General features: G+C 43.0%; 2 protein-coding genes across 9 annotated transcripts; one reads left to right on the top strand and one right to left on the bottom strand.

The window, feature by feature from the left end:
- Window positions 1-36064: 36064 nt before the first annotated feature.
- On the top strand, window positions 36065-66021 carry prpf40a (PRP40 pre-mRNA processing factor 40 homolog A). Its single transcript, XM_015966638.3, has 27 exons — window positions 36065-36163; window positions 37409-37489; window positions 37572-37712; window positions 38526-38609; window positions 38848-38866; window positions 38962-38981; window positions 39073-39114; window positions 39221-39331; window positions 39499-39619; window positions 39795-39819; window positions 39902-40126; window positions 44366-44471; window positions 47521-47585; window positions 47664-47828; window positions 58511-58619; window positions 58704-58854; window positions 58924-59057; window positions 59148-59262; window positions 59349-59440; window positions 59541-59657; window positions 64574-64711; window positions 64800-64895; window positions 64978-65064; window positions 65138-65228; window positions 65301-65362; window positions 65440-65595; window positions 65687-66021. Exons 1-27 carry the CDS (start codon window positions 36161-36163, stop codon window positions 65774-65776), a joined length of 2646 nt encoding a protein of 881 aa, XP_015822124.1. The 5' UTR covers window positions 36065-36160; the 3' UTR covers window positions 65777-66021.
- A 2693-nt stretch (window positions 66022-68714) lies between these two features.
- On the bottom strand, window positions 68715-134026 carry fmnl2a (formin-like 2a). Of its 8 annotated transcripts, XM_070543952.1 has the most exons (29): window positions 133713-134026; window positions 113056-113139; window positions 106894-106974; window positions 96525-96601; window positions 91754-91837; window positions 90252-90407; window positions 87443-87487; window positions 85290-85398; window positions 85019-85095; window positions 84321-84414; window positions 83289-83363; window positions 82674-82784; window positions 82170-82319; window positions 81984-82085; window positions 78574-78886; window positions 78290-78493; window positions 78055-78075; window positions 76297-76421; window positions 76014-76216; window positions 75708-75942; window positions 75570-75638; window positions 73988-74068; window positions 73780-73909; window positions 73535-73698; window positions 73358-73459; window positions 72239-72331; window positions 72034-72157; window positions 70555-70675; window positions 68715-69236 (listed from the first exon to the last, which is right to left on the bottom strand). In XM_070543952.1, exons 1-28 carry the CDS (start codon window positions 133824-133826, stop codon window positions 70584-70586), a joined length of 3315 nt encoding a protein of 1104 aa, XP_070400053.1. In that variant the 5' UTR covers window positions 133827-134026; the 3' UTR covers window positions 68715-69236; window positions 70555-70583. The 8 variants fall into 8 exon arrangements, with proteins under 8 accessions (XP_070400053.1, XP_070400055.1, XP_015822119.1 ...); XM_070543954.1 differs by lacking the exon at window positions 78055-78075; XM_015966633.3 differs by lacking the exon at window positions 87443-87487.
- Between the last annotated feature and the right edge of the window lie 944 nt (window positions 134027-134970).

The raw sequence follows: 134970 nt of genomic DNA, 5'->3' as shown, positions 1-134970 counted from the left end.
CAAGGCACTTTGCATTGACTATTTATGGCAGTAAGTGGGCGTGTTGAGGGCGGGATGTGACTAAGAAGCAGCTGAGAACCTTTCTAGATAGTTTCTGATTTATGAAGCGGAGATTGCGTGCAGCTGTGCGTACTCCATGTTTGATAGATCACAAACCTACTTGGCGTAAGTACTTTTTTTTTTGCTGAGCTTAAGTACGGTTTTAGTAAGGATTCTACGCAATGTTTGATAAATGAGACCTCTGAAATTTATCTAAGTAAAAAGCCTAGAATTTGTCGCAGAAATTTTGTGAGGGAGCAACATCACTGTCATTTCTTGGATTAACAATACTGTTCTTCTGTTCTTCATCACAGAGCAATGCAGTTCAACAGTAAAAAGAACGGGAATGTGGTCAGAGATCCCAAGATCAGTTATATCAGCAATGTTGATGTCCAAACCATATGATAATACCAAGTCCAGGATGTGACCTTACGATCACACAAAGTCCTTTAAATTATTCTCCTGCTTTGATTTGATGTTAGTTTTTTATGCTTCCAAAGTTGTGGCAGCTGCAGCAAGCAACATGACTTCTTAAAAAGAAACTAGCATCATCCAGTCTTCATAAGAATGACTGACAGACTTGTATCCAGTAAACTACATCATAAAGGATTTTTCTTTTACTTCCCTGCCTCTGAACTATATTCTAAACTTTTCCACTGCACGTTTTATACACATCCAACATTTCTGTCAAACTCATTTTTAAGAACAGCTTCAGCTTAACATCTAAGAACCTTTGACACACATTTCCTTCATGTTCTCAAAGTGCTACAAAGCTCTGAGAAACAGCCACTAGAGCTGAACCATGAAGAGACACAGAGACCTTAGTTTGACTTCAGCTTCACACGGGCATCCTCGGTATCATCATCCTGACCACCGCTGAGCCTCCTGAGACCTAGAGGACATAGAGAAGGTGTTTGAATGTTTTATCGCTTTGCTGCGTGTGCACTGGAGCTGATTGTGGTACGCCAAAAGGCAACAATCAATAACGTAATCAATGTTTTGTAGATTTTAAGAAAATCTTGATCTCTTGGCTGAGCAAAGATACACTGATCAGACCTGTTTTCTTCATTCCTGATGGTGGTAACAAGCTGTGACAGTTCAGACCTGTCTGCCAGATGACATCATATTACTTGTCTATGTGGTGCTCTCTAGAGTCCTGGCTGTCAGCTGCACTCAGTCACTGAACTGATCCCTTTTGGTCAATCCCAAGTCCTCTCCTGATCATTTTAACATCAATATTTATGCTTTGAAATTCTTAAAGATCAAGTTCACTTGTGTTTTCAATACATCTGTAGTGGTCTCAAGTATAAATGTATGCCCTGTGAGTGGATGTCTGTGGGGAAAAAGCTCTGGTGCTCCTGTTTCAGGAACTAAAAGTTAGCCGGATAAGTGAGGAGTGGAAAACAACAGGATTTGGAGTCTTATTTCCTGACATTCGTACATCTCACTTCTGATTGGCTAACAGCAATACAACTCTACCATCGACTACGTTCGATTTACAACTTTGATGTTTTATCTTCACTAACACCAGCCTGGAGGAGTTCTGCCATTTTATGGAGTTGGTAATGCTAATGATTAGCTATAGGCGAGACATGCTCTACTCTCTCCTGGATGCTAAACTAACAACAGGTTTTCCCATCTTGAGCCAAGATCAATGAGTCCATTAATGCAAGTTTTCAGTGTGACACATCTGACTGGCTTTTACTAATTTTTGCATTTCCTCATCTATTTCCTGTAGGCAGCTAATGCAGGAAATAGTGGTAGAAGAGTGTTTTCACTTTCAACCTGCATGTTGAACTCAAAGTGGCCCATCATATTTAAAAGATAATAAGTATGAAACAGTTTCTCACTGAAATTGGTCTTTGATATATTACAGTAAAGTACATTTATGCCTTTTCCAAACAGAAATTATCTATGTTTTGTTTCTATCTGAAAACCAGTCTGCTCACAGTATCAGTTGCAACTTGAATCTGCTTCTGCCTTGATTCCGATCTCCTGCCGTACCTTGGGGATTCGTGCCTAATGGTGCACCTCCTGGTTCTGTCACGCCACATGAAAGTAAGACTGAGCACTGTATGATAAAACCTCTACAGGGTCATGACTTATTGAGCTTCCTCAAATTGCTTCTCACTGTGCTGCAGGCTCTTCCTCCCTCAGGCCGGGCTCCATTATCGCCTGCTTCTTTCTGCTGGTGCATCATGGCCACATCCCTTACTCACTCCATTCAAACGGCTCCGGAGAAAACTGCTCGCAAAGAACTTTTCTGCACAGATTTAGAAATAAACTGGTGGTAACTTATGATGGCAGTTTTCAAAAACACTGATTGTTTAAATTTTTCATCACAGGCCGAGTCCTCAAAGAGAAGACTTGGGTGAGGCTGAGATAAGAGGCAACTCTGACGGGAGCATTTTATCACATAGTAGAGGACAATAAGGACAGAAGTTAAAGACATTCAGTCAGAAATGTAGAAGACTTTAAAATGAATCTGATTTTTAAAAAGAAGCATCGATCACTCATCTTTTGTTTCTCTGGTGAGACGTTTTTGACTGAGCCGGATGACATTCAAAAATGTCAGGAATAAAACAGCAGTGGTGTCACAGTGACCATGTTGAGATGTCATTTCACAGCCCTAAATGCCAAAATAAGAGAAAAAACTAAATGCAACCATTTTAAATGTGTCTTATTTGGGGTTTCTTTGTCCAGTCTGAGCTGCCTTCATGGCAGTGTGATCTCTAGTCTTTGGTGTGTGTCGTTGTGTGTGTGTCGCTTTTTTCTCCTGAGCCCATAGACAGTAAAGTTCTCCCTCTCAGGTGTGTGTGTGTGTGTGTGTGTGTGTGTGTGTGTGTGTGTGTGTGTGTGTGTGTGTGTGTGTGTGTGTGTGTGTGTGTGTGTGTGTGCGTGTGCGTGTGCGTGTGTGAAATGGCATCCCTGCCCAGCAGAGCCGCACCTTACATCTCCACAGCTGTCACAAAAGATCAGCATCCTTCCAGTCCCTCTCCAGGAGCAGCTTTCTAAGAGTCCTCTGCTGTGCTTATTCTTACAAACGAAAGGTCAGCTCCATCAGTCGACCAGTAAACTCCAGTCTGTCTGTTTGCATCAGCTCGGGTTTCACAAACAATCCCCCTCAAGCTTATATGTGGGTGAATAACGATATAGGTTTGGAGGGATTTATGAGCATTTTTCACATCTTTTATTTATTATTTTTGTAATTATTACTGTCGAAAGCTTTCTGAACAGCCTCTGTTGGGAGAAATATAGTTTACTGCCCAAAAACACATAGCAGAAATTTTGCTTTAACCCTCTCAGGCTCAAAATAAGTTTTGATAAAAGGACGAACAACTAAGTCCTTCAGGGGTACTTCTGAGTTAAAAAATGCTCATCAAATACGTGTGTGGAGTATCCAGGTAGGTAGGTTTTAACGAAGCAAATCTGAAACGCCTGCCTCCAGAGGGTTAAGAGGGACAGTGTGTATTTTTCCTGGCTATAGTGGGCAGGGCATACCTGAATCTGCATGGTGGCGCAGTGGTTAGCACTGTTGCCTCGCAGCACGGAGGTTGCAGGTTCGAAACTCGGCTGCTTTCTTTCTGCGTGGAGTTGTGCGTTCTCCCCATGCATGCGTGGGTTTCCTCCGGGTACTCCGGTTTCCCCCACAGATCACAACATGCCCTATAGGTTATAAATTGTAAGTCGCTTTGGATAAAAGCGTCTGATAAATGAATAAACATAAACATAAATCATTGCAAGTGTGGCATTATAGAGAAATTAGGGCCTGGACGAGATTCAATCCCTGTTTTTCCGGGTGAGAGTCACGTGCGCTAACCAGTCAGCCAAAGGGATGTCCCTGTGTCAAATTAGCCAGGGCGCATGAACAATCGGGATACAGTGACAGGATGCTCACTCTGTCACACAAGCAAGCAGTATTTTTGTGATCGAGTAAGACCTTATCAATCGATGGCCGTTTGGTTCAAGAGTCCCTGGGAGTGCAATCTCCAGCAAAATAACAAGAACATCAGACTCCCTTTCATCCCTGGCAACGAGTGAAGAGGTAAATGTGTAAAACAATGTTTATGAATGGTGAAAGTTTTGTAACTGTTTGTTAAAAATCAGTAAATGCATTTTGTCCTCACAGGGTCCCGTAAAAGGACCCGATTTTTATGGTTATATTTCACAAAGCCACCACATTTTTTCAACAACTAGGCATCATTTAGTTCATTGTCAACATTTTGATGGATATTTCCAGAGATTAATGGTAAAATCTACACATTGTTTCCGTGAAGTAGTGGATTACTTGTTTTTACCATACATTTGCAGTGGTCTCTGGAAGTAATGAATGCCTTGCAGGCAGAAGTCAGGGCACAAAAAAATAACACAAACCCCTTTCTCAGCAGCCCAAGTCTGCAACATCACAGCTGAGCTGTCTCAGAAGACAGAATTTGGAGTCTTCTTTTTTGATATTTGGCATCTCGCCCCAGATTGGATAACAGCAGCACAACTCTACCACCGACTTGCAACATGGATGTTTTATCTCCACAAATAACACAAGCCTGAAGGAGTTCAGCCATGAAGTACAGTTGCTAACGCCATTGGTTAGCTTTACCTAGCCAAGACGTCCGCTGCTTCTTCCTGGACGTTAAAACCAGGGGCGCCGTAAAGGGGGGGAAAGGTTAGGACGATTCTAAGGGCCCACGGCTGTCAGGGGGGCCCAAAAAAGGTTTAAACTTTAATTTTAAAAAATCTAAGTTAAAAAATCATAAGTACTTTACTTTGCAGTATTTTTTCTAATTTAAGACATTAAACAATCTTTTTGTCAAAAATAAATATGACATAAATGTATGTTTATTCAGAGGTCTCTCCTTTATTTTGACAAGTTCATTTGAACACCCCCCAGCAGAAAGGCGGTCTGACAGAATAGACAGTCTATTTTCCATCAGAAGCTAATGCAGTAGATAGGTGTAGGAGACGATTTTCATGTTCAGCCTGCATGAAAAACATTTAAAAAAACATTTTCAGTCAATCACTCCTTTAAATCTTTGTTTCATTCATAAAATTGATCATTTTCAAACTTGGTGCCAGCAATGACCTTCATCCTTACAAAAACAGAACTTATAAAAGGCAACTGAGCATTTTTTAAACGGTCCCACTATTTTGCCAAGAACATCAGGTGTGTTTCATACAGGTAAATTAAGCCACAAGACATTTGAATGGGACATGCTAATAATTTTCTTGACCGTTTTATAAGTATCCATTGGTGGTATTAAAACGTGGATTATGTCTAGGGGTGGACTGGCCTATCTGGCATTCTGGCAGTGTCCCGGTGGGCGGCTTAGCCAAGTGGGCTGCTTGCCCAGCATGGGCCGACACTACTCCACAGTTGGTGATCTGCAGAACATTAGCTACATGGTAACCCGAAGCTAACAGAGTTTTTCCAGACATTTTTAGCAAGAAAAACACGGCAGAACGATGATGTAGGAGTTGTTTTACCGCTTTAGCGTGAAGCTAATGCCCGTGGAGAATGAGCTGATCTGGAAGGCCAGGGCTCCCGGTCGCAGCGGTCTGGCCCTGCTTGTAATTTAACAGTCCCCGTCCATTTTAGATCTCACATTCGGCCTAGAGACAAGTCCGCAGGCGGCAACACCCCCCAACCCCACCGCTCTTCCAATGGGGTGGGCCGACTGAGGGCCGACGATTCGTAAAAATGCCAGGGCCAAATTTTGGTCCCAGTCTAACCCTGATTATGTCCACAGCTGCTAAAGTCGTCACATGTAAAATGTTTGATCCCAGAGTGGAGCGGCTGGCTTGTGTTGGAGCTGCTTTGATCTGTTTCCCTGCTTGGTTTTCCGCTCTTTGTGAGCATTAAACGGCTCCCTGCTCTCTCTGAGGAGCACATTGATTAGTGATTAAAAAAGGAAAGAGCATCTTTGCATCTGCTCAAACTAACAGTTGTGTGGGTGGCTTTTACTGTGGCTGCAGTGGTAAAATGATTCAAACCATGCAAATGCATTGCTTTTGTTGTTTGTTTTTTTATGAATTTACAACTGGAATTTTGAAAATATCTGCACATTTGAAATAGGTTGTGGTTAGTGAATTTCGCTACCACATGCGGGTGTTGAGAAAGTCTCACCTCGTGAGGTTTGTGCAACAAATCTGATGCGTAAATACTATTTGGGTATTCCAAGTCTCCTTTTTGATCTTCCCAGAAGAGTGTGCTTGGCTTTTGCCACAACACTACATCTGTGTAGTCACTGAGCTTGAATTTGCATCAGGCTGTTAAAACGTTGAACTTTGAAGAATACATTTGGGTATTTTTCAAGAAAACCAACTGTTTGTTTCCTTATATTTGAAATATTTTCCTTAGACCTATTTAAAAATGCTACTTTTGGGAAAGTAAGCATGAATTTGTAATTTTATTGTGTAGTGATGTGGATTAGCTACATACGGTATTTGTTAAATGATCGATAAAATGTGATATTCCATATAAATGTGAATCATCAATCTGATTGGTCTTCGAATATTTGGTTTAATATTACTTTAGGTTCTTTGGACTTTTCAGGGAGCACACACTTCATATTAATTCAGACAGAGTCTGGTATATAGTTTATAAAAATGAATTTAATTCTATCTTTCTAAACTAATGACTATACATGACAAAGTATGAATGAAATGATGGTTGTAGAAAATAACAGATAATGAATGAAATTATGCTAGATGACCTTGTAAGCTAGATGTTTTGTAGCTTTACCTTGTTAAGTATCTGAGAGATCTTGTGATGTCTGGGCTGTAAAATCAGTTTGGCTGTATGGTTTAACAAGCTAGAGATTACTCAGAAAACCATCCGGTGTTGTTGCGTCTGAAACCACTCGCAAGCGTTGCAGAGCGGCTGTGAGTTTGAGGTCAAAAGAGAGGATGGTCCCAAGTGCTCTGCTCACCCGGTCAGCCTACTGAGTAAGCTGGCTAAGAACTTGCTAGATCAGGAAGTGATCTCTATTTTTATTAACTGCTGTTGACAAATTTAGACCAATCAGAATTTGACCAATTTTAAAGGCGTTACCAAATACCTCAGGAAATCACTCCCTCACTTAGATACTTAGAGGTCATTCTTAGTGTGAAGCAAAAATGTTAAACATTCACACTAATATTATGATATTATTGTGTTCATAATGATAGATTAAATTATTAATTCAAGAATGACTAATCTAGTGTAATTTAAGATCTGAAATGAATCATGACAGGAAAATATTCATTTTAACGCATTATTCATTAATGTAAAGTAAAGGACACCCTATTGAAACACTTTGGATTTAAACAAATTGTTCATTCAACAAAATATGATTATATGAAGTTTTGAAGTCATTTTTGAGCCAAGAAAGATATATTCCAAGAGGAAAAGTCTCATCTTCTGCATGGGACCTTGGGTTGCCAGCTAAGATAAGGGAATCAGGAGAAGGACTTTATTATGTCTCCCCTTCTTGGTAACAAGGTCGTACAGCAGTGCATTTTTCTGGTTTGGAGACCAGACAGTTAAGATGTGGCACACAATTTCTTCATATCAGAACCACAGTGTAGGGATGGGTACCGAATTCGGTACTTTTTAAGGTACCGACCGAATTCCATAGTACCGACCGAGCACCGATTCACGTCGTTTCAAATGGTGCCTCATTTCGGTACCCGTCCTTCATAACGAGAACTTGCCAAGACAGCTGCGCATGCGCAAGAGCGTTATGTCGTCGGTTCCTGCGAGCGAGTTGTAAACAAAGCAGCATGGTAGAAAGAACGCACGCTAACGCTTGGGTCCACTTCACTAAATGTGATGTGTAACTGGGTGATGATGAAACCAGCGACAGACAACGATCTAAGTGAGACATCCTCATCTTAATCTGCTCCGGTAGGTAAATAAATTGTTTAAGATAAGCTTGATATGTTAGCTTCCGTTTCGCTAACGGTGTGTTCGCTTTATCTCGGAACTCCGAATTTCCGACTAGAACATGAACGGCTCTAAAGTTTGGCTTCACTTTACTAAATGCGACGGGTAACTGGGTGATGATGAAACCAGCGACAGACAACGATCTAAGTGAGAGGCATCATCGTTTTAATCTGCTCCAGCAGTTAAATAAACTGTTAAAGATAACGTTAGCTTGATATGTTAGCTTCCATTGCCACCGTTATAAGCTAATGGTGCGTTCGCTTTCTCCTCGGAAATTCTAACTTCCCAGTAGGAAAAATCAAATGAAAAAAGACGGTAAAAGGAATGAAAATACACAGTAAATTTAGTTCACAGCAAAGATGTTTGCTTCAGTTTAATTATCAGCTTATAAAACTACAAGGACGATGTTAAAATACAAACAGTTGAATGTTATTTATCGTGATATTTATCAAATATGGTTATATATTGAGAAAAATATATATTTAATTATAAAAGAGAATTAAAATAATAAACACTCAAAAGTATCGAAAATTGGTACCGTTAAGTACCGGTATCGATTCGTAGGTACCGGGAATTAGTACCGGATCGATTCAAATGTCAAAGGTACCCATCCCTACCACAGTGTCAGATTGACCTATACGTAGACGTGCAAGTAAAAAGTTAACTTCTGGTCATTTTTGATGAAAAACATAAACCTGCCAGGTCTGATAAAACAGGGCAGTTGAATTGAAGACATATTCATGAGGTGTGAAAATAAAGATGTTTAGGACTCCATCACGATGCTGTGAGAGAGGCACAAGAGCACCATGGTTGACATTAATCGGCTCCCTGAAGCAGCAGCTGGCGCCTTGACGCCACCTTGTCTTTGCTGCTGCTCACATAAGTGATCATATTCCTCCACAATCCCTCTGGGCATCACCTGATCGACTCACCTTCACTCACACTTTTACCCTTCAGGACAGAGTTGGTCTGGTGCTTTCACGTGTAAAATCTCTGCTGTGTGTTGTGTGTTTTCTTGACTTATCCATGAATGTTCATGTTCTTATTTGCTGTTTATAGCAGTTGTAAACTCAGCTTTCTCCAACAAAGCCGTCTTTGTCCATGTCCAGAACAGTACTTTCATTTTATGAGAAATAATTTTAAATATTGGTGAAAATGGATGGAAAAAATTATGTCTTAAAGAAATTTGTTATTTTTTCTGTATCAACAGGAATTCTCTTGCATCCGTAAATAATGGATATATTATTCTACCCTTTTCTGACTCAAGACCATGGTCTTGGATTTAGAGGGGCTGAATCTCATCCCAGCCTCAAAAAAAGTCACATAGCTAAGCAGGTGTCTGCTGAGGTGACCTAAGGACAGAAAGTATTCCTCTTCTGCCTCCTGCTCATCACATAAACCTCATCTGAGCATCCCAAAAAAAGACAGTATTGCTGTCTCAGGCTACTCTGTTTAGGTATCAGAAAGATAATCTAAAGTAACTCAATCTCCAGGAATTTTCTGTGATAACTCCCTCAGTCATATTTCAGAAAGTGAAATATGAAAAGCGTGGCACAAATTAAATAATCTAACAAGTGTGTGAGGGGGAAAAAGAAGAAACTGTTTATTCATTCCAAGCGTGACACCATGTTTTGCAGATTTGTAGATCAATGCGATCTGACAGCTCAAGCAACAACAGTCAGCCCTGAAGCAGTGTATATAATACAAGAGCTGGTATAGTCTGCAGAAAGACACACACACACACACACACATACGCATGCACGCACGCACACACACAAACACACACACACACAAACAGTCTGAGGAAGCAAAGACTGGAACAGAGACTCCTGGGAGTGTATGACAAGCTGTCTGTGTTATTGTGCTGGGCAGCTGATGATGGATGAAAGCTCTTAAAACTTTACATGACATTTAGAAAATTGTTTGTTTCATGAGGAAAATGTAACAACAGAATGTGTCAGCTGTCGGGTTTCTAAGGTAGACAGTTGAAAATATATTATATATTCTTATTTAACAGCAAAATGTAAAACATAAAATGGACAATAAATCTTTACAGTTTTGATTTTTCTTCAGTTTTCTGTGATATGCTTTTCCACTTCTTTTTTTTTACCTGTGTGTGTGTGTGTGTGTGTGTGTGTGTGTGTGTGTGTGTGTGTGTGTGTGTGTGTGTGTGTGTGTGTGTGTGTGTGTGTGTGTGTGTGTGTGTGTGTGTGTGTGTGTCACTCTTTAGCAGTGTCCTTCTGCCTCCTTTCAGCCTGCATTTAGGTGACAGCAGTGTCAAAACACATCAGAGCAGGTTTTAGCGCCGCCACACATTTTGCAGCCTGGCTCTGCAAATGCAAATTTCTCGCAGGTGTGCAGACACCCGGGTACTCTCTGAAAGCCGCAGCATTAAAGCTTTTTTTTTTCCAAATCCAACAAAACAAATGTATGACTTAATGTATTTCTGTCCTTTTATTTTTTATTTATTTTTTTTTCAATCAGCACATGACAGCTCCGTGGCTGAAAGGAACACAAAAATGGCTCCACTAATACCTATAAAAGAGTTAATGTGTTTACTGAGGAATGATAGGACTGTAGATAGCAATGCACATAGCAACAAGACCCATGGAGACAGGAAGAGGGAGAGATGAAACAGATAGTGATAATGCCGTAACAGACTGACATGGAGAGTCACTCCTTCATTAGCTCTCAGCACATACTTCTGAGTGTCTCATTAAAAATCAATTAACAAATATTTTAATCCAACTCGGTATTACGAATTGTTTGTGCTTCTGCAATCAATCACTGCGGCTGAAATCTGTCAGAAGCCCCCTAATCCCTGTTCGGTTGTGTGAGTTTCTATTTGGGAAAAAATTCATGAAAAAATTACTCAATAAAGCTTAGATGGAGATGAAAATTATAACCTTGTATCAATATTTTTTGATCTGATTTGTGTAAAGCCCTTCAATGTTTTTTAAAGGTGACATTGCCATTTGTGCTTTGATTCAAATATTACCCGTAGTCAAATATAGATACCAGACTTGTTTTAAAGGGGACATATTATAACAGTTTTTTCTTAAGTTAGAATAGTTGAAATATTTTCCTGAAGTTCTTTTCTCTAAACCCCTCTCACGTGAAGCGATTTCGGCAGTTTTATTTATGACATTTGCAGCACCTTCCAGAATGAGTTGTTTCAGAGCTCTGTCACTTTAAGAAAACAAAGCTGGAGGTGACCACGCCCACTAGAGCTGCTGTAAGCTGAGAAGCTCTGATATCCAAGAGAGGCTGAGAGTAGACTCTATACTTCTCCTGCAGCAGCTCTCTTTCGCACATGAGAATTTGTTCTTTTTTCTTTCCATGTTTGTGACATCACAAATGGGGCATTTTTGAAACAGCTTGTTTTAGGCCAGTGGTTCCCAAACTTATTTAGCCGCGCACCCCCTTCTATGTCCTGACCGTGTTGACGCACCCCCCAGCCCTACATCAGGGTATGGCCATATATATATATATATATATATATATATATATATATATATATATATATATATATGGATATAGATATAGATATAGATATATCAGACGTCACACTAAACCAGGGGTCTGCAACCTGTTCCCATCAAAGAGCCATTATTACCTGTTTGCCACAGTAAAAAAAACACTGCAGCAGCCACGGCATTGTGGGCGGGGCCTACCCTCAGACAGCAGAGCGCTGCTCACAACAGGTGACAGCAGCCAGTACCGGTTACTCGTGTACGTCAAACTTATCTTTCATAAGACGATAATCAATAAAACGATTTATATAAAGTGGATCCAGAAGTTGTAGCCCGTCTCTGCCGACAATATTTTGATATTTTTCACCCTGTTGGTGGTTTTACTGAGCAGGTGCCACTTTTGTCATACGTTTCTTTTTAAAACATGTTTAGACTGTTCAGAATACAAATCCAGGCTCTGTCACGTCTGATTGTGTAATTAAACTTTGTAGGTGGGGAAAGTCAGAAAAGGATCCGATCATTTTGTTTTTCCCTCATTTACAGTGACGGAGATAACGGCGCAGTGCGCCTGGCTCTGGTGTTAATCAAGTAAAATTTTATCTCTTTGCAACAATTTTCACACGAAAACAAAACAGTTAAAAGCAGGGCTTGTGTTGACCGGACAGTTCCCGTATTTGGCCGTTTATTTTGATGGAGAAAGAATACAAAGAATTAACCCGACACATGCAGACGAACTGACAATTTATTCGTTTCGCACATCGCAGATGTAGCTAAATCTCTCAAGAAAAGATTTCCTTCTGAACATCTGAGCTGGACACTGCTCAGCGCAGCTCACTGTCAGCGTGTACATAAGGTGCACAGCGAGCTGAAGATGTGGAGAGGGGCTTGGAGTGCGTTGCAGACCCAGAGCGCATACAGGAAGATTCCTCCCACTGAAGCGAGCGTTTTCCAAACCCGGTCTCTCAGAGAGACTTGTCACTTAGAAAATGTTCCCTGATGATGAAACTTTGGCTGAATTGTGCTTGTTCCTGTCTCCAATGTGGCATCTGAAGAGAGTCCCAGAATCTCACAACGTCTTTAGCTCAGAAAGCGCCTATATGATTACGGACAAGCGTGACGCGTCAACCCGGTCACACAGTAGACCGGGTTGGACCTGTTCAGGTTTACACAGACAATCTTTACATTTAGAATTAGCTTACAGATGTAAAATTTATGCAGTAAAATATAAAGCATTTTATTTTAATATCCATTCATTATTTTACAAGCACAGAAAGCCGCATCAGATGGATGGAAGAGCCGCATACGGCTCCAGAGCCGCGGATTGCCGACCCCTGAGCTAGGGCATATGCGGAGGACACACACACACACAAGCAAAATATATTTGTTTTCAATTACGTTTATTGGGCCCACTTACATTTTCTTAGGCCCACCCACAAATGAGTTTCTGGCTACGCTAATGGTGACTTTTGACAGACTTCTCTGAGCTCCGCAGCCATTACACTTTTCACCTAGCACACCCCCTAGCGGCAGCTCGCGCACCCCTGGGGGTGCACGCACCACACTTTGGGAATCCCTGTTTTAGGCTCATAATTCCTAAAATCAAACACAAATTTAATCTTTGGAGTGTTTCTAGAGGTAGTAGAGACCCACATGGCAGCACAAAAGGATGCAAAAGGTGAGTTTTGTCATCTATCCCCCTTAAATGAAAGAAGTATTTTTATTGCCATTCAAATGTATGCAATAGAAGCACATCTGCAATCTATATACTTATTTCTTTTGTCTGACCCTAAGAAGGATTAGAAACATCTGTTTGTGTCTTTCCAGTTCAAATAAACACAATTTACAGGCAGGCTCCATACCCTAAATATAGCTGTACTGTTTTTTAAGAAAGGTGTGTGTGATGGGACAAGCTGCATGGATCTGACAACTGTCACATCTCATTAGCCTTTGGGTGCTTTTGGGCTCTGATTACAGACGGGTTGGACAGATCTGACATAAGACAAGTGACAGTATAGGAGAATATGAAGGCTTCTTGACAAGTATCCAGGTGCAATTCTGGGCTGTGCATCACGTGCAGATGCAGCAATTTTCCGCTCAAAGGGCTGTTATTTCCCTCTTTGTCCTTTATAACTGAATTAACATCTCCAGCTCCTGACCTTTGTGTCTCCCGTCCTGCACCGGAGATAATAGGCATTGCATCCTTCAAAGATTCTGGTAATGGAAATAGGCATGTGCGTGGGCTCGTTGTAATAACAAGTGACTCTGAGAGAACAACTGCCACTCTTAGTATTAAAATATTTGGTGCACATTGTATTGTATACCTTTTGGAATCTGCAAACACTCATAAAGTAACATCTGGATATAGATCAGGTGAAGAGAGTGTCAAAATAAAGTATTTTGACATGTTAATTTCTCTTGTGCACATATTTAGCTCTACTTCTGCTGAATCTATTATTTTTAGTATATTTTCGGTTCTTCCTTAAAAAAAGGTTCCAATTCCCATATTTATTTAGGGCATCTGCTGATTTGTGCAAATGTCCTATTATTGTATGAGGGTAGCTGAAATAACTGATTTGAATATACAGGCTGATTGTGAAAATAATCTTCTACCCCCATTTCCTGCATTAGCTTCTGATAGTAAATAGACAGACAAAGATCTGTTCAGAAGAGGCTGAAAGATCTACGTCAAACTGCCACTTAACATTCGTAGACTCGCTCACCTTGGCTCGGAACAGGAAAGGGTGTTGTAGGTTTAGTGTCCAGGAAACAACAGAACATCTCAGCTAGCAGAAGCTAACCAATAGCATTAGCAACTCCACCACACAGCAGAACTCCTTCAGGTTTATGTTATTTGTGGAGATACAACATCAATGTTGAAAGCTAGTGGTAGGGTTTTGTCGCTGTTATCCAATCAGAGGCAATATGTCCAAATGTCGGGAAATAAGACTCAAAATCCTGCCGTCTGCCACCACTTCCTCCTCCAGCTGACTTCTATGTCCTCAAACAGGCGCATCGGAACTTTCAGCTATCTGCATTTCATTCCTCTAGTAACTACCCAACACTCATGACCATAGATGAGGCTTACAACGTGGATCGACCTGTAAACCCCAGTTGAACACCAGCAGATCTGCCCACAGTAACGCTCCTTCATGCACCTGGGATGCAGCAGTCGGTCACTCCAGCTCCACAACAGCTTATGTACGAGGTGGGAAACAACGTCCAGTAGTGAAGATTTTTTAATTTAGTCCTTCTGTGTCCCATGCACCTCCTGCAGACGAATAAGGGGATATCTTAAGACAGGACAGAGCTGACCTTCTTAATGAGCTCATCTAATTTCTGTCTATCGGCCATGGATTAGCTGCTGCCCCAACCACACCATTAAGATGGCAGATGGAAAGAAGTTCCTTAGGAGCTCTCCTTGCTTTGCAAAAGACTTAGTCTCCTCAGCAGCAGTCTACTCTGACCATTCTTGAAAGGTGCATCAGTGTTGTGGCTCCAGTCAGTAAAGAAAGAAACAGAGTGTCATCTTTGGCTTTTATACAACTACTTTTTATTCCTTTCTACTTTCCTAACATACATAATGATCTAAGCAGTTCCAATCTCTAAAGAAACTTTTACTGGACTTAAAAACTTCTGTTCAGTAAAGTTTTAAGATTATTTAGCTGTGCCGCCTGACAAAATCTGTTTGTTGGGGAGTGAATTCAGCCGTGACAAAAAAAAAGTGAAATAAATAAAACGGATGCCCGTATCAAGCATAGTTCTTTAAAGGAATAAAAAGCAAGGATTTTTGTTTCTCAATTACAATCTGGGGTCAAATACATTGATTTTTTTTAACAAATGATACTGTTATTGGTGTATTGTAATGTTCTTGTATTTCATCAATTTAAAACAATAAAAAGATTTGTTCAATTTGTATCCAATTCCTTTTTCTTTAACCACATTCAGGGGAATTTAATTTAATGACTGTTTCCTCAATAAGGAATAATTAGAAACATATCAGGCTGCGTGTTTATTATGAGGCTTAACTGATATAATAAAATCAGGACAGTGTGCTTATCAGTTGAGGCGTGGATAATCAGGGTGTGGTTATTTGTTTTGTCCTGAAAGTGGAACTACAGAGTGGTTGGGGGCTACGGCCAGAGTTTAAGCCAACACACTTATGAATTAAAAAGAGACAGGAGGTTACATCTATTATTTTTGGACGTGGCTAAAGGTGAGACAGTGAAAAGCATGGCATGATGCTCTTTTAATTAAATGCCTGTCTAAGACTGAACAGGAAAGATGTGCATTATCAGACTTTCTGGGAAAAGGGTACAAAAGCATCGCTCCATGTGTGTGTGAAGTCAACTGGATATCAGCAGTCTAAATAAGGGCCAGCAGAGAGATGGCTTCAGCCCAACTGTTTTCTGGAGATAAGAGAGGGAGAACAGAGCTCTGGAGATGGAGCGGCTGGAATAAGTCAGGCAAAAAGAGAGTGATGGGGTCTTTTTACAGTATCTAATTAACAATCTGGGATTGTCAAATGCAGACACTCCAAAAGCTTCTGTTCAGCAGAAGTGCAGGTCTAAATAACTGAATTTTTTTCTGTATCTGCAGCAAAACAGCAACACATTATTTTTATCAGTGCACAAGAGTTATAGCCTGGCAAGCCAACCTATTTGTGAATATATATAGAATATATATAGTCTGGCCACGGCCCATTGACGGCTCTCAGTCGTGAGGCGGGATCTATTGTTGTCTATCAAACTGTCTCTGCATGCTATTGGATAACAAACAAACAACGTAACATGCTCACCGCTACGAATGTCAGTCAACAAGACAGTCGATCAAAGAAGACACAAATACATCCTTTTTCTAAATAAACTGAAGTACCTCTTTCTGCTCTTGACTCAGAGAAAAGCCCAAGTCTAAATACTCCAAAGTTGATGCAAAGGTCATTTTAAACGAGCTGTCGCCATCTTCATTTTTTCAGTAACATTTCAGCCACCAACAGAGTGCTGTGATTGGCCCATCAAATCAAATGAGCACGGTGACTGGACCGCTACGGTGCCATCTTAGTTTCGCTCAGTTACACTAACATCCCACCCACCTGACTGACAAAACACTATAAGCCCCCTTCAGACAGGCCATGAAAAACGGAAATGTTCCGGACTCTGTCCGTAAGACCTTTGTGTCTGAATACAAACATCCGGATAACGTGTTCCGGAATTTTACCGGACGAAGCCCCTAGTAACAGGTCCGGACATGTTACGGACAGGGTGGCTGCTTCAGACTGGTGAGGTAGAGTTCCGGACAAGGGGGAGGGGGAGGAGGAGGGGATGCTGTGCGCACCTAGATAGCTCGCTCCTGTAGCATGCGGCGAACCACGGCAGCTCGCCTCCTACGGTACCGCCTAGACGCGCGACGGAGCGCTTCACACTGCTTCAGTGATTCCTTTAACCATTGAGCTTCATCATCCAGGTCTCTTATGCGTCTTCGTGTGCGCAGAATTATGCTTAAGCGCCTCGTGATTTTTATCTTGAGAGGCGCTATAGAAATAATATTTTCTTCTTCTTCTTCTTTAAACATAAGTCTGATTCTCACCCCACCCCACCCACCCCCCCACCCCACACCACCCCCCACCCCCGCCGCCGTCAGACATCTGGAACTTTTCACTGCTGTGTGAACGCAGCCGAAAGGACAAGTTCCGGTACAAAAGTGGTGTGTCTGAAAACACAGTTCCGGTTAAAAACCGGATTGAATTGTCCGCAAATGTTCCAGAATGTCAGTCTGAAAAGGGCTTATGATTGGCCCATCAAAGCAAAAGAGCATTGTGACTGGACCACTACGAATGTCAGTCAATGGGGCAGTCCCGCATTGTGGAAGAAGCAGGGAAGAAGACAAAAATACATGGTTTTTCTAAATAAACGCTCTGTGATTGGCCAGCCACAATACTGGCCAGGGCTGCGGAGGTTCCAGCGGAGCGTTGCTAGAATGACATGCAAAGCAAACTTATTTAGCTTCGGAAAATGACGGTCTAGATTCTAGACTACAAGAGTTAAGGGAGTTTCGTTTATTGGGAACACAACACAATACCTGATGTAAATACCTCATTTTTCATCAAATGTTGCTAATTTTACTAATTTAAAGGTACATTATGTGGAAATGAATTTAATATCACATCCTGTGGTAAAATTGGGTTATTGCAATCACTTTAAACAACTCGAAATACAATTGTTGGTGCTGCAGTATTAGCTCACAGGACACACGGCAACCCCACACTCACAGAAGGTAAACAGTAGTTACGTCCCTCCTTCCTTTGTTTTGAAAGGACTAAAACTGAAAATTCCCTCAGCCAGCTGGATATGAATTATGTTTCAGTTTAACCTTCCTACTGAGACATTTGAGTCTTTTGGGATTTTCTTACTGTAAAATTCTTACTATATTCTTACACACCGCGCCTTTAAAGCAGGCCTAGAATTTAAAACCACAGGTATCTTGATGTTGAATATAGTCAGTATCCTGGTCAAGTGGGTGGAGTAAAACAGTCTTTCCATTGTAAGGCTTTATAATGGAGTTGTTTTGGGCCATTTATCAGGGCTCCTAGGCCATTTTGAGCCCCAACAAAACTTCTTATGTAACATAGAATCTCAAAGGACACATTCCAGTTAGAAAAATCATTTTTTTCTAGAACACCTTTAATGTTTTGAAGCTATTTGGACAACCTTGGTAAGTAGAAAAAAAGATTGCTTCTGACAACTTCAAAAGTCATTTAATAATACTTTGAAAATACGCTTACCTCAAAAAATGGTATGGCGGGTCATGTTAATGCTGTTTTTTAAACCTTTACACATTATTTCCATAGAATGTGATGCTTCTTCATTTGATATTAGTGGCAGAGTTTGCTGCATGTGGGAATTCCTGCCAGGACTTCACAATATTTCCTTGGGAATTGCTGTTTCATGCAACAGTGTGCATGCAGCCAAAAAAATAGCTGTTTTTAAATTTGTTTATTGTGTTCTTCTGTAGCTACTTGTACAATAAGGTGCAGAAGAACAACCCACAACAGACTGATTCAATATGTTTCAAATAAAACTAATCACATCCCAGGGTTTGTTTGTGACAACACTCTGCTGGCCTGATTGTTCAGTAATACATTTTGATCCCAAAATAATAAAAACCTGTCAGCACCATGTTGTGAAAAATTGATCTGGATGTGCAAATAGTTCTGGAAACAAACCAAAACAGCCTGAGACCAGTTCATCACGTTCCTGCATCAGCTTCAGGCTGCGGTTTAATGAAATATCAAACGTGTAAGCGAGTGTTTGGGGATTTTAAATGGAGCCTCTCCATAAGCTTCAGAAATGAGGTAATTATTTCTCACCTGCGCTCAGTGTTGCCATCAGATTTTTTTTCTCAAACAGCTAAATAGTTATTACAGTTCTGGAGCAGGTGTTCCCACCTAACTGAATTTAATGCTGTGACTGCCAGTCGGCACACCCAGCAGTGACAGTGGGTCCATCTGACTCCTTAAGGGTCTCACGGGTCCAAAGGAAGAATTTGATATTGACTATTCAAAATAGATCCGAATATAATCTAAAAGGGAGAAGAAAATATCCCATTTAATGAATTCAAATAGTTCAGTTTTGTTAAAAGCAGCTGTGCGATTGACTTTTAGCATAGATGTGAAAATGCTGAAAATTTACCTTTTTGATGGCATAAAAACTACCCAAATGCTGCCATTTGCATCTTTATTGTCTCGTTGATTGCTGCTTGGATTAGATTTTGCTTTTAAAAGCTTCTACCTGGATTTTGTCTGTTTTGTTGAAACACTCTTAAACCCTTGGCGGCAACTCTAATTGGATGTGGCTCAGGAGTCTCAGGTTCATCAGCTGATCTGTGCGTCAGTGGGTTAATCCCCAGGTTCTCCAGAACCACACACATAACCCCAATGTGCTAATCTGCATGTTAACGAGTATGTGACAGAGGAAAGGAGGTCAATGTGGGGAATTTAAAAGGAGCCGTAGTTTTGCTGCTGAATGTGAAAATAAAGACAAACAGAGCAATTGACCAGGGTTGTAACTCAAGTGGAAATGAAGTGATAAAGGTGAACAAAATAACTTTAATTCATGCAAAATGTTGATTATTCAGATATTTATTTTGGGATTCAATGCAGCCTCTTGAACAGCTGTCTGCAAATCACAGAGCTTGTGCTGGTTTCTTGGCTCCTGCAAAATATAAGTTCTCCATGATGGACTTTGGGCCGTGTAAACACATAATCGGTTTTTGCAAAGCCAAATATCCTCCTCTGCCAATCTACGAAAAAAAATCTTCATCCATTGTGAAGCACATTCATAGGCATGCCAAGCCTGAAGGCACCAGTAGTTCCACAAATTTTTGGCATGTTTGTCGAGAAACATTCCTTGGATGCGGAATAACTGGGTGGTGGGCAATAACCCTCCTTAGTGTCATCCTTCACCTCTGTCCTTCTACTGGGAGCAGTAACTGAGCTTGTAAAAACAAGAAAGTGAAAGGCAAACAAAGGTCACACATGTGACGTCAGTGTAGTTACGTTGCAAAACCTAAAAGCCCAGATATTTACGTGCACAAACAAATACTGACAAATTGGAATTTGCAAACCTCCTTTGTGACTGGAGTTTTTGAAAGAATTGCTTTCAGTGTTGACCATCTTCACTTAATGACAGGCCAAACTGTATGAAAGAAATGTTTTTGTTTTGTGGGATACCAGCTAGGTGTGTACAGGGTCTTACCCCTACTGCACACTGGAAGCATCAGTGGCGCGAAACGGCAGTGGAACGGTTTTTGTCGCAGCATTTGCTGCACTCCAGTGCACACCGTGAGAGTCTCAGCCGTCACATTGCTACTCCTGAATCCGACGTTCGACAATCTGCCTGACCCTTCTCCCCAGAACCCCGGAATAGACTTTACCAGGGAGGCTCAGAAGTATGATCCCCCTGTAGTTGGAACACTCAATGTGGTCCCCCTTTTTAAATAGGGGGACCACCACCCCGGTCTGCCAATCCAGTGGAACTGCCCCCGATGTCCATGTGATTTTGCACAGCTGCGTCATCCAACATAGCCCTACAACATCCAGAACCTTAAGGAACTCTGGGCGGATCTCATCTACTCCCAGGGTCTTGCCACTGAGGAGCTTTTTGACAATCACATTGACCTCAGCACCAGACATTGGAGAGCCCAAGCCAAAGTCCCCGAACCCTGCTTCCTGGAGGTAATGGTGGCACAGGAGTTAAGTGCTCGCCCTGTGATCGGAAGGTTGCGGGTTCGAGCTGCTGCTGTTGCTGTTGTTGTATCCTTGGGCAAGACACTCAAACCACCCCCCCACCCCCACCCCCACCCCGCCTGCTGGTGGTGGTCAGAGGGACAGGTGGTGCCAGTGCTTGGCAGCCTCGCCTTGTGATTTTTACCTTGAGATGCGCTCTAGAAATGATATTTTCTTCTTCTTCTTCTTCTTCTTCTTCTTCTTCTTCTTCTTCTTCTTCTTCTTCTTCTTCTTCTTCTTCTTCTTCTTTCTGTCAATACGTCCCAGGGCAGCTGTGGCTACATCATAGCTCATCCCCACCAGCGTGTGAATGGGTGGATGACTGATTGTGTTGTAAAGCACCTTGGGGGGTTCCAGGACTCTAGAAGGTGCTATATCAAATACAGGCCATTTACCATTTCCTCACTGGAAGACATGCCGGTGGGATTGAGGAGGTCTTCGAAGTGTTCTGCCCACCAATTCGCAATGTCCCGAGTAGAGGTCAGCAGCACACCGTCCGCACTAGAAATAGTGTTGGTAGCACACTGCTTTCGCCTTCTGAGGTGCCAGATGGTGGACCAGAATGTCCTCAAAACTGTATGGAAGTCTTGTTCCATGGTCTCACCGAACTCCTCCCATGCCCGGGTGTTTGCCTCTATGACCACCCGGGCCACATTCCGCTTGGCTTGCCAGTACCCATCAGCTGCCTCTGGAATCCCACAGGCCAAAAAGACCCTATAGGACTTTTTCTTCAGCTTGACGGCATCCCTAACCATCTATGTCCACCAGTGCTTTTGGGGATTGCGGCAGGCACAACACTGCGGCCTCAGCTCCGGTTGGCCACTTCAAAAAGGGGAGCATGGAACATGGCCCACTCAAACTCAATGTCCCTCGCTTCCCCCGGAACATTTTGGAAGTTCTGTCAGAGGTGAGAATTGAAACTTCTTCTGACAGGAGCTGAACGAGGGAGTCACAGATGGAGCACTTTCCAGCACCCCCTCCAAGGACTCCAAAAAGGTTGGGTAGTTTGAGCTGCAGTTTGGTGCATAAGCACAGGCAACAGTCAGCACCCGTCCCCCCACTCATAGGTGGAGGGAGGCTACCCTCTCATCACCGGGGTAAACCCCAACATACAGGCGCCAAAATGAGGGGCAACTAGTATACCCACCCCTGCTCTGCGTCTCTCAGTGGGGGCAACTCCAGGGTGGTAGAAAGTCCAACCCCTCTCAAGGAAACTGGTTCCGGAGCCAGAGCCATGTGTCGAGGTGAGTCCGACTATATCTAGTCGGAACCTCTCAACCTCACACACCAACACAGGCTCCTTCCTCACCAGAGAAATGACAAGCCATGTACCAAAAGCCAGCTTCTGTAGCTGAGGGTCAGACCGCCAAGGTCCCCGCCTTTGGCTACCACCCATCACCCATTGCACCTGACTCCTTTGGCCCCTCCCACAAGTGGTGAGCCCATGGGAAAGGGGACACACGTTTCCTCTTCAGGCTGTGCCCGGCCAGTCTCCATGAGTCAAAATCCAGCCACCAGGCACTCACCGGCACGTCCCACTTCCATGCCTGGCTCCAGAGGGGGGCACCGGTGACCCGCGTCCAGGCGAGGGAACACTGTGTCCATTTATATTATTCAACATAAGAGGTCTTTGGACTGCTCTTTGTCGGATCCCTCACCTAGGACCTGTTTGCCATGGGTGACCCTACCAGAGGCATAAAGCCTCAGACAACATAGCTCCTAGGATCACTGGGACACTCAAACCCCTCCACCACGGTAAGGTGGCAGCCCAGGGAGAGGAATGTGAACGTTAAAAAAATAAAAACATATACAAATGTTTGCAGAAATTATATTTTAATGCCAATATCAGCAGATGATATCGGACATCTCTAGTTACACCTCATAAGCCCTTTAGACAAGAGACTAACCCCCAAATTCCACTACCTCCGCTCTGCTCCGACACGAACGCCGGAGCAAAATCGGTCCCGTTGTAGTCAATCAGAGCAATTCCACTACTGCGGCCGTGCTGCGGCCGTGCTCCGGCAGTGCGGCGCAGTGCGCCGCCCTCTGTTCCAGCATCCGTGCCAGAGCACCTCCGCAGTAAATGGAAAGAAATCACAACTGCCCAACAGGAAAAGGAGCAAGCACAACTTCCGTTTTTCACAATAAATCGATAAACAAAAGGCGTTTTTTTGTTTCATATGCACAGGTTTAACAACTTTTAACAACTATCAATGGCGGCTGAAGTTTAAATGCACAAAAATAAGCCATAAATACAGTTTCTACTATCAAAGTAGTCACACTTTGTTGATCCAAACACTGCTGATCTCTCAACACAAATGATGGGCAGATTAAACAGTTCATTTTGATGCTTCTCCTACACAACGGGTGTTTGGATCTAACTTCCGCGTTTATTACTCGGACTGTATCGCAAGATCTCGAAAATCCCGCGCATGCTTGTTTGCCCACCTCAGGTCTACGCACCGGAGCGGAGCCGTTGTAGAGCGGGTACAGTATAATTTGACTTTTGGAAGCGAGCGGCAGCGGAAAGCGGGGGCGGAGCGGAGCGGAGATAGTGGAATTTTGGGGTTACGCTTTACGTTTAAGCTACTAGGTACTGGAACCAGTCGACATAACTTGGTTTTCATTTCTTACAGTGTAGTAAGGGAATAGGTTGCCTTTTATTTTCAACACTTAGGACTCCATAATTTATAGAACTCAAAATCCAGGTGCTCTGCATAAATAGGCAGCAGTAGCTGGGGAGGTACAGCAGGTTGTCCAGTAATCTGAAGGTTGCAGGTTCAATCCTAGCTCTGATCAGAAAATGTTTATTTATGTATGTTTATTTATTCATCATTAAAAAAAACATCATAAAAAAGAAAATGAAGCACAATTTTTTTTGCATTTTATTAAATATTCTGAATGCAATGAATGAAACTTTCTTATATCCATTTTAATAAATGTCCCTTGAACACAGGAAACCTTCATCAGTTTGTTGCATTTGAAAACAAAACTTCCAAACAAAGTGTCGAGTCCTCCTGTGGCCCTGCGATCAGTCTTGCATGTATAATTTATATTACCAGATGTGGTGTGTTACTAATGCAGTCCTCACGCTGTCAAATGGTTCCTCTTGTCAGAGCTTTTGCAAAGGGGGCGGGGGTGTTTATCCCAGGTTTTTCGAGTATTATTAGATTCAACAAGGTGTGGTGAACCTGCTGTGGCTATCCCATTTTACACTACGCTGCCCACAGCAGCACTCCTCTGGGATCTGTAACTCCGTCTTTTCACACCTGATGTTATGATCTCAACAATCTTTCACAATGTCCTCGACAGATGTGGCATCAGGCTTAAAAATCATCTTTGATAATGTAGTGTGTGACAGGATGAGTCACGTTTAGATAATAAAAGTTTAATGAGCATCATGGAGACATTCTGTCTGAGTGACAAGTAGGGCATTAATAACAGACAATGAGCATTGTAATAGCTAATTGACTGCTCATTCATGTCCCGGACATAATGTCCTGAAAGGGGGGGTTGGAGTGAATGAGTGTGTTTTTTTTTTTTTTGTGTGTGTGAAAGCACTGAACAACAAATACATCCACCAGGAGGATAAATGATGCATATATAATTTCTGTGGATTTTTCACTCTTTTTTTGACAAATTAACCCCTGGTGCTGTTTCCTGGAGCTATAACCAATATTAGATGGATTTATGTGGTGTGTTCTATTGAAAGCAGGCTTTATTACAAAGTAATCTTGCAATAGCAGTGTGGGGAGCATGGCTAAAAGCTGCATCTGATCCCCAGATTACACTATTACTCACTCAATCTCCTCTGAGATAAGTTAGAAAAAGAAATCCTTTGGTTGAAATCTTTATCCCATATTTGAGCGTGAGTTCTCTTGACTATTAGGATGAATACCACTGCACTCACATTGGGTTTCATTAAAACCCAGTGTGTTTACAAAGCTGTAATATGTGGCTGCATAATTTATATTTTTAAGTGCTTTTCGTTCCAAACAGAGTAGCCAAAGTGATTTGAAATGATGCACGGGATAAATTAAATTGCACTTATGAGCTTTGAGCAAGTTTTAAGTTGTGCAACGAGGAAAAATCTGCTGCTGTTTACATCCACAGATGATCTGCTGCAGCCATTTTTTTAAAAGGCGTGCTCATTATCATGCTATATATAAAACAAATGCTTTATTTTATTAAGAAAAGTGGTTTTGTTTTATAGAAGGAAAATCTATACTCCAGTATTTTGTTATGAAAATGTTTCATTCAATTCCATGCTGTAGTTCTTTTTTAAAACACAGAACAGTTTTGTTTACCTGTTTTCCCGCTATGTTTCGTTTGCGGCTGCAAACTTCCTCAGGCTGGCAGCAACGGAGAAGGAAGTGACACCACCATCAGCGTCAGCCTGAGGAAGTTTGCAGCCACAAAAGAAACGTAGCGGGAAAACAGGTAAACAAAACTGCTCTGTGTTTTAAAAAAGAACTGCAGCATGGAATTAGAGATACGACACAGCAAGAACACACCTAAGGTGTTTCATTCAAAATAACTTTATCAGCACTTAATACATTACTCAGACAAGTGGAGGCCATTACAACCCCGACAGGCCTGAAGATTCAATTTTTCATAAGCCCTCGCTACAAATAGCAGCAGCAAAATTACTTTAAGTTACAAACAATCCTGATAAATCTTCTACCAGCACATGCTAGAAAACCAACTGCTTCAACATAATATTCTATTGGAAATTGTAAACGTGGGACGTGGAGCACAAAAGCCCATTTCAGTGTTCTCTCAAAGATAAATCCCCTGGCATCATCTTTTTTCTCCCACCACTGCCTCCTCTTTTTTTTCTGCAGCCATTTTCTCTCATTACAGACTGCAGAGAGTACAGTGAGAGAGTGACCGCAGCTGAACATCTGATCTCTAATGAAAACACTTCACCACCTCTATTCCTTCAGCAGATGCATCAAATGAGACATGAATTCCTAAATGAAGTCAGCCAGAGATGTTGTGGGTATCACATGACCGAGGCTTAAGTATATGGCATTACAAGTGAAATGCACCACAGACGAAGAGGAACTAAAGTTCATTACATATTTTTTGCAGGGTGTGTGTGTGTGTGTGTGTGTGTGTGTGTGTGTGTGTGTGTGTGTGTGTGTGTGTGTGTGTGTGTGTGTGTGTGGGTATGTGAGTGTGTGTGTTGACACCATCATTCATCCTCCTTTTTCCTCCTTACAACTTTCCCTGTCTAAGCTGGAAGACAAATCAAATTGTTCTCTTGAGAAAAAAGGGTGGAAATATGAATTACCAGCTCATCTGTCTGGAAGGCATCTGACACACATTATGTTCTCACATAACTCCCGTCGCAAAGCAATTTCTTTTTTTCTTGAGTCAGGATTGCTGTTTCTTTTTTTCTTCTCTTTTCTTGCCTGGGAACTTTAAAGGGGGTTATTATACAAAACTCAGCTTTTACTTTTTTATTTCTTTTTTGTGGCCATGTGGCTCTCTACTGCGTCTATCAACATTGCAAACATGGCATAGAACATCTATCCTTTTTTTGTTGTCAATGTTTGGTTTGGGAATTATGGAGCTCAAATAAGCCGTTTCAAAAAGTTCCCATTTGTGATGTCACAAATGGGTAAATTGACACAACGGCTCTTTTAAGAGCCACCCACCGCCTCAGACAAACATCTAACCTGCAGGCCCTGGTTGCCGGTGAAAGCTGAATCCAAAGGGAGCTACGAATCTTTGGGTTCTCGTAGTCTCGACGTCGGGCGAACTCACCACTCGGGCTGCCTTTCCTCCGGACCAACAGACATGCAAGGGTATCGTAGACTCTGCACACTGGCATCAGATGGTTTTATACTAAATAAAGTTTAGCTTATCAAACCATACAGCCAAATTGATTTTACAATCCAGACTTCACAAGCTCAATCTCAGATACTCACAAGGTTCTGCTAAAACATCTAGCTTCCATTCCATCACTTCATTCATCATTTGTTATCTGTATAACCATCATTTCATTAATACTTTGACATGTACAATCATTTAGTATAGAATTAAAATCATTTTTAAAACTATATTCTGGACTCTGTCTGAATTAATGTGAAGTGTGTATGTTTCCTGAATAAGTCAAAGAAACCAAAGTCTTCTGATTAAGAATTCAAAGACCAATTAGATTGATATTTCATATTTATATTGAATATCACATGTTATTAATACATATACAGTACATTAATATGTCATTAATATATATGTAGCCAATCCTTAACGCTACACAATGTTAGCCTCTAGCCTTCTTTACCTGATATTATAGTAAAACAAAAAGGGCGCTGTGGCTCTTAGGGGTGCAAGAAATAACTTCTAGGTCGCTCCTTTTACTGGCTAACATTTTTTCCACAACACTGGTGCTCTTTGCTGTCTGGTGTTGAATTACAGATGTCTTTGCAGCAATTTTTGCTGGCACAGGCTTGGTAACTCTGCGAGATCAAATTTGATTGGCTCTAGAACCTGGAAGAATAGAAGCAGGACAGATTTTAAACAGTGGGTGTTTCTCAATGCCAAGGAACCTTGCCTTGATGTCTTGGCCCCGCCCCAGTTGCCTAGGAGATACGTCATCAAGAGCCACCAAGACGTGTTCCAATGTTCATGTTCTACCTAAGCGTGTGTTCTCTAGCTGTTAAGCTAGCTAAGCAAGGATACACGGGTGTCTTGTAGCCTAGCCTTGGTCAAAAATTACCCAGAATACGCCGCAGTGTTTTCTAAAGGATGGCGAATCAGAAGATGGCAGCTACTTTGGGGGCATATTTAAAGTTTAAAAGTAAGTCAACTAATTTACAATGTTTTTTTTTAGATCCATAAGTAATCTATGGTTGGTTAGTTTCTTAGTAGTTGCAGCTTCGGTGGCTAGCAGTTAGTAACTCACTTATTTATTTAATTTAACAAATATATACACAATTTTAAAAGTAAAATGCTTGTTACATATTTATATTGAAATTAATACGTATAAAATTTAACGATATCTCCCGTATCATGTGACGTTACATGACCGCCGTGGAAGCTGTTGTCACGTGATGCAAGTCTGTTCCATTTATCCGTTTTCTTTGACCAAGGAAGGACAGTGTCCTCGTAAGAAAGTCGCCTGACCTCGCAACACATTGCCTCGCAAGGCCAAGCGCCTTGACAATGAGAAACACCCAGTGTCTACGTCCTTTTCTTTTTGTGATTATTGCACTGTAAAATTTTCAACACATTTGTTAGAGGCAGACCATCACAGTCAAACCACTAAAACCCACCAACTGCCTTTTTGCATAGAGTGTTTTGTTTACTGATGTTGAAAAGCTCATTAGATAAATGATGCAGCAGCTGATGTGTACATTCTGTCTCCTCCATCCAACCAGCCTTTTAAAGCATGTCTGATATACTTTTTAACAGAACATCTTAAATCCACAACCTAGTTTCTTTAAGGAAAATTCACAAACTCAATGGAGATTGACAGGCCTGCCAGATGTGTTTAATCTGCAGCTGTCTTTCTGCTCCAAGGATAAATTGGTTAAAAGATTTTTTAAGTGTGAAAAGTGAACAAGTCACTCAAATTATAAGGCTTGACATTTACCGTGACATTCAACAGGGACATCTGACTTTTCTTCTCACAGGTTTTCTTAATGTGCATCTAAGTAAACAGATATGTGGGTGAGAGCACTAAAACGCAAATTTGACCTAAATGATGTGAAACCAGCACTCTTTCAGATGGAAGGGCTGCGAACAGCATGTCCTCACCAATCAACAGCTTTGTGAGCTGCAAGTGATAATTGCAATCCGGCAAGGAATTGTACCAGAAATAGTAGAGCAGAGAGAGGTGGGAGAGATGATGGGGGTCAACGTTGTGATTTCACAGCATGGAGAAAGCTGTTTAAGGTAATGTTTTAGTGATGGTGCAGAAAAATGCTCCTGAGCTCAGTTTGGACTCACTAATGAACAAGCTAGCATGTTATTTTGGACTGCAAGGTGAAAATAGAGCAGAAAGAAAAAGCCCATGTGGTAAATCCAAACGGAGAATGACTGCACTTTTGTGATGACACAGCTAAAAATGTTTCATCTTTGCAATTTATCCTATAGATTATTTGACCACCTGTCAGAAACGATACAAAATGCAAACAAACTCCAAGTTAACTGTCCACGTTCCTGCTTTCACGAGAAAACGGATGTCATGAGCACTTGTGAATTCTTTTTATGAATCATAAAAAGCAAGAAAACTCAAATGTTTGCTTAGAAACCAAAACATCTTTGAATGAAATTGAAGATTAAACAGATGCTTTGGCTCTTTTCTTCACAGAGAGGAGATTGAAAGGCAAACTGAAAGTAAGTCTGCTCTTTGTTGATCGTTTATGTGGTTGTGTTTGACAGGAAGTCAATTGTCAGACGAGACCAGAGCGCCTGTAAGGCAGGGCAGCATCATGCTGGACTCACTGGGTAAAATGGCCAGAGGCTAACATTGACCACCTCATATATTGTGAATCAATAGCACAAACAAGAATGAGCTACTGGCAAGCCGTGTGAGCGATAGAACATCAGTGCACACAAACATACTGTGTTTACTATAGAACTGGGGTATCCACTGTGTGGGGCAGGGGGGTCATTTGTGGCCGGTTTTGAGATGCTGCATGTTTAATATTTTGTTGATCATTTAAATAAAAAAATCACAGTAGCATTATTTTTGTGTATTTTTTAAAGAGCAAGTTTACTGAGAATCCATTTTTACTTGTTATTTTTTTTAAATATGATCAGTCACCCTGAGTTTTACAGGTTGAACGTGAAAATAATCTTCTACCCATTTTCCTGCATTGGCCATCAAAGTAAACTAGATGGGAAATGATCGAGTCGGAAAAAGCCACACAGATTTGTGTCACACTGTAAACAAGCATTCAAGGACTCACCCACCTTGATTCACGACCGGGGAAGGCTGTTGTTGATTAAGCAACCAGGAGAGAGTAGAGCCCATCTAGGCTAATAGAAGCTAACTGTTAGTATTAGCAACTCCCCAACGTGGCGGAACCCCTTCAGGCTTACGTTATTTCTGGAGATAAAACATCAGCATTACAAAGCCATCAAAGGCAGTGAAAAAGTTGATCTTCTGTTAGCCAATCAGAGTCAAGATGTTTGAATATCATGAATATTATTGAGTAAGACTCCAAATTCTGCTGTTTTTCTGCTCCCCATTCCTCCTGCTAACTTCTGCTTCCTGAAACAGGAGCACCAGAGCTTTTTCCACAGAGAACGACTCACAAGACATTCATAAATGTAAAGAAAACATAGTCCGTTTTACATGGCCCACTTATACTTTCCACTGAATATTTTGGCTCCGTCCATCCATCCATCCATCCATCCATCCATCCATCCATCCATCCATCCTTTTCAAACTAGAGTGGCTATTTCAGTCTCCGACTGATGCTCTGTGGTTGACTGACTCCCATCATCATGCTGAAGATTTATCCATCATTATCACTCACAACCACTTTCCCCCCTTGTTGGGAGAATGGATAGGGAATGCTCCCAATCTTGACAGGAAATACATTAGAGTTTATTGCAGTCTTCCCCATGTGGGGGCTCATCTGTCTCCCAGCTCTTGCATTAAGGCTTCACACCTTCATAGCACTCTAAATCCTACAGAATCAAGCCACCAATTGCATCAAGAGGCACTTAGTCTGTCTGATTATCACATTTCCTGTTTTCAAAGAATCTGTAACTTTCTTATAATTTAATAAACACATTTTCATAGTCTTGTTTTGTTCAGAAAATATACATTATAAGTGAAGGAACATAAAGCGCAATGTGTGACAGATAAATGCATATTACACACACAGTTAAAATGTGACCACCTTTTAATTTCCACTTGTACTGAAGTTTCATTTGGAGCCAAAACAATGATCAAATGGCCTATGTTTGTATAGAGCCTTCTTAGGGTTCTACAACCCCCCCAGGCATTTCACAACAATCCATCATCCACTCATTCACACACTGGTGATGATGAGCTACATTGTAGCCACAGCTCCCTGGCAGAGGTGATGCCAGTCGAACACTGGCGCCACCGGTCTCTCCGACCACCCTCCCACAGTCGCTCCAAAGGGATTAGCGGGGCTGACATGTGTTTAGCCGTCAGAGGCGAGGGTCTGACGCGGCAATATCACTACAAAGCGAGGCGGAACGAATGCTGCAAAATTTGCGCAATGCCATGCTGGCATGGCGTGTTTATAGATATACCATTGCGGTAATATTACGCTGATATGCCGCCATGGAGTGTCCTATAAAAGCACCTATTGAGTCTTGTCAGGTGTGGTAGATCTTGGCCTCTGTTGCTCTGGTGTTCAGGGCCTGTTCCTGTACAGCCATGCTGAGTGCCTCTGTGCTGTCCTTCAGACGAGCTCTTTCTAGCCAATGGTAGGATTTCTTGATATCGGCCACTTCAGTTATCTGTTGGTGGTACATCCCATGTAAGGGCTTGTCCTCAAACGATGGTATTTCCAGCGTCTCCTCCTCTGTTCGCCACTGACATTCACTGAGCACATCATCTCTTGGGGCCTTATCCTTGCTGTATTTATGGATCTTGGATGTTTCATCCTGGACAGTGGCTCTCACACTCCCTAGTCTCCTTTCTTACAGCTGGTGTCCATTCTCAGTGTGCTGGATTTGGGATGAAACTCTCCATGCATGGTTAGGAGCTTCCATGTCTTAACATCTGTGGTCTGTATTTCTTCCTTTGGCCAGCTTATTATTCCTGCAGGATATCTGATTAATGGCAGGGCGTAGCTGTTTATTGCCCAGATCTTATTCTTGCCATTGAGCCAACTTCTTAAGAATTACCTTACTTGTTGTAGGTATTTGGCTGTGGCTCCTGTCCTCGCAGCTTCATCGAGGTTGCCATTTGCTTGTGGGATAACAAGGTATATCTAGTTGTCCTCGATGTCTGCTATTGTTTTTTTCTTTTTTTGTCTGGTAGTGAGACCCCTTCTGTGTGGACTATCTTCCCTTTTGCGGTCACCATCCGATCACACTTCTCAAGTACAAATGACATCCCGATATCAGTGCTGTAGATCCTGGTGGTGTGGATCAGTCAGTGGATGTCTCACTTGCTCTTGACGTACAGCTTTGTCATTCATTTAGAGGAGGTGGCTGATTGTGTTTCCATTCTTGAGTTGGTATCCATAGTCAGTCTTGTTGATTATTTGGCTGAGGGGGTTCAGGCCTATGCAGAACAGCAGTGGAGACAGGCCGTCTCCTTGGTATATGCCACATTTGATGGAGACTTGGGCAATTGGCCTCAAGGGTGGTTTTCCACAGCCCCACTGAGTTTGCAATGAAGGCTCTCAGAGTCCTGTTGATGTTGCACAGCTCCAAGCATTCGATGATCCATGAGTGCAGCACTGAGTCATAGGCTTTCTTGTAATCAATCCAGGCCATACACAGGTTGGTGTGTTGGGCTTTTCAGCCTTGGATGCCTGTTCAGTCTACCAGCAGTTGGGGTTTGGCTCCTTTGGTATCTCTGCTGATGCCCTTCTGTTCTGTGCTCAATGTATTGATCCATGTGCCCACTTATCTTAGTCGCTATGATGCCTGGCATGAGCTTCCATGTTGTAAAGAGACAGGTAATTGGCCGTAAGTCAGATGAGACTGTACCCTTGAAGGGGTCCTTCATGATCAGGGTTGTGCACCCTTCAGTTAGCCATTCAGGGTGAGTCCCACCCTTTAGCAGCTGGTTCATTTGTGATGCCAGGCACTCACGGAGTGTATTGATGTCAGGTCCTGGTGCTGTCCAGTTTTTCATACCTGAGACTTACTCCTAAATGTCTTCCACAGTGATGGATACTGGGTTCTACTCAGAAAGGTCGCTGTGGTCTTTTCTTAGAGAGGCTAGCCACTTTGCATTGCTGTTGTGTGATGCCTCCTTCTCGCAACTGTCTTTCCATTACTGTTCAGTCTCCAGCCTTGGTGGGTCTACTCTATCTACTCTATTACCGTGCCACTGAGAGTACACTTTAGCTGGTTGGGTCAAGAAGAGCTGGTTTATTCATCTGGCTTCACTTTTTCTCGTGTATCTCTTTAGGCTGCTGGCCAAGGCTTAGAGCATTTGTTAGCAGTTTCCAGTGCTTCAGGCATGACTTTCTGGCTGTAGCTCTTGGGTCCTGGTTTGCACATTGTACCTTTCTGGAGCTCTGACATTTGGCTCACTTTGGATCACCGTGACAGGAAGAGACTGAACAAGCTAATTAAAAAAAGCTAGCTCAGTTCTGGGCTGCCATCTAGATTCGGTTGAGGAGATGTCTGAAAGGAGAATGCTGGAGAATGCGAGCACCATCTTGGAAAATCCCTCCCACCCACTACATCTTAGGCCATGGACAGCTCCTTCAGTGGTAGACTGAAACATTCAAGATGCAAAACAGAACGCTACCAAAGGTCATTCATCCCCTATGCAGTGAGAGTGTATAAGTCCTCAGTTTAACTGGTACAGGCATTATCCTGGTACACAATAACATCAACTCAATATTCAGTATGTGTTCAGTACTTGTGCAATACCGAATGTGCATTGTTATGTCTGTGTCCGTCATGCTGCATACTAGTTCTGGAAACCTGTTTCTTTTTTATTCATTGTTTTTGGTGGTTGATAACAATAATAGCTTATTGTCTTTGTGTACTTCCTTTTCTCTAAGTGTATGTGCTGTAGCAAGTGAATTTTCGCAATGACACTCAAGTATGAGAGCATTTAAACACTAATGATCTGTTTGAGGAATTTCAGTCTGGTTTTAGAGTATCACAGCACTGAAACTGCATTGGCGAAAGTTACAAATGATATTCTCATGGCCTCAGAGAAGAATCTTGTGTCTGTTCTAGTCTTGTTAGATCTCAGTGCTGCTTTTGACGCAGTTGATCACAATGTTCTTGTAGAAAGACTTGAACATGTTGTAGGGATCAAAGGAACAGGGCTAGGCTGGTTTAAATCCTACCTGTCTGATAGATTTCATTTTGTAAATGTACGTGACAAATCTTCTTCATACTCCAGGCTTACTTGTGGAGTACCAGAGGGTTCCGTGCTTGGACCAATTCGTTTTACTATATATATGCTCCCAATTGGTAGAATCGTTAGACAGCATGGGATAAACTTCCACTGTTATGCTGACGATACTCAGTTATATTTATCCATTAACCCTGATGAACCTAATCGGTTAGTTAGATTACAGGCTTCTCTTGAAGACATAAAAAATTGGATGACTCAAAACTTTGTGATTTTAAATCAAGACAAGACTGAAGTTCTCATCTTTGGATCTAAAATTCAGAGAAGGGAATTGCTTAATCAATCATCTGACCTGAATGGCATTACATTAATCTCCGAGAACAAAGTAAGGAACCTTGGTGTCATCTTTGACCAGGACATGCCATTCAAATCCCACGTTAAACAGGTTTGTAGGATTTCTTTTTCCCACCGTCAGAATATTGCTAAGATTAGAAGCATCCTTTCCAGGAGTGCTGCTGAAAAACTAGTTCATGCATTTATTACATCAAGACTGGATTACTGTAATTCATTACTCTCAGGAAGTGTTTTCCCCATGCATGCTGGATGGCTGGGAACTTTCTACTACTAAATGAAGATAAGACTGATATCCTCATCTGTGCCCCAGACAAGCTGGTTCCCAAAGTCAGAGACTTTCTTGGTCAGCTTGCTTCTCACACCAAACATGTCAGGAATCTTGGTGTGACCTTTAACCCAGCTTTCACTCTGGACTCTCATGTCAGTACTCTTGTCCACTTTTCCTCATTCCATCTCAGGAACATTGCTAAGCTGAGTCCCATTCTGTCCCGCTCTGAACTGAGACAGTTCTCCACACCTTCATCTCCTCACGCTTAGACTACTGTAACTCTCTTTTCACGTGTCTGAGCAAAATCTCCCTGAACCGTCTACAGATGGTTCAGAATGCCTGTGCTCGGCTTCTGACCAAGTCCTCCAAACACCACATCACCCTGCTTCTCCTCCAGCGTCACTGGCTGCCAGTCAACTTCAGGGTTCATTTCAAGATCCTGGTTCTGGTCTTTAGGGCCTTACATGGACAAGCACCATCACACATTGGTGATCTTCTCAGTCCCTACACCCCCAGCAGGTCCCTGAGGTCCAGCGACCAAAGCCTACTGGTTGTGCAGCACACCAGGCTAAAGACCAAAGGTGATAGATAATTTGCTGCTGTGGCCCCCAGACTCTGGAACTCTCTCCCCCTGAGCATGAGATCAGTGGACTCCTTTAAAAAGCAGCTGAAAGCCCACCTTTTCAAGCTGGCTTTTGTGTGACCTTTTTCACCACCCTTTCTTTATTTTGCTCTTTTTACTTATTCCACCATTATCTACTTTATCTTGATCTACTGATTTCCCTCTTCCCTATTCACTGTCTCTCTCCCTTTGCTTACATTATTTTTCTTTAATCACAAATGTAATATTTTTTCTCATTTTAAGCATATTATTAATAACTTTTTGATACTTTAATTGATTTTTTTGTTTGTTTGTTTATGTGAAGCACCCTATAGGTTACAATTGTAGGTCACTTTGGATAAAAGCGTCTGCCAAATAAATGAACATATATAGCAGAGGTGTGGACTCAAGTCACATGACTTATTTTAATGCCTTCTGACTTGACTTGATAAAATCTATAAAGACTTACGACTTGACTCGGACTTGAACGCCAATGACTTGCGACTTGAATCAACTTGCATCTGTTGACTTGATGATGACTTGAGCATATTTGATATTTTAGAACAAAAGTGGCACAACATGGACAAAAATCATAAATCATTCTTCGTTCTGGGTTTGATTTTGTACTGCTAATGCAGCAGCACTTTGTTTATAATCAATTTCAGTTGCACTTTCTGCTTGTTTGAGCAAATGTATTAAGCTTTCAGAAGCTTTATTTCTGGAATTTATTTATTATCATTGTCATTAAATTGAAGTTTGACAGATGACTTCATTATGACTTGAAAATTCAAAGATAAGGACTTGGACTTGATTTGGACTTTCACATTATTGACTTTGGTCTCGACTTGGACTTGTCTTTCACTTGAACTTGACTTGAGACTTGACTGGAAAGACATGTGACTTGCAAAGCAGTGACTTGGTCACACCTTTGATATATAGAGATAGAGACTGATAAATAGGGATATAGACAGCCTTAGGCTGGCTTGGTGCCAGATATTTCAAGTTTTTTTATGTATTTATTTAAAAAAATTATTTAATGTTTATTTTATTTTGTGATACTCAAGCGAGCTCGTGTCTTGATTGCGCAGTCTCTTGCAGTGATGCGCATTTTCGACGCAGGATGTCATTAAAGAAGCTCATCATTTGACCTACCTTCGTCACGAGCAGCTTGAACCAATCGCTGTGGTCGTTGCTGAAAGGTGTTCGGATTTAGCAGAGGTCCTCGTCAACATGGTGAGTGTAGCCGCTCTTAAGAAAAGTTCTGGAACAAAGATAATACCGTTTTAAGTTAGCGGTGGTTCGAATGAGATATATATTTTTTTCGTTATAAAATCCGCGTCTTTACTTTTGCTGCGAAGGAGAGCGATGTTTTGCTGTAGACCACGGGTTAGCGTATGTGTTAGCATTGAGTTTAGCCGCATATCATGTCATGGCGTAGTGTATCACCCGGAATAAAAGCTGCAGTGCAAAATCTAAAGTTCAAGCAACACTAGAGATGTTTTGACTTGTTAATGTGTCACTTCATTAGGCACTCTTAACGGTGTTTCTAGCGTGGGGTGTAAACAGGGGCCATTTATTAACTCGTTAAAGTTTTGCCGTTCACCTTTAACAATTTTCCCAGGATTTAGACGAAGCCTGCCAGTGTAGTAATTCTTAATCAAAACTAGCTGCTATCATTGTCAGGACTCCTAACCACCGTTGCAGAAACGGCTGTGTACGTTTAATAATTTAAGATAAGATCGGACTAATTCAATTTACTGTCCGTGTTTATGTCAGTTAACCACATTTAGTGGGAACATTGTTAATTGCAATCCAGTATTTTAGCTGTTCCCACATCTTTGGTGTTGATGGGAAATGTGATGACTCTGTTTTACTTTAAATTCGTGTGTTAGATCATATTTTAGCCATACATAAAATATTAACACATTTTAACAGCAGGGCCGGATGTACAAAATGAATAAAACTGCTGTCAGCAGTCAGAAATTGGATCAAATGAGTTGATGAAGAATAGAATTGACTTTATTAATCCCACATTGGGGAAATTCACTCGTTACAGCAGCGCATACATTGAAAAAAAAAACCAGGGAGAATGAAAAAATTAACAAAGGTACAGGTAAATACACACAGGCAGTGAGCATTTTTTTGTAACCTACCACTAAAAACAGCAACTAAAAAATTGGAACTTTTTTTTAACTATGGTGCAATATCAAAGTTTTAAAGCAGATATTCAAGCCTGTGCGGCAGTTTTTACATAAAGCATTGCAATGGCTGTGGAAAAAAACTGGCTCCCAGAAATGTCCCTGCTGCAACCGAGACCCTAATACTCACTGAAACTTGTTTCTAGTGGCCTCTGACCTTTCAGGCTTCTACATTACAAATTGTGCCATCCTGTCAAAAGTTTGGACTTTTTTTTTTAAAGTAAATGAATGATGCACACACTGCTAATGTTCTACTACATTTGTGGTGTTCTTATTACAGTCTTCATCAGAGAACAGTACTGGCTCGAGTCAGGCAGCGTCTTATCCAGTTGTACCCCCCGCAGCAATACCTCCCCCATATGTAAGTTATGAAAATGTTTACAACAACTGTTATTTATTTATTTATTATTTTCTGACATCTTGTAATGTAATTCCATGACTAGATGGGACCGCCGGGTATGCCTCACTACCCTGCCATGGGAATTCCTCCTATGGCCCAGCGACCACCCAGTATGACCCCATTGCCACCTGGTATAATGCCCCCTGGCATTATGCCACCTATGGCTGCACCACCAATGGGACAGGTAGACTTCTGTTTTTGTTAAAAAATATATTTGGCCTACATATTTGTGCATTTGTAGTTCTTTATCGTTTCTTTGTTCCAACCATTACATGTAAATCAGATTTAATCCATCCATCCATTGTCTGACCTGCTTTGTCCACGTTGGGCCGCGGGGGGGCTGGTGCCTATCTCCAGCGGTCAATGGGCAATCAGGTGGTGTAAACCCTGGACAGAGAGCCAGTCCACCGCAGGGCAACACAGAGACACACAGGACAAACAATCATGCACACACACACTCGCACCTAAGGACAATTTAGATAGACCAATTAACCTAACAGTCATGTTTTTGGACTGTGGGAGGAAGCCGGAGTGCCCGGAGAGAACCCACGCATGCACAGGGAGAACATGCAGACTATCAGATTCAATCAGAAAGTCAAAATATATCAACTCTTAAAATGGTCTGAATACAAAGTTAAGTAACTGGTTGACTAATTACTTCTACAATATTCTCATTCCCCTTTTTATTTTTAATTAAAACCAAATAAGCATTTTTTTTGCTCACTTTGGTAAGTGCATGTGATCATGATACACTGAAAATGTGATTTTTATTTTTATTTTGGGAAAAGGTGTCACCAGTTTGAGAAGTTGAGATGCAGTTTGGTGTCTCTAAGTATTCACACAGCTAAATAAGAGAAGCACTCAGCTCCAGTCCCACCTTTTTCCTCCAAGTTACAACGCAGACACCCGTTCTCACACTGTGTCTTAATACTTGGCACCTTCACTAGTTTGGTTTCAAATGTTGCAGATGAGTGTTTCACAACGCTTCTTTTATTAGATGGCAGGCATGATGCCGCCCATGATGCCGGGGATGATGATCCCACCTCGCATCCCAGCTGCATCTGTACAACCGACGGGGCCGGTAATTTTATCACCATTTTTTCTCCTCTTCTTCTTTTTTTTTTTTCCCTAAAGCAGGGTGTTTGATGCTTCACACGTCTTATAAATAACCTGCAGTCTGTTTGATGCTAACATTTACACGTATAAGTAACTCTTTTATATTTTTTATTTATATTTGTAAAGAAAAACAACCTAATCTGTGAATTTTCTTGTATCTGTCACTGGTAAATCACAAATAAATGTTTTTTTTTTCTCCACAGCCAGGTGTTGACTCCACAGGTAAAAACCACAATAATTTTAACAAATCAATTTTTTTCATTTGTATTTATTGAAAGTTAATCTGAATTTTATTTATTTTGTCTTGATTCTTGCAGCTGCAGCGCCTGGAACAACCGTACGTTTATTGCTGCTTCCTTCATATCCATTCATCACACGTTGACAGGTTTTTATATTTTAACGTCTGTCTGTCTGACTCGTCTCTGCAGAGTACCGCCAACGGCTCGCCACAGGAGGAACAGCCAAAAAAGGTTTGCACATTTTCAAAATAAAACAACTTGTATTTTATTTGAAATCAAGTTGTTTTAAGATGTAAAAAAACTGATTTAGAGTGTTTGTTGTTTTTGTTTGCTTTAGAAGTCGGTGTGGACAGAACACAAATCACTAGATAGGAAGACCTATTATTACAATACGGAGACCAAGCAGTCCACATGGGAGAAGCCGGATGAACTCAAGTCTCCTGCAGAGGTACGATTGCCCTGCACAACACCTGGATTTGCCTCTTTATCTGTGTACTTATAATTAGGAATAAAGACAATTACATGTATTATAAATGTACCAGATTCAGTAGATGGTGTATTCTAACTTGCAGTTGAAGTGCGATTTCCTTATATATATATTTTTTGCTTTTGTAGCAATTACTGTCCAAGTGTCCTTGGAAGGAGTACAAGTCCGACACTGGGAAGCCTTATTATTACAACTCTCAGACAAAAGAGTCCAGGTGGACCAAGCCCAAAGAGCTGGAGGATCTGGAAGGTAAAGAAAAGGACCAGCCTTCTAACGTGAGCCATGCACTCCTATTGCTGCCATGTTCAGCAAATGATTTGATGCGTAGATGAGTTCTGGAAGCTTCTTGAGTGCATTTCTTTATAACGAGCTTTAAGATGAAAGCCGAAAGCCTTGTTTAACTCTTTTTGTGTGTCTATTCCAGCTATGATCAAAGCAGAGGAGAATGGGTAGGAACTCTTATTTATTTACCTTATTTCTAACAGCATGATTATTCTGACACTGGTTTTGATCATTTGGGTTTGATTGCAGAACAACAGAGACGGTGGTTCCTGGAACGACAGCAGCTCCTGCAGTTCAAGCTGAGACTACAGCCTCTATGGCGACAGTGATGGAGGTGGAAACTGCAGCAGCAACAGCAGCCGTCTCGGAGGAGCCGCCGTCCCAGGTGACAGTGAATCAAACAGCTGAGGTCAAGGCTGTTGATGCACCTGTGACGTCCTCGGAGAGCGCCGTCGTCACAGAAAGCACAGCCAGGTAAACAGCTATGGGTCAGATTTGAAAGTTTACTTTTTCAGAAAAACGTAGAGGAAATGTTGCAGGAGTTTTCTGAACTGTAGCTTTTACAGATGCATGGAAATGGAGGTGAATTATCAGAACGTTGCAAAGGTTAACGAACGGAGCACACGGAGGTCGGCAGCTTTATTCTAGTATAATGACTGAACTTTGAACTGTGGGAGATGAGTGATGGCCTCTCTCGCTGCTCTGGTTATGGTCCTGCTGTTCTTCTATTTTTATCTTAAAGATAATGTTTTTGCATTTTTGATGCTTTGATCGTCTCAAATTTGTCACAGGCTTGTGTTGTCTTTTTTCACTTGCCAGTGTTCTATTTGACAAGAAATTTGAATTTAGTTTTTTTTGACTAAACTCTTTTTAAAACTATTATTATATTTGACATTCTTTCACGTTCTCTCCCAGCCATGAACATAAATTGTTCAACTGTTACCTTTAATGGGGGCTTGTTCAAACAGTGGGTGGCTCCGGACACTGATTGGTTCTCTTCTCAGGTCCCGCCTCTTCCATTTGCTGAGTAGCCCTCGTGTCCGTTCCTCACATCTTTCTCGTCTTCTGATTGGATTTCCGTCTCTGTCACTTTTCATCTTTCTTTGTTTTTGAAAATGTCAGATCCATTTCATTTTCGTTTTTGAGTTTTTTTTTTCTTTGTGCATTTCATTTTTGTCCACAGAAATCTGTGATTAAAAAAAGGTGAAATTTGCATTAACACAATTAACCCTGTGTGAAGCAGGTTAAGATGCAGACGGGGTTTAATCAGCTCTTGCAAGCTAACAAAATCAGACCACGGCTGTGTCCAAATTCAGGGGTTGCATCCAATGAGTACCTGTCCTCATTGGTCTCAGCAGAACGTGTTCTTCCAGGTCCAGTTAGACCGGATGTTAACAGCTGTGAATTTGGATAGTCTAGCCTCAAATAATAGTCCCGCCCCTACTAGGACGGATGTCCTCCTGTCACCTAGCAACTGCTACCGCACTAAGTAGAAGCTGCATAAGTGGAGATTGCAAATGTTAAACTTTTTCCTTGTTTTGTTACTGTTTGAAGAGTTACAGCAGAGGTACCGCCAGTGTTCTGAGAAAATAATATGTTTCCCCTAATAACTTGGGCAAATAAAGAACTAATATTTCCAAATTCACAGGACTTAATGTTCATTATGAGGCCTAAACAACCTCAAATAGAAGATGGTTAAACTGAGTTAGATTACATCCTTTTACATAACTTTCAAAAATGATAAACTTGCTGGAAAAGGGTGAACAACAATGTTTTTACTGTACTTTTATATTGTTTTTAGGAGGAAATATAAATAAAAAATATCACAAGCATGACATCATTACATTACATACTTTTTCTGTACAAGTCGATCATAAGTGGTGGGAAGAGGGCTTGAAGTGAGACTTCCCAACACGAGGGAACAGATTTCAGGGGAACAGAATTTCTTACAACACCTGTCCTGCTGTGCATTTTATGATGAGACTACACCGCACCTGTTCTCAAAATCAGGGAAAAGGAGAATGGATTTTAAGGCCACATTCTGAGCACTCTGAATTTGGAAAGTATTCGTCGCGGCGCGGTGACGTTACTGGTCTTAGGCCTAGTCCACACGTAGCCGGGTTTTAAAAAAAACGAATATCCGCCCCTCCAAAAAATTGCATCCACATCACCTCGTTTAAAAAAAAAAATGTCCACACGTACCCGGATAAATACGTTGTTAAGGACATGCCAGACCTGTAGGTGGCAGTACTTCCCCCGTTCTTAACCTCGTCCTTCGTCTGTGGTCTTCCGCAAGGAGCAGTAATTCCGCTTGCAACAACAAACAAGCAAAAAGCGCTTGGACAATTGATAAAGCGAGCGCAGCTCTGAGGGCATCCGTGCTGTCGGCTAGTGTAAACACAGGTCGCACACGTGATGTCAGCAATTTTTTGTCGTGGAAAGTGACGTTGCGGACCTTAAAACTCCGGTTTTGTCTGTCCACACGCAGACACCCAAAACGGAGAAAACGCAGATCTTCACTTTGACCGAAGTTTTTAAAAAGATCCATTTTCGTGTGGATGACAGGCCAAAACGTAGAAAAATATCTACGTTTTGGCAGATCCCCGGCTACGTGTGGACAGGGCCTCAGTCCTGATCATCAGGGGCCACTGCCCTGCACATGTTTTAGCTGCTCCTCTGCCTTAACACACCTGATTTAAAGATTGATGGCCTTCATTAGCCTGTTAATCACCCACTGATTCATACCAGGTGTGTTGTTGCAGGTAAACATAGACGGCATGCATGGCATGGTGGTGAGGACTAGGATTGGATACACCAAGCTAGTTTAGCTTCCTTTCTGCTGTCACATAAACAGAAACAACACATGAGATGGAAATTAGCAGCACTTACTGATAATCCAATCTGAGTAAAACATGAAATTTTACTTTGGATGCAAGAAAGTTAAAAGTATCTAAATAACGGCTGACTAGTTGCACAAGTTTAATGCAGTGGCCTTGTTTGGCCAGTACAGGTGCTGGCCAGTAAATTAGAATATCATCAAAAGGTTGAAAATATTTCAGTAATTCCATTCAAAACGTGAAACTTGTACATTATATTCATGCAATGCACACAGACCAATGTATTTCCGATGTTTATTACGTTTAATTTTGATATTTATAGGTGACAACCAATGAAAACATCAAATCTGGTATCTCAGAAAATTAGAATATTCTAAAGGCCAATGAAAAAATGTTTGTTTCTCTAATGTTGGCCAACTGAAAAGAATGAACATGAAAAGAATGTGCATGTATAGCACTCAATACTTAGTCGGGGCTCCTTTTGCCTCAATAACTGCAGTAATGCGGCGTGGCATGGACTCGATCAGTCTGTGGCACTGCTCAGGTGTTATGAGAGCCCAGGTTGCTCTGATAGTCGTCTTCAGCTCCTCTGCATTGTTGGGTCTAGCGTATTGCATCCTCCGCTTCACAATACCCCATAGATTTTCTATGGGGTTAAGGTCAGGCGAGTTTGCTGGCCAATCAAGGACAGGGATACCATGGTCCTTGAACCAGGTGCTGGTGGTTTTGGCACTGTGTGCAGGTGCCAAGTCCTGTTGAAAGGTGAAGTCTGCATCCCCATAAAGTTGGTCAGCAGCAGGAAGCATGAAGTGCTCTAAAACTTCCTGGTAGACGGCTGCATTGACCCTGGACCTCAGGAAACAGAGTGGGCCAACACCGGCAGATGACATGGCACCCCACACCATCACTGACGGTGGAAACTTTACACTGGACCTCATGCAACGTGGATTCTGTGCTTCTCCGCTCTTCCTCCAGACTCTGGGTCCTTGATTTCCAAAGGAAATGCAGAACTTGCTTTCATCAGAAAACATAACTTTGGACCACTCAGCATCAGTCCAGTCCTTTTTGTCCTTGGCCCAGGCGAGACGCTTCTTGCGCTGTTTCTTGTTCAAGAGTGGCTTGACACACGGAATGCGACACCTGAATCCCATGTCTTTCATGAGTCTCCTCGTGGTGGTTCTTGAAGCGCTGACTCCAGCTGCAGTCCACTCTTTGTGGATCTCCCCCACATTTTTGAATGGGTTTGTCGTCACAATTCTCTGCAGGGTGCGGTTATCCCTAGAGCTTGTACACTTTTTTCTACCACATTTTTTCCGTCCCTTCGCCTGTCTGTTAATGTGCTTGGACACAGAGCTCTGCGAACAGCCAGCTTCTTTAGCAATCACCTTTTGTGTCTTGCCCTCCTTGTGCAAGGTGTCAATGATTGTCTTTTGGACAGCTGTTAAGTCAGAAGTCTTCCCCATGATTGTGGGGCCTTCAAAACAAGACTGAGGGACCTTTTAAAGGCCTTTGCAGGTGTTTTGAGTAAATCAGCTGATTAGAGTGGCAGCAGGTGTCTTCTATATTCAGCCTTTTCAGAATATTCTAATTTTTTGAGATACCAAATTTGGAGTTTTCATTAGTTGTCACTTATGAATATCAAATTTAAATGTAATGAACATTGGAAATACATTGGTCTGTGTGCATTGCATGAATATAATGTACAAGTTTCACGTTTTGAATGGAATTACTGAAATATTTTCAACCTTTTGATGATATTCTAATTTACTGGCCAGCACCTGTATAATGTAGATAAACAGCTGGAGTTGATGCTTCTCCAGTTTGATTCACAGAAATTAAACAAACTAATTCCAGTGATGTCTTTTTTTGCTCTCAGCGTTGAAGTCAAAGAAGAAGAACGGCCTGAACTTCAGAAGAAAACGTATAAGTGGAACACAAAAGAAGAGGCCAAGCAGGCCTTCAAGGAGCTGCTGAAGGAGAAGGTAGGTCCAGCTGGAGATCAAAGGCTAGGGAACGTCTCCCTCCGTTCCAGAAGCTTCTTCAGGAAATGTTAAATGGCCTGAATTTTATATTGCGCCTTCTTAGATTCTACAACCCCCCAAGGTGCTTCACAACACAATCACACACACATTCACACACTGATGGTGATGATGAGGTACAATGTAGTAGGGCTGGGCGATATGGCCTAAAATCAATATCACGATATATTGAGGATTTAACCTCTAACGATAAATAGACGATAACTACAGGTATGAGCGGAAACAAAAGTTGTCCACTAGATGGGGCTGTCACATGTATCATGTGGGTGGTACAGCTTCTTAAAGGGACACGAGTGTTGCCAACCTACACACATCTTTTTTCTTTTTTTTATTCTTTTTTTTTTTTTTTTTTACATTTATTGACCTGAGAATTTTTTTCAATAAGAGTTGGAAATTTTGATAACAATAAATTTTCGATTTATTGCCCAGCCCTACATTGTAGCCAAAGCTGCCCTGGGGCGCACTGACAGAGCCAAGGCCAGCCATACTCTAGTGCCAATGGTCCCTCCGACCACCACCGCCAGCAGGCAAGGTGTGTTAAGTGTCTTGCCCAAGGACACAACGGCAGCATTCTCTGGCAGGAGCTGGGACTGAACCTGCAACCTTCCGATTACTGGACAACCCTCTACCTCCTGAGGCGTCTCTGTCCTGAAATGCAGAAAGATGCTGAATAAAACACATGATTTGATGCATCTTATCTGTTCCGGGTTTCTGAGGATCTTTAAGATAGAATTTCCATAATTCAAGCTTTAAAATCCCTAAAAATGATAATCATTAATCCAATTCAAAGGTCTTAAAAACACCACAGACTCAATAAAAATGTTGGAAATCTCTGTTAAGTGTTTTCACATTTGAGTGGAAAATTCCCTCAGGCGTGTGGATATGGGTGCATGCACACACACCTGCAGCAGGGGTGCTTCAGGTTTTCTATATTTCTTTAGAGTTTGTGCAATTTTGACTGATCCTCGTGTTGTTGCAGCTCTCCTCTGAGTTTTATCAACACGTCCTTTGCATCTGGATCTTGCTCTAATCCCTGACCCCCTCATCTCTCTTGGTCCCCTGGGAGGTGTGTTAAGCTCACCTCCTGCTGCCATAGACGTGCCGTGCTTCCAGCCGCAGGTCCGCCCAGCGCCACCCACCTCGCATGTTGTTAAATTTAGACCCTTTTTAATTTTGTGCACAAAGCTCTCCTCTGAGATTGCTCGCCACTTCCTTGAAGATCTTAATGAGTCGGTCTTTATGATTAGCTTTATTGGATCACAGGCAGGAGGGGCTGGCTGGGATTAGGACGGTGAGAGAAAGTGGCATGCTCCTGTGAGTTAGAGTAGCTGTGACAAGTGAGGAGACGAGAGATGCAGAGTGGAATCGGGTCTTAATGGATGAAGGAGTCACGTTCTGGGCGCTTATATAAGCCCGTCTTGAATTATTGCCCCTCCACGCACACTTTAACACAACTTTTATTTAGGGACGCACCGATGGATCAGCATTTGATCCCAATCCGCTGAAAGTGCCCCTATCGGTTTTGATTGGAGTTTTCAAAATAGATCAAAGCAGACCGATCAGGTAGGGTTGTCATGGTAACTGGTGTAGCGGTAAACCCCGGTAAAAAATAATTTTTGACAATAATAATAACTGTCTTTTTTTTTTTTTTTTTTTTTTTTAACCGTATTATCTCGGTGGATTACAGTGGCTGCGGTGTAGGCGCGGTGACCCTTACCAGCCACCGTATCATCTGCTGAAGTTGCCAGCGGCACATGCGCGCTTTGTTGTTTACAGCCAAAACTTTCTTGAAGCTAAAGCTGCATTAATGGCCAAAGGAGTAGACGGCAGCGCTCAGGACATTTTTATCCCTCAAAGAAGACAAAGTGGGAAGTACGGGCATTTTTTGGATATTTGAAGAATGCCGAGGGACAGTTGATAGAAGACGGCTATCCTGTTTGCAGCATGTGCTGAAAAAGAGTCTGTGAAAGGCAGCAACGCTTCAAATCTCATGACACATCTGCGTGACCATCACCCACAACTCTACAGTCAACGCAAGGCAAGTTAACGTTAGCGTTTTAGCTAAAATGCGTGATCTGAGGATTTGGGTTGAGGGAGAATGCAACGAGTCGCTATATAAAGCAGCCGCAGCGCCGCTACCTGCATATAAACCGTGTCGCGGACACCTCCATGTTGAAATGACGCTATGCATTACGGGGCTCCCAGGAGCAGATAAGAGTTGGTCACTCTCCGAGAATAATTATGAATTTAACAATGATTACTGCCTGATGACATTTTCCCACATCTGCAAAGCTCACTGGAAGGACACAAACAGAGGACAATATTTTCCTGATATAGGGTTTATTACTCAAGTAAGGGTAAAAAAGTATCTGATTAGAAGGCTACTTGAGTACTGAGTGTCATCCGATCTAATATTTTTAAAATGATGACATCAAACAGACAAAAAATAAGAAGTTTTGGGCAAATATTGGTATTTTAAAGACTTAATGGGAAAAATGTAAACAAATAAACAACATTTAGGCAAAATTTAGACACAAACTGAGGACAATATTTCCTGACATACAGGGTTTATTTAATTGTGTGAAAATGTAGCACGTTTAAAAAAAATACCGCGATAATACCGAAAACCGTGGTAAATTTGGTCACAATAACCTTGAGGTTCAATTTTCACACCGTGACAACCCTAATACAGACCATTTTAGATTAGGTTACATTTCCTTTATTCCCAGATTATGTAGTTTGTAGCACTCATTATAATGTTGTAGAAAATTTCTGGCCAATCCACATGATCAGTATCGGTGATCGGTCTCGGTGATCAGCATTCTTTGATATCGGTATCGGTGATCGGCAGCAAAAAACCTGATCGGTGCATCCCTACTTTTATTAGTCTTTTTTTAACTGTGCTGCCTCGGACCAGAGACATTTTTTGCACATTTTCTCCCCCCCAGTTGAGATTTTTATTGAACTGATCTGAATGTTTTTGTTGATTTAGGGCGTGGCATCAAACTCCTCCTGGGAGCAGGCCATGAAACTGATAATCAATGATCCTCGCTACAGGTGCAGTATTCCCAGGATTCCCAATATTTACAGTAACAAGCTTCAACTCCGACCCTTACATTCAGCTTTCATCTGCAGCGCTCTTCCTAAGCTGAGTGAGAAGAAGCAAGCGTTCAATGCCTACAAAGTCCAGACAGAGAAGGAGGAAAAGGAGGAGGCCCGGATTAAATACAAGGAATCCAAGGAGACCTTCCAGAGATTCCTGGAGAACAATGAGAAGATGACGTCTACAACCAGATACAAGTACGTGCTGCAGTGATTTTTGTGTTTGTTCATGGATTGATTTGTGGCACTCTGAACTGTCAATTTGATTATGGTGACAGGATCAATGAAAGGTCACGTATGGTTTCTGCACACCATCAAGCAGCTGCAGCGCTGCTGGGCTCCCATCGGGATCTGATAGATTCTGTCTAGTTTTATTTATTCTTACAATAAAAAATAACATTTAGTTAAAATTTTGTATGAATTATGTTTTTAAAAATGGTTTCCAGCTAGTTTAAACTAAGGAATGTACTTATTCAATCATGTGATCGGAAATCGGGCCCCGGTCATGTGACTTGTACAGGATTGGATTTGATAGTTTCAGACACCATTAGGGATGGGTACCGAATTCAATACTTTTTAAGGCACCGACCAAATTCCAAAGTACCGACTGAGTACCGATTCACATAATATGAAACGGTGCCTTGTTTCGATACTCGTACCGCTCGCCTGGCGCAAGAGCGTATCTTGTCACTGTGGGTGTAAACAAAGCAGCACGGCAGAGAGGAAGCATTCTGAAGTTTGTGTCCACTGGGGTGGATAACTGGGTGATGATGAAACCAGCAACAACGATCTAAGTGAGGCATCATCATCTTAATCTGCTCCGGTAGGTAAATAAAATGATTAAGATGACGTTAGCTTGATGTGTTAGTTTCCATTCAGCTAATGGTGCGTTTGCTTACTCCTCGGAACTCCAAAATTCCGACTCGAAGAAAGCGAAGGCGCTCTAAAGTTTGGCTTCACTTCACTAAATGAGGTGGGCTATTGGGTGATGATGAAACCAGCGACAACGATCTGAGTATGAGGCATCTTAATCTGCTCCAGCAGCTAAATAAACTGTTTTATGTTAACGTTAGCTTGATAGTTTAGTTTTTGTTTACATAGCTAATGGTGCGTTCGCATTCTCCTCGGAAATTCCAACTTCCTAGTAGGAAAAATAAACGTTTTGAAAATGAACGGCAAAAGGAATGAAGATACGAAGTAAATTTAGTTCACAGCAATGATGTTTGCTTCGGTTTCATTTGCAGTTTATAAAACTACAAGGACCCACCATCACAGTTTGTCCAGAGGGGAAAGGAGAGGATTAGGAGTACATGGAGCTGGATTTGTTTTTGCATAATTTAGAAACGGTTGTTAAAGGTTTTCATATTGAAGAATTTTGTACAACACTATGATGATAAAATACAAACAGTTGTTTGTTATTTATCATGATATTGATCAAATATGGTTATATATTGGGAAAATAATATATATTTAATCAAAACGCTATTTAAATAATTATTATACACTCAAAAGTATTGAAATTTGATACCGTTAAGTATTGATTCGTAGGTACCAGGAATTGGTACTGTATCCATTCAGATGTCAAAGGTACTCATCCCTAGACAGCAGGCTAAAGGCTGGTTCATGCTTCTCCGTCAGCTCCGCAAGGGACAGACACACACGGATTGACGGAAGCGTTTTGCCCTCATACTTCTCCGTCTCCTGGGGAGTGTTGCAAAGCAATTCCCCGGCAGGACAACAGAGGGCGTAGCGCTGTTCTGTGGTATCCTGTCATGTATCGGTCCAAGATAGTGTGTTTATACTGTGTTTTTTTGTATGTAAGAGACGTTTTAACACGGACATATTTGTCTCTCATTCTCCTCCACCTCTTCATGCGCTCCCCACCTCTAAACCCACGTTTCCTGTCATTTCCGTCGACAAATAAAACGCTTGTTGCATATTTTTTCACTCCTCCAGTCACGGGAGGATGAAACGTTCTTATTTTAGAGTTTTTTTCGCGAGGTATTCTTCAAGCTTCTCCATGTCTGCCGCTAGTTATCCTCGGCTCTCTTTTATGTTTTTGAAGGCGCAATGGCGGCGGTGTAGCCGACAGCGGTGCCCTGACCAATCACAAGTTCTCCGTCTCGTTCGACTGATGTTTAAAAAAAGTGGGTTCAACTCCGTACGTACTTGCGTGCCTGCCGGGGCCCTACGCAAGGACGGATAATGGCGTTGCGTGTCTCCGCACTGACGCAGACGGAGAAGCATGAATCAGCCTTAATGCAGAACTAGCATGTCGCCTCATGAGACATAATGTCTGCAGTTTGGACGTATTTCAAACCAGACAGAAGGGTTAGCCCGTCGGCAATGGGCTGAGCCGTTACGATTGTTTTTAGAAGAGGCGATTTGTTTATTTATTTGCCTGTGAGTTAGTTTGTTAATGACGAATATTTGACACGTTATGCACAGAGAACCTCGCAGAGGTAACAATCAACAAAAGATCTCCATCCGCCCATTATCTCACACTTTCTCTGCCTCTCACTGCTGCCAGTGCGTGCAAACAGCACTGAAGAGGAGCTGGGGGAGCGTCTGTGATGCGCTCAACATCGTGCACAAGAGCACAGTGTTGAGTGGAAAGTGGAGATCCGTCTGTCTTTCAGAGACTCTGGAAGACTTCTGGCTATTCCATTTTGGAAAAGTTTCTTGATTTTAAAACTTTGACTTAAAGAGCAAGTCACCCCCAAATCAACTTTTTTTCTGGTAAACTATTTAAATGTGTGTCTAATCGTGCTGCAGACACGTGTAGTCACTAGTTTTGCACTTTAGTGCATTTTAGTTACAATTTTAATTTTCTGCCTAAAACTGGCAGTGTTGTGCCGTTGTCAGGTAAAAACTCTGCACTGCATTTGAATTTAAATCTGCCATCTCTATTGGCTGACCCCTTCTTTCCACCGGAGCCGTCAGCAGCGCGAGTCGGCCGCGTCTCAGGAGCAGCATGTCGCGGCCTTTACACGCCGGTTCTATTTTCTACGCGCGACGCCTCTGAAACGGGTCAAGTTCGACATTTTTGGGGAAGGAAAGACGGGAAGTCGGACGCGGAAATGCAGAGAAGCTACCGAGATTTTCAGAATAAAGAAACGTACTGCCTTCCGGTTGCTTTACTTTTAAAAAAGGTTACTAACTGTGCGTCCCCGTGAGAAGTTATCACCTAGCTAGCGGTCTCCTTTGTTTTTCAGGTCCGTATTGGTGATTATAAAACGGACAGAACATAAAACACAAACCTTTTGGAGCCATGTTGTAGTTTTCTCCTGCTTGTTGTGTTTACTGACGAAGTCACTCGTGTGACTTCGTGCTCGGTCGGTGACAGCTGCTCCCCTGCTGTTTCGCGTCTCGTGGGAAGGGCCAAGCAGCAGCTTACGCGAGCAAGACGTGCTGCTGACGGCTCCGGTGGAAAGAAGGGGTGAGAGGTACCCTAGAACGTTAGCTGGTACCATATGATGTCACAGTGTCGTTGTGAGCCTGTGTGTGTGTGTATTTGTTAGCGGCTCTGCCCTCTCGGTCTGCTAGGCAACAGCATTTGTTGTATTTTTCAAACAGGAAGTGGGAGCGAAGTGATACTCTGGTAGGGGGTGACTTGCTCTTTAAGTAACGCTCGTTATTCTGCACCTGCTTTGACTGTGTAGCGGAGTGCAGATTCATCCCGAACAGCGTTTAAACAGTCTGTCTGAGGCAAAAGTCCAGAACTTCATAACCTCTTCAGCAAGCTTCCTAAAGCTGCAGGTGAACAGTTCAGGTTTACGCAGAGCAGAAGGAATGTGCGTTCAAGCCGCAGCAGGGGAAATGTTCCTAATTGAAGTGAAATCGTTTCATTGCATTACTTATATGTTACTAGGGCACTCTGTTCAGCTTGTTTGAACTAAATATTATTTAAAAATTAATGAAAATGTAGACGCATTGAATGATTATTGTTTTAAAAATGAAAGTGACGGGGATAAATGGATCATGTGACCTCTGGCTGCGATGCTCCCCCCTCAGAGTGCATCTAAATGCAGCAGCGATTCATTTCCTACTCCAACTCGTAAAAGAATGAAACCCGCTAACCAATGTTCAGAAAAAAAAACAAACATTTTGCTTAATTAAAAATACCACAATGGAGGGCACCACAGGGAAACAAAGACTAAGCTTCTTTTTAACGCTTTAACCGTGTTTAATATGAGCCGTTCATACGTCACTCTACCAAACAACAAATACAAAATTAAACAAGAAGAAACATCTAAATTTCTCTTCCAGCAAACGTATTCGCTGTGCTTCTATTAAAAAAATGAATCAGTGTTTGGACTTATGCGTTCGCAAATCAGTCCGTGCATCATGACGTCACATGCACAAATTGCCATCATCATTTATTGGACTGATGACTGGCGGTGGGAAAAACGATAAAATCCCCCAACCCTACCAGACAAGTCAGCAGCCCCTTGTGATGTGTGCACATTGTGCATTTTACACAGCGGAAAAGATGGAGCTGCATGATTTGCTCCCTTAAAAACAAACTTTTGTCTTTCAACTTTCCTCCTCAAGTGATGCTTGTATTACCACAGCCAATCACCAAAAAGAAATAAGCACATAAATAATAATAAATTAACTTAAAGGACAACTTGAATGTAATTTCTCTTTTTCTTATTTGAATATTTTGCTGAAGTATCAAATCGCTACCAGCAGATACACACAGTCGAATGACTCTGACTCGGATCGGGCGTTAAAACGTGATCAAAATGGCTCCGGTTCGAACCTTTTGCTATAAATAAGATTTATATGTTTTACAAGATTACAGATTGCTTTTTTATCTACATACTTGATTTTCAGAGTAGGTTGATCATCTATTAAATGTTGATCTGGTCGCGTAACTTCCAGTTCATCAGTCGTCTGGTTGAGCGAACGGGTGAAAGTCATCACGACAGACCATCGACTGGTGACCTTGACTCAGAGCCAGTTTCAGAGTTCTGCTAGCACCAGCTTGTAATCTGGGATGACACACAGCAGGCCGTTGGAGGGTGAAGGCAGTGATGGTGTGTGTGTCGCTATGTCTGTTTTATTAACAGTTGCTGATCAAAACCACTGATAACTCCTAATAAAAAAGAATAACGACGCTAAAGCGAAACTTTAGGTTACTGTCGTAACCCCGGTTCTCTGAGTAACATGAGTGAGATGTCTCACTATGGGATACGCCCCTCCGCGGATTCCTCAGAAGCACTTATCTCAATACGCCAATCCTGATTGGCCAGTGACCGTGACGTACGCGTCCCCCTGCTACTATAAGTAGCAAGCGTCCCAACGTACGCACTATTCAAGATAAACACCTCTTCTCGCTTCGCCCAGCAAGAAGGGTTGTCTGGTGAGACATCTCACTCATGTTACTCAGAGAACCGGGGTTACGACAGTAACCTAAAGTTCTCTTTCTTAACATTCGTTTCGATGTCTCACTATGGGATATGGAGACTCCCGTATTGCCAGACAGCTTATCCAGCGATCACCAACCTACAGGGATATGTCTTGGCCCGCCAAAGACCCCACACTCAGAATCGTGTGAGTCATTGCAGGGACCGAAACATCAAGCTTATAGAAGCGTGCAAATGCAAGTGGAGAAGCCCAACTTGCTGCAGCACAAATCTCCTGGATTGACAGCCCCCGAAAAAGGGCCCAAGAAGCAGACAGGCCCCTAGTAGAATGGGCCCTGAGCCCAACAGGAGCCTGAATGCCCTGACAGGAGTAAGCCATAGAAATAGCCTCCACAATCCAGTGGGAAAGCCTCTGCTTTGTGACGGGTTTCCCCTTACGAGGCCCACCCCATGACACAAAAAGCTGGTCCCCCCTGCGAAGGTTCTCCGTCCGATTCACATACTCCTTGAGCGCGCGAATCGGACACAGCTTGTGCCACCGCTCCTCCTCAGGAGAGGAGAAGGGTGGCGGGTAGAAAGCTGTGAGGATAATAGGAGAAAAGGAGCCCACCACCTTAGGCACAAAGGCAGGGTTGGGCTTCAGGGACACCTTCATGTCACCGGATGCAAACTGGGTGCAGGATGGGTGCACAGAGAGAGCCTGTAAGTCACTAACTCGCTTTGCAGATACCAAAGCCAGGAGTAGCACCACCTTAAGAGACAGGATCTTAAGGTCCAGGCCGTCCATAGGTTCAAATGGAGGCCCAGAGAGGGCCGACAGCACCAAGGACAGATCCCATGAGGGCACCAGGGGTCGAGACACAGGGAGAAGCCTGCGCGCGCCCCTCATGAAGCTACACACCAGGGGGTGTTGACCTGCCAGTTTCTTCCCAAAACCCAAGTGTCGGGAGGAAATGGCTGCTAGGTACACTTTAATGGTGGAGAAAGCCTTCTTCCCATCCAACAAGTCTTGCAGGAAAGACAGAATGACGTTCACCGGGCATTGGAAGGGTGAGACCTCCCTGCCCTGACACCAGGCTTCAAACACCCTCCATTTACAGTCATATAGGGACCTAGTGGAGGGGGCCCTAGCATTCTGAATGGTTCGAATGACCGCCTGGGGCAGCTCTGCTGACACTAGCCCGCACCCCTCAGGGGCCAGGCCCACAGGGCCAGCCGTTCTGGATGAAGGTGGAAGATCGAGCCTCCCGCTTGGGACACCAGGTCCCTGCGAAGCGGAAGTTTCCAAGGTTGGCCCTCCAGGAGCTGGAAAATGTCCGCCACCCAGTGCATAGCTGGCCAGTATGGGGCCACCAGAATAAGAGTGTGGAGCTGGGTTCGTACCCTCAGCAAGGTGGGTGGTATCAGGGCCACTGGGGGAAAAGCGTAAAGCAGTCCCCGTGGCCAGTCGTGCGCCAGCGCGTCCACGCCGAGTGGAGCGTCTCGGTCGCGCAGAGGACAGTGAGCATTCTCCTTGGAGGCAAAAAGATCCACTACGGCTGTGCCGAACCGGATCCAAATCTGTTCCAACACTGCTAGATGCAGGCTCCAATCCCCGTACAGGGGTGTCCCTCTGGACAACAGATACGCCCCCCGATTCAGAACACCCGGGACATGGGTGGCTCTGATTGAGAGGAGATGCCTGCTGCACCATAGGATCAGTCTGCGTGCCAGCGTGTGTAACCGCACGGAGCGCAGCCCCCCCTGGTGGTTTATATAAGCCACAGCCAAGGTGTTGTCTGTTCTCACTAGGACATGATGGCCGGAGAGAAAAGGCAGGAAGCGCCTCAGGGCTAGAAAGACCGTGAGGAGTTCCAGATAATTTATGTGTGTCCCCCAGAGCTCTCTGCTCCACACACCCCTGACAGAGCGACCCTCCAGGAGCCCCCCCCAACCTGACAGGCTCGCATCTGTCGTGACCACTCTCCTCACGAGAACCAACCCCAAAGGCACCCCCTGTGCCAAGAGGGAGGGGTGACGCCAACAGCGGAGCGCCGTGACGCACGCTGCAGAGACCGTCACCCTGCGCGCTCTGTGGCGTACTGGAGAGAGACCCAGAGAAGCCACCCAGCGTTGAGAATCTCTCATGTGTAGACGGCCGAGTGGTACCACTGAAATAGCCGACGCCATGAGACCCAAAAGCCTGAGGCATAACGCAAACCGCACCGAACTGTGTAGGCGGAAGCGCGCCAGGCAGAACGAGAGCGCGTTCACGCGCGGTGCCGAGAGACGGGCCGTGAACGCCCCTGAGTCCAGATTCAGACCTAGAAAGGTTATTTTCTGGGAGGGGAGCAAAGCGCTTTTCTGCCAGTTTATTCTGAAACCCAGACCACACAAGGGAGGGATCACAACCAGCGTGTTTGACGCTGTCTCCTCTCTGGACCGTGCCAGCAGGAGCCAGTCGTCTAAATACGTGGCCAGCCGAATGCCCCTCCCTCTCAGAGGGGCGATCGCCGCCTCCGTACACCTGACAAACACCCTCGGGCTCAGCGAGAGGCCGAATGGGAGCACGGTGTATTCGTAACACACTCCCTGAAAGGCAAACCTCAGAAATGTCCTGTGTGGAGGGTACACGGGAACATGAAAGTATGCGTCCCTCAGGTCGATTGAGGTGAGCCAGTTGCTCTGGTGAATCAGACGCAAAAGGGATGAGAGCGTGAGCATTTTGAATCTGTACTTTCTGAGGCATCGGTTCAGGGCCCTCAGATCCAGGATCGGGCGAATCCCGGTCCCTCCCCGCTTCGGGACCAGGAAGTACCTGGAGTAGAAACCGCTCTGAGACCGATCGGGAGGCACAATGCATATCGCTCCCTTCTCCAGCAGGGAGGAGATTTCTCCCTGAAGGATGTGAGCTGACGACCCCTGGGCGTGGGAGAACACTACGCCGGAGAATCGAGGAGGAACAGAAGCGAATTGGAGCCTGTAACCCCTCGAAATTGTTCTCAGCACCCAACGTGAAGCAGAAACCGCTGTCCATTCCTCCCTGTGAGTGGAGAGCGGTGACACAGCCGTGACACACGGAGCACCAGCTCCCTCCAGAGGTTGTGGGGCAGCGGTGCTCGTGGCAGCCACTGCGCATGCGCGGGGGCTTTGTGCTTTGACGGCCCAGGCTTACGGGGACGACCCGTGGCGCCGCCCCCGCCTGGAACCGCTCATGGGTGACATTTATATTGATTTTTGCTGCGCCCTTGACATCTTGTCTGGATGCGACAGCGAACCTTTCAATGCTCCTTGAGCGTGACATGTTTGTGAAAAACAATGTGAGTGCTTGTGACGTGTGCTTTGAGCCGGCACCGCCGGCTGCACGTCCTGGCCCCACCCTGGACCGCTCGGGAACTCTGCCGGAGGGGTTCCGTGAGGGGGGGGAGAAAGCACCATGGCAACATCCAACAGGAGGAGCTGGCGAACGGGGAACCGCCAGCTGCAGCGTCGGGAGGGAAGAACTCCGACAGGCTGCCCACTTCTTCCTCCTCACCTGCTGACCGCCGTGTCTGGTGGATTGTCCCGGTGGCGGAGCAGCTTGGTTGCCGGATCCCTGAGGCCAAACTGGTCGAGGCTCTGAGCCCGAAGGAGCTGGTTGGACAGCTTGAGGCTTCGGGCGCTTTGGGATCCGGAACTGAGGCTGGGCTCGGGCAGCTGCCTGAGGCAGGTTCGGCCGAGCCGGCAGCGCCGGTGAGGGTTTACGGGGAAGGCAGAGATGAAGGGCTTCATCCTCTTTCTTTTGAGCCGCACACCGTTGCTGCATTGATGCCAGGGCAGAGCCGAAAATGCCTTCAGGCACGATTGGCATGTCCAAAATGTCCTCCTTCTCTCTCTCAGAGAGGTTGGTGAGGTTCAGCCATCGTGCACGTTCTTGAAGCACCATCATGCCCATAGCTTTAGCCGTAGCATGGACCGCGCAGCGCTGCACACGCAGGCAGATGTCGGTCAGTACGGTGATTTCCTCCCGCACCTCCGGGTCCGGCTTCGTATTCATGTCCTCACAGAGCTCGGCTTGGTACGCCGAGAGCATGGAGGAGACATTCAAAGCTCGGACCGAGATGGCGGCAGCCTTGTACGCTCTCTCGTTCAGCGCCGACTGGAAGCGGTCCGCCTTCGCAGGGAGAGCGGGAGGCCTGGAGGAAGTCGCCGAGAGCCGTGGGTGCAGGTGGGCTGCAACCAGCGGTTCCATCGGCGGCATGCAAAGCATGCCAGCCGTCTCCATCCCTTCGAAGTCCAGCGAGGAGGCTCCTTGGACAGGAGACCTGGAGCTGAACGGGTGTTTGTCCCAGGAGGACCCCACTTCTTGGAGTAGCTCCGGGAAGGCGGGGAGGAGGGGCTTTGCCGCCCTCGTGGCCTGAGGCAGCTTCTTTCCCTCGTAGCGGGATCTGACAGCCTCAGTGACCACGGTGGGCCAAGGGATGTTGAGCCTGGTCGCAGCGCGTCGGCAGACTGACTGCATGTCCAGGTGGGCGGCCGGAGAAACCGCTCCATCCCTGGGAGAGGATGGAAAGCTAGGCATGGAGGCCTGAGCGATGGGGAGAAAGACGTCGTCCTCCTCGTCCTCCTCTGAAATGAGGAGTTCCGAGGTGTCCTCGTCGTCTCCGTAGTCCAACTCCAACACATCCTCGGCGGGGTGGCTCGGACCGGCCAGTTCGAGCTGTGAGCCCCAGCTGAGTTCGGCACACGGTTCCGGCTCCGGGAGGACATGTTCGCTGGCGTCCCCAGGCGGTGGCCCAGGGGCCGGCAGGCAAGGGTCCTTCCCCGACAGGCTAGCTTGGCGCGCTAGCCGCCGGCGAAGGCTCTTCAGGGTGAAGCAAGCGCAGCTCTCACATGACCCGGGGACTTCCAATGCCAGCTGGGCGTGTTCCAGCCCGAGGCAGCTCGAGCAGACCCTGTGCGGGTCTTTGCTTGAGATTTTGTTCCCACAGGTACAGAGGCGAGCTCCTGCACCGTCGACTCCTCTGGTGGGAGGAGCGGCTTCCATGTTGGCTAACTGGTGTGTTAGCATAGAACGAACAGATGCACTGGAGTGTGAAGCTGCTCGTTATGCCCCGAGCCTATGGTGAAGGTCAGGACAGAAGGACGGTAAGTTAACGTTCGGCGACGGAGAGAATATTAGAAGGCTCCGTCTGTGAACAGTTGAGCTAACTTACCTCAGAGATAAGCGACCACCGAAGCGAGAAGAGGTGATTGAATAGTGCGTACGTTGGGACGCTTGCTACTTATAGTAGCAGGGGGACGCGTACGTCACGGTCACTGGCCAATCAGGATTGGCGTATTGAGATAAGTGCTTCTGAGGAATCCGCGGAGGGGCGTATCCCATAGTGAGACATCGAAACGAATGTTAAGAAAGAGAACAGTTTATTTAAAAACCGTTTATTGGTATTTCTCTTCATTCAGCTGAAGTGTCTCTGACAGAGCATTGTGTTAAATCCAGCCTGTGAAACACTGCCCTCATGTGGATTAATGTGTCTCCTTCCAATCCAGAAAAGCGGAACAAATGTTCTCTGAGCTTGAAGTGTGGAGTTGTGTTCCTGAGAGAGACCGGCTGGAAATCTATGAGGATGTCTTGTTCTACCTGGCCAAAAAAGAGAAGGTGAGTTGTTGTTTCATGGTAAACCCACGATGGTGGAGGGTGAAGTGACATTAGCTCAATCATCCCCTTTTGGTCCCCACACAGGAGCAAGCCAAGCAGCTTAGGAAGAGGAACTGGGAGGCTCTGAAGAACATTCTAGACAACATGGCCAACGTCACATACCGCACCACTTGGTCTGAGGCGCAGCAGTATCTGCTGGACAACCCCACGTTTGCTGAGGATGAAGAGCTGCAGAGTAGGGTCGATTTGGATATTATGTTAGTTGGAGAGGATTTCTTTGTGTTGATGCCTTTTGTGCCGACAGACATGGACAAAGAAGATGCCCTGATCTGCTTTGAGGAGCACATCCGCGCTCTGGAGAAAGAGGAGGAAGAGGAGAAACAAAAGACTCTTCTCAGAGAAAGACGACGACAGCGCAAGAACAGGGAGTCCTTCCAGGTACGAGTCCCAAACACTTCAGAGAAATGTTTTCTTCACAAAAACAAACAAGTTTCGGTTCTGAATTAAGATATCATTTTTCTGTCTCAGAAATTTCTGGATGAGCTCCACGACCATGGCCAGCTCCACTCCATGTCTTCCTGGATGGAGATGTACCCGGCCTTGAGCTCCAACATGCGATTTGCCAGCATGCTGGGCCAGCCTGGTACGCCGTGACTCGAACATAAACACGGCCGCAGATAAAAATCATCAATATTTAAGTTGTTAATGTTCAAATAATCTGTCCTGCAGGTTCCACTCCACTGGATCTTTTTAAATTCTATGTGGAAGACTTGAAAGCTCGTTACCACGACGAAAAAAGAATCATCAAAGACATCCTGAAGGTAAGAGTATGGGAATAAGGATTCGTCGCCTTGTTTGTACTTTTTTAGTTGCTTTGATGGTTTCTGATGACTAACCTCTGTCTCCTGCTTTTTCCTCCAGGATAAAGGATTCTCGGTAGAAGTCAACACCAGCTTTGATGATTTTGGATCAGTGATCAGTTCAGACAAAAGAGCCACCACTCTGGATGCTGGAAACATCAAGTTGGCCTTCAACAGTGTAAGACTCCGGATGTGTAGCGTGACCAGCGGTCCCACCAACGCAGATTCACATCAGTTTGTTTGAGTCACCTAGAGCACAGGTGCCAAACTCGGGCCCTCGGGCCAAATTTGGCCCACGAGATTAGGGATGCACCGATGGATCGGCATTTGATCGTAATCGGCCGATAGTGCCCCTATCGGTTTTGATCGGAATTTTCAAAATACAGGTGCTGGCCAGTAAATTAGAATATCATCAAAAGGTTGAAAATATTTCAGTAATTCCATTCAAAACGTGAAACTTGTACATTATATTCATGCAATGCACACAGACCAATGTATTTCCAATGTTCATTACATTTAAATTTGATATTCATAAGTGACAACTAATGAAAACTCCAAATTTGGTATCTCAAAAAATTAGAATATTCTGAAAAGGCTGAATATAGAAGACACCTGCTGCCACTCTAATCAGCTGATTTACTCAAAACACCTGCAAAGGCCTTTAAAAGGTCCCTCAGTCTTGTTTTGAAGGCACCACAATCATGGGGAAGACTTCTGACTTAACAGCTGTCCAAAAGACAATCATTGACACCTTGCACAAGGAGGGCAAGACACAAAAGGTGATTGCTAAAGAAGCTGGCTGTTCGCAGAGCTCTGTGTCCAAGCACATTAACAGACAGGCGAAGGGACGGAAAAAATGTGGTAGAAAAAAGTGTACAAGCTCTAGGGATAACCGCACCCTGCAGAGAATTGTGACGACAAACCCATTCAAAAATGTGGGGGAGATCCACAAAGAGTGGACTGCAGCTGGAGTCAGCGCTTCAAGAACCACCACGAGGAGACTCATGAAAGACATGGGATTCAGGTGTCGCATTCCGTGTGTCAAGCCACTCTTGAACAAGAAACAGCGCAAGAAGCGTCTCGCCTGGGCCAAGGACAAAAAGGACTGGACTGATGCTGAGTGGTCCAAAGTTATGTTTTCTGATGAAAGCAAGTTCTGCATTTCCTTTGGAAATCAAGGACCCAGAGTCTGGAGGAAGAGCGGAGAAGCACAGAATCCACGTTGCATGAGGTCCAGTGTAAAGTTTCCACCGTCAGTGATGGTGTGGGGTGCCATGTCATCTGCCGGTGTTGGCCCACTCTGTTTCCTGAGGTCCAGGGTCAATGCAGCCGTCTACCAGGAAGTTTTAGAGCACTTCATGCTTCCTGCTGCTGACCAACTTTATGGGGATGCAGACTTCACCTTTCAACAGGACTTGGCACCTGCACACAGTGCCAAAACCACCAGCACCTGGTTCAAGGACCATGGTATCCCTGTCCTTGATTGGCCAGCAAACTCGCCTGACCTTAACCCCATAGAAAATCTATGGGGTATTGTGAAGCGGAGGATGCAATACGCTAGACCCAACAATGCAGAGGAGCTGAAGACGACTATCAGAGCAACCTGGGCTCTCATAACACCTGAGCAGTGCCACAGACTGATCGAGTCCATGCCACGCCGCATTACTGCAGTTATTGAGGCAAAAGGAGCCCCGACTAAGTATTGAGTGCTATACATGCACATTCTTTTCATGTTCATTCTTTTCAGTTGGCCAACATTAGAGAAACAAACATTTTTTCATTGGCCTTTAGAATATTCTAATTTTCTGAGATACCAGATTTGATGTTTTCATTGGTTGTCACCTATAAATATCAAAATTAAACGTAATAAACATCGGAAATACATTGGTCTGTGTGCATTGCATGAATATAATGTACAAGTTTCACGTTTTGAATGGAATTACTGAAATATTTTCAACCTTTTGATGATATTCTAATTTACTGGCCAGCACCTGTAGATCAAAGCAAACCGATCAGGTAGGGTTGTCACGGTAACCAGTGTAGCGCTAAACCCCGGTAAAAAAAAAAGTTGACAATAATAACGGTCTTGTTTTAAAAAAAAACTATATTATCTTGGTGGGTTTACTGTGGCTGCGGTGTAGGCGCGGTGACCCTTACCAGCCACCGTATCATCTGCAGAAGTTGCCGGCGGCACATGCACGCTTTGTTTACAACAAAACTTTCTTGAAGCTAAAGCTGAAATAATGGTCAAAGGAGGAGACGGCAACACTCAGGAGGACATTTATTATCCCTCAAAGAAGACAAAGTCGGAAGTACGGGCATATTTTAGATATTTGAAGAATGCCGAGGGAGTTTATAGAAGACGGGCGGCTATCCTGTTTGCAGCACGAGCAAAAAAAGAGTCTGTGAAAGGCAGCAACGCTTCAAATCTCATGACACATCTGCGTGACCATCACCCACATCTCTACAGTCAACGCAAGGCAAGCTAACGTTAGCGTTTTAGCTAAAATGCGTGATCTGAGGATTTGGGTCGAGGGAGAATGCAACGAGTCGCTATATAAAGCAGCCGCAGCGCCGCTACCTGCATATAAACCGTGTCGCGGACACCGCCATGTTGAAATGACGCTACGCATTACGGGGCTCCCGGGGCAGATAAGAGTTGGTCTCTCTCCGAGAATAATTGTGAATTTAACAGTGGTTACTGCTTGATGAAATTTTCCCACATCTGCAAAGCTCACTGGAAGGACAAAAACCGAGGACAATATTTTCCTGATATAGGGTTTATTACTCAAGTAAGGGTAAAAAAGTATCTGATTAGAAGGCTACTTGAGTACTGAGTATCATCTGATCTAATATTTTTAAATGATGACATCAAACAGACATAAAACAAGAAGTTATGGGCAAATATTGGTATTTTAAAGACTAAAGTGGAAAAATGTAAACAAATAAACAACATAATTACAAAATAACACATTTTAGGCAAAATTTAGACACAAACTGAGGACAATATTTTCCTGATATACAGTTTTTATTTAATTGTGTGAAAATGTAGCACGTAAAAAAAAAATACCGTGATAGTACCGAAAACCGTGGTAATTTTGGTCACAATAACCGTGAGGTTAAATTTTCACACCGTGACAACCCTAATACAGACCATTTTAGATTAGGTTACATTTCCTTTATTCCCAGATTATGTAGTTTGTAGCACTCATTATAATGTAGAAAATTTCTGGCCAATCCACGTGATCGGTATCGGTGATCAGCATTCTTTGATATCGGTATCGGTGATTGGCAGCAAAAAACCTGATCGGTGCATCCCTACACGAGATCAAATATATATAAAAATTTGCTCGCCAGCCCATTTGGCTACAATGACTACAAATCCCATAGTGCTTTGCGGTATTAGCATGTCATTCGAAGCGCCCCCTCCTTTGTTTTTCCAGTCATTAGTGTCTGCTATCATTCGCCGAGCGTTTCGCTGCCAGGAGAGCGGGGAAGGTGGTTATAGTTGCATACAGAACCTTTCGCTTCCATGCTTCTACCGTGAGAGCAGGGTGGGGGGTTTGATTTTGTAGCCGTGGCGCTAGAGTTTCAGCCCCCTATGTGGGGGAAACACTGGGCTTGAACAGGTAAGCATCAGTTAATCAGAGTGGAGCAAACCGAGCTTGAGTTATTGTGTTTTTATGCACTTTTTCTGCTCTGAAAGCTAATAGGTGAGATATTGCATTTTCATTTAAGGTAATTACTTATTTTTTTGTTTAGTTGTTGGCCTGTGGGAAAAAGTTTGGACCACTTTTAAAACGGGAACTGGAAAGATGAATAGAATAGAAATAGACCAGAAAATCCCTTTATTGTCCCTCAGTGGGGAAAGTTTGGTGTCAAATTAGCAATAAAATTACATCAGCAAAAAAGGAGAATTAAATATAAACAAGAAAACGTAAAAAAGAAATACAAACCAATTCAAAAGATTAATAATAAAAACTGGAGGCATAATAAGTAATGAATACCACTGACACGTTTTGTTGAAAATTGACTTGCTCGTGTGCAGTTTGGTTACTCCACATTCAGTGTTACTGCAAAAATAAGTTAGTTTCCAAATGAAAAGGTTCAACAGCATCTGTAGATAAAAGAAAATGTGCACATTTGTATGTCTAAATATTAAAGAGCAAGTAACGCATCGTAAACTAACTTGTTTTTGCTGATAACCTGTAGAGATGAGTGTCTAATGGTGCTGTACACACGTGTAATCATTAGTGTGGCAGTTTAGCGCAACTTACTCTAAATGTAATATTTCAGCCCAAAACCATAATTATATCTCCATCTTCAGGTTAAAAACTGCTCCACATTTATGTAGAACCAGCTGTAGCTGAAAAACGTCACGTTATCCGCAAATAACTACGTGGCTGCACCGCTCTGGTCTCCAGGTGAGGCAGCCGCACCTCCACCCGACTCGGCCACTCACCTGCCGGTTTGACACATTAGCGCTGGCAGCCGCTCGCCTACTGGAAAAAAATGCCCTCCTCCCCCTTTTCATCTAATGATCACGATTGCCCCGTAACAGGAAACCCTTCAGGATGCTGCAGAATCTGTGTTTGCTTTCCTCCTGAGCGGTAAGTCTTGTGTGAGTGTGTGCTTGTGTGCACACGCACGCGCTCGTTAACAACTCCATTTTAGATAGAGAAACTCCAACAGTGCACACGGGGGCGTTGAGGGGGGTGCGGTCTACCGCTGCCTCAGTGCCGCTCTCTCGGTCCACCAGGAGACGCCTCTTTCAGAAGCGTTTTCCTAACAGGAAGTGTGGATGAAATGCGTCTCCACCCATGCCTTGACCCTCACTTAAGTTTGGCCCGCAACTTCGTCCCAGTTTTTTTTTTTTTCTTTTCATTTCGGCCCAGTTTGAGTTTGAGTTCGACACCTCTGCTCCAGAGGCTGAGATGACGTCAGATTGAGCCCACATGAGATCACCGTTTAGCTCCGCCCTCTTAAGCAGCCAGTGGATCACATGGGGAAGAGGAAATTCAGTTCTTTGGTTTTGTGCAGTTTTGCCTCTAGAACGATTTTGTATTTTTAAGATCTTTTTCTTTTTGTGAACAGCTTCTGGAGAAGGCTGAAGCCAGAGAGAGGGAGCGAGAGAAAGAGGAAGCCCGCAAGATGAAAAGAAAAGAAGCTGCTTTCAAGACCATGCTGAAGCAGGCCACGCCGCCTCTGGAGCCGGATGCATCGTGGGAGGAAGTACGTGGTTTCAGTTAGATCACTCTCCATCACATTCACTCGTGATTGGGCCTCGTGTTTAGTGACGAGCGGCATCTGACCCTTTCAGGTCAGAGAAAGATTCCTGAAAGAGTCCGCCTTTGAGGATGTGACGCTGGAGTCGGAGAGGAAGAGGATTTTCAAAGATTTCATGCATGTTCTGGAGGTAAGGTCACCACGATGACATTTGGAACTGATTTATCAGGCCTGATAACGGTGACGATCAGCGGTTTGGTCTGCTTTTTCAGCACGAGTGTCAGCATCACCACTCCAAGACAAAGAAGCATTCAAAGAAGTCCAAGAAGCACCACAGGAAACGATCCCGCTCTCGATCGGTGTGGACCTCACCGGCTACTTTTGTTTTCCTCCTCTTTGGACCTGCTAATCTTTAACCTTCTTATTCATTAGGCTTCAGAGTCTGAGGATGAGGATTACCACAAGAAGAAGAAGAGGTCACAGTCAAAGTCTCCTTCAGAGCGCTCATCGAGTGGAGAATCTGGTGAGTGTTTCTGTTAGCGAATCGCTTTACGGAAGCGTTTGAATTCACCGACACGTTTCTGTCTGAAACTAGAGCGAAGCTATAAAAAATCCAAGAAGCACAAGAAGAAGGGCAAGAAGAGGCGCCACAAGTCTGTAAGTACACAAGCCTTTTGTGGATGTGGTGTTAAAAATTACCCAGCATGCAATTAGCTGATAACCGCAACCAACAGGCATCGCCGGAGTCTGACAGCGAGAAGAAAGGAAGAGACCGTGACGGGAAGCGTGAACGAGATTCAGAGAAGGATAAAGAGAACGACAAGTCTCGGTCTAAATCTCGCACCGAGTCCAAACAGAAGTCTCCTAAAAGAAAAGCAGCCAAAGAGGAGGTGAATTCCCATCATTTAATACGATTTCCAAAAGATTTTGGTAGTTAAAGTCCCACAAACCCGAGAGACTGATTTAGGTTTTCCTGCTCAGGGCGGCTGGGATACATCAGGCAGTGAGCTGAGTGAAGGAGAGCTGGAGAAAAGGAGAAGAACTTTACTGGAACAGCTGGATGCACCTTGATGCTTCTCTTTTTGCTACTTGTACATTTCAACTAAAGCATTCCCTGCATCTGACCGCGCTGTTCACTGAAGACGTCTCTCACTGGTTTTAAGGGGAATGTGCTCATGTACTGATCTTACGCGCTCGGTTCGTCTCATTTGATATCCGGAAGCTCCTCATTTTAAGTATTTCCTATAGTCGGATGTAGTTGTACGTTTCCCATTGCTGATTTTTTTTTTTTTAATTAAAGGCATATCTTAAAGTCACGCTCAGCGTCTTCACCAAATTGTCGTCAAGTAAAGTTATTGAAAGTGGCAGTGTGTAGTTTCCTGGCACTAGGGGGCGGTACATTCATTTCAGGGTAGTTTTCCACCATATCGCCATAGTTTAAAAAAAACCATCAAGGTAAATTTGGTTACCTGTGGAGCAGAAAGCATGCGACCTGTGTCTCTCCTCAGACTTTGATGATCCTTCAGTTAATTCCGTTAAGGGAACGCGATGCTGGGGCTAGTTTTCTGGATCTGCTCGGAGTCCTGCCTGCTGATGTCATACTACGGCAAAACCATTTAGACAAAATATATTGCATGTCTTTTTAGATTCTGTTCTTTAACAAAGGTTTCATTAAGAGTTTAGCAGTTTTGTTTTTAAATCAGTGTTTTTTACTGCTGGAATGTTTTCGAACATGGCAACGTAACTTGCGTAAGTCGTAATTCCAGCCTACGTCTGGTGTGATGTCATCGAGAAGAGCAGGACCCCAAGCCGACCAGTTTAAAATATGGCGTCCCCCAGACACTTAAACCCGTTCCCTATGTACTTTAAACCCGATTTTCATGGTTATGTTACAAAGCCGTCAGTATACTGGACATCATTTTAATCACTTTCAACATTTCGAAGGATGTTTCCAGAGATTAAAGGTAAAAACTACTGATTGTCACTTTAAAAAATCTGATCATGTTTATAAAGTAATAAACAGCTTATAAATCATATCCGTTTAGGCTAATGTCAAAAACTGATTTAAATTTAAAAATGTTTGATTTGGTCTCATTTGCAGAAAAAAGGTTTGACATTTTATAAATTAATGTTTCAAGTATTTAAAGATGCAAAATGTAAGAATTTATGGTCAATCACAAAACAGTCTTGCCACCAAACTTCTTGGTTCCAGAGCTAATCATATTTGAGCTTGTGGGGTTGCCAAGTTTGTACCAACCAACAAAGCAGCCTTGTGTAAAGAATTGAAACCAGTTAAAGGAGCGACCCAGAATTTATTTCTGGTACCCCTAAGAAGCCACGCCATCTTGTTTTTTTTTCTTCTCTTTATCAGGTAAAGAAAGCTAGAAGCTAATGTTGAGTTAACATTGCTAACAATGAATTGGGAAATAAAATAGGCGGCCCAAAATATCTTGAGCTACTTATTCCAATTAACAACTTGATATTACACTGAAAAGTATTTACTTAACTTTCTGTGTATAACTCATCTTTACTCGTTGACTAGGGTCTTCTGGCGCTGATCCCTGGCAATCGTTGCTGAGGAGACTTGGTTTTTATGTGGACTGCAGTACCCACAATTCACCACAAGATGTCATTCTTTAACCTTTTCCGCAGTGTGGTTCTTCAGTTTTTTTCTTTCCCGATTCCAGAATTTCTTTAAAAAAATATTAGTCATATTTATTACAAAATCAAGGACTTCTAGTTGCAAATTATGAGTTACACCACATTGGACTTTAAAATATGCATATTAAACAGCGGAAGAAACTATAGATTTGCTAATATATGAACATAGGAAGCAGTAATATTTAATTTTTGTTTGATAATTTAAAAATTATATGATTTTATTTGTAATCCTCAAAATAGTTCTGTTAGCAAGAACCTGAACGTAAAAATATTGGGTAAAGTGTCACCTACATAAACACAAGTCATTATTCTACAGATGCTAGTGTGTGGCTGCACAAAACAACTTCAAGGACCTCAAATGTCCCCCAGGTCTGCTTTAAGTAATAAATCAAAAGATACCAATAGCTATAGGAATAATACCATTATTCCAATAATAAGGTCACAATTCTACATTCTGTGTAAATAGTTTATGTTTTTGACAATCTTGTATCTAAATGTTTTTCTGAACCGTCAAAAACCAAATGAAACACATTTGTGGTGAGAAAGCAAATGCCAGTATGACCCAGTTCGAAACAAACAAAAATTTTAATGGCAGAACAGGAGGTGTCAGGTTACAGATTTAAAACGTTTCATGGTTAAGAGTGGTTGTTAATGAGAATAAAACGCTCCAGACTACTCCCTCTGACACACACAGACCCTCTGCTTCCTGCATGTTTTTATTAAACATTACTGGAGACTGCTGGCTGCATTTGGCTTCATTAAATATACAAAAAATAAATGAAACAAAAACTATAAGTTAAAATAACATTCATGTAGCGCACAAGGCAATGAAAACTTGTTTAAACAATATGTACAATATTAACCATCTGGTAATAAAAAAACACGGTTTGTAGCAAAATATCTGTACATGAAACTATGCTGTGTTTTGTCACAATAATCGTTTCTGAACATGAGATGAAAAGGTGAGCTTTGACTTGTTTTAGTGGTAAAGTGACAACATATCATCCTGGATCACTACCAAGCTGATAATTAAGTTTTAATGAAGTCACTGTGCATTGTTCCCCAAACTACAAAAAATTAGGAAACAAAACACGCTTAAAAAAATTTATGTAATTGATTAAAAGCCACAATTTTATCTCAAGAAAAATTAAATCACCTGCAATGAAAACAATTCACATTAATCTGGTCCTTTTTTTTTTATAAGTAAAAGTTTTTTTTAAACATACAAATATAGTTTTAAATATTTCTTCATGCCTGTTAATCTCCTTTTAGCACAATAAAAGCCTCGTGAGATGTTTTTTTAAAGGTGCATGTATACTTTTAAGCGGAATGGTCAAGAGCACCGATAACGCGATAATAGTGTCAAATATTAATAAAAAAACATGTAGGAATTTGAACAGCTTCCTGTACATTCTACACTATCATTTCCATGGTAACGCGTTTTCACATGGCTCTTAAGGCCGCTGCATGTCCAGTTTTACACATTTCAACATTAAAGCCAGCTCAAGTTGTATAGCTTTAAGTAGGGTTATAAAAAAATACTAAAATAAGTTCAGGCACTTAGCTTGTCTGAGTTCTTTTTGATTTTCAGACACTTTCAGTTCAGTTCCGTCCACGTCTCAGTCCTTCATCATAAAAAGCCGCTACTATAAAAAAAATCACGTGGATTTGTGTATTCTGGTCCAAACACACTGCATTACTTTCTGTCACTCCATCCTTTCACCACCCCTCCCTCCTTCTGCACGTCCACTGTTCCCTCATCACATGACCACTTCACCATTGTTCACTGGTCGCAGGCTCTGATCATCAAACCGTTTCCTGACGCTCCTCCGCACCGCGTCCGCCCGTCTGTACGGCTGATTTCTTAAATCTGCCAGGGGAGAAGAAGAAGAAAGGGTTGGATAAGGAACGAGGCCAGGGTGTTATCATTAACCCACATGCTCAGGAGTGCTGGTAGCCTAACTTTCAAAGCAGGATGAGGTCTAAACACACACACACACAAACTTGGAATTTCATGCATCTTGTGCGATGCATATGTTTTTAATTTTCAAAATAAAAGCAGAAACTACTGAAGCATTAAGAAGTATTCTAATATTTAAGCACTAGAACAGGAAGTAAATAAAATGCTTGCCAGGTATGGGACACATCCACCACTACAGGCGTGCTACTGGAGGACTTCCTTACCCTCAAGTAGACATTGGGAAATTTAGTAATATTATTCTTCTTTAGTTCTGGATGAAGAAAAGACAAATGAAGGTTACAACCAGCGGCTGGTGCCACATGTTCACGCTGGCTTTGCTGAGCGAGCGCAAAGCAGGAGGCTGCATGTGGAGAAAAGGGCCAGATAAGTGCAAAAGAGGACAGAGCCAAAGGATGTTAACTAGTCCAGCTTCTTTCTTTTATTTTAATTTCTGTAATTAGACCTAAACTGCTTTGTTAAGTGGCTACCAGCAGAACAGAAACCTCCAGTTCAGAGCAACAGTTCAAAAACAACCAACCAACCAGAGCATGCACACAGCGGGGGGAGGACTGATCCGTTAAAGGATTACAAAATAAGATGAACATTCAAGTGAAACATCCTGGGTGGGAGGTTAGTGTCTCTCACACACGCATGGAATGGTGCACCAAGCGAGAAGCAACCCTTCTGCAGGGCACAGGGCTAAATGGAAGAACAGGGGTGCATTGTGGGTAAGCGGTGAGGATGAAGTAACCAGCATGCGAGGAGTTGTGGCAATGAGATGGGATCATAAACACACAAAAAGACACGGAGAAGCAAGTTATAATGCCACAGGCACGTCTTGCATCACACCCGAGGTGCAGCTTGGATTTATTGATGTATCACCAATGAGATGGACGGCCACTAGATGGCAGCACACATCCGGACTTTAGTAATTACATGAGAAATGGCCGCTCACTCTCTCACTAGGTGCTCCTGTGACATCATGATGATAAATGTGGGTGTGACACTTTTCATGCAGGTGGAGAGAAATCCAGAACCCCAAACACTTTTATCATGCTCAAAAAAAAAAAGTGATAACACACAAATGCACATGTATAGGAATGTGTGTGCCTCAACTGCACAGTGATTGTTAAATAGGATAAGTGTGTGGAAGCATGCAGTGGAGGATTGGGGGGGGGGGGGGGGTAGAAGAGGACATAATGAAAGCAAACATTTTTGCTCCAGCAACCTTTGAGAAGAGAGACAGATCTATAAGCTTTAGTAATGGTACTCCTCATTGAGAGCGGGCTCGCAGAAGAATCGAGAGCCGCGCTTGGCTGTGCGGGCAGTAAAGGGCACGGTCTTCAGCACTGCATCGAGAACGACAGGAAAAACAGCCAGGACAAGGAAAAAAAACAAGACAAACAACGTAAGACAAGCAAAGTCTTCTACAGGGTTAAGAAATGGTTAGCACTAAGCAAATCCCCCAAAATCAGCATCCAGAGGAAAATGCCGGGAGGCTAATTCTGCAACTCCACTTCCCAAAATGTACTTAACAAAAAATAGATATTTGTCAAGCTGGAAAACTGGAACCTGTTTGAAGACTTGGAATTCATGCATAAAGTGTTTAAGTCCCATAATTGTTTTTGGATGCCGACATGCCAAATGCCTCATTTTTCAGCCTAAAAAAAACTAATCATGATTATTTAGGTTATAATAGTTCTATGGTCAATACCAAACATGCTCATAAAGTTCTTTGCACTAAATCGCTCTCACATAAAGAGATTTCAGCTGTTATTCTTGACATTTTAGGTACATCCCAGAATGAGCCGTTCAGGGCTCTGTCGCTGTAAGAAAACAAGCTTGAGCTGGCCACGCCCACCCACCCCATCTGAGAAGCTCCGACATCCAGAAGGGGCTCCGAGTAGAGCTCCTCCTCCAGCAAAAGCTCTCTTCCACGTGAGGTGGTTCTTTTCTAAAATCTCCGTTTGTGACATCACAATCGGGGACTGTTTGAAAAAGCCCGTTTTAGACAACCAACCCCTGACAGAAAATAGATTAGCAGATATTTTTCCACATTTTGAGTGTTTATAGAGGCAGTAGAGACCCACATGGCAGCACAAAAGGATGCAAAAGGTGGGTTTTGCATAATATGTCTTCTTAAAATTTGAATTAAAACAAATCAGATTTTCCTATCATTTAAAAAAAAAAGCTCAAGGAAGTCAAGATTCTTACCAAGATCTACATTTTCTTTGCATTGGGGAAAACATAACTTTATTATTAAACAAGGATCACTCAGCTTAACCTCTGGAAACAATAACAAATTAAATGAAAGACTAATAAAATGGTTTGTTTTACACATTTTAAGAACCTTTTTGTATATTTTTCAAAGTATTTTAATGGAATCTTGTGTATATGTTTAATTCTAGAATGTAGTCATATCCTGGGCCCGTCTACATACTGATGGCATTAAAAAGCAGAGAAGAGGCAGACAAGCAACGATCATCAGGCATGTTTGAGTCAAGCAGAGCTGAATTAGCCGTCAGCGCCTGTTTGCACCACTTTGGTGAATTTTTGGGTTTTTCAGAGCTGAAATTTAAAGGAGCCAAAAGTCAATGTGTTAGTTATTAATTATAGTTCATTAAAAGCTGAATTTACAGCAGAAAGGAACCTTCATGCAGAGCGTGTGTGTGTGGTGTGTGGCCTTCGGGGGTCAAGGCAAAGTTACCCGTGATGATGTCCTCGATGGCGCCGTCTTTGCCCTCGTAGACATGGCGGCTGTCCTTCACCTGTTTCCTCCTGAGCTCTTGGATGAGCTCCTGCTGCTGCCGCTTGTTTTTATGAGAAGGAGACTGAGGGAGACGCTGGATTATCCATCAGTAAACTGACAACTTTGGAGCCGTCGATTACAAGAGAAACGTTTGGAAACGTACCTTCTGGTCCTCCTCCATGGCCTCTTGTTCCAGAAGTTTCTCCATCATAAGCTGCTCCTGCCGTTTCCTTTGCTCGTTGTCTTCCTCCGCTTGCTGAAAAATCACAACGTTGATAGAAAACACTCTGCTGCACAAACTCAGATATGACAGCAGTATTTTGACTTTTTTACAGTTAAATCATCACTGAGGTCATTTGGAGACATCAAGAAGTACATTTACAGCACTAAGTAAACAATTAAAATGAAGAGATTTAAAAAAAAAATACTAAAATTATAACAACACTAAGGAGTTTTTAACACTTTAAGCTACTGATTTCCAAGGTAGGTTTCAGTGGTTCTTGAGGCAGAAGCGTCACCAACTTCACAGCACTCTGCAGCCTTCTGCTGACCGGAAAAAGCACTGAACTGTTTGGTGGAGGCGAGTAGGTTCACTAGTTGGTGTGCTCTACCCACTTTACAGCAGTCAGCTGTTTATTATGCTGATAGCTAAGTTAAAGGCTAACATTTCAGTTGACCGACAATTAAAAAAAAGCACAAGAAGAAGAAAAAGAAGATTTTTGCTTTTTTGTTAGCATCTAGGCAGTCTGGAAGTTAAAGTAATGTCTTTGGAGGTGAAGCAACAAGCTAAAACCAGAGTGAACATCAGTGTGGCCTACACTCATGAAATCATGGACTGATGATGACCTGGCTTTGTTGCTGCTGGACATTTATAATATTTTTTCCAACAGTGTGGATCTCAGGCTTATTTTAGCATTAGTTGGCTCACGTTAGCATTAGCTCATTGTTGGCGCTAGCTACAGCAGGCTGCAGCAGGGTTGTTTACACTAGTTGTAATTCAGCTTTTCAACCAGTAGGGGAAATTCTACCAAGAGGAAAATCTTTAGTGTTGCTTTAAGGACCTTACAAAGCTCTGGTATTACACTTAATTTCCGACTTTCTGATAATCATAACCTACGTAAAATCCATCTAAAGCTGCCCAAGTGTGTGTGTGTGTGTGTGTGTGTGTGTGTGTGTGTGTGTGTGTGTGTGTGTGTGTGTGTGTGTGTGTGTGTGTGTGTGTGTGTGTGTGTGTGTGTGTGTGTGTGTGTGTGTGTGTGTGTGTGTGTTTAAATCAACTCACCCTGTAGGCCTTAACAAAGCGCACAAATACAGGGAAGAAAACAGACGGCGGCGTGGTTTTAGAGTTCTCCCCAAAGAATTTCACCGCCTCGTCAAAAGCGTCCTTTTAAAAGTAAAAAAAAACATCATATTTATCTAAGAAAGCCTTCAGGTGTGACTTGTTTTCCTCCAGTTTTACCTGCGCGATCTTGGCATCATCCTGCAGCTTCTTCAGCTTGTTCTCGTTGTGTGCGATGAAGTCTTTGAGCATGGTGTTGTGGCCGTGCATGCTGTACTCTCTTTTGGTCAGCTCCATGCCTCTCTGCAGCTCCTTCACATCCAGCAGGACGTTCTCAAGCGACACTGTGGACACGGAGAGACGTGACTCACGTTGCAAGAGGTGGAACGATTATTCAAACAGGCTTCCGACGTCCATTTCCCCACCTGCAGCTGCTTTTTCAACATAGTGCAATTCGTTGTGGAAGATAGACACTTGTGGGTATTTCTCCTTCACTACGTTGGCGATGTAGTGCAGCAGAGTTAACTTGCGGTCCGTTGACTTGGTGTCAAGCAGCTGTGGAGAAAAAAGGAGAAAAACATTCAGCGGTGCTGTGTGGTTCAGTTTTAAAGGCAAAAAAAAAAAGCAACTCACCAGATCTAAACTCTGCAGCTTGAATCCGTACACGGCGCCTCTTTTACTGCTGTTCATGTAGTTTCCAAGCGCCAGGATAATCTAGAATAACAAAAAGAAAAGTCTTAGGGATGGGCGATATGATCTCAAATCTATATTACGATATAATCTGAGCACAATATATATTGCGATATATTGTTTTCTTCAGTCTATATATGTCAAAATAACCATCACTGAGCATTCTCACAAAGCAGAGACATTAAAGCAGATCCAAGACTTCTAAAATGTATCGGACTCCTTTTAAAGAACATTTTAAGGAGAATTAGGCAGTTTTGGCTTGCTTTAGCACCCCCTAGTGTCCATTAGTAGAACCAATAGCAAAAACCTATCTTCTTGCTGTTGGTTTGTCTTCTTAACACCTTAATCTAACAGCTGAAATGTCTCCCCAGTCTTCATTAGTGTCTACATGAGTGATTCATCACTAAATTAAACAAATCGCGATCTAAAACATTCAGGAAACATGCTGGAACCAGACTGCAGCATCAGGTATGCCAGCTCGATTTTTCCAACAGACCGGTCCGGCAATTGTGAAGTTGCAAATGCGGTATTCCGACCACAGGGAGCGATAGGGGCTGGGTGGCCTTTCAATAATCCTGAGTGTTTCTCAATGCCAAGGAACCTTGATGTCTTGGTCCCGCCCCGGTAGCCTAGGAGATGCGTCTGTTCTCTGTTTATTAGCCGTTTAGCTAGCTGAGCAAGGATACATGGGAGGTGTCTTGTAGCCTGGCCTTGGTCAAAAATTTCACAGAAAACATCGCAGTATTTTCAAAAGGATGGCAGCTCAGGAGCCGGCAACTACTTCGGGGGCAAATTTCAAGTTTAAATGTAAGTCAACTGGCTAGCAGGTAGTTACTCGCTTACAAATTTAATTTAACCAAAAAAGTAAAAGGCTCGTTATATATTCATATTGAAACTTATACGTATAAAATATAACATTACCTAAAATATCACGTATCACGAGATGTAAATCTGTTCCATTTAACCGCTTTCTTGGACCAAGGCACCTACTTACCTTTTGCATCCTTCATCTTCATGTTATTATAACATGAAGATGAAGATATTTTGAATAAAATACAAGCCACATGTGATCGTTACAGCTACCAGCCTGGCCATTGGGATGCAGGAGCCAAGATCACCCAGCCCTGGCGACCAAGCCTGACCCCCCCCCCCAAATCAATGGCCTGCTTTTAAAAATTGATCCAGTATAACACAAAATAATGTGATGTCAGGTGTGTCAATATTTTCTTACATCTCTATTTTCAACTGAAGTGCAAATAAGTAAAAATAGAAATACTTCTTTCATTTGTCATGTTTTCATTTGCTCATAGAAGTGAAGTGTTGCTTCAGTGGTGAATAACTGCACGTAAACTGATTTTCTGCTTTCTTTGTTGACGCAGCTTGATAAAACTCAACGTGTGCAATCACGGTAGACAAGTACGGTCAAAATCTGTACCGTTGGCTACATTTAGATAATCAGTGTGCTCTTTATATGTTACATCACCATCAGAAAAGTGTTTAACACGATGCAGTGTTGTTTAGTTACCTCTAAAATCTTCTTTAGCTTCTGGGACGCTTTGATGGAGATGGACGCAGCGATGACGGCATGCAGTTGCTGCAAAGAATTAAACATCAGAATACCTTTTCTCCTGGGTCATAAATATAAACAAGCCTCTTTAATTACCGGCATCAGCATCTGCACGCTTTCGCTGAAGTTTCCGACAAAGGCCATGATGGTCATTTTCTGCATGAGCCGCTCGATCTTGCTGAACTGCATCATGAAGCGGTCCTCGTCCGTCAGGCTTTCCAGAGGCTTCCGCTCCTTCTCGAACTGTCGCAGGACTTTGATCTCATTCTCCGTGGGCTGGAAGCGCATCAGGCACTCCACGAAGTCCACCGGCAGAGTCCGGAGGTCGAACCTGGGAGGGCAGAGGTCGGAGGTAAAGTACACATTAAGTCAGTGTTTAGTTTTGTTTTTTGAAATACTTACATCTGAATGGCCTTGCAGATCTCTTCAGAGGTCTTCCCTACTTTCCTCAGTGTGATGGCCAGGTTCTTGGCCCTGTTGGAGTCCAGCAGAGTCACCTTGTTGGGTCCCTTCTGGATGACCTTCTGCTTGCTCATAGTGAGCTCAATCGATGGACCCTGAGCTTTAGTCTTAAACATCTCTTCAAATTCATCAACGTTTAGATCCTAAACACAACAAAGGTGCTTTTTTAATGCCGAAACAGTAGGATTAATGTTGCTACTACCAACTGGGAGGAGAGTTGTACCTCGAGGATTCTCTCATCGTCGATCTCATTGAAGACAGTCCCGTTGATCTGGTTTGGTTTCAGGGCTACCCAGTTGAAGACGGGCATACGGAACTTAGTCTTGATTGGCTTCTTGATCTTCACAGCTGCACCAAACATAAAACATGAGTACATAATACTAAAGTAACGTTGGAGTTCTTAAAATCAGATATCCGGGCACATGCAGTGGGACGGGGAGGTGGACCACTGGAACTAGAAACATCTAAAATCTAAAAACAGGATGGACCAACTGCAGAGTTCTGAGCCGATTCTGATTTTTGAAAAAGGTCGGCGTATTTTAACTGAAAACTACAACTTAAAGCACTTTTTTTATTTATAGTTGAACTAAACATTAAAATAAAACCATACTTTTGTTCCCCCCCCGAAATAGAAATCTAAAATGAAAATACCCGAGGATTGTGAGCAGAACAGACGTACGTACCTCAAAAGGATTCAAATGGGCTCTTTTTTAACTAGACATGTTTATATTATGGCTCTTTGATCTTTTTTGTTTAATTTTCCATTTTATTTAAAATTCAAGTCGTTTTATTGCTTAGGTGAACGACAGCTTTGGTGCATTTTTAGACCTGGAGAAAAAAAAAACGCTCAATCCGGGTCACCCAGCGGGGCATCACTTCTCAAAAAAATTCTTTTCAATTTCATTTTGAAGACTTTACATTTCCAAAATGCTTTCCACTGACCACACTTAACTGTCTCAAGCAAAACTAAAAGGATGAGTCATACCCTCAGCTTCCTGCCAGGAAAACGAGGCCAAAGGACATACCCGTTCAGTCACCGGTGCATCCGTTGAGGATTACCTGCCAGGCCTGAGGCCAAACTATTTATTGGGCAGATTAAAGCTATTTGTGGCCAGCAGATCTGCTTCATTGAAGCTGGAAGTTAAGGTGGCACCCTGCTTTGGCCCACAGACAAGGTGTGAGGAGGGCCACAGAGATAAGGCTGTCATGGGAAAGGTAAACAGCATTCCAGCTCTGCACAATTTCTATCACTTTAATCACCTGCGTGCCACAGCAGGTCACCGTGTCTCAGCATGCAACCGACACTTGTGAACACAAAATCCACAACACTACAGCAAGGTGCGAAGGAAAACCATGCAAACGTTTTAAATGTGGTGTTTTATTTCTCATAATTACCATGTACTGAGTTCACAGCAGCTCTGGTTTCTGAGGATTTTTAGACTGTGCCTTCAAAAGCTGGCACAGTCATGGGAAGTGTAAGACTGCAGTAATCTGAGATTGTCTGGTAGATAACAGACTGGAAATATCACAGTGTTGGTTTACCACGGTACACACTTTTAGGGAATAAAACAAGATGACGCCCGACAGGTGATCAAAGACAGAAAAATCCAATGAATGTGTCGTTATTTAAACCTTATTGTAAAAAAACTAATATGTATTTATACGATTTTATTCAAATATACTGCTGATCAAGGTAATTGTACAGTGAAAAATGATAGCTGTGGCCATTTTGGTCCATTTTTTGAAAATATCACACCATCTCACAAGACCTTCTACGGCCAGCTCATATTTTGTGTGTACTGCTACGTAAACGTGAATAATTTCTGAGTTTTATTAAAATATCTCCAATGGTTTGTAAGATATTATGAAGCAAAAATTACCCAAAAATATATAATCATCTTTAAAACGACCACATTTAAAACCTATTGTAAACTGGGAGAGGGGGGGGGGGGCAACATCAAACATAACAGCAAGAACCTACAGAAAAGTTTGATGGGTCCCTCTGGTTGGCAGAGAAAGAACACAATTAGGACAAAGTTATTACAAATAAGCCAGAATATGTAAGGATGACTCACAGGCATCCTTTCATGAACAACTGGTACTTGTGTACCTGGTTACTGAACAGAAACGCGTCACCAGGTCGAGACGGGTTGTTTCTGATTAAAGACGATTTTCACCACATTATCGTAAAACGCGTCGTCGGTAGGAAGCCTCACCTGCTAAGCCCGAGTTCATGATCACCGTGGGCGTCCCACATCCGGGCAGCGGCGGTGCCATGGGAGGAGGCGGAGGAGGGAGAGGGCCCGATATCGATGAGGCCAGACCTAGAGGTGGAGGGGGAGGTGGCGGGGGTGGAGGGGGAGGAGGAGGTGGAGGTGGAGGAGCAGCTGCTGGAATGTCCAACGATGGACCGTTTGGCACTGAAGAATGAGAAAGGAAAGGAGGAGGAAAATTTAAATCAAAAATACGCTTGATGTAGAAAATTAAAAAATAAACCTACGTGTTCCATATCCTGGTAGAGGGGGGGGTGGAGGAGGTGGTGGTGGTAAGACATCCATCCCTCCTATGTGGTTCTGTCCGACAGTCGCGCCGCTTCCCCCCAGCACGATCCCCGGCAAACCCTCCACACCGGACGGAGACGACGGCAGGATGGAGATGTCGCCGTCTCCCTTCTTGTGGATCTTGATGGTACCCTGCTTCTCCAGCTCATGGATCTTCTTCTCCAGTTTGCTCTGACGCTGGATGGCCTCATCTTTCTCCTTCAGCAGCTGCCGCAGCGAGTGTACCGTCATGGTGGTCTCTTTGTAGGCTTCCTGTGTAGGATTGAGACGGCATAAGAAAGTCTAAGGAGCTTTGAAAGAAAAGCGTCTGGACTTCTTTGAGTTCCTTGAAGACGTTTCACCTCTCATCCGAGAGGCTTCTTCAGTTCTAAGGTCAAATGGTGGAGAGTCCCAGATTCAAACCCAGTGGGAGTTTCCCCCCAAAGAGGGAACAAAAGACCCCCTGATGATCTTCTACATAAACACATGAGCCAAGGTGTGAGGGTGGGTCCTATTCAGCCAGAGTTTCGGGTGAGCTCATTGTGAAGCCTGGCCCCACCCTATCATGTGAATTCCTGAGGTCAGATGGCCCAGGATATGCGTGGGCGTTGAGGCATCTGGGAAGGGATCTCAAAACTGGATTATAGATGGCAGACAGTTGGTGTCGTAAACCACCGCCTCTGTTCAAAGATGGTTGCTCACAGTGGACATAAATGGCTTCCTTCACTCCTCTTTCAAACCATCTGTCCTCTCTGTCCAAAATGTGAACGTTGGCATCCTTGAAAGAGTGATCTTTGTCCTTTAGATGCAAATGAACTGCTGAGTCCTGTCCCGTGGAGGTGGCTCTTCTATGTTGTGCCATGCGCTTGTGAAGTGGCTGTTTGGTTTCTCCGATGTAGAGGTCTGGGCATTCCTCGCTGCACTGTACAGCATACACCACATTGTTCAGTTTGTCTTTAGGAGTCTTGTCTTTCGGGCGAACCAGTTTCTGTCTGTGTGTGTTGCTGGGCCTGAAGTACACTGGTATGTTGTGTTTGGAGAAAACCCTCCTGAGTTTCTCTGATACACCAGCTACATAGGGGATGACCAGGTTGTTGCGTCTGTCTTTCTTATCCTCCCTCGCTGGTGTCTGGTCTTCTTTTCTTTGCATCTTTGCTGACTTTATAAACGCCCAATTAGGATAGCCACATGTTTTAAGTGATTCCTTTATATGTGTGTGTTCCTTCTTTTTCCCTTCCGGCTTAGAGGGAACATGTTCTGCCCGGTGGTGTAGGGTCTTGATTACTCCAAGTTTGTGTTCCAGAGGGTGATGTGAGTCGAAGAGGAGGTACTGGTCCGTGTGCGTGGGCTTCCGGTACACTTCAATGTTGAGGTTGCCATTTTCTTCAAAGTGCACAGCGCGGTCCAGGAAAGGCAAGCAGTTGTCCTTTATGTTTTCCCTGGTGAACTTGATGTTTTTGTCAATGGCGTTGATGTGCGTAGTGAAGGATTCCACTTCTTGTGTTTTGATTTTGACCCAGGTGTCATCCACATATCTGTACCAGTGGCTCGGTGCTCTTCCTTTAAAAGAGCCAAGGGCCTTTCTTTCCACTTCCTCCATGTAAAGGTTGGCTACAATAGGTGCCACGGGGGAGCCTATGGCGAAGCCATGTTTTTGTCTGTAGAAACCTTCGTTGTATTTGAAATATGTAGTGGTGAGGCAGAGGTCTAACAGTGTGCAAATCTGATCGGGTGTGAAGTTGGTTCTGTCCTCCAAGGTGCTGTCTTCTTGTAGTTGTTTTCTGACAGTCTCCACTGCCTCCGTAGTGGGTATGCAAGTGAAGAGGGAGACTACGTCAAAGGACACCATGGTTTATCTGGATCCAGGGTAAGTTTCTGTACCTTGTCAGTGAAGTCGGTGGAGTTCTTGATGTGGTGTGGGGTGTTCCCCACCAGAGGTGCAAGGATGGTAGCAAGGTGTTTCGTGATGTTGTAGGTGACTGAATTTATGCTACTGACAATGGGTCTGAGAGGGATACCTTCCTTGTGGATCTTGGGAAGTCCGTAGATGCAGGGTATGGCATCTCCTGGATAAAGGCAGTGATATGTCAGGCGGTTGATGGTTTGGTCCCTTTCAAGGCCTTGAAGGCAAGCTATAACTTTCTTTTTGTAGCTGCTTGTGGGGTCTCGCTTTAAGGCTTTGTAGGTGTTGTTGTCACTGAGGAGAGTAGTGATCTTTGCGTGGTAATCCGTTGTGTTTAGGACCACGGTGCACCTTCCCTTATCAGCTGGCAATATAGTGATGGTGTGGTCTTTGCTCAGTGATGCGACTGCCTTCTTTTCTTGTAACGTGAGGTTAGGCGGAGGGACTTTGGCACTGGAGAGGGTGGCTGAGACTTTCATCCTGATCTGTTCTGCTTCTGTCTGAGACAATTTGTTGATCCGTATGGCAGTTTCAGTGGCTGTGATGAGGTCCATTATGGGCAACTGTTGCGGAGCAATGGCAACATTGAGTCCTTTGGCTAATACGTTCATTTCAGGTTCAGTGAGGTTCCGGTCTGAAAAGTTCTTCACCCATTTTCTTCGACTGTCCTCCAGTGTATGTTCTTCTCTGAGTTGTGTAGATTCAGACTGAGGAGTGAGTGTTTTTGAAAGCAGGGTGTGGAATTTCCTGCATTGTCTTTCTTTTCCTTTGGAGTGTTGGGCCCGCTGAGCCTTCTCCACAAACTTGTAAACCTCTTCTAAGATTGGAGAGGGTAGAAGGGTTTCCAGTTCCTGCAGAGTCTGGCTAATCTTGCTTTGGAGGGCATCTATAGTGAAATGGACCTGTCTTATCCTTTCACTTAGAAGCTGATTTTGTGCTCTTCGTAGAATTAAGTCCGCTCTGTGTCCTCTGACAGTGGATCCTAGGCACAGGCTTAGGAACAACTCTGCTTTGTCTGCATCTCAGGTTGAAACGGAGGTGGTTCCTGTAATCCACTAGTTTTCTAGATTCCCTTTCATATTCCCGCACCAGTTGAAGGGTGTTCCTCCCAAAATGTACGGCAATATGGTCCTATTCAGCCGAAACTCTGGCTGAATAGGACCCACACCCACCCTCACACCTTGGCTCATGTGTTTATGTAGAAGATCATCAGGGGGTCTTTTGTTCCCTCTTCGGGGGGAAACTCCCACTGGGTTTGAATCTGGGACTCTCCACCATTTGACCTTAGAACTGAAGAAGCCTCTCGGATGAGAGGTGAAACGTCTTCAAGTAACTCAAAGAAGTCCAGACGCTTTTCTTTCAAAGCTCCTTAGACTACAATGACCTGGATGACTGAGAACCTTCACAGACACGGCATAAGAAACCACAACCAATCATTAAAATCAGTCTGCAGAGAGCAGCTCTGACCTTGATGGATTCAAGGTCCTTGTTCCTTTGCATCAGATGCTTCTCCAGCTCCACGATTTTAGCCATGGCTTCGTTCTCCGTATCCTGCAGCTTCTCCGTCATCTACAACATCCAAAAGGAAAAGGTCACATGATGGAACTTTTTTCAACATTTGATTTAACATGGGGTCCATTTAAGGCCTCTCACGTGGGACAAGTTCTCCTCCAGCTCCTCCACCCGCTCCAGAGCAGCATTTTTGGTCTCTGCATCCTCCAGCAGGGCTCCCACGTCAAACACATTATCCAAGTAGGCCTGGATCTGGACCTGGAGCTTATCGCTCTCAGTGTGTTTGAGTTTCTGGAAAACACACTTAAAAGGTGAGCAATCGCACCTCTGCAGGAAATGGGGATCTACGCTATTTGAAGTCACAGAAAATCATAATCGACCGCCTTTCTATGGAAACAATCTGAGGAGGAGGGTGCCATAATGACAGTGACTGATTATTTGTACTGCAGAAGTGCACATCAGTCAACCGGTATGATAAAACAAAGTCACTTGCAAAGTGGAATGTGACAAACACACACACACGCACGCACGCACGCACGCACACACACACACACACACACACACACGTGTCAATTGCATTACTTTGTGACTGTTAGGAGTCAAAATGCTGATTTCATTAGTTGGAATCCTCTAATTTCAACTCACATCTAGATAGTCGTCCAAATGCAGCTTGGTGAAGTCATACTGGAGGTGAACTCTGAAGTTCATGTCCTCCACCGAGTGAACAACTATATTGATGAACTGCATGCATGCAACCTGGAGAAAAAGGAACCGGATGAAGTCAGAAGAGAAGAAACAACATGCACAGAAAATCTTCTGTGTGCAGCTGAAGATTTAATCACTTTTGCTTAAATCTTTTGTTAAATCTTGTTTTTTTTTTTCATTTTAATTTTAATTTCCTAGAAAAATGTTTTTGTTTTGTGATCACCATTTCATCTACATAGGAGTTATTGCTTTCTAATTTAGACTGGATCCTTATGAAGTACGATTGAATGCATTCATGTCTGAAGTATTTTTGGGTTAAAACAACATGACGCCTGCAGTCCTGGTCAAAAACACTTGAATTTGCACCTCGTCTGTGTCGTGTTTGCTCCCTCTGCACCGGTCCCACCCATCAATCTCAATTCTCAAAACTCTGGAAACTGTGAATTATTAACAGGGAACCTGTTTGGTCTCAAAAAGCTTCACAAGTCATTTCCAGTCTGCTGAGGGGACTTGGGGGAGGGTTTCATTAGTCATTGGGAGTTTGGATGAACACACCATGAAGTCAATGTTGTTGTCCTCATTTTTGAAGTACTCCATCAGCTTCTCAAAGCGCTGGGACTCCATGCAAACCTGCAAAACAAACCACTTACTCAGAGCAGAAAAGATGTACGAGTCTGTCATTTACATAAAAATTACAAAATGCAAAGTGATTTTTTTTTCTACTGGCTCGTGTGCTTCACTGAACCCTGTATGATGTATTATCACAGTGTTTGCTGATAGAAATCACTGTGAATGCTGTTTACCTTTTTTAATTATTCAGCCACTGCTGATAAAACCAAACTGCTCCTGCCTTTAGGTTCATTTATGGTGAAACTGAATACTAGCGTGGGGGTTAAAGATGTACTGCAGACAAGTCACTGAGAGGTCAGAGTATAATAAAGAATTTAGAGGTATTAGGAGGCACGTTCATCCCAAAACCTCAAACATCTGCCTGCAGCTCCTTCTTCAAGTAAAGATTACTCGTAAATATAACTCCTCACATGCTTCCTGCAGTTTATGGTATCAGCATCAGTTCTCTGCCTCCATCTCATTAGATTAGCTCTGCTCATGCTAAGCCTCATTCTCCCACTAATGCCAGTGTAGTTGAGAGCAACACTCAATATTTCATTCAAGGGTGTAAATATTACATAAACTGCTGTTTTTGAGCTACAAAATGAGGCCGCGCTGTTAGCTCATACTACACCTCATCCACGCAGGAGAAGGTCAAGAAAGGCTATCTGTTACATCTGCCTCTGCTTTTTTTCAGCTTTGATGCCCTGACAAATCTCCTTAGCATACATGCAACTGTTGTCTCTGATGACAGCACAGGTCACTCTGTGTTACAGTGCTGAAATGGTGTCTCTAATCTGCTGGCAAAAGAGCTAATTCCTGCATGCGATTCCCTTTGAAGCAGCGAGGAATCTGCTCAGGAAGCATTCCTAAGGGGCTGAGTCATCGTCTGAAGCCGCACGGTCTGGAATGTAAAAGAAAAAAAAAAGACAATGGTCCCCAAAGACCCCCTCTTTCACCTTTCCCTGCAGGTCGTACCTCCTTAAAGTTGTCGAACGCGGAGAGAATTATTTCGTGGCCTCCTCTGACGAGACAAACTGCCGCCAGCAGCTCCAAAACCAGAGCTTTAGTTCTGCAAACCGCAGAGAAAGTAAGAGCAGGAATGGTTAGGAAACGACAAGTAGCAGCGCTGCTGAAAACCTATACTTAAACACAGAGCTCAGCAAGGAGACGGAAAAGTGATTTAATGTCACGTCACCACTGAAAAATCGATGCAGAACGGTAATTACACCATCTATTACAGATTTATAAGTATGCTTTAAAAAATTCAAATAAAAGATGAACTTATGTGCAAAATGGAACCCTGTATTAATAATACGTGTGTGTGTGTGTGTGTGTGTGTGTGTGTGTGTGTGTGTGTGTGTGTGTGTATGTTCCACTTCATCGACTCAACATTTTTCAGCCCAGATGAAATGAAATGTGACAGGTCATGTAAAGTGGTTCCACATCCACTTTTCAGGACACCCTTTAACCTTTGGGCATGTGTGTGTGAAACACACACACACACACACACCAGAGTGGTTCTGGTAGCAGCCGGTCTTGTTGTGACAGAGTGAGCCGGCGGTGCTTTTAGCCGTCCCGTCTGAGCGACCTAGTCTCAGCATCAGACTTCAGACGCACTCAGACTGTATTTTTTTTTACTTTTAACACAAAAGTGATCAGAGGCTTGAGCTTACCTCGGGTTTTTATTGTTGAGACTTAGTGCAATTTCATTCACAGCGTGAGGGTGTGACATGACCATGTTGAAGCCATACTGGGGGAGTAATGGGAGACAAATATGGTAATTAGCAGAAAAGAAGAGGTCGTTCTGAATTCTCCCACATAATAAATAAACCACGGTGAGCCAGCAGTGGAGAAAATTGAATTTGGCTTCAGATAGATGGTTGTGCTTTGTCGCAAAAAGGTCACTGTCGAGTTGATGCCCCCTGCAGAGTACAGAGCGCTCACCTGGTAGTTCATGATGGCACGTAGGCACATGATGCAGACGTGAACGTCATCCTTCTTGCAGATCAGTCTGGAGTTCTTTAGCGTTCTCCGGCTTGGCAGTGTGTTGCTTCTATTAAGATAAAAAATAAATTTAGGTTATGCTTTCGGGAATGAAGCATTAAGTAAGCAGGAGTGTGCATTTCCAGTAAACACGTTCTGGGACTTTTCAGGTAAAAGGCAAAGGGGAAAATCAGACGGTTTGGTCCTTTCAAAATCTATCCCTAAAGGACTCTGCTAAGACGTTAGCATATTGCGACCGTGAGTGACATCACTGATAAGCACCAAAGGGCGTCCACGACTACTGCCGGAGTTTAACAGACATTAATTCTGAGAAAGTACGCATTATTGTCCGCCGCTCAGCGGAAATGCAAGAGAGCAGCTGTGTGACATGCTAAAGCGGTGACCGATGAGCAGAATAAATGTGGTTTTTTACAGAGATCACAAAGCAGTGTGAATTTAAGGGATTTCCACAGAATTTGTTGCGTTGCGAGTTTAGAAACTGCGATTTTAACGTCGCCCCTTAACCAGACGCATTAGAAAGTGGTGTTTCACTAAGACTTTAAGGCTTACCATAATGCAGACCTAAATGAAAGAAGACTTCTGGTCATAGCTTTTCTTAAAAAGGGACATAATACAACTTTTTCTTCTGGTTATAATAGTACTATGAACATGTTTATGATGATATTTGGACTACATCCCTCCCACATTAAGCAAGGTCAGCAGTTTTTGAAAATTTCAGTACCTTCCAGAATGAGACCTGTCACGGCTCTGTCAAGAAAAAAAGCTGGAGTTGGCCACGCCCCCCACCCCCCCCGCTCTGGCTGCTATAAGCTGAGAAGCTCTGATATCTGAGAGCAGCTCAGAGCAGGGCCACTGCTCCTCCAGCGTGTGAAGGGTGGTTCTATTGTACTTTTCCTATTTGTGATGTCACAAATGGGGATTTTTTTTAATTGCTTGTTTTAGGCCAAAAAATTCCTAAAACCAAACACTGACAGAAAACAAATGGATGGATTTTTTAAAGTCTGGAGTGTTTATAGAGGCTGTAAAGACCTACATGGCAGCACAAAAGGATGCAAAAACAATTTAACCGATTTTACAAACTGTGGTTGTTTGGTGACTTCTGTCGACACCTTTTCCAACGGACTTACAACCAATCAGCACAAGTACCACCGGGCAGCTGAACCAGACCTTTTCCCAGTTCAAATCCTAAGGCAGGTACTTGTTTAGTTGCTGAAATATCCCAGGAAAGTCTTCCTTTTGCCCAAAAGTTCCGATACTGGAAACAGCAGGACATTTTGGCTTTGGATTCAGATTTGACCAACATTAGTACCCCAAACAAACTCTACCTTATCTACAGCCATGTAAATTGGCTTTGTTAATTGCTTTAGTTCAGCAGCAGCCCTCACAAAGAGAGTGAACAATAGACATCTACATGCAGTGTTGGTTCTGCAGTTTAAAAAAAAAAGGCGGAAGACGAAACACTGATCCAGCACTAAACTGTTTATTTTTACATCGTCGTCACGAGGTTCATTTATGAGTCTGAGTCGTGTGGAAAAGAACCGAGGCTCCAGGCTACAGATAGACATGCCGGTTCCTGCCAGCTTCCTCGCTAATGGGCGTGACATCTTAGTGAGTCACAAGTGTGCGTCTGGGGGGCGTGTGTGTGTCTTAAGAATTACAAAGTCACATTTAAATTCACGTCAGCATTAAAATTAAGACATTTAATTGTTGGTGCATAAAACAATCCCGTATGGCTGTGAGTAAAACGAGCCGTCGAAAACGGTTTCAGACAGAAATGAAGCAAGCCGCCTCCCAGGGATGTGAAAATAATCTCAGGCGACTTCTTTCCAGGGTTTTTCTCCTCCGAATGAATCAACATTCAAATTAGGCTGCAGCAGAAATAAGTAGAAGGAGCACAAAGTTCATTTTATATTAAACAGCTGATATGATTGCATAACCTTGGCCTGAATCAGTGTTTTAACATTCTGATAGAAGACGTGATGACAACTGTGTCTTTTACAAATGGAGTCTATAATACACACAAACACTGGAGCTAAAACTACAGGCTATAAGGTGCAGGACTAACACATCTACTGTCTAACTCTTGGACATACCGTCTCATTTGGGAACAGTTGGGACAGCTCGGCGTGCTCAGTGTCCTTTGAGATGGCAGTTTGAAGAGGACACAGAGGTGAAACTTAGCTTGGCTCCAAGAAATTGTCTGTTTTTGTGTTTTCTGTGGTTAAAAGCCACATAAAAAAGCACAAAGGGAAACAAATTCTGTATAATGGAAATTAACGATTACAAATCCTGGAGTAGGGATGCACAATATGTCGGTATCAATAAGGTCCGATAAGTAAAACTGGGCCGGTATCAACAACTGATAATTTTTCCGTCTTGTTTCCGTTTGTGTATCAGAGGGTAAAGCTTGGTTTATGCTTGACGCATTCACTTTCCGCGCGGTGATGCGGCTCGCGGCTGGAACGCGCTTCACAACTCGCAGCGTTTATGGTTTGTGCGGCTCGTCTCTGCGGTGAGCCAATATTCTCCCAAACTGAACGGGGCAGCATGGAGCTCTACGGCATGCATCCAACACTACACCGTAGTAGAAGTAGAAATTACTGTTTACAACATGGCATTTCAGCATTTTTAACAGCGTCCTCGTCTTTTCCGACAGTGCGAGTTATTTCTCTCCAAGAATTATTAACAACATGTTGATCACGGTGATCTCTGAGAGCTGAATCATACAAATGTCTGTATTTACGAACCTCTGCCATACTAGTTCTTGCCGGTCCGCCGTGTTTTTCCGCGTCCGTCTGTCCGTGTGGTTAGAAATTTTCCGAGGTGCGCGTTGCAGAAATTCTGGGCCGTGCGGAGGCGAGGTGGAGGGGCGTGGTTGTTAAAATGACGCAACTTTTCCGCGCGGAGCCATGCGGACCTCGCGGACGCGTCAAGCATAAACCAACCTTAAGGGGTGATGATGTGTAATGGTTTAGTTCTGTGACAGAGATGGTAATAATCTCAGAAGCATACATGTGTGCGTGTGTGTGTGCGTGCGTGCGTGCATGCGTGTGTGTGGGTGTAACATATTGCAAATTCCACTTTATAGAAATAAGGTAAAACATTCACAAAATCTGCTTGCATTATTTTCAGTCTATATAAAATTTTCTGGTTTCAGAAGTGTGAATCGGTAGCGGCAAATATTGGTTATCGGCCATGACAGCGATATTAATATCGGATGTCGATATCGGCTCAAACGCTTAATTTCGGTGCATCCCTCCCCATCCTGGAAGTACTATTTTAGATTCATGTTGGCGTTTGATTTTTAATGGATCCGTTGGAGAATCTATGCTAGCTTCTGCACAGAAAGGCATTTAGGGAGCCACACAGAAACAGGCGGGAACAATGAGTGCAGAAAAAGCCGTTTGCTCCAAGGGAAGGAGAATTCAGTCCCAGGGGCAGGCTGGCAGAGCGAATAATTCACATCGCTGACACAGACAGCAGGACAAATAGACTGGGCAGCTCTAGCAGGGAGACATAAAGTACAATGAGGCAGTGGGTGGTGGTGGAGGGACTGTGTATGAGAATGCATGTGTGAGGGCTGGCCTGTTGCATTATGCGTGTGTCTTAGGAGAGATGCTAGAAACTGTGGTAGAAGCAGCCAAGCGGAGCTGCGACCTGCCTGCTGTTGAAGAGTGGCAGACAAAAGAGCCGAAGACTATGGGTGAAGACGGGGGACAAAACAGAAGAGACGGTCACTGAACATTACACAAGAATAACAGCCAAAACTAATCGATTTATAGGTGAAACTCTCCCCAACGGAAGCAGAAAAGCTGGAAATGACATTAAAGAGGTGCAGAAATGTCAATGCTCATTGTCAACGGCATCCTTCTAACATTTGTATGAATTTGCATGAATAAAACTGAATTTGTGGTCATGCATTAACACACACAGGACACCATGCTTATGTGCAAAACACACACACAAACATTTAAAACTTTTGTTTTTCAAACGCTCTAATCCATCCTTCTTTATAATGCACAAGACCGACCAAAGGGCTTTGCATCCTTTACATCCAGCGCCTCCCTGCTTCACACTCAGCTTTAAGGGGTTGGATTGGAGGTGTTAAACCACCAAATAGTTCCCGAGCGCAGCCACAGCTGCAGCTCACCAAACCCCACAGGGATGGGTCAAGTGCGGAGATGAATATCACAAGTGTGTGTTGACTAATGACACTTTAACTTTTACAAAACAACACAGCAGCAACAAAGAGCTAAAAGTTCTTAAAACAGCTACAGTCGACAGTGTAAAAGCCAACACATGGACTGTTGCCATTTATATAAAAAGGCTCGTTTGATTAGCGTGCCAGGGTCTCAAGACGGCACATGGTCCTTTGACTTAATAATGCTCTTTGTGTGCGAATCCCTTCAAAATAAAAGATTAGAGGCGACAGAAGTGCTGCACCGCTACAGTAAGGGAAGGATTAGAGAAATAATGCACGAATAATTGGGATTTGTGCTTCAGAGCATTTATCAGCTCAGACTTGAGAATAAACTGCAGTGAGATGAAGCACTGAATTAAAAACAAAAGAGACGTGTATATATATATATATATATATATATATATATATATATATATATATATATATATATATATATATATATATATAAAGTCTGTGTGACATGGAAAAGTTGTCCGTCGCGTGTCATACTCATGAGTCTGACTTAAACAAACATCCGGACACAAAGCTTTTTCCACCCCGCTCCTGTCTTAAGCCATTTACAGCCTTACAGACCTTGTGACTGCACAAAGGGGCAGCTGAGGCGTCATATGAAAAGTGTGACTTCTCTAAATAATCACCCAGCGCTGACAGAAAATGGGGTTAAAAGCTGCAAATGAGCCATTTAGCGAGATCTGTCGTACCGTATCGTGGAATGTCGTCCAGCTCGGGTGATGCTGTTCCCGGTGATGGTAGACGGCAAGGTGCTTCTTTTGTTCAGGTCTTCTATGGAGCGACTCCAGGGTTTGGATTTATCCATCGCAGCGTCCATGCTGTTCTCCACACAGTCGCCATCGTAACTGCATCACCATGGAAACGTCACATTCAACACACTATCTTCTGTTTTGGTAGAAACCAACAATTTATCACAAAATCATGCCTTAAATTAATAATCTCCATCATATATGGGCTCATGTGACAGATTTGATGTTTGTCATTAAAAAAACAATCAGGAAAGAAACCCATAAAAACATTCTTTATTTTACTGATGAGGTGACTTTAAAGAGCAAGTCACCCCCAAATAAACTTTTTGTTGCTGATAAACTAAATAAACGAGTGTCTAATCGTGCTGCAGACACGTGTAGTCAATAATTTGGCACTTCAGTGCATCTTAGTTAAAATTTAAATATTCTGCCTAAAACTGGCAGTGTTGTACCGTTGTCAGGTAAAAACTCTGCACTGTATTTTAATTTAAATCTGCCACCGCTATTGGCTAAGAGGTATGCTATGATGTAAACTGGTACATTATGATGTCACAATGATGTCGTGAGCCTGTGTGTGTGTGTATTTGTTAGCGGCTCCGCCCTCTCGGTCTGCCAGGCAACAGCATTTGTTGCATTTTTCAAACATGAAATGGGAGTGGAGTTAGACTCTGGTAGGGGTTGACTTGCTCTTTAATGGGAGTTTTGACCTCTAATCTTATAGATGCACCGAATGCAACAGGATTTCAATTTTAAAGTGGAATAAAAATGACAACTCTCAGCTGGAGTTAGGATTTAGGCTTAACACTTTTGATTTTTATTTATTTACAACTAATTTTATTTGGACCCTTTAAAGCAGAGATAATTGATAATAAATCCACATTTTAGAGCAGTTAGCGTGGGTTAAAATCATTAACGTGAGCAAGTTAGTACGAGTTTAACTCTGTCCTCTTGAAAATGGTCAACTCTAGGTCTAAAAAAGAACAAAATATCCAAAAAACAAGGTGTTTTTATTACAGTAACAAATTGTCTAATGGGTAAGCCAAAGTGGCTACAACCATTCAGAAGCTAACGTTTTGTTATGCTTGGCAGCCGTTTAGCCGTGTTAGCTTACAGGCAAGTCTTTTCCTTGACCTTATGTGCTGCACAAACACTGTTTTACAACCAAGCGTCCATAAAGCGGACAGACCATAATAACACACGTTAATGTAAAGGGGTGTGCTAAAAACTTGACTGAGTTTCTTTGGCCTGGGCATGGGAGAGTGACAATCACACAGACGCTGCAGCATACGGCTGCTAGAATACACAATCTGTCGGCGATGGGCCATGAGGGACTCTGTCTCTGCCGGCCAGGCAGCCGCGACGGTGGCACTGGCACTGCGAGGAGACACGTCAGCCGCTGTGCAGAATAGTGTCGTTGTTCAGGCTTTTGTGCAGTGACTTACTTGACGGCGTATTGTGCAAAAGAGAGGTACTCCACCAGAACGTCCAGGCCTTTATTCTCCTCATTTAGGAACTCCCTCACCCACCTGAACCAAGTAAGGAAATACAACATATAAATATTACAGAGACACTTTTAAACACGTTAGTCAAAACAATCCCATGAGCTAAACTACTGCTACATGTTAGACAATGTTTTAAGGAAATATGACTGAGAAAGAATGAGATCGCGGACACAAGCGACCAAAATTTGTTTGTTCCGCAGGGTGTCTGGGCTCTCCCTTAAAGATGGGGTGAGAGGCTCAGTCATCAGGGAGGGGCTCGGAGTAGACCCGCTGCTCTTCCAAATCGAGAGAAATCAGTTGAGGTGGCTGTGGCATGTGGTTATGATGCCTCCTGGACCCCTCACCGGGGACTATGTCTGTTGGCCAGGGAAAGCCTTGGGATTCCCCCAGATGAGCTGGCCCAAAGGGCCGGGAAGAGGGAAGTCTGGGCCTCTCTGCTCAGGCTGCGTCCCCCAGGACCCGACCCAGGATAAGCGGATGAAGACGGATGCATGGATATAAATTTTACAAATGCTAACTGTGCTTACAAGGTTGTAACTCCGTCTACAATGTTTAATATATCAATCTAGATTAAATGAATAGGCGACCGATTTAGCTCACTTTGTCAAGAAACTGGTCCGTTTTATCTCTCTCTGTCCCTTAATTTAAGCATAATAAAGATGTATCATTGATTTATAAAGTGTTTACCGATTAATTAATGACATATCTATATAAACATTTGTGAGAGGAGCTTCATTGCCAAGTGGCACCCTTATTTCTAACGGCATGAAAACTCGAAGGGCTTACATGAAACGATAGCAGAATCCAGATTCAGCTTTGCCAAAAAGTGTGCCGTGATCCCTTTAACAGAATTCAAAGAGTCTCGGCTCAGAGTAGAACACACACACACACACGCACGCACGCACGCACGCGCGCACACACACACTCACACGCACAGAGACATGGCCCTCAAGAAGTAGAACTGTCTACATCTGCCTAGCTAGCAGCACATTAATGAGGCACACACACATTTGGATTGATACACTTGTGGGGACTTGTCATTGACTTCCATTCATTTTTTGTTGCTGAATTATGCCCAACCCTAACAACCTTAACTAAAAGTGAATTCACACCATAACTCTTAAACTGAGCTTTGGTAACTAACTAACTAACTAACTAACTAAGTAACTCACTCACACACAAATCCAGGGGATGATAGAAATGTCTCGTTTTACTTTAAAAGACTGAAGTGGGCCACCCATTCAGGCCTCCACATGCTTTTATTTTGTTGAACTGGACAAAAAAAGTAGAGCTCTTTTAAAGAAAAGGCTCCGCCCCTTTCTACCAGTAAGCACCATGAATTTTATTTCACTGAATCCCATTGGCTGAAGGTGCCACTACCCGTAAAAGAAAGGATTTTCATCGGCTCTCCTTTTGACGGCCTGTGATTGAGCGTTCAGTAGCGCGGTGCCTGGCGGGGATACAGCTCCAAAAATAAAATGGAGGTGTAGCCTCACTGTCCATATGGTGGTCATTACCACAGGACACAACAATATAGCCATTCACCACATGTTGGTGACCATAGTGCAGCATGATGGACACAGTGGGGGTTCCAGACAATCCCACTATTATCCCCAGCCTCCATGATTGATCAAATTCCCAGCTTCACCTCGGAAAAGCAGCAGCAATTATTCACCATCTGACTGGGTGACATTGTGCTCCCTCACCATCAGCCACTCCACGTCCCTCCGCCTCATTGTCTAATCTAGATGGGCTGGATTATTTGTGTAATCTAGATGACGTTTGCTGAGAATCCTTAGAAACGGTGATTCAGCAGCTCCGTCCGTCTCCGGGTTGTGTGTGTTTTGGTTTAAAGTGCAGAATCCGATCGGTGTGTAAACACTCCGTCGGAGTGAGAGAGACGGTGTTGTCAGACACGGGAGATCGTTTGTGAGTGTGTGGGTGAAGCAGACAAATGGAAGTAAAGTAATCGGCAAGTGGGAGGAAAGGAAGGAGAAAAAACAGAAGGATTAGGAGACATAGTTTAGATTGGGCAGCTTTTTTGCTGCTGCAAAAATATTTTGGCCGTCTTGGTCGAATCCTTCGGTCTTTGGAAGGAAGTCCAGGTCTCCTGTGACCGCCCAACTGCAGCTGGTTTTTCACAAAATCTAAAATAAATCTGTTAAATCTTTCTCAAAACTTTCATTAAAAAAGCTGCTTTACTTTGTGATGATTAGGTCTTAAAAGGACAAAAATCTCTAAATGGCTTCAATTCAACCACAAGATCTGTCTCAGCTGGACTTGACTCACCTGTCACAAGGTTGTTTTTTTTTTTTTTTGTATTTTTTGTTTTCCTTAGGCATTTTGGTTAAATATAAACAACTATGAGTGTGCAGCCTCATCCTCTAAACACTTCTGTATTGGGAGGAATAAACTAGCCCGAACTTGTTTGTTGTGACTGAGATAAACAGATTTAAGAGGTATCTGTGAGACTGCACCATAGCTTTCAGGTTCAAAATAATAGTAAAAAAGGGACTTATCATGCTAAACTTTACTTTTGCATCTTTTATGTGGGTCTGCCCCTATGAACACTCCAAGCGTGAAAAAAAATCTATCCATCTGTTTTCAGACAGTTTGTTTTTAGGAACTATGTGCCCAAAGCCGGATTTATGGTATCAGGGTATCTACAGGTTTAAGGGAGCCAAATTTAAGACTTTTTAAGACCTTTTTTAAGGCCACTTTGACCAAATTTAAGCTATAATTTCCGGCTATTGCCTGGAACCGGTGCTAACCACGTCGCGAACGTGGGATTAGCCATCCAGTAGCCATTAAACTTGCCCTTCCCCATGGCACAAGCTCCCACTAGCTTAACCAGCTAATGTGCTCATATAAAAATAGCCCCCTTTCACAACCAACTGCATGTGTACGGTTCCGCTTACGCCAACATCATACACAAAAAAAAGCTGAACACTAACTAGAAATTCACGAAAATTTTATAGTAATAAAATAATCTTGTTTATTGGGTCTTTGGTCATTTAAGACCTTTGTAAACTGTATTTAAGGATTGTTTGTCATTTTTAAGGATTTTTAAGGCCTTAAATTTTGGAAAAGCCAATTTAAGACTTTTTAAGACTTTTTAAGGACCCGCGGATACCCTGTGGTATTCTTCTCTGTCTGCATGGACACGAAGATACGCAGTGCCATGATACTTTGATGCTAGTGCTCTGCAGCAGGCCCTCAGAGGTTGACAACGACATGCCCAATTTTTTAAGTGTCCTTCAAAAGCAACATAGAGAGTATGCCTGCGATTGGTCAGAATGCCGCTTCCTTTCATTTTGTCAACAGCGTAGGCTTCCCTTCTTCAGAAGAATAAATAGTACTGAAGATGTCTAGCAGCAAACACAGAGCAGATTGAAGAACATCTTGCAGGAAAAAGTCAAACAGTAAAACCATTAACACACCCATGACTCAAGGAGTACGAAGACACTCAACAACCCTTCAGTTCCTGGAAGGAAATGACATGAAATGTAGACTTAAAGAGGTGGCGACTGCATGGAGAGGTGGAGGAGAAGGAGGGACAAATTTGTCCATCTTAAAATGTCTGAAATACATTAACACAATTGTAAATACACTATTGTGGACCAGAGACCTCCAGAAAAGTTGACGCCCTCCGTTTTCCTGGCAGGGAATTGCTCTGCAACACTCCCCGAGCATCGGAGAAGTCTGAAAGGAAAACATCTACGACAATGCGCGAGTGCGACTCTGCAGCTGAGCTGACAGGCGTATAAATCAGGCTTCAAACAAGCTGTTTTAAAAAATCCCAGTTTATGATGTCACAAACAGGGAAATTAGAATAGAACCACCTCTCACAGGCAAGTGTGAGCTGCTACTGGAGAAGCAGAAGCTGTACCATGCGCCCCTCCCTTATATCGTCACTTCTTGGCTAATGGCGAGCAGGGGAAAGGTGGGCGTGACCAGTTCAAGCTTGTTTTCTTAAAGTGACAAAGCCCTGAAACGGCTCATTCTGGAAGGTACTGAAACTGTAATAAGACTGCTGAAACTGATGTCCCGTTTGAATGAATTTTTATGCTTTTCAGTGTTTTATTTTCAGCATAATTTCACCAAAATGTGTGTTTTTCACAATGGTTGCTTAACTACATCCTAAATAACAAACATGTTTTCTGTTTGGTTTCTAAAGATGCCATCATGCATAAGGTCTCATTAGTGATGTCATGCAACCGTTGTATTCTTTAGAAAAAGACTCGCATTCAGAAACAGGAGGATATGTGCAACTTTCCATGAGATATTGATCTTTCCTTAAGGCTGACTGCACAGCTCAGAATCAGACACACGTTCAGTCTTGTCATCCTGGAATACCTGAATTCTTTCATCTATTGTGAAATCCTGATTTCTTTAGTGTAATCCACATTAATACCTCATCAGGCTTGCAGATTTGAAAAGCTGTGCAGATAAACCACAGACAGAGAAATGTGTTTTCCTTCTGGAGGCCGTACATGTGTCAGCTGCTCCGAACAATCCACCGATTCATCTTTTCTCCATCGCCACATGGCAGGCTTTGGGTGTAATATTAGGTCAGAGCGCAGATAGGAGTGTGGGGGGTGGTGGTGTTTAGTGTCGACGTCTGCGTCTCCGGGTGTCTGGTATGTCTGACTTTTTCCCTTAAATCTAATATAATGGAGCACATGACACGAGCGCCACACAGTTGACTCACCCTATATAATTGGTCCGTAAGGAAATTTCCAGTTCTCTCAGGACTTGGGTGGACTCTTGTACCCTCCGTCTGAATTTCTGAGAAGGAAAATAAAGAAAAAATACAGGAAGAAGTTAAATTTCATCATCGTCCCGTAAATCAACACGTGGGAACCCAGAGAAGTGAAACATTCTGGGTGATGAAACATTTTCTGTCAGACAGACAGATCATCAACAACATTTAGATATTTGAAAGCACAAATGCGGTAACGACTTTAAAAGGTTTTGAAAAAACTGGGATTGAGATGTTCTTTTTTTATGTTCCTCTACCATGAAAGTAGTCATTAACTAGACTATTACAGACCACTAGCTGACTCACTGGAAACTGTTTAAAAAAAAGCCTCCAGTTTTCATTTTCCCTCCCTTTTTCTGCATGTGTTGCTGTTAAATAATGAGACTACTGCTGATTCCACTAACAGGAGCTGCACCGTTTTATCGAATACCCACACAGTTTCATTTTAAACAGCTGTTGCAACTACCTAAACATGCAGTTAAAGGTGGGGTGGGAAATGTTTTCCTGGGGCAGTTTTTTGCCATATTGCTTGAAATGCTCTTTACATCTTATCGCAACTAATAAATTACACGTTTTATCACGAAAGTCATTTATTTTAATCACCACTGAAACACATGATTCTGGAAAAACCTCATCCTAGCATTGTGAACGTCCCATTCTTAATAATCGCATCTTGATGCATCCATCTATCAAAGTCCTCTGAAAGTCTTTCTGGCCTCTGGGCATACCTCTCAAGGCGCACAAATGGTGTGTTCTTGCCTTGCAGCAACTTAACAGGAAGCGAAGCCAGAGCCAGGCTGCCTAGTGTAACAAACAAAAGGTTCCATTCTGTTTGTGGTTTGCAAATCTCAGAGTTGTTCTGTTTAGAGTCTGGTTCTGTTCTTCTTGGAAAAGGTTTAGTTGATGGACCTGTTGTTTGTGAGCGCAGCCCGTCTTCTCTCGGCTGGCAGAGCTGAATGTCAGTTTGTTTGCTTGGCAAGACGCCCATGTGTGCATGCGCGGGGGCAAAGAGGCAATATCTGGCTATCGGAGGTGAAGCAAACACAGAAGTGACAAAAAACGCAGTTAAACAATGCTAATTTAATATGTCGGGTTGGTGAATTGTTTGCAACTCATTCATTTAGATGTAAATAAAGCTTTACATTATAAATACTTGGGGCATTTCAATTTGACAGGTGCTGGATGGGCCATCAATGCTAGCACTTTCAGGGAGGGAATAGGCTTCATGAGTACGTTTACATGCAGCCAATATCCGGGTTATGATCGGGTTAAGGTCGACATTCGGGTTTCTGAGTTGATCAGAATAACCCGTTTACAAGCATAAATAGAAAGAGTTACCCCTAACTTGCATAACCCGATTTAAATGCGGACGTTGGGGTACGGTTCCTCTTGTTCCGGTATCCATGAAAACAACAACATTTTTCCCAGTTCGGAAGAGATAGCGACCGCGTTTGTTTGCGCTTTAGTTTCCTCGTCACTCCAAAAGTGTGGTGCTGTGCCGCGACTCGCCATTTTGCTCCCAACTTGTTGTTTACTTCCGGTGTTCTGGTGCATACAAGACGTCTCGCTACTCAAAAGACCAAGATTCCTTGCGAACAGAGCATGCGCAGAACACACGCTTTGATGGGGATATCCCGATATGCGTTTACACGGCCAAACATTCGGGTTAGAAAAGGGTTACCCCAGGTGTAGTAACCGGGTTTTTAAAAACCCGGTTATGGGCATATCCGGGTTTTTGGCGGTGTTTACAAGGACCTGCGGAACCGGGTTATTGTGAATATTCGGGTTTTAAAAGGGTTACTGGCTGCATGTAAATGCACTGCATGTCAAAAGTGTTACAACCTAGAAAGCAGAGAATAGCAAAGTCGCTCTACCACAGTTTTCTGGCTGAAAGTACCCGCCACCTTTTGCAGCCTCAGTCAGCTCAGTTAGCACGTAGCTACATTGGCTCAGAGATGTTCGGGTGCATCTACCCTTACAACCCCACTCTCAGCTCCATTTTGGTATGTTCCAGGAGTGACGAGATGTGTAACACAGCCATAAGAGCAGGTCTAAGATAAATAAAATAAAATATTATGGGTCAAGAAATCCATTTCTGCATTCGAATGGTTAGAAGAGTAAGGACAAACTGCACCAAGGCATGAAGCGGCTACTGAACAAGGAAAATAAGGAGAGGGGGGTCCTCTTTGCTTTTATCCTGACTCAGAGTTATCAGCAGCAGCACTAAACAAAAGGCTGTTCATGCTGTTACACAAGCACTAGAACAAAAAGAGCCAAGCGGTGGTGATCAAACGTAGCAACAGAAGGGATGAAATCCCCGATGAGACGGAATGAAGCGGTTACATCACAGGAGACATGATGGGGACAGAAAACCGACCTGAAAACACTGATTTCTGCACAGGTCGACTTTTAAGCCTCATGGTAAAACTTTTAAACCAATCCTAACTTCTTTTGTGCTTTCATTTACAAACAGTCCAACTATAAGAAGGTCTTAATACTTCTCCAGGTTTTCTGAATGTCTTTCAATAGAAGTCTTCGTGAAGGTCAGATGAACAACATCTGAAAGTATTTTTTAAAAATCTGAAAATACCCATTTGTTTGGGTAGTGCTAACTCTTTCAATTGCTAAAATACAGCTTTAAGTGTCAAAAACTGTCTAACTGTTCATATTTTGGAACAAATTGTGTTTTTATGACAGGATTGCAGCATCAAAATTTCTTCTAATCAGATTTATAGTTTGTTTTTCACTAAATTTTGTATTTGTGGACACAACACTGATCAATCTTTTGAGTTTAGGAGCTTTTTATGCCTTAATAAATTATAGGTCAGAGATAAATGACTATACAACAAAACATTCCATTGAAAACAAACAGGTATATTAGGCCATTTTGGTTGAATTTTGAAAACATCAAAAACGCTAATTTGATATGTTAAAGATGTGGTTCACTTGTTTAATCAATACATTTGCAGTGGTCTCTAGTAGGAATGAAAGCCTTGTAAGTTGTACTCTGGGGAAAAAAAGCTCTGACGTGACTGTTTCAGGAAGTACAAGTCAGGAGTCTTATTTCCTGACATTTGGACTTCTCGCCTATGATTGGTTAACAGCAACATGACCATCACTGACTCCATTTGCATAACTGATGTTTTATCTCCACAAACAACACAAGACTGAAGGAGTTCTGCCATGTGGTGGAGTTACTATAGCTAACAGTTAGCTTCTATTAGCGGAGACTTGTTCCGCCCTCACCTGGATGCTAAATCAGCAACAGCCTTCCTGGACACAAGCCAAGATGGGCGAGTCCATTGATGCTAACTTTACATTATGATGTGCAAATGAGAGAAGCTAATGTAGGAAATAAGGGTAGAAGACCATTTTCACATTCGGCCTGCATGCTAAACTCAAGTGACCTATCATATTTCAAAAATAAAAAGTAAACAGCTTCTTAGAATGTGTTAAATTACTCATCTAAAATCAATATTTATCTCTATTGGAATTTTACTGGCTGACTCGACCATTTTTGTGTTCTCGTAGGTTGAATAGCTGTTGGATTTAACCGATTTCAAAAGCTGGAAAGTTGTAGATGCATATCAGATGAGGAATTTCTGTGACTTTCAATAATATCCATCTGGTGGTTAATCAAATATTTTACTAAAATGGTGACATAAAACAACACTATGAGCAGGGGTGCCCAATCCTGGTCCTCGAGGGCCGGTGTCCAGCTTGTTTTAGTTTTAACTCTCCTTCAACACACCTGATTTCAATCAGCAGGTGATTCAACCAGTTAATCAAGTGTGTTGGAGCAGAAAAACCCCAAAACCTGCTCTCCAGGACCAGGATTGGGCACCCCTGACTATGAGGCACTGATGCTTGTAACTTGGCCCTGAGTGAACCTGTTATTACCGTCCACTAAAAAGAGAACGGTTCCCATGGCGTCTTCTCTCTAGTGGACGTCTTTGGGCTTGGCCGACGTGTGTTTGGAGCACGAGCAGATGAGAAACAGAGTGTTTTTATTGGGGAGGAGTCATGCATGTGCATATTTCAGGGTACTGCGCAGGCTCCCAGAGCCCCCGCCAAACACCCCGCACTTTAAGTGCTACCAGCTGCATCACGAGAGAGCAGTAACAGACAGTGGGGAGGGAGAGAGGACAGCATGAGAGGAAAGGAGAAAAGAAAGAGGAGGAGACCAGGAGGGAACAGGGAAGGGGATACAGCACTGAGAATGTTGAGGGGGAGAAAATAAAAAAAACTTTGGGAGGTGTGAGCACAGGAGGGGTCATCCTGGAAACAAATCAACGGCTGATACATTCTTGGAGTTGGACTGGAGTTCTTCCTCCTTGGCTGCCTATTGGCCATGAGCTGCTCCGAGGAATGTACGGAGCCTGCCTATGGAAAGCAGAGGGAATGACCTCCAGCTCTCTCACAGTGGCACAAAGTGGCAATTGTTTGAGTTGAAGAAAAGGGGATGGAGCAAGATTGTAGAAAGAAGCCCATAACTCTTTTCCTCTGCACCCTCCGCTGCTTCTTTTTTTTTGTGTGTGTGTCTGTCATTTTCTGTCTATCTTCTCTCCCCCTCGGCCGGCTTTTTATAATTCAGCATCCCTCCATCGCTGTTGCCCTCTTCACTTTCGTCTTTCACTTCGTTCCTGTGTGCCTGTCCACTTCAACTTTCAATCAAGGCAAACAAAAGGAACAGGATTCATGTCGGTCCAATAAAAAAAAAAAAGTTCAGGAGAGGAAACCATTGACTAGACCTCTCAACAAGAACAAAAGCAGATTTTTAAGAAAATTTGATTAAATTTAATCATAAATAGTGTTGGAATAGGATCAGCTTTACAAGAAACACGTCACTTTCTCGTCTGGATGAGCCTCTGAGACTTAAACATGGACACAGTAAACCTTTAACATCTTTGAAAATGCTTAAAAGGGTTTTATAAAAATCATAAGTGGGTGCAAGTCGATCCAGAAGTGGACAGTTCAACAGCATAAACCTGTTCACACCTTTTAGACTCATTCAGTCTTAAATACTTGTTGGACTTCTTTATAACTTTAGACACGTCTACTGATCTGGGTTACTATCACACATCGCCAAAGACGATTAACCCACTTTGGGACGGCTGCCACAACTAATCAGGGCTAAACAAAAGAGGCTAAAACTGTTAGTTTTACAGATATAAACATACAATTTTATATGACGACAACAATACTGGAGTCTAAAGCAAATAAAGCAAAGGATAATTATATGAATACGATTGGGATGTCAGATATTATTGGTTGCTATTGAAATGAAATGTAATATTGGAAATGATCGGTATCGGTTTTTACTCTTTTAATTGAACAACTTTTACAATAGGGTTGTCACGGTAACCGGTATAGCGGTAAACCCCGGTAAAAAAGTTGACAATAAAAATAACCGTCCAGTTTTAAAAAAACTATATTATCTCGGTGGGTTTACCGTGGCCGCGGTTTCGGCGCGATGACCCTTACCAGCCACCGTCGCTTCAGCTGAAGTTCCCGCGGCGCGCACACGCACTTTTTAATTTGCAACGGCACCAATACTTTGAAGCTGAAATAATGGCCGAAGGAGGAGCAGGCAGCGCCCAGGACATCCATCCGCCCTCAAAGAAGACTAAATCGGAAGTATGGGCATATTTTGGATTTCTGAAAAACGCTGAGGGACAGTTAATAGAAGACGGCTATCCCGTTTGCAGAACGTGCATGAAACAAGTGTCTGCAAAAGGCAGCAACTCTTCGAATCTAATGGCACATCTGAGTGACCATCACCCACGACTCCACAGCCAGTGCAAGGTAAGTTAACATTAGCATTTTAGCTTAAATGCATGACGTGAGGACTTTTGGCTGAGGGAGAATGCATCGAGTCACTATATACTGCAGCCGCAGCGTCCTCTGCCAGCATTTAAACCGTGTCACGGACACCCTGTTGCTGGATGAAGCATCTTATTTGTTGATGATGAAGAGAAATATACAATTAGTTCCTTGTCATTGATTTGTTTACTTATTCAATGCCATTTATACTTGAACATTTGGATTTGATTACATAGTGTAGTAGTTATTTTAGTAATTTGTTTAAAGTGGCTATTTATTTTAAATACATATTTTTTTAAGGTTGACTTCAAGTCAAGTGTGGACTGGAGTTTTAGATTTTCATTTTGATAATGAAGAAAACAAGTATATGAGAAAACAAGTGGTGTTTCTTTGATTTGTTTACATATTGTTTATGTTTCGAATGTTTGGATTTGTATAATTTAAACCTGCACTGACTACTGTAACATGTTCCAGAAAAAGAAGCTATTTGTTCCTTTACTTGTGAAAAGTTGCACTTTTGCTAAGGCTTTGTGTTATTTTAGGTTTAATAAACACTGTTAAACCTTTTCAAAACTATTTCTGTTTGTGTAGAACAGGACTATCAATGCTTTCTGAACATATGCAACACCGTTTAAAAAATACCGCGATAATACCGAAAACCGTGGTAATTTTGGTCACAATAACCGTGAGGTTAAATTTTCATACCGTGACAACCCTATTTTACACAACATACACAAATTGCCCTACTTCACACTGGAAGCATCAGCAGCGGAACGTCACCACTTCAAATAGATTCCATTATAGTCTATGGGATGATTCAAACTAGATGCGACGCAGAGACATTCAGGCGTTTCCCAGAAGCTGCACGCCGCGCTGCTAAAGGTAGGATCAGGTTCTACTTTTACCACGAGCCGCTTATGGGACATGAGAATTTCTGCAGTTAACATAGGACTAGACAGGAAATCATGTACATTTTCAGTGCAAAACCCCCCGTAATTTTCTAAATAAAAGACTAGCGTTGCGATTTCATATATATACGTGTGACTTAATGGCTTATTTACATTTTTCTTTCAGCATCATTCTAGAAGTGCAGTAGTGTGTTTCTCATGGCTTTAATCCTGGTAGTGGAGAGAAACATCATATGACATCAAACAGCAATATCAAACAGGATTTCCTTCTTTTTGGTTTAAAAGCAGATGGCATAAACTCGAGAGATTTTGCGATCCTGCGAGGCCTACAGCGACTGATGACATAATGCTCTTGTATGCGCTGCTGTCCATCTTGGGAAATCAAGTACCGAACTCGATGGTAACAAAACAAGGCACCATTTCATACCACATGAATTGGTCCTTGGTTGGTACCACGGAAATTGGGCGGTGCCTTAAAAAGTACAGAATACAGTACCGATCCCTAGGTTATACTTCAAACTCTTCATCTACTTCTCCTCTGACTCAAAATGTTAAACTGTAAAGTAGGGATGAGCCGGATACTCGTTTCAGACGAGTATCCGGTACGGATAAAGCATTTTTGACGAATACGAGCATGAAACGAGTAAAACGAGTCAATATCTGTAATCGTGCTGAAGGAAAATCCTCATTGGGTAACTGACTGTCTTCACGCTCTGTGATTGGCCAGTCACATAGAGTGCCCGCCCCCTCCCTACACACAAAACTGCAGCCGGCCGGGAGCGCAGTCCGTCCGTCCTGTTCATTCACGCACACACACAGACAGTAACGGATCTCGCTGTGATTGCTTCACTGTTTCTCACGTTTCTTCAGTTTTCCCTAGGTTTTCTTCAGCTCGCTTCTTTTTCAGTTGAATATTTAAAGTTACTTTTTTCGAAACTGACATGGTGCATTTGACAAGACAGAGCTGGCGTGCTGTTGTCACTACCTCCGCTCTGGTCGGGTTTTTTATTTTTTTGAACTCCCTCTCTCTCCATCTCCCCCTCGCTATCTCTCTATGTGTGCACACACACACACACACGCACGCACGCACGCACGCACGCACGCACGCACACACACACACACACACACACACACACACACACACACACACACACACACACACACACACACACACACACATTATTCAACATTGTTTTGTTTAACTTTGTGTGGGAAAATGCCAAGAACATTTAGAAAAAAATCAGTTTAATCAAATAAAATAAAAAATAAAAATAGTAATAAAGTTGTGTCTGGTTCTAGCATTTCATATTTCCTAGTTCCTACTAGGATGTAGATGTATTAATCCATGCACCTAAATATTAATGTTCTGATTTTATTGAAACACTTGTTCTGTAAAAGTTCCTTTACTATTGTGATCAAAAATATTTAATCTCAATTCTGAGGCTGCTCTGTAAATAGTTTTCAAACAAACAATAACACATAGCAACTTCTGATCAATCCATATCAATTTCAGACTTAAAACAATACATTGATGTAAACCACACCCACTTCTGGTTAAACCACGCCCACTTCCGGGTTATGCCACGCCCATTCCGAGTACACATACAGATAATTTAGTTGGTTGAACAGATACAGATACAGATACAGATAGTGGTGTACTCGCTCATCCCTACTGTAAAGCTTGGTTTATGCTTGACGCATTCACTTTCCGCTTGGTGATGCGGCTCGCGGATGGAACGCGCTTCACAACTCGCAGCGTTTATGGTTCGTGCGGCTCGTCTCTGTGGCGAGCCAATATTCTCCCAAACTGTAGAGGGCAGCATGGAGCTCTACGACATGCATCCAACACTACACCATAGTAGAAGTACAAATTACTGTTGTTTACAACACGGCATTCCAGCATTTTTAACAGCGTCCTCGTCTTTTCCGACAGTGCGAGCTATTTCTCTCCAAGAATTATTAACAACATGTTGTTCACGGTGATCTCCGAGAGCTGAAGCATACAAATGTCTGTATTTACGAACCTCTGCCATACTAGTTCTTGCCGGTCCACCATGTTTTTCCGCGTCCGACCGTCTGCGTGGTTAGAAATTTTCCTAGGTGCGCGTTGCGGAAATTTTGGGCCGTGCGGAGGCGCGTGGTTGTTAAAATGACGCAATTTCGCCGCGCGGAGCTGTGCGGACCTCGTGGACGCGTCAAGCATAAACCAACCTTTACAGATCCGAGGTTTAGTTTTTAGATTTTTTTGTTTGTTTGGCACAACTGGCCTAAGTTAAATTGAAGTAGTTGTCATTTTCAAGACAGATTAAGTTTAAAATTTAAAGCGCAAGTCACCACCTACCAGAGTCTTACTCTAATCCCATTTCCTGGTTGAAAAATGTAACAAATGCCTGGCAGACCGAGAGGGCGGAGCCACAAACAAATACACATACAGGCTCACAACGGCATTGTGACATCATAGGGTATGTCTTAGCCAATAGCGATGGCAGATTTAAATTCAAATGCAGTGCAGAGTTTTTACCTGAAGACGGTGCAACTCAGGACAGTTTTATACAGAATATTTTAATTTTAACTAAGATGCACTAAAGTGCCAAACTATCGACTACATGTGTCTACAGCACAATTAGACACTCATTTATATAGTTTATCAGAGGGAAAAAAGTTGATTTTGGGGTGACTTGCTCTTTAAGAATGCATGAAAGAAGAGAAGTGGTGATAGTTATCTAAAATTATTTAGTTTTTCTTTTTATTAGAAAGGGAGAGGCCTCACATATATTGGCATTGGTTAATATCGGTATTGGAAAGAGTTGGAAAGAATCAGACTATATCAGCATATCGATAAAAACGCAGATATAGAACATCCCTACAATACATTGATCTTGAAAATACCCAATATCTTTTAAGCAATCCTATAAGATTGCAAAATAATGTTTTTCTGCCATTTTCCTTGGTATCACAGTCATCACAGTTTCAATTTGCTCATGCTGTGCTAGCGGTTTGAAATTTTAGCCACACTCAGTGCAGATTGAATTATTCAGTGATTTGTTCTTATTCTGGCGAGGTCTGCTGGTTAATTTGTTTATCACAGCGCCTCATCTCCTGGCCTTCCTCCCGCAGCTCATGCATCCAGGCCAAAAAGACTCAATTCTGGCGAAGCCTGAGAGCTGGCTGATGCTCCTCTTTGAGGAGCCCCTCCTCCTCCTCTCCAAACATCCAAGACAAACAGCCAAAAAACTGGCTGCCCAGATGATATAGAAACACTTTATGGTGTAGCTCCGTCACTGCTGACGGTTTCTGCTGGAAATGTCATTGTAGCAGTTAGTTTGACACTCGCTACCATTACTCTGTTTGGTTATCTATTCTTGCCCTTCCATTCTATTGTTCTTACGAAGGTTTCTCCAGACTGGGCGTTCATGATGAACAACCGTCTCCTTTTTTACTAAGCCTCACAGTTTTGCAACTCAAATTCTCAAGCTGTCTCCCAGGGAACCCCTGCCCTCAGCAGCTGGGATATCCTAGACAAGCAATAGAACGTCAGTAGGGAAGGAAAAGCTGCCGTGGCCCCTGGAAACGACTGGTGTGCTCACCTTTCTTGTGACTGCAGGATCTAGATAACCTCTCAGCTTTTGGAGGTACGTGTGAGGTGGATTTTTCACCTGGAATCGCTCCTGTGAAACACAGAGAACAAAAAAACATGAGTAAAAAAAAGTGGAATGGGATTACAAAATAATAACACGCATGTTGCTTTGTTTCACACAAGATAAGTGGGGAAAAACCCTCACAAATGTTCCAGGAACGCCGACTGCAAATCTGATTAGACTTCAGGTTAATTAAACATTGGGAGTAATCCTGCCTTTGATGGGAACTGCACATCATCTTCGACTTGAAGTCACTTATAAAATAGCAACTTGTTTAATACACAACAGACCCTGAAAGAGGTGCCACACGTGGGTTTCGTTTTTAATCTCTGATGAAACGAAAGCAGTTACAGAATAAAGAAGTTGTTTTGTTCTAGCGTCACTAGAAACACAAATCAAATGTCACGAGGTGACGATTTCTCCTTTTATTAGCTGCAACACCAAAGCACCGTCAGGGCGTGTGAACAATTCACCCAGCCACAGACGACAGGTCACACTAGTGTTCTATAAACATCTACACAAGAGATTAATCTGGGATTTGGGTCGGTGTGTTGAGCGGTAAACGGTATTTGTATCAGGCTGAGCACGTCATAATGATCAGTACTCACACAGTATCGGAAAATAGGAGATTAAACTTTAATGTGTGGATTTAAAGCTTGTACTGAATGAGAGCTACACGGTGTTACGCTTGAGCATCAAAATGGCGATGTACGTGTGTCTGATAGTCACATCGCAGGTCCTGCTGCAGCGTGGTAGGCAAACAAACTCAATGTGTGGGAAATACAGAACCGTGCTGTTGGAAAATGCCGTCAAACCAAACCGCACCCATACGAGTCACGCTGAGTAGTGCTGTTGGGAAAGCGCTATAACTGGACCCTTGGGGAAGTAAAAAGAGATTGCTCTTTTCATTTGATGATATGGGACATTATTTACATGTCCGAGTGGTTTGCCAAACACGTTTACCATATCTACAGTTATGATTGGGTCAAGTCATGAAAAACTCATATTTGATCAGGAACATGGTTTTCCATCCGCTGTACGTAAAATGCCAATGGGTTCATTTTACATACATACATACATACATAAATACATACATACATAAACAAAAACATAAACATTCATTTTCAACAAGATGGCAGCATAGCTTAAAAGTGCTATTGAAGCCAAAAGTCACGTCTCTTTTTGATATTGCAATATTTACAGCAGGTATGAAAAAAATTGCTATGATATTTGTTTTCAGGCTTATGGGCTGAATCTTATCGGACAGGTTTAAGTTGCTTGTACTGTATATCTGACCATCAACAGATGTATCAGGGTGCACAACCCAAACACAGGACTAGGGGAGAAGATGCAACTTTTCTTTATTCAGAAACCAGAAAATATCTTCAGTTATTTGATTTCTGCCCGTTTTTTTCAAACATGGGCTCTCAAAGACGTTAAGTACACTAGGAAGTCACACAAAAACTGGTCTGTACTTGTATAGCGCCTTCTTAGGGTTATTCCTACCCCCTCCCCCCTCCCCCCCCTCCCCCAGTATACAGAAAGATCTTAAGGACATATTCACTTCATCTGGAGAGGTAAACAACCAAACTTCCTCGATGGGAATTGTGAGTGGTCGTTATGCACGATGACGCGTGTTTCTACATAAACAGGACTCAATCATAATGCAGAAGATCACATCCTGTAAAGGGTGTTTACCCTGTGCACACAGATACTAAGATGAGATCAGTAGCATCACATTCATCACTGCCAGAGAGTCTCCCTCACAAAAAAAGGAAAGACAAGCCCAACCAGCCATATCTCCCCATCCCCGCATATTTCTCTCCTCCTGCTCCCTCACATCATCACACAAACATGTACATAGGACCTTGGGGGGTGGACAAGCCAGGGAGTGCGGGTATGGACCCCATTTCCACATTCCTGTGGCAACCAGCCCCCCAATTTTATTTGCACCTTAGACACTTCCACTGACGACATTCCACGCAAACACACACTTAGGGCCTTGGGAGTGAGCACATCCAACGGCACTTGGCAGGGGTTTTTCTCAGCCTCCTCCCGAGTGCCGGTGCCCACTTCCAATTTTAAACTGCACTTAGACACCGAGGGCTGTGGGTGCAAGTGGGGTGGTGCGGTGGCATCAGCTAGCATAGGCCAGACAATGCCCGCACTGCCCGCTCACCACAGCCACGAATACACCTCATCAACACGCACCAAAACTGTATTGGAGCAGGCGGAGGGAGACTAGGGGTCTTAGCACACCTCTGTTGTTGCTTGGCTTCCTGGGGCTGGAGGCTAGGAGGGAGATCTGGCCATCTGGTTGGGGTCTGGGGTGGGGGTTGCTGTGCTCAGCATTGGGCGGGGGAGCCTGCTCATCGGTACCCCAGCAGAAAGGGTCAAACTCTGGGAACCGGTAATGGTTGTACTCCATGTGCAGCAGTACCAGGACCAGAGTGAATAGGGTGTGTATGGGGAGCATGAGTGGGTGTCCGGCGTGCATTTTTGTACGTCTTTGGTTGAATGTGTGAGCATGAGGGAGGGAGTGTGTGACTGTGTTTGTGTATGACTGTATATGTCAGGTGGGGCCTTTGACTCCTCCCCTCTCCTGGGACTTCTTTTGATGTTATAGATCTTCGTCTCCCCTCCCCCTGCCACACCTGGTGTGGGGTGCGGTGCCTTGGTCTGCCTGAGTGTTCGCGGCTCCCGGGTCAGGGGGTTTAAGATTTTTGGCTTCTTCCTGATCAATCCCGGTGGCTGCCTGGTGAGGTCTGGGTCCCTGGGCTCTGCTGGGTCCCCGGCGGGGGTGGTCGCCCCTGGGTCCCGGGTCGCTGGGTCCCGGGCTTGGCCAGCAAGGGGGTGGGAGGCTGCGGACGGGCCTGTGGGCTTCCCGCTGATATCTCCCGGGACTCTACCGGCTGCTGGTTGTGGCCTCCCAGGGCGATCCTCTGTGCCTCTCGAGGGGGGCAGGGGGGCTTTCTGGTTGCAGTTTCCTTGGGGCTCCTGTGTTCTGGGGCAGCGCCTAGATCTCTGGACTTGGAGCTCCCCCCGTCTCCTGCACATCTTTGGGGGCAGATCTGTGGTCCCTCACATTCTCTACTGGACGCTCCTATGGAGAAACCTTACAGAAACAAGCGCGTGTACACACACAGATGCTCACATGGTGCTCTCATAAGTATGGACTTGGGCACGTACAACACAGGTCTTAAGGCTATGGTGGGCACTTAATGCACTGTGATTTATTATCGTGCGACTGTTCAGTTAAACAATGCTGATTTTATATTTCTTCATCAAGCTGACGCAGTGAGAGCTTGCTCCTGTTGTATTGTTGTTGTGTCCCTTTTTTTTTGTTTTTAGCTTTTTTTTTTCTTCTTGTCTCTTTCTGCAGGTCTAGAAGCAGACTCTTGTTCATTATTGTTTATTTTTGTGGAACCCCCCCACCCCCTTCCCCCACCTTTTGTCTTTTCCTTTCTCTTTCACCTCTAACTCCGTGTCTGGTCGGAATTACAAGCATTCAAAAACAATAACAATAAAGTTTTATGTATCAGGCATGACATTAAAAGCAGACGCTTTGATGCTCCACCTGAGAGTAAATCTGTAAGGCTTGTCACCAGCATTCAGACATCAATTCTGTTTGCTTCACAGCCAGACAGGACATGGTAAAAAAAAAAAAGGAAAGACAAGATTGTTGCCAGGAAAGGGAGTCTCTCTAAGAAAACTCTGTCCAGCCTAATCGTTTCAAATTTTTGCTCGAGTCTTGCAAAAGAACACGTAGCTACCATGAAAATAAATCTGCATTTATGGAGTCTGATCAAACAATAGTGTGTTAGTGATGTGTTTTGGGTTAGAATAAGTAACATGCTGCTTGTAATCTGGATGTGATAACATTAGGATCGTCCTCCATTAGAGCTGAGGAAAATAATCAAATAATCGATGCATCAGGATACGGACAAACGATTCTGCATCGTAGAGGAGTACGCCATAATCGATCATAGTGGAATGTAGTTTTGTTTTTTTAACAGCGGCACCAGCGCAGCATCCTAATCTGTCAGAGTGAGAGTTCTCCACATTTACCAAGTGGTTCCACCTTAATGTGGTACTGCAGGGCTGAGCGCTAGAGTTGTAACCTGAGACCGAACTGGAACCGAATCAGCCCGACCGGTTCTGTTGGATTTGGGCCGTGAATTATGTTAATTGAGTGGGTAGTCACGCAGCGCGCTCCGCTCGCTCACACAGCAACAGAGAGAGAGAGCGCGAGAGAGAGAGAGAGCGAGAGAGAGAGAGAGAGAGGAGATGCTCCTCCAAACCGATGCTCCAAACACGGATTATTATTTTCATAATTTAATTATCATTTCTCCTGGAAGCGCTCAGTCAGACCAAGTGTTGTAATGTAGGGAGATCCGGTCTAGGGGAGGGGGTGGGGTCAATGACGGCGGCTGCAGCGTGATCGTCTGTCTCTTTAGGGACACGGAGAAGTTAAAAGGAGAGAGAAATAGAAGATAGAAGTTCTTGTTCCACTTTATTCTTTTGTTTCATGATGAAAAACTGATGTTAACATCAATTTAAAAAAACTGTGAGGAAGCTTTGGTCCATTTTAGGTTACAGGAGATCTTGTCTCCTATCTGCTCCTCCAGAGACAGCATGGACATGAGGGTTTCATGGTGAGGGTCACACAGGACAGGTTAGTGGAAAGGTTTGTAGTTAGCTGGTTAGTGAAGGAGATCCATCAGATGGGTAATTTAATCCTAATCCAGCCCACAACCTTCTGCTGGTGTTATTATCAGGAAGAATAAAACACACATCTTAAATATTATTGGACGTGTAGAATTTGTTTTATGTTTTTTTATTTTCTGCATCAAACAGAACTTGATTCATTCTCCAACATTTCAGAAATGAACCACTGGGTTCAAATAAAATAACAAACTAAGTCAAACATTTCATTTGGTGTTATTTCTGACACCCTTCAACTGTGGCATAAATATTTGACTCTAGAGCTGCTCAGAGACATTAAACACTCATATATGAACCCATTATGTATTTTATTATTACATTATGTGTCCTGTAGGTTTTCAGTACTTTTTCAGATTTTGTTAGGTTTTGCAAAGCGTGTTTTTCTCAGCCTGAGGCGTGGTGTTGAACGAGGAAACAGATTGTTTTACTTTGTTAAATCTTCTTAAATGTTTTGTCCTAACCTGTTGTGGATGGAGAGCTTTTGAGGGATGGCAGGTTGTATCTTTTGATAAAAAATAAATAAATAAATAACAAATCAATATGAAATAATCGTGATGCATCGTGACATCGAATCGATTTGAATCGTTGACCCAATAAACGTAATCGAATCAAAAGACAAGTGAAGATTCACGCCTCTATCCTCCATGTTTCAGAAATTTTCATGTCTCCTTCGACCCCTGGTGGGATCTACCTGTCACCTCACCTCTGCCTCTCTCCATCACTGTTGCCATGGTGACATTAAAAAAAATACCCGTAACCATGACACAGTAAATATCCAACTCCCTGGGCTATGTTCACTGTCTTCGCTTAAGAAGACAAAAGAAACAAGTGGAGAGAAAAATGTTAAAATTTTAATAATCTCTCTCTCACTTGTGCAGTTGATACCTTTCCATTTGAAAAGGAGACCAACAATTTACACTTAAAGAGTCTGAGAACTCCAGCACCCATGCAGTGAAGATCTCTGCTGGTCAGCAGCCCGATGTGCTCTCTTTGGCTCGGTTTCCTTCTGGGTCACCAACTATCAATGCAATCCGAGTGGGCGGTGGTTTTGATCTGGTTTCTGCTTTTCCTCCGAAGCTCAAGAAGGCAGAAAAACTCAGGCAGAAGAGCTGTGAGCCGAACTCTCAGACCACAGCTCGCTGCACAACATTCACCCTCTGTTATTTTCCTGATGCCAATAACAGGCCGAGTATTTTAACCGGAGAACTGATCTGCGCACCCTGCTGTGCCACTTAACCCACTGGATCAGGAAAGACACGATGGAGTTTAGAGATAGAGAGGCTCACGGGGAAAAACGCAACAGAGTTTTGTCTCAACAGGCACATTTCTTAATTATGTAGCAAAGATTAGTAAAGCCACACAATATCACACAAGATTCAGGCTCACCTGATCGCAGATCAGTTCCCATTTCTTCTCATTGTCGTACTGCCGCAGGAGTCGGGCCTTGTCTGGAGGAAGATTCATCGAGTTCTGAAAGAAAGAAAAATGTCAAGAGTTACTTTGCTGTGGATAATGAAACAGAGGTTAGAAAAAGCTGTACTGTGTGTTTTCTGGATTTTATCCAGTTATGTTATTTAACCAGCTAATTAACGGGTTTACTCTTCTCTAGTAGCTTTGGAGTTTCTACATCTTCTGAACATTTGTAATTACTGAAGATAAAAAAAAAAAGTGCTGAGTCACAGAACTGCAACAGATCAGTGTCCGGGCCATCGACATTAATATAGCACAAAGTGTGTTTGATAGCTTGGAGCACCACAATATGCAAACACAATCTTAACACAGCAATAGTCTGCTATTTGAAATTCAAATTACAATACTGGTATTATGCTGCAGGCATTTTCAGCTGATGGTAACAGGGTAACTGCAGGTTTAAGGGAGCCAAATTTAAGACTTTTTAAGACCTTTTTTAAGGCCACTTTGACCAAATTTAAGCTTTTTTTTTTTTAATTTAATTTCTGCTATAATTTTCAGCTATTGCCTGGAACCGGTGCTAACCACGTCGCGAACGTGGGATTAACCATCCATTTACCATTAAACTTGCACTTCCCCATGGCGCAAGCTTCCACTAGCTTATGTGCTAGTGGGAGCTTGTGCTCATCTAAAAATAACCCCCTTTCACAACCAACTGAATGTGAACGGTTCCGCTTATGCCAACATCATACACAAAAAATGCTGAACACTAACTAGAAATTCACGAAAATGTCATAGATATAAAATAATCTAGTTTATTGGGTCTTTGGTGATTTAAGACCTCTGGAAACCGTATTTAAGGATTATTTGTCATTTTGAAGGATTTTCAAGGCCTTAAATTTGGAAAAGTAAATTTAAGACTTTTTAAGGACCCGCGGATACCCTGGGTAATGTAGAAATTATTCTCTTGATGACAACAAGCATTTCAGATTTCTCAAGAAAAGGTCCTTCACAAATCATTAGTCATGTTTCCTCTGTAGGATTTCAGGGAAGTTCTGGGAAGGTGAAAGAGAAAATATGAAGACCTGGTCCTCTCAGCCGTTGGGTCTCCACACAAAATGAGATTGTTCATGAATTTGCCACAACGTCGGCATATTACGACTGTTTCAACAGCAAGTGATGTCACTGATCTGCATCTAAAGGTGTCTATGAACTTTAATAACATTAAAAGTTTTATTTTGTCAAAATATACCGTAATTAATCCATTCAGAGGACCGGGAAGAGTGACCGTGTGACTTAAAAAGCGATATTTGGCTTGGAAGCGTCTGGCCTGAGTGTTTTACATGAATTCAGTCTTAAAAATTACGAATCTTTTCTGGCATTTTGTGTCACAAATTATCCCATCATAACTCTTACTTCTTGCATTTCGTTTTTCCACATTCATGCACAAATAGGCAATTAATCTGGTCATAAAACACAGCTAGAACGCTGCCTTCTCTGACTTTTAGGGGTTAAAATGGATTTTAAAGACAAAAATCTGTGTGGTATTAAATATATGAATGAAAGAAGAGAAAGATTACAAACTGGAATTTGACACATGACATAGTGGTAAAATGGTTTTGAAGGTGATTTCCTAAAATAGATAAAAAGAGTTTTAGCTTTTATTTAAAAGGCACATCATTTGGAAATTATTTCCATTGCAATTAATCAGCGTTTAGTAGAAATAAAACAAGAAAATAAAAACCTATGCCTGTTTTTCCAACTACTTGATGCTTACAGGATATCTAGAAGGATTCACCTCACATCGGTAAAGGAGATGTTTCTCTTTGCTGTTCAGTAAGTTTATTTGCAACAGATCTAATGCAGTATTTGGTCCTCAGTCCTAAAATAGATATTGCACAACTTCTTTCTTCCCCCCTGCTTTACTTTAAGAGCTGCTTCTGCACAAACACCTCTGCAGCTGAGCAGAATGATAATCTTTCCAACACAAGCATGCAGAGACTAAAAATATAAGGAGAAGGGTTTGATTGGGGTAAAAAAGGGTTTACGGTTCTGGGTCATCTTTGGGGGGGAGAGAGAGAGGAAGAGGAATATCCTGAGATACGGCCCGTTTCCAAGCACAATTAAAACAAAGATGGAACCAATCAGAATCCAGAAATTCTTTTATAGAAACATTTTTGTTGCTGTTTGATACACCAGAGCGTGATGTTTTATTTTTCACCATTTCCTCTAACAGGATGGCGAGGCTATTGATCTGAACATTCATTTTCATTTTTAAAAGCTGTTTGTAAAAAGAAATCAATGCAGACGGCTGCTTGGGCGACACGGAGATGAGTTAGACTCACTTTACATTTTAGTAACAAACAGAAAAAACAAACAGAAAATGTGGCTTGGAGGCTTTTGTGCTAGTGAATGATGCCTTTTTGTTAACCATCACCTAACTGGATGTAGATATCAAATATATTTTTAATTTGTTTGGGAGCAAATATCAATCAAGTGATGTGAAGTTAAAGCTCGGTGTTTCTTCTACACAGGCTCGTCAATGAGACTCGGGCAGGAAATCAAATTAGCATTCAGCTAAAGCTGCAGGCCCACCATCGCTGTGATGACTGCGGGGAATTGGACATCCGACCAGCTCTATTGACTCCATCTGGCTGCTGACCCGATTACTAGACTCACTTTCCTCCCTAAACACATTAAGAAAACACCTGAGGAGACATCCACAACATGAACACAAGTTTACTAAATCACACTTCTGTTGCAGATCCTGATTGAAACCGGAGTAAAAGATCATGTTGCTTGTGAATTTCTACTTTGTTTTGTCTGGGTGTTGAGGTAATATTGACCCAGCAGGTCGGGTGGTTTGTTGAGTCACTGAGCTGTGGCCTTCCTGTTTGGTCAGACTCCAATCAAAGCAAAGAGACACTTCTACCAGCATTCATTTCAGCCTGATGCAAATCAACTGTGACAGCCACTCAGCTCGCTGGACTTTGGTTACCGCCGACGTGTGTGTGTGCATGTGTGCCATTAATGAAGGGTAGAGTTTGGCATTTTTTCCACCAACACCCAATGGTAGACCACCCCGAGGAACACGGACGCACACACACACACACACAGCCAATGGTAAATCCTCCAATAATTAAAGCCACAAGTAACCTGAGCCAAAACAGAAGAGTTAGACTCAGAACGGGGATTTACTGATCTAGTATTCTGGAAGCAATAACAGCCTGATACACAAATTAAAATGTCAATCATAAAGACAAAAAGTGGCCCAAGAAATACTAAATTATAATTAACCCAAAGATGACTTTTCAAATGTTTTAATTAGTTTTTTAAAGCTTATTACAATTGTTTTGCTACCAAAATGTCTCAAAATTAGCTACAACATTTTGAGACAATGGTAACAAAGATAGAAAATGTTTTCCTTTTAGTATAGCCGGTTTTTCCACTGGCTGTGGAAGCGCCGGATAACATCCACCAAAAGAAAGCAGTATGCAGCAATTAGCCACCATTATAGTAGACGAATAGGTTCCCACCTACTGCAAAGTCTAAAGTTTTGGAAGCGTTCCAGAAACATAGGGATGCGTTGCTTACACTTCGTCTATTTTTTTTAGTTCAGCTCAGTTTTCCAAGTTAAGAAACAAAAGTGGTTCACTAGATGGGGCTGTCACATGGAGGGACATGAACGCTGCCAACCTACACACTTCTTCTCATTTTTTTATTATCAAATTTATTGACATGAGAAAAATTATCACGATAAGAGGATAAGAGTGAGAAATTTCCATAACGATAAATTTTCGATTTATTGCCCAACCCTATGACACAATGAACTAAACAGTTGGTTTTGTGACAGGAGGAGTATCTCAGACTCTTGACTTAGTTTCCTAAGGCAAGGATAAATATGAAGACTAGATTCTAGATATGAAGACTTGATTAAGCGAGTGAGGAAGAACCCGACCTACACAGACCAGGTAGGAGAGTGCCGAAACATCTCTGCACTTGGTCACAGCCTTTGTTTTGTTGACACTTTAAACATGATCCTGATTTTCATCCTTAATTTTTTTTTTCAAATGATACGTTTAAGGTGATATCATAAAAACTGGTGCAACAGGCTTCTGGAACAAGTCTTAAAAAAGGTAAACATATGACATCATGAGCATGGTATGTGGTTTTGTTTCATTACCTTCTCAGCCCTGCCTGCAGAGTAAAATAGCTTTTCACACTTTAAAATGACCTTAATATCATTTTAAATCGTATTTATGTAAAAGGTAATCTCAATGTAACATGTAAAGGAGACGATAGTCACCTGACTTCATCCAGACAAAACAAGTCTGAAAAGAAGGAAAAATGGACTATATGGAACGGGACAATTAAAGCTTCCCGTGAAACGTCAGCTTTCAAAAACCTACATTCGTTTGGCCAACATGGTTTTTATCTCCAGAGCGACTTTTCTGTAATGTTTCTAAGGGGAAAATCCTTTTATTTAAAAAGAAAGAAAAAAAAAGAAAATGAAAAAGTGAAGAGCTGCACGTTTTTCGCACGACACGAATCCTGCAGCGCTTCATTAATCACTGCCAACCTTCTGGAGACCACAACATTCGTCTCAGCACACCAAGAGGGCCGCAAATACGCCACACGACTACACCAAAAAAATTCAGCAATCTGCTCAAATTTAACTTGCTATTCTATCACATCAGCTCCTGGTGCTCACAAAAACACATTAATGCCAATGTATCCTCTCATTAGCCGGCGTGAGTCATGAAGGGAGTAAGAATAGAACATCTCAAGGTCCTCCAGCTACCCATTACCTTCTAGGAGGTCTGCACGCCGGGTGCTCGGCTTTCCCAGAGCAGCTGGATGGAAAAGCAAACACACAGCTCACATGAAGGGCCCGCTTCAGCTGGTGATGCTGAGAAACGATGTAAACTATGTAGAATACTGAGAACGGACATGGTGATGAAATAAAATGTCCAGACTGCAGCTTAACCGTGTGTCTCTGAGTATTTACAACAGTGGTTCCCAAACTTATTTAGCCGCGCACCCCCTTCTATGTCCCGACCATGTCGACGCCCCTGATATCAGATGTCAAGCTAAACAGACAGGGTTAAAAACAAATTCCCCATCACTTTCATTTTTTAAATAGTAATTAATAAACATTCGATACCATTACAATTTCCTTTGATTTCATTTTAAATAAATATTTAGAGTGCCCAGGTAGCACATAAACAATGCAATTTAACGGTTTTCTTAAAGTAGGAACGTTTAACCTGTGCGGCCAGAGCGCTCTCCTTCCTTCTGCTCTGCGTAAACCTGAGCTGATCACCTACTTGTGCGTAATCAAATGTCTATAGGGGACAAGATATAGCCATGAGGTTCACTTTTACCTCAGACCGACTTATTGCTGTTTTATGGTGTGGCTGAATCTGCGATCCGCTGCCACGCTGACTGCAATAACACATGCTGCAGTAACAGGACTTGTGGTCAGGTTCATGAGGAGTCACTGGCTGGAGCGGACCGACTCATGCCAGAAGCTAATATCTTAATTTGACCTTGAATGAAAAATAACCTCTTAAAAGTTTTTATCACGGTGGAGGCAGCGTTCATTTCTGCCTTCAGTCTGACGGCGCGCCGGAGTTAAAGCAGCATGCGCGCTTATTGAATCTGTGTGTGTGTGTGTGTGCGGCACACCGCTCAAGTCACCGCGTCTCGTTATTGGTGCTATTTAACCCAATGTTGTAAAATTACTTCTGCCCAGCCCAGATGTGCTCACTTGTGCACCCGTGAGCCGTGGTTCCGCTGGAACACGTCTGACCTCCGACAGACGCACTCTGAACTTCAGATCTTCAGCGCGCTGTCAATAGCCTGAATGGGAATCATTTCTTGTTATTTTGTTACATCCACAATGTTCTGTGTGTGAGGTTTACAATGTCAGAACACCTGCATGAGACCGGTGTTAATTACAATCTGCCAGAATGACTCACCACCTTCAAATTTCTCCAACACCGTTAAAAATGATCAAATACGGAACATGTCGGCGTGCGCAGGCCAGAGTGCTGAAGCTCGGCGCATTGTTATTATGAAGCTAGGGCACATGTGGAGGACACGCGCGCGCGCAAAAATATACTTGTTTTCAATTACATTTATTGTGCCCACTTACTTTTTCTTTGGCCCACCCACAAATGAGTTTCTACGCTAATGGTGACATATGACAGACTTCTCTGAGCTCCGCAGCCATTACACTTTTCACCTCGAGCACCCCCTAGCGGCAGCTCGCGCACCCCTGCACCACACTTTGGGAATCCCTGATTTACAACAATAAAAGAGCTGGAAACAAATTCCCCATGTTTTAATGTCAGTCTGGTTATAATTATGAGTAATAATGTTCAGTAATTCCCAGCTCAGAGCACAAAACGATGCAACACTCATAATTATAAAATAACTGAAATCCTGTTCAAACCTTTTTCCAAATCGAAGCTTTCGTTTTTGAGAAAATGCTACACGAAAAAATAAATAAATAAACTTTATCCTAACGGTGAGGAAACAGCCAAAAAGGTTTAATATTTATCTGGCTAGAAGGTGGTTTTGTAGAGAAAACCTGTTTAGGCCAGACTGAAACACACCCATATCCTCCCTTTTGCTTTTTTTAGTTACTATTGCCAGCCATGGCAACAGAAGTTTCTCATTCTTTGATCCAAAATCACCCAAACTTAGCAAATTAGCTTAAATCCACAGCACGCCTCAGACGACGTTACCCACGATTGCCGCGTCACAACACATATTCGCAAGTTGCTCAATCGTTCGGAAATGACAGCTTGTACTGTTCTCCCCCAATACTTGCTTCATCTACTCCTCCCTAAGTCCCTTAATATCTTTTTAGTAGCTGCAGGCTGTGTGAAGTTTTTCTAAACATGTGAGTCATTAGCACATTTAGACATCAGATCTTCACTACAAAGCTCAGATGCACAATAACAACCACAGTAGACATACACAGCAATGACAAACCAGACGTGTCTGATCGTCTAGAGGGAGGAAGTGGTCGGATGTGAGGCACGCGCCCTCCGCAACAGGCTACCCCCTTCTCATTACAGCAGCGTGGATCCATAATCCTCTGTGTTCCTCCAGGGAGCACAGGTGTCCCCTGTCTGTCCCCAGATTATCCATGTAATCCTCAGAACCCCCCAACTCAACAGGAGGGTGTTTTTTATGTTTGGGAAGCTGTTCACTGGAATACCTCGACAGCAACCGGTGTCTGAATGTTTGTTCCCCTCATTCCTCCATTCTAACAAACTTTTTAGATAAAGTTTATAAAGTCTGCATCATCTATTCTGAAAGAATAACAAACCCTCACCAGTGTGGACTTGTTGGGAAGCTGATAACACTCAGAAACCCGGAGTTCCTCCATCTTTACTTAAAGAAATAGTTGAGATCGTCTGAAGTTTTGAGGAGATTTTACGAACAATTTACTATCTTAATTGCTGCTCTTTGAGCAGCCTCGGTTTGGTGAAACAGATTAAATCTGACCAGACAGATGAGCTAATGGCTAGTTGGTGAAGCGGGCTTATAAGTGGACTGCTGCCATCATAAAACTCTAAAAGCTTCATGCAGAAGAAGGTCTATAATCCTTTTTACAGTGCTTTCAATCTGCCTTCTCAGCTACTATCAACCATGTGCGTTGTCAGGTCTTTACACTTATTTTGCCTTTTACATCATGTGCTTTCAGAATGCGTTACCAAACAGCGTTTTTAACTTGGACTGGGTGATAGGCTCCCTTCTCAGTGGCCTAGCGGTACGATCGGTCATTCTGAAGCCATTTTTACAAAAATCTGCCGTCAATTTACCGCAACACCGCAGCAGCATTAGGGACTCTTTGGTCATTTATAAGTGGTCAGACCATGACGGTAACATGGAGCAAACGTGCCCCTAAGCCAGGCCCATCTACTTCCGGACCACGGGTCCCCGGAAGAACGAATAAATGAATGCAAGTCAACGGGGCTAAAAACGCTATTTTCTAATCCGCTTGTTTTGTGCCATGGATTTCACATATGCTGTCCGTGAATTTTAAAGACATTTTCATACCAAGAACGCGCTTATTTTCGAACAGGGGGAAACGCTATTTTAGGTTCTGTGTGAAAATAAGTCCAGGACTAAAAATGTGCATCACGAAAGTGGCGTCATCGAACCAGACACGGAGAAAACTGAGGGAAAAGGGCTGTGAGATCAGCAAACTTCCCACAGGAGGAAAGAACCACCACAAATCTGGTCATTTGGTAAGTAGCAGCTACTTTGGGGAGAGGAGATTATGTGGCGACATGTCGATTACTGGTTTGTAGTCATGCTAATTACGAACTTTTACAAGCTGATAAATCTCAAAGTATGTGACTGGCATGGTCGAAACACCATCATTACTTTTCATTTAAATTGCTAAACAACTAGGGATGGGTACCTTTGACATTTGAATCGATCCGGTACTAATTCCCGGTACCTACGAATCGATACCGGTACTTAACGGTACCAATTTTCGATACTTTTGAGTGTTTATTATTTTAATTCTCTTTTATAATTAAATATATATTTTTCTCAATATATAACAATATTTGATAAATATCATGATAAATTACATTCAACTGTTTGTATTTTAACATCGTCCTTGTAGTTTTATAAGCTGATAATTAAACTGAAGCAAACATCTTTACTGTGAACTAAATTTACTGTGTATCTTCATTCCTATGGCCGTCTTTTTTCATTTGATTTTTCCTACTGGGAAGTTAGAATTTCCGAGGAGAAAGCGAACGCACCATTAGCTGATAACGGTGGCAATGGAAGCTAACATATCAAGCTAACGTTATCTTTAACAGTTTATTTAACTGCTGGAGCAGATTAAAATGATGATGCCTCACACTTAGATCGTTGTCGCTAGTTTCATCTTCACCCAATCACCCGTCGCATTTAGTAAAGTGAAGCCAAACTAGAGTGCGTTCATGTTTTTCTAGTCGGAAATTCGGAGTTCCGAGGAGAAAGCAAACGCACCATTAGCGAAACGGAAGCTAACATATCAAGGTAACGTTATCTTAAACATTTTATTTACCTACCGGAGCAGATTAAGATGAGGATGTCTCACTTAGATCGTTGTCTGTTGCTGGTTTCATCATCACCCAGTTACCCATCACATTTAGTGAAGTGGACCCACCCAACCCAAGCTTTAGCGTGGGTTCTTTCTACCATGCTGCTCTGTTTACAACTCGCTCGCAGGGACCGACGACAAAACGCTCTTGAGCATGCGCAGCTGTCTTGGCAAGTTCTCGTTATGAAGGACGGGTACCGAAATGAGGCACCGTTTGAAATGACGTGAATCGGTGCTCGGTCGGTACTATGGAATTCGGTCGGTACCTTAAAAAGTACCGAATTCGGTACCCATCCCTATATACAACATACGTGTGATCCAGCGCATAAGACAAAGCGGATTAGAAAATATCATTTTTAACCCCGTTGACTTGCATTCATTTTTTCATTCTTCCGGGAACCCATGAGCCAACCAGAAAGGGAGGAGACTTAAGCTCCCTATACTTGAAAATAGATAGACTACTTCTTGATTTTGCGTCAAGTGAGAGCAGAGCATGTCTTGGCTAGTGGAAGCTAACCATTAGCATTAGCAAATCCACAACACAGTAGAACTCCTCCAGGCTTGTGTCACATGTGGAGATAAAACATCAGTGTTGCAGAGCAAATGAGGCAGTGGAAGAGATGAATTGTTTTTAGCCAATCAGAGAAAGTAAGACTCAAAATCTTACAGTCTTCTGCTCACAGCAGAGCTGCTTTGTTAACCATAGAGATCGACTCACACGGCATTAATTCCTACTATTTACCACTGGAGGGAAAAAAAATGAACTTGGTCTTTAATACATCTGTTTGCATGAATAAGACAAACCCAGTGCCCTGTGTAGATAAACTCTCAGCACCGTGATCCCCTACAGAAACCTACAGTTTTAGTCGGCAGGTTTGTACTGCATAACAAAGTAAAAAAAGGAACTTGCACAGGTAAACTACTGAACATATCAGAGTATGCTTAATCCTTAATGACTTGAATCAGGACATCCCTAATTATTTACATAGGTTTGGGTATTGAAATTTATCCATTTGCCAGAGAAAATCAGAGCAATTAGCTTTAGCTTCCCTGGAGCAGCCTGCAGCAGCACTAGCATTAATATCATAATAGTTCCACTAGAATAGTGGTGTCAGAAACAAAATGGCAGAAACAAGTACGTGTTTGAGAATACAGTTGTTTCCTGATGTTGGAAGACTGGGCTGATCCTGCTCAAACTAGCCATTAGCTCCTCAACCCAGTCAGAATTACAGCTGGTAAAACAGAAACTGTTAGTAAACTTCACAGAAACATGCTTCAAATGAGCTAAAACCTTAACAAAAATAATGCAACATTGTGATAGAAAGATGGTGAAATCGCCTTCAGCAGCTGCGAGTGGGAAGATTTGTTAAACTTCCCGTGTAAAAGTCTACAAATCTGAGTGTGATCCAACAGTCTGAACAGCTCCAACAGTTTTCCCAAATATTCCACAGGAACCAACACCCCTGGAACCTTAACCCTTCATCTGCGTTGTTAAATGAACAGCACACATAACGTTTGAGCGGTCAATCACCTCGGCTTCATAAAGCAGTGTCGAAGTGTGATGTTATCCCAAATACAGGAAACGACATTATGGAGATGGGTTAGAGCAGCAGGGCGCTGTCCAAGTAAAACAAGTGATGGACAGATGCAGAGGTTCCAGGCCAGATGTTGAGGGATTGTGAAAGAGTCTGTTCCTGAGGTGGAGTCCAAACTGGTTATCTAAAACAATGACTTTGAAAACACTGAAAGAAGCTGGAATAAAGTCAATTTATGTTGTAGAAACACTAAAAAACCACAACCTGTTTATTATGAGTGAATGCAACTGTAAATAAATGCAACCAGTTGTGTTGTCACTGACTGACTGCCTTCAATAACTCTACAGTCCTGAAAATCTGCGCAGATTTACTTTAATTTTGTTTTTGCAGAAACCAGGAAGCTCCTCTGGGGTTTGAAAGTATCAAACTAAACCAGCGTGAAATTTCTGACTTAGCAATTTAACAGTTGACTGACTCGACTCAGAGCTGGTTTCTTCTCTCTTTTTTTTGTTTCGTGTGTTTTAAAGATGAATCTGGCGATGCTTTACCAGCTTTTCTTACAGAGATATAATCGCAGATAAAAACCACAAAACAAAGAAGCAAACTTTCACACCATCACAATTTTCTCCACATTTGAAGCCAAACTATCAGCCTTCAAACCCCAGAGAGCAACAGAGTTGTCACAGACTTGATTGAGATGATTGATGAACCGTAGAGCCCACGGTGCTTCCACATCTAGTGACAAAACGCAGACCAGGAGCTTGTAAACAACCGATTACTCCAACAAAAATAAATTAGATTTGTAAGGCGAACTCCTGCATATATGACAGAAGTTGTCTGCAAAACAACTCATTCACTACCAGATGCATCATTTTGTGCATGTGTGATTAAATCCCTCTTACTTGTAAGATTTTGCTAGCCTAAAGTCTAGTCCATCATTTGCTGAAGCACAAATCTTTGCTTTTCAGGTCAGTCAAGCAATGCTCCAATGGAACTTTCCACATTCTCCAGCCAGTATTGTGGCTGGCCAATCACAGCAAGTTTTTTTTTCTTTTCAAATATAACCCCTTCTTTCCACGGGAGCCGTCAGCAGCACGTTACTGCAGCAGCACGTCATAGCTGCTGATAGGAACCGCTGTGGTCAACAGGACCTTTTCCACCGGAGCAGTCAGCGACGCGAGTCGGCCGCGTCTCAGGAGCAGCATGTCGCGGCCCTTACGCACCGGTTCTATTTTCTACGCGCGACACCTCTGAAACGGATCAAGTTCGACATTTTTGGGGAAGAAAAGACAGGAAATCGAACGCGGAAACGGAGCGAAGCTCCCGAGATTTCCAGAATAAAGAAACGTACTGTACTGCCTTCTGGTTGATTTACTTTAAAAACAAGTTACTAACTGTGCGGCCCCGTGAGAAGTTATCACCTAGCTAGCGGTCTCCTTTGTTTTTCAGGTCTGTATTAGGGCTGTCGCGGTTGAGGAATTCCCCCTGCGGTGATTCAGGGTGGCTTAATATTGCGGTGTGCGATATTATTGCAGCACTTTTTTATTGCAGTACTATCTAAACATAATGTTTACACATTTAAAAAAGGTTAAAAATTGCCGTGCCTTCTTTAATAACACTTTACTGAATGCAGATCAAAGGGCAGTAACAACGCAGATCGCAGTAACGCTTGTTTCTCCGACAGTCGGAGTCCGACTGAACTTAAAAACAACAAAATTCAGGAGGTTAAACTTTTAAATGCAAATTTGGCTGCAGCATCTAACAAATAAGAAACAAGTCCCCATTTTGTTTAGTTGTTTAAAATCAAGCATAAAAAATTACATGTACCGGGCGCGCGCGCGCGCGCCGGGGGGCGGGCGCACTATCATTTCACTTTCACACACACGAATGACGGTGATTTATAGCTCGGTCACGTCCTTGTTACCTACAAGGAAAACCAGCATGTTAACTACGGTTTGAGAGAGGATCTGAGAGGGGCGGCAACATTTGCAGCAACACTGAAAAGCCTCTCGGATGGTGCGCTCGTTGCACTAAACACACGTACTTGCGTGCGACTCTGGCGAGCAAAGGGAATCTCCCGTTTGTTGCTCCACCATGTCACGGGGGTTTTCTTTAGGGTGGATGCATTCCTCCTGCAGGTAGCGAGTGAGCTCCAGCTCGGCTCAAACTCTCTTTGGGACGGCTGCAGAAGCAGTGCTTGTCCGGGACTTCAGCAGGTCTCCGAGCGTTTATTTATTTATTTATTTATTTGCCGCTGGTGGCAGCTCTGTCTCGGCCAAGGACTCTGGCTGCGCAGCAGCTGACGTACTGAAAACCAAAGCGCTCCCACAGGAGCGAAGTAACGTTTCGTTTTGATACCAGTGCAGCCATCCTTCTCAACATGCATCATTGAGTTGAACCAAGTTCAGTAATCGCGGTGGCGCATGATGCAGCGCGGTGGGCTTCTTCATATCGCGATATTTCATTTTTGCGGTTACCGCGACAGCCCTAGTCTGTATTGGTGATTATAAAACGGACAGAACATAAAACACAAATCTTTTGGAGCCATGTTGTAGTTTTCTCCTGCTTGTTGTTGTGTTTACTGACTAGGTCACTTGTGTGACGTCGTGCTCTGTCGGTGACAGCTGCTCCCCTGCTGCTTCGTGTCTCGTGGGAAGGGCCAAGCAGCAGCTTACGCGAGCAAGACGTGCTGCTGCAGTAACGTGCTGCTGACGGTTCCGGTGGAAAGAAGGGGTTACAATAGGAAGCCTCAGTCACCCCCATCTACTTCCGGACCATGGGTCCCCGAAAGAACTAAAAAATGAATGCAAGTCAATGGTGCTAAAAACGCTATTTTCTAATCCATCTTGCATTACGCCCTGGATCGCACATATGTTGTACTTCAATTTAAATGAACACTAATGATGGGTGTTTTGACCACGCCTGTCACGTACTTTGAGATTTATCAGCTTCTAAAAGTTTGTAATTAGCATGACTACAAATTAGATATCGGCACATCGCATATATGACGTCACCACAGAATCTCTTGTCCCCTAACGTAGCTGCTACTTACCAAATTGCCAGATTTATGGTGGTTCTTTCCTTCTGACGAAAGGATTTCAAGTTAGCTAAACTCACAGCCATTTTCCCTCCGTTTTTCTCCGTGTCTGGTTTGATGACGTCACTTTCGTGATGCACGTTTGTAGTCCTGGACTTATTTTCACACAGAACCTAAAATAATGTTTCCCCCTGTTCGAAAATAAGTGCTTTCTTGGTATCAAAATGCATTTTTAAAATTCACGGGCATCATATGTGAAGTCCATGGCACATAACAAGCAGAATTAGAAAATAGCAGACTCTTATTCATCATTGATTGTAAATTTTGCGAACATTGTCTGGCTTTTAGTTTCACAATCGCATCATTTCTTATTTTGTGATCGTATCGCCATATTCCAGCCCAGCAATACACATCATGTAGCCACTGTGAATGGGGTTGACTCCAAAGTTAATTGCTTGTAGATGATTGTCCAAAAGTTAATGTCAGAAAGTTTTAACATCTGCCCTGTGGCCTTTCAGACATTTAGTTAAAAGACAAAGAAAAACAAAAATATTATTCCAGGAAGGCAACCATAACAATTTCATTATCACCCAGCGTCCATCATTATACTCCTTATCAAAGGACTCAATGTAGTTTTGACGAAATAGCACTTACACCAAAACACTAACAACAGCAGGGCGCTACGGTATGGCTAATTTCAAGCGTGTGTTCCATGAAGTCTCACTCTTGGGTTTTGAGGTTTGCCGGAAGTATTTAATCTAAATCTTCAGCTCTGGTTTCATGAGAAGGTCCAGAAAAAGAGGTGCATCGTGTGTCCAATAAATCTGCTTTATGTCTCCAGGTCTGATGGGTTCTGTATCAAGTCTATTGAAATGCACCAGGACCTCTGAATCTGCTCTGCAGATGTCAACGCTGGCAAGTCTTACACCAACAGAACCAGCTTCCAAAGCAACATATGTGTTAAAAACACAGAAGAGTCCGACACAAAATGAAAAGAGTCTTCAGAGTATTAATTACAGCAGGGGATAAGGTGTTGTTTCCGTGTTAATATTCACATTGTGTCTTCATAAATCACAAGACCTTAAACTCGGTGATAGAGCTGACCCTGATGCCACAATCTAATTTACCACAACAACACAAACTTCTGACAAAAACCCAACTTTAACAAAAACACCCTCTCTTGGGGCACTCTGGTCCAGCAGTCTGGCTCTACTGCACATCTGTGCCTTTGGAGTTTGGACAGAACCCTGAGAATATGGGTCTCTGCTGAGTTCCTGCTTAGCCGCTCTTTTGCGCAGGATTGGACCAGTCCTGCTGGTTAACACTGGGAACGGACTGCAACCCAGTAAAATAACTAGACTGGCCTACTCAAGGCTGAGTCAAAGCACACCTGCAGCAGAGATTATAACAGGCAAGTCAAAACACAGACTCCAAACTGGTGTCAACACGGCAAGGACAGGTTTGTTTTGTAGAATAGAGGTGATAGCTCAGCTCCAAGCTCAGCTGCTGTATTATTTTGTGACGATACGTGAGAGAACTGTTCAAGCAAAGGTTGGGGACAGTGTTAGCCAAGAATGATATAGAGGACTAGGGGGTGTGTAACGGCAAAATTCTGTCGATAAGATATTGACCGTTTGCACCTCCGTCACCTGATCACATGGGTCCACCATGATGGACGTCAATGGTACTGAGGGCAACAGTGGTGACTGAGGTTGTTTTGTTGCCAGTTTAGTCTGGCTTGAACTAGTTCAAGCCCAGGTACCTAGTGAGGTTTATCACACCTAGGTGGGGCTCACAGAGAGATATTTATAGTTAACTAGCTTATGAATGTTAGCTTACATTGCTGCTGTTCACCGATTTAAACTTGTGGCCGACTTTGCCACAATTCACCACGCTGGATTTACAACATTACATGATAAACTATGTTTCGCTTTACACGGACGCTGATAAAAAATTTGAAAAGTCGTATCTCTACCAGTTTTTCATAACCGACTGGGTCACTGGATTCAGCTGCTACTCCCACACCAGGGGGACCAGATATTTCATAACTGTGATGCTCATCGTGCTTAAAGTGACAATCTGTAGATTTTATCCAGTTTAATATCCATTGAAATGTTGTTGTAAATTAATTAAATGATGCCCAGTTATTGAAAAATATTGGCAGTTTCATAACATATAACCATAAATATCTGGTCTCGAACACATGTCTCTGGGTGACGCCATATTGGATGCCATGTTTCTTTCTACAGAAGCCTGTGAGGACAAAATGCATTTACTGATTTGTAACAAATGGTTACAAAACTTTCACCATACACAAACATTGTTTTTGTACACATTTAACTCTTCACTCGTTGCCAGTGATGAAAAGGAATCTGATGTTCTTGTTATATTGCTGGAGGTTGCGCTACCAGGGATTTTTGACCCTAATGGCCATCCACGTTGGTAAAGTCTTACTTGAACACAAACGTAATGCTTACTTGCAACCACTTAGGTACGTACTGGCCCCTGTCGCCAAGGAAACTACACACTGTCACTTTAATAATGTACCTTTCACACATGTAATCCAACATTGTAACATTATTAGTATCTAGCATTTGACTTAAGTCGACAATAATGGACGTTAAACTGAAACAATCTATGAAATCCAATGTTTCCCGAGATCTTGTTCTGTCAGAATGAAGGTGGTAAAAGCTGCTGCCACCTAGCTGTCGGAGTTTGAATTGCACCACACAAAATACAGTAAAAGTTTGCATGTAAGTTCTCAATAACAAAATCGATACATTGCTTTTAAATATTGATAAAGAATCCTAAAACAAAAGATCGCAATATTTCAGTGTATCAATATTTTCTTACATCCCTACTAAGGTTTTTTAAAAGTCTGTATTTTTGCATTTCACGACTAGCCAGAGCAGTGGTTGCTGGATTTCTCTGCTCCTCCATTCATGATCAGTTCTGTTGGAGCTAATTGGTGGGTGAGCATCCGGGGATCCGACAAAGCAGAAACCCTCCTGGACAATCACACACATGCAGGTTGGAGCGATGGCCTTTCACAGCCTGCCGGTTCTGGGTCCAGTGCCAGGCTCCATCTTGGGTACCCCCGTTGAATAAAGAGCAGCTCTGTTCCACGAGGCTGACACACGAGATTCGGCCACGGTTCCCCCCATGTGCCTCAGACAACAACCATTGTTCTAGCTTTTAATGAAGAAGAGTCGATGTGGGGAAAAAACAAGTAGAGAGGGTTAACTTAGTCACTTCCTGGGTTTAGTAAACAAAAAGGTGGAGGGGGCTCAGATACCATCCACCACTGGATGACATGAAAACAGACAGTCATGTCACAGAACCAGAATGTATGAAACTTTACAAAGACAGTTTTAAAATCCTAATTTATGGAGAGATTAGAAACAGAGTCCAGCTGGGCAACAGAGTGCAGGTAAACAGCCCACCACTCCGAACCAGCCAATGTGACAAATTACACTTCAGTCGAACATGAAAATCTACTCTTGTGATTAATCTGAAGAGTAGATTTCAGACGCAGTGTGCCCCCCCAACAGCACAAATAACTCCTGGCACTTTAGCAGCCTTTAACAAAGCAGCTTATATGTAATCTGGACAGACTATTGAGAAAAGCAGCAACAGCAGCAGATAAGCCCAACGGCCCCCATATGGCATTTAAATGTGTAACCTGTCTCTCTCCCAGACAGCAGTGGCGCGGGGTGAGGGCCTCGGCTTCAAGAGGATGGTATCTAAACATTAACGGTAGTAAACGTTAAAAGACCTAACTCATAAATGTGTGAGAGCCTTTTGTGAAGAAGGTAATCAGCAAAAATGTAACAGAAGCCAGGAGAGGGAACAGACTGGAGAAAGAATTCTTCAAATCAAATTTTACCCTGAAGGCTGTAAAGAAGGGCCTGACGAGCATCATGCATGTCTCATGGGGAATAATGGATCCTCTCTGCTCGTACTTTCACTTTTGTACTTGAGTCTGGAAAGTTACAAAGTCCATCCCATAAACACGTTTTCTCTTCCGCAGAAGTCACTAAATCTAGGCGGCACGATTGTTGTCCAGGATCAGATGAAGACTGAGTGTAAACTGAATGCTTAAGATGTTTTATGGGAAGAATTACAATAGATTTGCAGTTTTATTGCTTAAGTTTAGAGGTCTCATTCATTTGTTTTACAAATTTCTTGTGGTCTAGTATTAATTAATGCCTTTTGAGATGTTTTCAGTAAAAAAAGCTCTGGCGTTCCTGTTTGAGGGGGTTGAAATTTACTGGAAGAGTGTGGGGTGGAAAACAGCAGGAATGATTGTCCTGCTCATTAATATTCTTAAAATGTAAATATATCACCTTTGATTGGCTAACGGCAACACAACTCTTCCAGTGCCGTCATTCTCTTTTCTGTCTGGGGTAAAACAATTGCTACGTTGATGCTTGAGAGTGTTTCGCCATGTTGTCGATTAGCTCGTGCCAAAAGTTAGCTTTAAATATCCAAAACAGGCTACACTCTCTCCTGGCCACAAAAATCAACCCAGCCTTCTGTGGTTGTAAGCCCTGGTGGGCGGGGCCACGCAGAAGTGACAGGCTTTTTCCGACTTCAGTGTTTCCCGTTTATGTCCTTTGTGAGGCTAACACAGGCGTTCGAGGTTAGAGAAAAAATTTTCACCTTCAGCATATATTTGCAAATAAAAAAATTATTACACTTTTTTCAGTTAATATCTTTGAAGCATAAAATGAAAACTTTTTGCACGATGCACATTTAAAAAACAAAACATTCATGCCCGTAGATTTTGCTCCTGTTTTTGCTTGCGGTATAAAATCTTCCAGCCGTTTTAGTTCTCTAAACAGTGAATATTTGGGTTAAACCTGGAACTGCTTTCATGGCCAAGGTCACACATGATTCACACCCTTGCATGATGGCAGAGGAATTACGATACAATTAGCCTAAGTCTGTTTCAAAGATCGGGACCTAGACTCTGAGGATTTATGAGACAGACTTCAATGGACAGCCTTTATTTAGAGGAATCTGCAGACTCAAACGCAATCTCATCCAAAGCGAGATGGGTTAAATTTTAACCCGCTGCAGCTTTGACAACGCCGAAGCTGCTTAAACTACCTTTGAAGTGTTAACTGTAGATAATTAGGGGAGCACAGCAGTCGTAACGTGGTCAAACCCAGCTGAAAAATAAAACGCTGACTCTGCAAAAAGTCCTAAAAAGTTATAGAGAAGTGACTTCATATTATAGATGTGTGGTTCCTGTTTTTGTCAATAAGTAACAACTCTGATTTAGGAAGCACAGGTAAAACACTGAACTAAAAAGGTTCTGCATCCAGGTCAGGTCAGAGATGCTGGAAGTTAATATTCTAAAAAGTGTGTTTTTCCCGTCACACAGTCTAGAGATCCGAATGCAGTGATGAGAAATCCAGTTGGCTGCTCAAATGTGGTCGAGCAAAGCAGCAGTCTTTAATCTGAGCGGTTTCCTGCTGTGATGCAGAGCTCGCCTGTTGATGCTGCTATCCTTTGATCAGCTGCCTCAGAATGAAACTCAAGGATGCAAAACCAGTCGCATTGATTAATAATACTAGGGGTGACAGGAAATGATTAAGGAGCAGCTTAGATGCTGCAAAGGACAAAATCTTGACTCATCAGCATTGTTAACCTACAAAGAAGCCTGAGAGGCATCCAGCTCATCATCTGTTACTCAATCTGAGATGAGGTCATCAGATCCAAACAGTGCTACTCAGGTAAGTCAATCACCGTCGCTCACAGCTGAGAAGCATCAGGGTTTAAAGGGTGGTAAGGAGCACTAAATGCTCTGCTAATAGCACTAAATTCTTCTAATGCCAGAGGGCTCCCATCCCATGGAGAGCTGAGGCATTATGCTGGCAGGAGGAGCAGAAAAAGATCAAAACAGAGTACGATCGGGGAGTTCCCTGACATTCAAGAAGATCGGCTTTACTGACAGCCAGCCCAAGAAAATCCTCCGTTTAGGGAAGCATGTTCGTTTCTAGACAGCATATTCAGGGATTAGCTCAAGTAAACTTTATGGATCCTAATTATTTTGAGCCCACAAATTAGAAGGAGGATTCTTGATGCTCAGAGCGACTCTTAGGAGCAGATGTGATTAAGAAGATGGCCCAAATCCCTCTGAGGTGTGATGTCAAACCTTTCTAACCCCACCAAAATAAAATGTCAGCAATCACAAAATGACCCGACATCCAACCTTCTGCTTTAGGCAACAGACTAATTCAGGAATCAGTGCAAGCCATGAAATCTCAATCTTGTGCTGAAACAAAACAGAAAGTCACTTTTTTATCTCCCACACACACACTTATAGTGAAGGCAAATCTGAGACAGCTGACCCACATTTAGCCAGCTCTCAGATTTCACCATGGTTCTTCCTTGTAAGTGTGAAAAAAGCAGCTCTAGTTTTAAGTCAGTCACCAACTTTTATAAAAATAAAAGAACATTCATGTCCTCCTGGAGGACCCTTCAGTTCCAGGCCTAAGAGCAGAGCTGTTTGGTGTGACAGGAGCTCCAAAGGGGCCTGGGCATGCTGGGCGCTCACAAACGTCTGGACTTATAAAGTTGAAAGAAAAAATTTGCAATAAAACAAATGGCTTTCCACGTTAGGAAGTGCAAGTGTCTGAATTTGGGAATTTTATAAGAAACGTGGGAATAAACAACAAATAAGTTAAAAGCATGAACTGGTGGTGAGTTCAAACACCACCGAGAAAAAAAAGTTCTGCTCAGAGTAAAGCTGAAAACCAATAAAAATAAAAATGAAATAAAACACTGGTTTTCTGCTTTTATTCAAACCGAGAAGAAAAAGTCCAGGCGCGCGTGGACAAAACAGGACCAACCTACACACAGCTGTCCCGTCCCAGGCACTGAGAACAAAGGAGGAAACACATGGAAACAAGTTTATTTTTTATTTTCTTACCAAAACGATCCCGAATCTCTCCTCCAGTTCACCTGGCTCTGGCATGGGGAGTTTCAGGGGCATGTTGTGTCCCCTTAAATCAGTGTGCTGGTCCATGCTTCCTGCGTTCCCCATGTTTTCGCTTCACACCAGCCACAAACTTCTGCCCTACTTTGTAAAAATCCCCCTTTCTTCTGTCCGCTGATAAGAGGGGGATATCTGCACGCGCTCTTTGGCTTTCCTAGGCTCCGAGCAGCTTTATCCAGGTCACTTCTGTTTCTGTTGCTTCAACATAAAACACACGAGAGGGAGGCAGCATTATGCGACGACCCTTGAGAGACATTCCCCTTAAAAAAAAAAAAAAAAAAAGAAAACTAAAACGTGACTCGATCCACACCCGGACCTCTGCGCGGTGTTATCCGTATCTTGCACAATTTCGGCTCCGCTCCCAGTCGGTAGGAATGACGACGGGCATGATTCACTCTTATGTTAGTAGAGACGGACTTTCTTAATCTTCACTGGTGGCCAGCTTGTCTGAGCAGGAGGAGGACGTGGGGGGAACCCTCGTCACCCTCTCTCATCCCTCTCTACTTCCAGGGACGAGCCTCCCACTTCTGCGGTCTTGGGGCGTTGCTCCTGAACAGAGGGGAGTGAAGTGTTGCATTGTGGTACTTTGAGTCAACAACTTTAGAGCCACAGGTCAAAACATCACTGTGTTTGAATTTTGGTTGTGGATAAAAGTACACCATTTTCATCAAATAACAAAGCAAATGATCAAATAAATGTTTAACAAAATGTTAAATGGTTTCTGCCGTTTTTCACTCGGAACTTTAACAGCCTTTTTTTTTTTGGGAGAAGTAGCTTTTATGACCCTGTTTCAAGAGCAACCAAAAGTAAAGCGACTTAGTGTCGGTCCCCACTAACGCCACTAACACGATTATGCGTTGCATTCTGGGATGTGCGCAGACATGTTGATGGCCTTACGAGTGTAAACAAACTGTGAAAATAAACGGTGTGTCGCAGAGAAGAATGCAGAATATACCATGATACGTTAAACTGAGAATCCGGGAACAGGTACATGTACAAAATCAGCATCATAAACGGTTTTGATTCATATGAAAGACCCAAGATTGGAGCACCAACGACAATTTGTTGCCGCCACAGTTCTGCATAGCGGACATTTTCGGCCAACTTGTTTGTGGTGAGAGCGAATGTAAACATCTGGATGAGAGGTAAACGTTTCATTTGCTGGTTTTTCTAGTAAAACAATCAAAATTGT

This window comes from Nothobranchius furzeri, chromosome 14 (assembly GCF_043380555.1).
Source record: "Nothobranchius furzeri strain GRZ-AD chromosome 14, NfurGRZ-RIMD1, whole genome shotgun sequence".
NCBI classification, from domain to species: domain Eukaryota; kingdom Metazoa; phylum Chordata; class Actinopteri; order Cyprinodontiformes; family Nothobranchiidae; genus Nothobranchius; species Nothobranchius furzeri.
This window is presented reverse-complemented; position numbering and strand designations above follow the sequence as displayed.

What these genes read in the sequence shown, in the direction of transcription:
- fmnl2a (XM_070543951.1), bottom strand. Translation starts at nt 133,826, where the DNA reads ATGGGGAACGCAGGAAGCATGGACCAGCACACTGATTTAAGGGGACAC. An exon ending in CTCAACAATAAAAACCCGAG is followed by an intron (nt 84,415 to 85,018) that starts GTAAGCTCAAGC and finishes TGCGGTTTGCAG; the next exon opens with AACTAAAGCTCTGGTTTTGG. An exon ending in TGTTGAAAAAGCAGCTGCAG is followed by an intron (nt 73,699 to 73,779) that starts GTGGGGAAATGG and finishes CCGTGTCCACAG; the next exon opens with TGTCGCTTGAGAACGTCCTG.
- prpf40a (XM_015966638.3), top strand. An exon ending in TGAGGATGAAGAGCTGCAGA is followed by an intron (nt 58,855 to 58,923) that starts GTAGGGTCGATT and finishes TTGTGCCGACAG; the next exon opens with ACATGGACAAAGAAGATGCC. An exon ending in CAGCATGCTGGGCCAGCCTG is followed by an intron (nt 59,263 to 59,348) that starts GTACGCCGTGAC and finishes TCTGTCCTGCAG; the next exon opens with GTTCCACTCCACTGGATCTT.